The sequence below is a fragment of the Atractosteus spatula genome, chromosome 19, assembly GCF_055471065.1.
Source record: "Atractosteus spatula isolate fAtrSpa1 chromosome 19, fAtrSpa1.hap1, whole genome shotgun sequence".
Classification (NCBI taxonomy): Eukaryota; Metazoa; Chordata; class Actinopteri; order Semionotiformes; family Lepisosteidae; genus Atractosteus; species Atractosteus spatula.
This window is the reverse complement of record NC_142724.1, coordinates 10,956,079-11,100,257: the sequence shown is the minus strand read 5'-3', so window position 1 is coordinate 11,100,257 and position 144,179 is coordinate 10,956,079. Positions and strand designations below refer to the sequence as shown.

Here is a 144,179-nt window from a genome sequence, read left to right as displayed (position 1 = left end):
TGTTGCTGCCTGGGTTTCCTTAGAGGTCTTCCATTCCAATGCTGACCAGGCCCAGGGCTACTTAACTTCTGAAATCTGATGGGATCAGGCTTGATGATGGTAAGCTGCTCCTGGATATGAGAAAGATATGGGAGAATAAATTTAGTCTTTTCAGACAACTACACAATGCTCTGAGAAGCAATAACATTCGGTAGAAAATTTGGCATGTTGAATTATGCTTAGATTGGAGCTACTGTACGTATTTGAACTTTGTTAAAGAGAGCTTGTTATTCTGTGGTTTTTGATTTTCTGTGTAAAGAATCCCTTGGTTAAAATGGCTTATCCTGGTAAATGGGTGCATTTTAGAGTAGAGAGATAGGTTCCCATTAATGTTGTGGCATCCGGGTTTGCAGAGAGAGAGATTGAACCACAGTTCACAAATCACAATTCTGTTTGGTTTAGAAGGCAGCTTTCTCTTCTTTTGACCTTTCCAGACATTATATGTGAGTCAAATACTTTGTAACATTCTGGATCTTTCTGGGTGGTTAGGATTTTAGGTCTCTGGAATGCTTTAATAGGAAGGTTGTATGTAGTGTGTTGTATCTGTGTGTTGTATGTTTATATTATGTTGTAGTGTGTAGTTGTCATCATTAATAAATTGTTTTTAACACAGTGTAACTTAATTATTACTCTTTTCTCCTAAGCTGTAACAGAGAACAAATTATTATTTATTCGCTTGTTTTTTCCTGATATTTCTCTAGTTTTCGTAATCACGTATTTGTAACAGGTGGATAAGGTTTTTAAGTTACAATGAAAACATATATTTACATTGCCCATACAGACCCTTAAATAAGATCCTGAAAAATGTAAAGAATGTGAAGACACTACAACATCATTGTACTGATATGGTGTTTTTAAAAAAACAACAACAGGAGGTGAAAATTCTGTTTGCCAACTCCAATATTCACTGCCACTACTATTATTATTGTCATCAATAATGATGATGATAATCCCAAGAAAGACACCAAATATAGTCGTCCTAGGTGAAGGCAGCATTACAGTGGAATTATTTTAAGTAATACTCCTAATAAATTTGATGGACACCAGAGCCAGATAGCTCTACTTTCACCTCATTGCAATGAGACCCTGTAAATGTGAATGAAACATGAAGTTCTCCTGGATACTTTTGAGAATGGATTGGATTCACAGTCATTGACTCTGAGGTCAGGCAGTGCATGTTTTTGCTGTCAGTTCCTCTACACAGGGTTGCAGGAGTTCATTCAAGAGTGCACCAGTACCTTTCTGCACCTTCTTCAGCTGGCTTACAACCAAGACCATCCTGATCACTGGCTAACAGAAAAAAACCTTGATAGGGACTGATTTCCACACTGCAGATCAGCTGAACGTAGTTGGAGGCAAGTGATTTCCAAAGCAAATACATTGATTACTCCAAGAGCACACTTAACCTCATTTACCTGGTCTGTTTGATTACGCTTTTCAGGAGTTTATAATTGACGGGACTTCACTAGTCAACACCGGAGGTGGAAATCAGCTGCTATTTGCATTGCAAGTTACAAGACAACCTTGATGCGGAGTATGTCTTGGCAAAGAACCGAGACAGTCCAGAACGATTTTTAAAGTTGTGCCACTCGTGGATTGAACAAGCAACCCATCTCAGTTAAAATCAGAAATCATTAATCTTAAAAAGAGTGGGAGTGATAAAACTGATAGAAAACAGATAGGAGAGGTGATCTTTTAGCACGTTTCTCTGATTTCAATGCTCCTAGAGCCATAGATCTTTTCAAAAGTTTTGACCCTTTTTTTGTTTTTATGTAGTGTCTCATGCTGGCTTACAGAAGAACCTCCAGCGTGTGAAATCTGAAACATTTCAACTATACAGAGAGTCTGATCTGTCTCACTGCAAACATACCCCTCATGCACAGAGGCTAGAAGAAAGTACCCTATCTCCCATCAATCTCTTTCATCTGCTTACTGGGGTATTAATACAGGACACTTCTGACTTTCCTTTCCCAGCATTCTTTTCCTATGTGCCCCATCAGCATGCTTGGTTTTCCAACTGTCTGGTCCAAACAGCTAGACTGTCACCCCTCAAACCATGTGAGTGACCCTAAGCATGCCTTAAGTCTTGAGTTCATATTACCCATCAATCCATTTTATAACCACTTTTTCCAATTCAGGGTTGTGGGGGAACTTTAGCCTATCCTGGCAGGCAACAAGCGCAGGGCAGGATACAATTTAGACAGAACGCTAGTCCATTGCAGGGCACACACAGATACAGACACATCTCCTCATACCAGGATCAATCTGCCCAGGAGCCATTTAACCTACCAGTATATCTTTGGACTGGGGGAGGAAACAGGAGCACCCAAAAATGCATGTGAATAATACAGACTCCACACAGGTAGTACCCCAGGTCCAGATCTGAACCCAGGGCCCCAGTGCCTCCCTTGAAACTTATTTTTTATTCCTTTTTTTCTGTGTATTTGTGTTTTACAGTATTCATTACTTTCTAAACTTATGAATAAGCCACTTTTACTTTCGGTTTGTTCTTAAATATTCTTTTGCATATATCAGGCAGCCCAGGGACTTGTTTGAACTACCTATGGAAAAAGCACAACAGAGGCTTGCTTAGATTTCTCCTAAAAAAACATAATGTCTGTCATGGTTGCATAGTTCCTTGAAGTAAGTCAAAGAAGATTTCGTCAGAAAACATGAACTTGTTGACATGTGTGCAAAGAGTGTAAAATGAAAGCCAGAGGCTCACCTAGCCTCTAAAGCAGGACCCTCCCTTGTTACAACCATCAGGAGAAGAAAAATCATGCTCAGGTCGAAGAGTCTGGAGTCAATAGGTTCAGTGTGGCTTTTCTGAACCTCAGCCACTTTACTGACACTCATAAAAACAAAACAAAGAGCGAATACAGAATAAACAAAACCACTGTGATTCCTGCTACTGAGGCTGCCGTGGTAAGCACACGCACAAGGCTTCCACAAGCCACTGATTTACTACATGACATCTTCATTTACTGTGCAGGCGGCATAGAGTAGTGGGTAAATCTCAGGACTCAAAACTGGTGGGTTGTGAGCTCAAGTCTCTGCCACAGGCACTACAGTTATACCAAAGGAACCAGGACAAGCTGTGGCCTGTTGAGCCAGTGTATTGAAACATATGGAAATAACCGTCATTGTTTTGTTTGCACCATTTCTGTTCCTTTAAGATAATATCACTTTATTAGCCCTATACAATTTCTTGCATTAGGAATTTGTCTTTTCACATACCCCAGCTTGCTTTCCATGAGACACACAGACAAGGAGAGGAGCTTGGGGTCAGAGCAAAGGGTCAGCCATTGTACAGCGCCCCTGGAGCAGCTGGGGTTAAGGGCCTTGCTCAGGAGCCCAATGGAGTAGGATTCCTCTGCCAGCCATGGGATTTGAACCAGCAACCTTCCAGCCACAGGCACAGATCCTTAGCCACAGAGCCACCGCTCCCCCTAAAGCCTTGTGCTTTAGACCAGAGCAATTTGCTTGTGTATACTGGATTTACAGCAAGGTTTATACTATATACAGGTATTAAACACAATGCTAGAGTGGAAAAGTGAAATAAGGCATGGAAACCTTTTCTTTGTCAGATTTCCTAACATGAAATACAGCGATAGTAAGTCAAAACCTGAACCTAGTGATATACCTTTTGAATAATCTGTTCTATTCTTCTGTTTGTCACAGAAGAGACCCCTATTTTGTGTGTTCAGTTGTTTAGACTTTATTGTTTTAAGAATAGGGCTGTTGATGAACAGTAACGGATCACAGAAAAACAGAAAAGACAAACAAGAACAGAGCACAACTATGTACAGCAGTAGTTTTATGTATATTTCAATAGTTAGGTTCGATCCTAATGAATGTGGTAGAGGGGTGAAATACTAGGAGCATATGCTGCCTGAATTCCCCTCCCTATTGCCAGGATTGAGCTAGGGAGCTGCTGCAAGGGTGTAGATGGGGAGGCAGAAGGGGAATGTGAGAGAGATATAAGAAGGGAAGGCCTGGGTGTGGTACTTGCAGTATATACATAGGTGAGTGGAAGTGTGCAAGATTAGGAATCCAACCTTCCTCTCAGACATGTATTATAAACTGCATATACTGATACAGGGAGAGGGTATGATGCAGACTACTGGCTGTATTGTGGTAACATAGGCATGATAAGGTTTAGCTGTGGACTGTTCCAGTTGGATACTGTCCTTAATCATATATCATACAACCAAGCCTGTTGTGCTGCAGCATTAGGAGTTACTTGGCATTGTATTATAAACTTTTTCTTTACAGCGAGTCATGCAAATAGGATATTGTTAAAAAGTAAAACAGGAAAGACAACTTTAGCTTGTCTTGAATTTTTTGGGGGTGATTTTGGTAAATAATCACCCATGTTTTCACCTTATGAAAGGCCATTGCCAACATAATTGCATAATTCTGTTTGAGATCCTTTTTTTGTTCAAGGGCTTTCAACAATCTGGACAGCAGACCGCACTTTACAAAACAGGCACATTTTTTGCTTACAATGCACAACCAGAAGCACCTTCAGCCAAAATTGTGAACCGGGGCAGAATGTCTGCCAGTAGTCTGAGATTTTAAATTGAGCAATTTACCAGGTTAGGCTAAATGATCGTGTTGTATACTGAATCAGTGGTTTGTGGAAGCCTTTAGAAACCTGTGTGTGTGTGCCTACAGTGGCAGTCTCAGTAATATGGATCACTGTGGGTTTGTTTTTCTGTAATTGCTATTTGTTCTGTTGTTTCCTGTTAAGTTTTGCTATAAAGGAAACTGATATGTGAAGAAAGGAGGAAAAATTTGCCTTCACTTCATCTAATGAGTTAGGTATCTTTTTTAAGTTGATGAGCTTGATGATGACACCCTGCACATTTTTATCCCCTCATGCTAATGAATTCATGGTTAAGGGAGGCTGTGTGTGCTGTGAAATGTCTCTTTACTCAACGTTTAGTGGCTTTTTCTAGTCTGATGAATGGAAACCACAACATACCATTGAATGACTAAGCTGATGTAGTGTGCTTGGGGTGCATTGTATACCAAATTACTACTCATACTTATATTCTCATAGTTTTCAAAATAAAAAAAATAAAAAAAACACTTGCAACTTAATTTATCACCACTAGAAGGGCTGTCAGCCAGCTGTCTAGGACCTGCAAGTTAGGCCATACTGAACCGACTGACCTCTCTTCAGTACATTTTTTTTTACCAAACCTCAGTCATCTTCTGCATCCTGGGGGGGTGAAGAAAGTCTCCAATCCTTTTAAAGGACTTTGAACTGCTGTTCCCATATGATTAGACTTAACATAAAGGGATTTCCCTTTTATTATTTCACTGGTTGTATTTTGTTATCTTGTTTAAAAGCTGCTCTTTGAAAAGTTTTTTCCTGTAGGTTTTCTTAGCCCATTCTCTGATTACAGCCCCACTAATTGCATTATTAATCATCATAGATAGCTATGTGTAAAAATGATGTTTATTGTGAGAGGAATGTGATTAATTTAAATAAAGATCAGTGTGTTTGCTCCTGTTTTGGTGAATTACTATTTTTTTACTCAGTGAATCTGAATCTGAAGCTGAGTTGAGGATGCTTTTTAATTTATCCTGACCTGTTTTTTTCTTTGAGAAAAAGGGCATTTCCAAACATTAGCCAAACTAATGTGTGCATTAGTTAATGTGTGAGTTTGAAAATGGGTTATGTCACTAACCAACAGAACCCAGAATTCCCTAAGCAGTTACACTAATTTCCAGTGACAGAGCTGGAGCTAGTGGACTAGGGTTTTCTTGATTTCTGCCACAACAGGAAGTCCTGTTGAAACCTCCAAAGATTAGGCAGGTAAGTAGGGTTTGCTTCTCCCCATGTGTGGAGCGACCAGAATCAATTGGTGGTCCCGAATTAGACAGTACATAAGATAACCATGCTCAGTGTGGATTCAGGGACATGGACACATAAACACTCCAAACTCCAATATTGTCTTTTTGGCATTTTGACAACCGATTGGGAAACTCCATGATCACTGCAGTCCCTTAATGGGATAAGTATAAACTAAGAAATTAGCGATTCTTCTAAATTAAAAAAAAATAATCATAGCAGATAGTCAGACACAGTCGCATTAAATTAAATCATTTAACAATTGCACTCCAGGATACAGCCCTTGAGAAAGTGACATTAAAATTTGAAACTAGATGAAAACAAAGAAACAAGGAATTCAAATGTAAAATATTGCTATTTAGTAGCCAAGATAAATAGGAGATTTTCCGAGCAGCACCTGGGTGTTCTGGGATTCGGTCCGCCTAAGTGCTCATATGCTGCTCCCCTAACTGCTGCCAGACAAGGAAGGTGGACTGATTGGCCTTCTCTCTGCCCAGCAACAGGGTGTCGGCGTGCCTGATAGAAACAAGGGTGGGCCAGATTGAATGGCTAGCATGATCTGATGACATGACCCCTCTTTGCAACCTTTTCACTTATCAATGGGGACTTTTTCAAGTTCAAGGCCTGCTTGGGTGGCCAGTTTACACCAAACTTTTTTTTAACCCTTTAACGAGTCATGGCGCATTTTGGGGGTGGCTATTGGCTCGCATCAAATCCTTACCTGAACCCACTATTTTCTGTGTTCAGAATTTGTCCGGCTATCTGAGAAACTGGACCACATCAGCTCTTCCCTACAGCTAAGAATTCTTTCTAGTTTACATGAAGTATCACCAGCAGAAGACCTTGGGAAACACCACTAAAATTAAGTTTTGAGCAAATCATTAATAGGTTACAACAAGAATTATTTTTATTTACACACTGAATATGCACTGGCATTCTTTTCTTAATGTCTGAACACACCCTAGACAGTCATGCGATCCAATCCCAGAGCATGTTGTCTCTCTTACCCACAATAGTTATCTTTGCGGTAATATGCACAATCTCATGGTCTTCACTTCTAACATGGACGGCGAATTATGCAAGAGATCAGAACCTGCCAACTAAAGGGAAGACACACTGTGTTGTTTCTTTTAAGTGTATGGCTTGTGGATCTGACAGATGTGCAGTATGCTCAGAAATGCATACAGTACATACTACAGTATATACAGTACATATATCATAATCTCATAGGATGAAGCCCTTTGAAATATATGCTTTAGACAGTTCAATTAATATTTTATTACAGAGAAAAGCTTAATTAAAGGTAAGTGTCAGCTGTCTTGTCTTTCTGTTGTAGAGGAGTCACAGCAGTGCACAGTGGAAAATTCCACGCAAAGACAGAGCCAAATACTTGCTGAGGGTTGAAGTCCTGGGGTTAATAAGGCTTTGTCAATAGCTGAAAAATTTTGTTTTTTGCCTTGTGTACACCAGACTGCTGTTTATTCTAATATCACGTGTATTGAGGACATTTTGCTATAGGTTTTTGTTTTTTATATACTGCTAATTTGCACAGAGCTCATCCTCCATTTCCTTCGGTCAGTTCATTCAAACCCACTTTGCAAGTAGTTTGACAGAAACATTGTATGATTTTTCCATTTAAAACAAGTAATTTGTATAAAGCTTAATATAGGAAGACGTTTTTACCTTAGATAAAACTATGTTTTATCTATGTTAAACTATGTGTTAGGAATGCTAACACTAACTACATTTAAGTTGAAATTGTAATATTGATATTGCACTGTTATAATGAAAAATTATTATAAAATGGGTTTTATCAGTGTATGATAAGATAGTGATTTCCTCTGTACAAATATATATATATTTTAAATATCATTGGGATGATTTTTTAAACTATTCTTTTGTTTTTATTTAACTAAATCCCAAGCCCAAGAGAGAAGAAACACAGAAGCAATTATAGAATAAAACAGATCACAGATCAGTTTTAGTCAAATAACAAAGGAAAAGAAGGAAGACATAAGGGGAACAAACATAATTAATCAAGGAAACCGGAAATAGGAAAACTACTTTATCAACAGCAGTGTTCTGAGCTACTGACAGAAGCTGAGAGTGGTTGAGTTATAGAGATTTTCAGAAGCAAAATGTCATGTAAAGAAATAAAAAGAAAAAGCAGGCTCCATCCAACTCCTCAAAATAGTCTTCTTCACTGCATTCACCCCTAGAAGAAAACATTATCAGTGTAGGCTGGGAAAACATCAGCCAATAGAACTTATGGAGTTTGGAGGAAAGCAGCACCCATTATATAGTTCAGTAAATTATTATTTTTATTACAGTCTCTTCAATATTTTTTCCTTCATAATCTAAAACCTTAATCACAGCTCAATTTTACATATTGTCCCTGTCCATTAGTGAAAGAGGCATTTGCTTCTAAGAAAATTAATATAAATGAGTTTCAACTGAATATAGGCTTAATGTACATGAACAATATTGTTAGGAAAAAGCTGGATAATTAATAATACACTATTATTAATTAATAGTGTATAGTAATAATCAATATTCAACTCCATGAGTTCTTTCACAGCACATAATAAAGTTATGTAAACTGTACTAAAGAGCAACCTTTAATCATATAATAAAACTTGGTCTTACAAGGTATAACTCCTCATGTCTGATACTAGACACGTGAAAGATTAATTTCACCTTAATTGCTTTATTACTTACAATGTTAACAAGTGTGCTGTGCTTTTGGGGACCTCATAACAAAGTTTACAAATGTATAATACTCTCAAAATAGAAATGTCAGCTTATAAATCTGCTTTTCTCACCATATATGCACTTTTATCCTTAAATACTATTTAAAATAGATTACATGCACTTCCTAAGTTCTACAAAACACTCCCCCATTCTGGATTTTAGCTGCTGAGCAGAATCATCTATAATGTATTCTGCCTTTCTATTTTTTTGCAACATGATGTAACATATATATACATATGTAGATCACAGACACATGGATTAGATTTCTGCAAATTGAACATGACTGTCACAAAACAGAGGTGCAGATCCCCACTAGAAATGCTATTCTTTACAAATCACAAAAGAACCTCTTTAACAATACAGCTATGCTGATTCTCTCGCTCCTACTACAACTACAGCATTCTTTAGGTAGTGAAATTAGCTGAGAAGAAAAAAAAGAAGAAGGCTTTGCCTGCAAACTGTTATCTTGACATCCTTGTGACCAAGGAAAACCCCACCTTGTGCACACCACGAAGAGCACTGAGTTTATCTTGCTACCTTAGAGTGCGCATTCTGTTCAAGTTTAACTCAGATCAAAAGCTCAAATAAAATGCACAGGTAGTCATTCTGCCTTGGAGACTTGCACACACCTTATGAATACATTAAAAACAGAGCCAGTATGCAGTAAGCCTATTAGACCAAGAACTGGTGGCACTGAGCCTCAATTACTCTAGTAATTAGTAAAGTTCAATATTCACAAGCTATTACCGCCTCCTGTGCAGTATTTGTTCCATGGACAAACGAGATCGCTCCTTTTTTCCGAAAGTCCCTCTACACTAGAAGTATTCAGCATTGCTACCCAGGGTTTGAAACATTCCACAAAAAGATACACTCTGGAAAGAAAAAAAAATATAATTACTCTAAATGTCAAAGCTAGCTTGTCAAACTGGCAAAGACTCAATGCTTCTTACAATTCTGTGGCAAGCAGATTGTTCATTCCTGATGACGTTCATGACTGTTAGCTCTCGTGGATCCTGTGTACCCTTGTAGGGCAAATATTAACTCATGTGGGTTCATTCTCCTGCTGTCTCCCCTCGGTATTCAACTGCCATCAACACCCTATTTTTATTTTGTCAGTCTCTAATGAATCCCTTTATAGTCTTGACTTGAAAACAACCCATTTAAGACTGGACTATTCTGCCCCATTTTATTCTGATGTCACAGAGGGACCAAGATGTAAAGAATAAACTAAAATCCAAGAGAAGTACCAAAATGTGTTCACTGAATGGTTTGTAAGAATATTTAACAAGTAATCAATACACCACAAAGAAAACCTCCTTTCTTTTCACTAACTCAGTTATACAGTGTTAATCAATTCTTTTTAAAGTATACCGTTTCTGTTAAATTGAGCAATGAGATAGTTTATTTCAATAAGAAGACGGTTTGTCTAAGCCCTCTATAGACATATTTAATTAGGATGCAGTGGATCTGTTGAAAAATTAGTAACTGGTTGCCTTATGAGGGGCATGCAGGGTCCTATCACTTGTTCTTACCTCCTCCCCACCCTCTGCATTCTACAAACATTGCGTTGGGGTCAAGGTTACAGTAATGGTATCTGACACCATGTGAGTAAGCACTTTTAAATGCAATAACAAGTGTGATGTGTTTTGTAACTGTGCTGCAGAAGTATGTTGTCTTTGAAACAGTGCTTTGCACTGCAGAGTAACTTACAGAACCTTACCTTCAGAAGGATGCATGGTATTGCATACAATATGATAAAGAGCATTCTTGTTATTATAAAAAGTGCTTTCCCCCCCATCAAAACAGATGTTCCACTTACCTATGAGTATTTCTATTGGTCTCTATTCCTATATTAATCTACATCAGTCATTCAATAGATATTCTGACATATTAAATTGAATAATGCCTTGTTTTCTTATACTTTATATTACAGGACAAAAAGGACAATGTTGTAGAAGCTTTAAATGTTTTGACCGCCTTTACAGCTTGTACCTCATCCTAACGCATATATGAAGCAGGACTGAAAGACAGAAAACTGGACATGACATTCACGCTGCTGTTGAAGTTTAAAAGAATAGGTTTCTGAATTACGTTTGTATCAAACATTTATTATTCGTTCTGCAACAGAAAATTACCAGCGATACATAATGTTCTACATAAAATGCAGAGCGTTTACTGCACTTAATAGTTACACAGGTGTTGGCTTATTTCGGAAATCAACAACTTATTTAACCCGATCATTCATCTAAGTGACGAGTCCGAAATCACCTGAATGCCGTTTAGCTCTATTGTAATTAAGGAAAAAACACTTGACGATAAACACAATAAAAAATCGAAGGGTTGCAAAATTGAACAAATGTTTGTTCAGCGAGCTTCCTAGCGGTGTTTGTAGTAGTAGCATTTACACACACATATCAGCTCCCTGTCAATCGTCAAAGTCGGAAAGGAATTTGTTTCCAAGTGAACTGTGTCACCCTGGGTATTTGTTTATTTATAGAGTAATGAGCAAAGGCACTTCCTTGGTCTACCCGGGGTCATGCGATAGTCACAGCATGCTTCCAAAAATGAATGGTGGGCTCGTCAACCACACCAATCTGCAAAGGTTCATGATTGGTTTAGCGATCAGTTGTAACTATCATCCCTTAGGGTATATATTGTCAGCAACCGTGACCCCTTCTGCTAATGAGAGAAAACAAATATATTAAATTATACGCTGCCTAGCGAGAAGTGCCGTGCGTGTATAATCAATTGGCAAAATGAGAACGCAAGTTAAGAAAGCTCACCGGATTCTGGGTTTCCTGACAGAGAAACCACTGGGGACCCAGCGCTCCATGCCAACATCTTCTGCGTGCGCGCTTGACACCAAGGTTGCGGTAGAGCTACCTGTATCCCCATGCGGGCACAGCCTTTCTGCCATACCGGGACCCAAGAGCTGGCCCCTTGTAGGAAGCCTTATCGAGCTCCTCCGCAAGGGAGGTCTGAAAAGGCAGCATGAGGCACTGGTAATAATCCCTAAGAACTTTCTTATAATAAAGCAGTAATGGTGTGACATAGAGCAAATGCATCGTAATGGCATTGTAAAAGACCGAAGCATTTCAAAAGAAGCGATTCAAATCGGCGTAGTATTGTTCTTTTTAAGAATTTTGCAAAGGCGTTTTAATTTTCGTCATGCAATATTTCGCCCTCTCTCTCTCGTGTAAATTAATATACATTTTTTTTGTCTCGGTGTATTTTACCTTTCCAGATTGATTACCACAAGAAGTTCGGGAAGATCTTTCGAATGAAGCTCGGCTCCTTTGAGTCCGTGCACATTGGCGCTCCTTGCCTGCTGGAAGCTCTGTACAGGAAGGAGGGAAGTTACCCGCAGCGGCTGGAAATCAAACCTTGGAAAGCGTACAGAGACCTGAGGGACGAGGCGTACGGGCTTCTTATCCTGTGAGTATGGAGGCGCAGTTCTCCCCAGCGAGGAGACGCGACTGGCACTATCACCTGTGTCCACCAAGTCTGGACTCCCGTTTATGTATTATTAATTACGAAGGAATTTAGACATATCCTTCACTTAATAGCAATACCATTAAAAATAAAGAATAACGAATGAAATAGAACACGGAGGGGGAGATCCAAGATATTTTATTTCCCCTCCAGTTTATGTGGTCCGTGTAATTGAAATGCTGTGTAATGCGGGGTAATCCGTATAGGCTAACCTGCTTTGTGAAGGCGGAAAAGTGCATTTCCGAGCCCGATCTAGTAAGGACCTGAAAAAATTAGTTTTTTTGCAAAGCATTATTTCAAAAGTAATTAACGCTCCCCTGTTGAGTCAAGCTGTAAGATTCCAAAGTCCTGTTTTTAAAGGTAAATTCCTTAAAGCTATTATCACGTCCTCCAACATGTACAGAATGTGGCGAAAATATTTTGTAGAGACACGACTAGCATTTCTGAATGGCGTAAATTGCATTAGGTTTCCGAGTTTGATTTTGCGGAATTTAATGGGTGGTTTTTTTTTATAGTGATGTCTTTTAAAGTAACAATCCCAGTCCCTTTTAAATACATTTCTATCGCAAGAGACACCACATTAGGTGAAAGTATAGCTTTATATATTTAATTATATTCTTTACATGGGCTAGAGTCCTTTTCGGATTTTACTCCTGTATTGCGCCCTACGCGATTCTGAACGGAGTCTGAAATGTAGCAGAATTGCTTCATTGTTGCTTCCCGAACGTTACCTGGGGCTTCATGATAGTGGGCAGATAGATGTATAAATACTTGGACGTCGTTCTTGAATTATTTGGATATTATGTAGATATAGAACACCATTCTGTATATATTCAAATCCCACTAATTCCACTATTGCGATCAGAAGCTGACTCTCCGTCTCCTGTTCTCTCACACAGCGAGGGAAAAGACTGGCAAAGGGTGAGGAGCGCCTTTCAACAGAAGCTCATGAAGCCTACAGAAGTAGGAAAACTGGATGGAAAAATCAATCAGGTAGTTTATCCTTTAAAACTGAACCCGGTTGTAGAACAGTTTTACAGCAATCCTGGAAGGTTATTATTTTTTTGGTTGGTTACTTTTGGGGGGGTTTTAACATCCAATAACATTTGAGTCAAACATCAAGGGGGAAAAAAGCAATCCCTGAGCATCTCCCTCTCCCTGCTTCTCCCCCTCTTTCATCTCTCCTTCCCCTAATTCTCACCCCCTTTCATTACCCATCATTTTAACCTGTGATCACAACTAGTATGGTGACATGGACCCCATCTCATTCTCTGTACAGAAGCAGAGGTGTGGTTAACTTTGGTGGCTGACAGATGTAGCCATACATCCATGGGGGAAAAAAACAGCAACCCCACCCTAACAGCAGTTGAAGGGGAAAATATTTCAGGATCTGTAGCTTTTCGGCAACAGTAAGGCCAGCTAGCAAAATCGAACCCCCTACTTCTCAAAGGAAGAACTGTATAGCCGTCATGGAGAAAAAGCCACAAGGGCCCCACAGAACATGTACTGCTGAGTATCCTCTGCTGTGTCATAGAAATTCCTGATAATAAAACTGGCTTCCAGGAAGAAATAATATCAGGACATGCCTGAAACCTGAGTGTACAGTGGTTACCACGGTGACAGAATTCACTCCCTGTGATTACGGGCGAGATAAGTTTCTTATGCGTGGGACCAGACATTTTCTGTGAAACCTCTTATATAGGATTGATAACTGACTGGTTTCTGGAAAGCTTATGAGAATGAAAGATAACTACCTAAAATCCATTTTGTGATTTGCTTTACACTTACACTATAAATAAATATAAATTATTTATAATGTCACTAAAATAATAGCTCACTTCTAATAACTGTGCCATAAATAACATGGAAAATTTGTTTAAAAATACAGGTAATGGCTGACTTCATTGACAGGATTGGAGTTGCAAGTGACAAAAATGGCAGAATTCCGGATTTGTACTGTGAGCTGAATAAATGGTCTTTTGAAAGTAAGTTTGATTAATTTTATTTCACATGTATCTATACTGAAGAGTGTTATAAGTTTATGACCTATGGATATTAATATATGTACATTTCATTTATTTTTCTCTGCACAATTCACCTTTCACCAATTCACCTTTCAAGAGTGACAAAGACAAAGAACGTGAAGCACCATGATAGGACTTGATCAACAAATGGACCTTAAACATACTGTAACACACACAATTGCAGAACAGTCCATCAGATCTATTAAGTATTCTAATATTGCAATGTGGCTCTTTCTGTTGTTAATTCATGTTTTATCTATGTCCAGCTATCTGCTTAGTGCTGTACGACAAGAGGTTTGGCCTACTGCAGAAAAATGTGAATGAAGAAGCACTGAAGTTTATTACAGCAATAAAAACAGTAAGTGGGGGAAAAAAAAACTAGGCCCTTTTACACATAAAGGGCTTTATCTGAGAGGCTAACTTTATTACTTTTGTAATAAAGCTAATACTACAATTAACAATAACTTTGAGGCAAAGAAGTAGAAGTGGCAGGCAAAATGTTCCAGTCTTAATACAGCACATTGAACTGAATGCACCTTCACAAGGCTCTAGAAAACTAGGTTCATTAAGTTTGCTGCATCTGAGCATTCACAGAATAGCCCTCCAGTTTTCTGTACAAGATAATGCGTGTCTTATTTATTGCACTGGCTTGCCATTAACATTCTCAGAAGCAGGCGGTGAAAAATTCAGGGTTGGGGGTTTGTTGAGAAGATTCTACATTTTATTGTCATTGGGGGGGAAAAGGGTAACCTTTCCAGATAATGAGTCTTAGCACGTATGTCTGTGGACCTTTCTCAGTAGAAAGTCAGACAGACCAAAATGTCAAAACTAGCCTTTTAATATAATCATCAGCTTTTAGTCTAAAGAAGGTCACAGACACCAAAGAGTCAATACTAGGTTTTAATGATATCCAGGGTTGTTAAATGGAACAGGCACACACTACCATTTTTACCCAGGTGTGTGAACTTTTAATATTGTTGGATTTGAATTGAAATATTTGAATCCCTCTAAGGGAATTTGCCTTGCATCGGGAGCTCCCAACATATAACATTTATATTTTTCTGGAAATAAAAACAAGCTGATGATGAACTACATGGCAACTAACAAAATACTAGTAAATGATTTTAAAAAAACAACAGGCAGGTACTCAGGTGCGTACAGCACCAGCCCACATTGTTTATTTTTGCTGTTTCTTTTTGTCCGCCTTAGATGATGAGTACTTTTGGAAAGATGATGGTAACTCCTGTGGAGCTGCACAAAAGCTTAAACACCAAGACATGGCAAGACCACACAGATGCCTGGGACCGTATATTTAGTACAGGTATGCGGAACTTAAAATGAGCAGAATTACTAAGTAGGTGATGTGACCTAGGAACAACTTAAAGCATGTTTCCAGATAGGTGATAAGATTTCGATCTATTGCCTTCCGTGTGGAACACAGAGCATCTTTTTTCACCAGATATGGTGTAATAAACTGAGTGACCTCTCCTTAGCAGAAATCCTGCTAATTGTTTGTAGTAGCATGATTAGGTTAAGAATGTTGACCAAAGGCTATGCTATAGATATTTTGTGTTCACTGTTCACGCCATATATAGAAATGTTTGTGTTCCCTGACATAAATACACATATAGTACACCCTTTCTTCACAAGGTTACCACAGTTTAATTTTTTTATTATCTGCCTGAACTGTAACAACTGTAAGTTGTTAATAATTACAACCTACAATTAAGTCAAAAGAATATTTTCCAGGAAACCTGATAATCAGAAGACTGTCAAGGATTTAATCATATGCTTCTTACTCTGCGCTAAAGCATGGCTTAAATATAAAGCTATTTTGAAAACTTCACTTTATTTTGTATTCATCATGGGGAAAAACTAATAACAGTAAAAGTGTCTCCCCAAACTTGAAATATACCAAGAATAAGCATTTATAAAGATTTGATTTTGATTCCTTTCTAGTATTTTCTCTTCAAGAAGTTGTACGTATATATCATACTTAAGATCATATTTTAAAAGGACAGAGATATTCCTTTTGTTCTATTTTTTTCCCCCAGCAAAAATGTATATTGACAAGAGACTGAACAGACACTCAGGGCAACCTGCAGATGACTTCCTCTGTGATATCTACCAACGCAGCCACCTGACCAAGAAGGAACTGTATGCTGCCACCACTGAGCTTCAGATTGGAGGAGTAGAAACGGTAAGGCAGTCCTTTCTCAGAAGTGTAACAGTACATGAGCAGCACAATACTTGCATAGGAAGTACAGTCACATTAAAGAGGCATAGAGGCCCAGGTGCTTTCATGTTCTACTTAAAGTTAAAAATGTAGTTATTCAAGTTTAAGTGACGTATTACATGAGAGATGTTTTTAAGAATCATTTATTACAGCACACTATGGTATCCATGGTAATGGATAATAAAGATATTTTAAACTAAAAGAAACTTTCAGAAGAAGTGAAATAGCAAAAATATGTATGATTATTCCCATAAATTTAAGTACAAAAACTCAAAGAAGCTGTAATGTCCATTACATTCTATATATGAATATTTCAAACTGGTATCCATTGAATTCTTAGAGAGTACGGTGCTCAGTGAGAATCAGCAAGCAGGTTTCATTTTGAGACATTATCAAACACTAGAGGGAGTGAGTGGAACAGCACTGCTCCAGTCGCAAATAAATCGAGAATAACCTTCTCGCAGTAAGAAAAAAATCTGTACTTCTAGAAGTGTGCTACCAACATATGAAATTGACAAAAATCACCTATCCAAATGTTTTGTGTTTACAACAGCTGCTGTTAAAATTAATTTCCTGATTTTCAATATAAACAATAAAGGCAAATATAACCATGATGAATGAGAACAGGCGATCTGTATTACAAATGATGAAAGGGGACCGTTTCCTTGTGTTGCAGACTGCCAACGGCTTGCTGTGGGCTGTGTTCAATCTCTCTCGCAATCCGTGCGCTCAGGGGAAACTTCTCCGGGAAATAAAAGACGTGGTGCCCGTCAATCAGGTCCCTACTACAGAACTTCTCAAGAGAATGCCTTACCTCAAGGCCTGCCTGAAAGAGTCAATGCGGTATGTACACTTAATTCAATACAGGCCTCTGACCCCACTTTGTTTCACATTATATCTTGCCAGATATGTATTTTTGATTATTATTATTATGAAAAGATCACTTCATCTAATAAACTGTGAACACAGATCCTGAGGAGCAGCAAATCGGGTTGACTTTTAGCACGCAGTCATAGTGGTGATAGAGATAGTCAGATATGATGGGGATGGTCAGGTCTGTAAATTAAGACTTATTTGAGCAATCAACTGTTTTTCTTCCCAAGTCGGGTGCCTCACAGAGCTAGACAATAAGCTAGGCTGTGAATCTCGTCCCCAATCAAAGGCATGTTTTCCTTTAAACACACAAAAAGGTCAGAAAAGATGAGTCTTGTTCCCTAGTTCATTTAGGTACATGGACCAAAGCTGAGACACATCTCTTCTTGTGCATATTTAATCAGTCCATTCAAGGTTGTATCCATTGGAGGACACTATGTTGAAAACTGATCTCTTGCTGTTGCAGAGATACTGATACTGATAATACAATATTGACAATATAATGACAATACTGATAATACTGTACATTCAGCCTTAATATTATATAGGAAAATAGGCCATTCTTTAAAAAATAAAAAAGAGCTTTTCTAAACTTATTTGTAATCTTTTAAAGGTGAAATTGATAAAATAACTTTTTATTACTTGTTTTTTTTATTGTATGCGATGGAGCAGATTTCATAAAAAAAACTTTTCTTGTGACCATAAATTTTGATATAAGATCTTAAATTCTTAGGCATTCTCTAAAACCTTTACATTTTTTTTCATTTTAGATGTTTTTTAAATTTGGTGTGAGATGGAACAGTTTCAGAAACTATACTATACTAATACTATGCCTATACTAACCTACTTCATGCCAGATCAGTAAGTCATCATTCTAATTTAATCATTTTTTTTGCAGGTTGTCTCCCTCTGTTCCATTTACAAGTCGGACGTTAGACAAAGAAACAGTACTTGGAGATTATGTCCTTCCTAAGGGAGTAAGTAATACCCTCTGTTTCACTGCAATATGTTTAGATCTTGCAGACTCAGTTCTTAACGAAACAGGCTGTGACAACAGACAAGCATCACGTCAAGCATAAATCAGTGAGGCTGTTCACTTCAGATGCACTTCAGATAAAAAAATCAATGCTCTATTTGTTTCAGCCTTTCACAAAACATAAATATTTTTTCTTGGATTTGTATGTCAATTGATTAAAATAAAAAACAAGTATCCAGCATTGTGTTTTTTTTCCCCAGTGGGCAATAAGAAATATAAGAATTGTGCAACAGGTGATTAGATAACTTCCCAAAACTGCCTCCTCATTTTTCACATCACCTTAACCCTATAAGTAACATTTGTATTTATTCTGTGTATGTTCCATGATTTAAGCATTTTAGTCTCAAGTGCCATGAATTATTTTATTTCTGCAGACCATTTTGATGATCAACAGCCACGCCATGGGATCCAATGAGGAGTACTTTGATGATGGCAAGCAGTTTAAGCCAGAACGCTGGCTGCAGCAAAATCATACAATCAACCCATTCACACATGTGCCCTTTGGCATAGGCAAGAGAATGTGCATCGGCCGGCGCTTAGCAGAACTGCAGCTCCAGTTAGCGCTGTGCTGGGTAAGTACATTATTAACCTGGCATCAACAGGAAGACTGGACGGTACCGTAGTCTGCATTGACAGCCCGACAAAACGATACATCAAGTCATATTCTGCTTTCAATGATTTAACAGATGTTTAACTTAATAGACTTGTATAAAAGTACGTTTAATGTTTTTCACTTCTGCAATTAATGTCCCATTTCCCACATTCAGTTTTAACCTGTCAGTTTTGGATGGTGGCGCAGATAGTTCATCTCTTACTACTACGTAATGCCTCTATGCGTCTGTCTATAAGCTGATTCCAGCATAAGCCATTGTGTTTTCTTTTGATTGCAGATTATAAGGGAATTTGAAATTGTGCCAACTGATAGTGATCCAGTGGAAGCAATCCATTCTGGAACGTTGGTTCCCAACCGTGAACTACCAGTGGCATTTATCCGACGATGAGGTAATAGATTCAGTCGGGAGTAACACCATAATAGAAAGCAAAAAAAAACCTACCTAAAACAGCAGACACACAGGGACTCAATATTGAAAAGAAGAAAATTAATGCTGGTCATTTGATGGTCACTATATTTTGTGTGTGCATTATGAATCCGTGTTGCTTCTTCAAAGATGATGTCAACTCTTCTTGTAAAAACAGCTTATGAGTGCTGCCTTCAGGGTGTAACTGAGGATGTGCTACAGTGTCTCAGTCTCCCTCTGAGATGTAGTAGTTGTATTTGTCTCTGCCTTTCCCCTGTAGTTGCAAATTTTGTATTTGCTTCTCCTGCAATGCATCATGTGACTGCACACAGGGGAGAGAGGGAATGTGCAGGCAGACTCGTTCATCCCATCTCTGTGCCTTTGAGCCACTTGTGTTTTTAACACAGCACACACAGCACATCCCTGTAGCACAGGCTCACCCCTGGAGGAAGGAAGCCTCTCTCACCTATAGCACCCCTGAGCCTACTCAAGCTGTGGAACCCTTATTCACTAATCCTTCCCTAAGCTTGGAGATTTGCAGTCAGAATGTGATTCCTGAATAATGCAGGGTTTGACAATCTGAGTCCTGAAGGGGCCATGTGCCTACAATATTTCAGTCCAGCTGTGCTCCTAATCTAAAACAGCTCCCTTTTGGTTTAATTGGACCAGTTTAGCAGGTCCTTCAAAGAGACCTGAAAAATGAATGAGCAGGCCAGGCCTCCAGGACCAGGATAGGAGACCCCTTTGTTAGCAATATGATCCAGGTACAAACACAGGGTCACAGGGCTCAAACTGCTCATCTAAGTGGTTAGGGCAATCAAGAACACATCAATTTTGAAACGTGAAAGTATCTCAATGTAGTTGCTTTTCTGTTTATTTTTTTCTGAACAGGTGGCATCCTCTGTTGGAGCTTCAGGGTAACATTATCTCCAAGAAAGATGCTGCTGTTGTCCACTGATTCTCTGAAGACACCTCTTAAGTAGTTGCACTCTGGAAAGCTGGAAAAAAAAACGGAAAGAAAGAACATTTTCACAGCCAAAAACGCCTTCAAAGGCAAAACAATATTGAATTCAAGATATCTCAGAGCTCTCCATATGGTCAATGAATATGAACATAACAGGAAAGCTGTTCTTTCCCATCTCTACATATCTCACCCAATATGTGAGATGAATATATAATATAGAAGTGTATCTGTATATAAGGTTGTCATGTATAGAATACTGCATTATTTTTTACTGTCTAAATTATAACCCCATTGTGTAATAATAAAATTGATTTTATAAACACATTGTACATAAGAAGCATTGTGCATTTGCATGTATTTTTATGTCATGAAATGTAAAAAAAAACAATAAAGTGTTTTAAATGCATACCAAGTGCTTTAAAAGTGTTTTTACAGAACCCTTCAAGTTGAAGGGAATGTCTTAACATGAAAAGAAAGATACAAACACAGATTGCTATACATTATAAAAGCCTAGGATTAATAGTGATTTAATCAAATATATTAAAATAAATACTTTATGCAGAATAATTACTAATTAAATGTATAGTAAAGTTAACACATTTTCCTTAATGTGTCCTTTACTTTTTATTAACAATAATAATATTTCTATATCTCCGAGAAGTACTCTGACTATGTTCTATGTTGTCTCTAACTTGCTGAAAGCTGGTCAATACTACTTTTGTTTTCTATTGAATTGATTGATGTAACACCCTACTCACTGAGGTATCTAAATTCACATTGGCTAAACTTCAGTATATCCAGAATCCTCACCAGATCTTGTCCAAGTGATCCCAAGGCCTTTCCTTCTATCTTCTCTTCTGGAGTCTCTGCACTGGCTTCCTATGAGGTTTTGTGGCAACTTCAAATTCCTCATGCTCGCCTATAAGGCTCTGCATGGCCTGACACCTCAGTACCTGTCTGAATCTGTCTGACTTAATATCATCCTGCTCCATACCTTGCAACCTTGGCTCTTCTAATTTTATTCCCCAAAGCCTGTCTACACACTATGGATGTCCGGGCCTTTTCCTGCCACACCCCAAAGCTCTGGAATTCTATCCCTAAGGATATCAGAGAGTCTAAACCTTTTCCCTTAGAAGGGCTTTTATTAAAGTGGTTCTGTATCTGCCCCATTGCTTTCCTACTGTATCCCAAACACTTGCTGTAATCATAGAATTCTGTCTCCTCTCAGTGTGTATTTTTTTTCTTACTGTAAAGTGCATTGAGAAGCCATTTTTAAAGGTGCTATATAAAATAGTTTATCAATATTAGTAATTTAATAATTAATATAATAAAATAACAGTACCTGGTAGCAGTAATTTCACAGTAATGTGTAGGACATCAACAGTTAACCACCTATTTAGTCCTATATTACAATAAGAGATACTGTTGTTGAAGTACGGTGATTTGACAACGACAGCTCTATGTTTCTTGAACACTCATTCATCTTAACAAGTGCCAGTTAGCATTTCTAGGGAATTAACTTGAATAAAAACACAGTCCCTACTCATGCAGTGTAGAAAAAAAAGCCCTCATGTGGAAAAAAATTGTGGCAGACGTTGAAAGACAACTGTACCACAGTGTGAGTGAACTGCGAGATATGGAGAAAGTAGAATGATTTGGATTTCACTGGACAAATAGATTTAGAAGGAATAAACAGACATTGATACCAAGCAGGTGATGTCCTGTTGCGTGTGCAAACAACATCTCTGCAACATGTTAAATTTTAGTGTGATGAAATCTGCCAGGTTTCAGTTCAATTAGAGCAGTGCTTCACAAGACAATAGTAACTTGGATTTTCCAAATAAAATGGCATTTAAAGCAGTTAATGCAGGAACACCATTTTGTAATATGTATATACAGTAGTATTGTTCTGAAAATGATAGCTACCAAAATTGGAGTTTATTGGCCAAACGTGAAATAGAGTAGTTAAGAGGCAAGATTGCACCAATCATTTAGTAGTCCCTATTTAACTGGAATAAATAATCACATCAGATCAGCTTGGGAGGTGCAAATCAGAAGCAGTTTGCTTGTTCATGATATCAGCCAAGATTCAACTAAATTATGGAAATGAGGATGATCCGGTGGTGTCTCGGCCTAACAAGATTTGACCACGTCCTCAATGATGATGTACGTCGACGCATGGGAGTGGCACCGATAACGGAGAAGATGCGAGAAGGAAGACTGCGATGGTATGGACATGTGATGAGACGTGGCGAGCACACGGTGGCATGGACAGCGACTGAGCCTGCAGGGTCGACGGGCGTGAGGGTGGCCCAAGAAGTGGTGGATGGATCGGATCACTGAAAGTGAATGTCGCCTCGGAGCACACCTATGACCGCGCCAAATGGAGACGGGCGTGCCGACAAGCGGACCCTGCCAATGCGGGATTAACGCCAGGATGAAGAAGGTGCAGCAGTTCCCAAGACAGAGGCAAACTGAATTATTAGAAGAAAATGGCAGGTGGCCATCCTGTTTCTTGCAGAATTATGAGTGTGTCAGAATGATGCAAAATTTATTTGAACTTACTAAGATTTTGATGCATTTAAATCATTTTGTTGTGCTGGAGTGAAGATGGCTGGCTATCTTTTAACCCTACTGTAGGTCCCTACCTTGTTACCACAAAGAAGGTGCTGTCCAGATTGTCTATAGTTCTGAATCTAAAGTATAAATGCCAGAATTCTTCCATGATTATCTTTGTCTAGGCATGGAGTGCAAACTCAGTGGCTGCTTTGTACTTGTTGCAGAATCCTTTTTAATATTTGTGGTGATACTGTTTATTTTTTACAGGACTGAGTCTTGATTTAGAGACAGCTACTGTAACTGAAACATATTCTAGGTTGTATTGATATGTAATCATGTGTAATCAAGAACTTACCTATTAAAAATAAGGTATTCAAGAGTAGAGTGTGGTAGTAAAAGCACTATACTGCAGGAAGAGGGATACTTGCATAAAGCCACTCAGCAGCAGTGATCTTCCCCCTCACAGCACCCCGCGGAGTTTCCCAATAGTCTTTACTTTGGACAATTGCCTGGACAGAGGAAATATTTCATCCTGTGTCATTCACCTGAGCTGAGGCTTCAGTTCAACTTAAGAGACACGTAATGAAGGGAGCTCCAATTAAAAATCTAATCTTGCTATCTAATAAAAATTGAAAACTTGCAAAGCAGAAAAAAAACACTTGGAACCTTTCATTTTCATTTCAAAGTTTCATTCGGTTAAGGGCGTGCAACAAAAGTGCAACTACATGTAATTGATATTAAATGACAACTTTCTGTCTGAGGGCTTTCTACTTTCAAAGTCTGAGGGCTGAGGGAGGAGGAGTCAGGGTTAAGGTAGACTTTGGAGCACATTTGTAATTTCTGCAGTCAGAGATTCATTAAAAGAGCTGTATAAAATGTTTTTGTTATCATTATTACTTTGGTTGATTTTGTTGAGTTAAAGAAGAACTTTCTTATTTTTAAGTGGTTTTAAAAGTTTTAATGTTCATATAGAGAACGATACTGTTACTTATGCAAAACACCTCTTTTAAACAATACTTTAAGAAAAAGAAAGACACTGCAGAAGACATTTTATTACTATATATTTAAAAAAAAAATTCAATTAAACCTGAGTGACGCATGTGTGTTGCATCCCTTTTCTAAGAATTCTAGAAAATGATTTGCCCTCATTCATGAATTCAACAAATTTGTATCCTCTTTTATTTGCACGGCAGCAATCTAAACAGTATATTCAAGGTTAATCTATTATGTCAACATGAAGTCTGATTGCCTTGTGCCAGATCAGTTCAAAATGTAGTTTTTTCTCTTTTTTGGTTATTATTTAATAGATGTTCATTCAGGACATTCAAATGGCAATGAGTTCTGCAGTTCTTTTGCGCCACTGGCAGCTTATGTCAATGATTATAAGATAAGACCATTATCACTCTAAGATCCAAAAGTCATGTAAAATTGATTTTCTTCTGATATGGGTTACACATTAACTCTCATGTGATTTAACTAAAATAATGATGTGCCTGGTAAAATAGATCCAGCCTGGATTTAAGGACCCACAATCTGAATTTGTTAGTATATACCTGTATATATTTCATTGCTGCCCAAAAATGAAACTATGTATGACAAATATAGTGAATTTATAAACATATCATCAAGGTTATGTTTGTGATTCACAAACTGTTGTATGACTTGCAACTAAACACGGTTTAATTGTGAAAACTGACATCAGGTGAAAGATGACACTGACAATTTCTTGAACTGCATGTGCAAAATGTAGGCTTACTCATCAGAAAACAGGAAATAGCTGTGCAGTGTTATAGAAGATGTGGATAAGCAGTGGCAGACCAGTTTAACTGTGTTTATATATGAGCACTGTAGCCATATCTTAGTATTTATTATCATTATTCCTTTACTTAACAAGATCCATCCATCAATTTTCTAACTGCTTCATGCAATTCGGGGGGGCAAGAGAACTGAAGCCTATCCCAGCAAGCAATGGGCACAAAGCAGGGTACTCCATGGAAGGGGTGCCAGTCTATCCCAAGGCACACACAGACACAGCCAAACATCCTACCAAACTGGAGCACCTGGAGGAAACCATCACTAATGCAGAGAGAACATAGAAACTCCATGCTGATAGCACCCCAGGAATTGAATCCAGGACCCCAGCACTCTGAGGCAGCAACGCCAATCACTGCATCACCTACTGATTCTACAAATTCTAATTTACATAGACAACTAACTGGCTAAGCAGGGTACACTACTGTGATGGTAAACAGAACAATAAAAGACAGCAAAAGAAGAAAAAGATGACATTCCTTTTGCTGTTGCATTGTTTATCGGGATAGTGCCTTCATCCACCTTTAAGAACATAGAGAATATATTTAAGACTTTACTTTGCCTAAACACACCCTAAAATAGTTTCAGGTGTTAAAACAGGTATGAACTGCTTCCTTATGGGACTACCGCTAAAACGTAATTACTATGAAAACGATAGCGTCTTAATTTAAGAGATCCATTTGCATTGTTTTGCACTACCTATTCATGCATAAATAATAGATGCATCTGAATTTGTTTTGGGCACAGAGAGCTTAAAGGGAAAATAACATTCTTAGGCACTGCCTAGAGAACTATATTATTCATAGGTGTGGTCCATCCAGTCCACACTTGTGGAAATGGTTTAGCTCTGGTATGACTCATGATTCCTGAGGACAAAAGCTGAAACATGTCAGGCTGTGGGACAGAAAGTTTCTCACAAGGTATGTATGACTCTGGTACATCACTAAAGCAGCAGGAAATCTGGTAAATGTGTCAATTCAGAGAGCCTCAGGGGTTGACATTACTGACATGTCAACCCAAATTATCCTATTGGGTCACATTAGGGGGGGTCCACCCCTACCCACATCTCATGCAAAGCTACTGTACATAAGCCTCTGCTATGAGTTTTTTGCAGATGATGTACAGTATAAGGTAACCTTGCATCACGGCAAATACGTGGACAGACAAATATTTGAATAAAAGGTCAAATTTGTAGAAAGACCAGAAAATATGTGGAACTCCTGTTCACCGTGTACAGACAAGAACCCTACATGAAGTCATCATTTGCAAAAGTAACATTTTCTAACATGGTCAATTTAGTCATTTGTTTTCATGTTCAAGCACATGCAGTATATAGACATGATGCATTTTTACACATTTTAGTGAAGTTGGTTAACATTAGCAGTAATGTAATAATAATCAGAGATCATATTAGTAAAGACTATCTGATTATTATTAACTGATCAATTATTAATGATCAGTGAAAAGCCCTTCAAGATAACATCAGAAGTTACACTCATATCCTCACTTATCAATTGCACCACTGAATGAGGACAAGCAATTGCTTTGCCCATCATGTCCAGGAAGTACTTGAGCTCAGTGTGAACTGAGTTCAAATTCATTCAATTCCTCTTGAGCAGAATCATCCATTACGTTACAACAGTTTGTGAAACCTGAGGTTTCTATGACAGCAATAGTTAGGCCTTCAGGTCAATAACACATTTAGGATCAGTAGCTGTGCCATTTAAAAAATGCCTTCAGGCACAGGTGTTTCGTTAATCATTCATTCTACATTCTCTGGAAGTTAATCATTTTTTTACATTCCTCTACATTAACTTTAAACTAAAAATGAAAAAAAACTCGATATTGCTCTTAAATATATTATAATTATAAAACCAGAAAAATATTATATTAATCTTGCCTGTTTCAGCATTTCTTTTTGTTTCCTCCAATGTTTAAAACCCATCAAACACAGAAAGGACATTTTTTAAATTAATCAGCTGTGATAAACAGAGTTAATAAAGGCTGAAGATACATAAACATAAAGTGTTAAGATACATAACATGCAGAGCAAGAGTTTGACTAATATATTTCATGTGAATGTATATTTCTTTTAGTTTGTCAATGAAGGACATTCCTTTTCTCTTCTTTGTCTTTGAACACATTTTGGTCACAAGGTGACAAACTGACAGTAATGTAAATGACATCTTAATTCTGCAACTTCAAATTGTAACATCCATTGATTTAAAAGTGATGCTTTTAAATACTTATGCTTACATTTTATTTGCTTTTTCATTGTTTTCCTACATTCCTATATTGTCTGGCTCGAAGATGAAAATGCTGTGTCGGGATGAACTGGTAAGGTTTTCTAAGGTCGCCTGTTCAAGCTCAGCATTTCCCATTTTAATTTATAGTTAGTTTATAGTAATAGTTTTTATGTTTTTGCTACCTGCATGAAACACTCTGCACATATCTAAATGAGATGTAATCTGTTAGCTGTTTTCGCTAGTCTTTCCTCTAAATCTTTATGAATTTAGTTCGCAGATTGAGTGCTCGTCACTTCTGTATCATATGCGTATGCGACTAGTTTGCTAACTGTAACAGAATATAGATCATAGAAATAAATCACAAAGAACAGCGGCTGTATCCTATAAAACACGGTACCATTATTGACATTTCTTACTCGCGTTAATTAGTATTGCTAGTAAAGACAGCAAGAGTTAAGCATGCAACATGACGTACCAAGTATTCGTTGGAAAAGAAATTAAGATAAAATACAAAATCCTTTACTAATAAAGCATTCAATATTAGGGATGGAGGGAGAAACAATTATATGTTAAAAATCCCTTTTATGACTGTTTTAAAAAGTACTTATTCCAGTATTAGGATAATTCATTGATTTTGTGATATGTCTGCCACCTGCAGGGCATTAGCAGTATTACCGTAAATCTCCTTTTTATCGGCCAAACTTTTAAAGCTTCCATGCGTTCTTTGAGTGCGTCCCTTTAAACGGAACCTACCACTTGTTTAAATAAATTATATACATCCAGAAACCGATATGTGAGCTACACATAAAATCATTTTGCGCTGTACTCAATGTTATTAAGATTTTAAAGTAAAAAAATGAAAACCCTCGCGTCAATGAAAACACTGTAAATCAAAACAAATACTCCAGAAGGTATAATTCTCCATGTGACTGAATAGATTCGTCCATAAAAATGGCAGCGACCATGAAGAAGTCTGTTGTAAGTAGTTCTTAACAGGTTTTAGATTTAATTCATCTTTTTGTCGGTTTTGCTGGGTAGGCATGCATTATGTGTAATCTGGAAATTAAAGCTGGTAAAGCAGTTCTATAAGCGTGTGCACTAATAAAGTCCATCTTCGTTATAGACTGTTATGGGCGTGGTGGTTAATATCGGTGAGCTTTTGATCTGTTGTTGGTTTCAGACAGTAATATATAGTTATATATTGCATTCCATAAAGCTCTTTAGTAATTTATTATTAAGAATACAATCCTAAACGCCCTTAGTAAACGACAGCTGCATTTCACACAAGCAAGAGAGGAAAATTGGTGGTATTAAGTAAAAACAATAAGCAAACGCTTTAAATGAAATGAATGAGGTTTAAATTTCTGAAGTTGCAAGTACAATCTTAATATCGTTGGATGATTATCTTTGAAACTATTCTTATTATTAACAAAAATAATTTGAGCACGCAGTATGTGACCATTGGATTTTTATAAATGACTACAGCTAAGGACCACATCTAAAAGTCAGTACCCGGGGATTTTTCAAGAAATTGCTGAATGAGATCCTCTGATCAGTACAGGGTAGCTACTACAAGCACCAACGATCTACGTGGGCCGACTTGCTTTCTTTTCTTTACATTTTTTCATATCTTTATAGGCGGTAGAAGACGTGAATGTCACCTTTGAAGACCAACAGAAGATAAACAAGTTTGCTAGAAACACAAACCGGATGACTGAACTCAAAGAAGAAATAGAAGCAAAGAAGGTATATTTCTAATTGGCAAATGCACATTAGCGCGTTTAATTGAAGGCTATTAAAACTATCTGGGCTTGGAAGAAAACTATTCTAAAATACCAGTAGCAATCACAAACAACAACAAAAAAAAGGTTTGCCTTGTTGTTTGGTAGATCTCCTCAGTTGTGTATTCCATTATGTCTTTTGTCTTTTGCATCTCTTCTTCAGAAAGCTCTTCAGAACTTGGAGGACGCCAGTGATGACATCATGATGTTTGATGATGACACTTTACTAATTCCCTATCAGATTGGTGATGTCTTCATTAGCCACACCCAGGAGGAAACACAGGATATGTTAGATACTGGGAAGGTAGGCCTAACTTTGTGAAGTTCATTCTAATCCATAGTTAGTAAACAGCTATAAGAGCCTTACTGCTCTAGGGTCCTGGGTTGGTTTCTGGACTGAGATGAATTCTCTGTTCTTGCTCTGTTTGATGATGAATGGATGAATGGAGTAAGTAAAAAGCAAACTGTTGTCTCGTATAATTTTACAAATTACATAACGTACATTACTGAAAGCACATTTTGTTGCCTATCTTCTGCAGAGTGTGTGTTTTGTAGAGCAGCGTGGCGGTTTTTATCTTTCCTGTAACAGTCTTGTTTCTGAAGAGCTCAATAACACTGATCGCTTTGTTGCTTTTTAACAAGTTCTCACTTCTGAGTAAGTCTTACCCTGTGGTCAGTTAACAGTCAGCTGGAAAAAGCTGTCGTAATGTTTATCAATATAGTATGCTTGATCTGCTCTCTTAAAACATGACCCTTCAGAATCAGTTCTCAACTTTATTTGTACTGAAATGCTATGAAAAGAAACCTAAAACAGCTGTAGACTCACCTAATTATCTTAATAGATGCAAAAGAATGGAATGTGAAAATTTTAATTGTTTCACAGCAGTAAATGAAGTTATTAAGAAACAATAACACAGAATTTTTAATTTAACATATAGTAAATAAACACAAAGGTGGAGTTTCCTGCAGGGAATGTGTGAGATTTTCTGTTGAAATCTTGCAGTTGCATACTATTTGCATTGATGGTTTCTTTTAATTTTCGTACAAAAACACATTGGTTAATTAATGAAGTTGTGAGTCTCTACAGCAGTTTCTAAATTTTATATGTGTTACTTTGTTTTTTTAATCAACTTTGACTTGATGTAAATACTTGAGATTCGAGAATTGTGAGATTCTGTACCATTGCAGCTACTGGCAGATAAATGATATTGCGGTGTATCATTATGAAACAGTATCTCAGTATGGATCCTTGTGTATATTATGTCTGCATTTTTTGGCCAGACAGTCCGTCTGGTCTGTATACAATAATTGAGAATAGTATTACCCCAGAAATTATGTCAAGCCAAGATCCCAGATTCCTCTTTGCTTATTTAACCATGTTTCAGTGTACAGTTTCAAGCTTACTTGTAACTTTTTTGTGACTATGAAATATACCTTATCAGAAATTTTTAGCTGTCCATTGATATTTTGTACCATCAATTGACACCCTATTCATATCAATTTCTACCTCCTATACTTAAGCTGTTGAAGCTTTCCAAGTTTGGGGATAGCTGAACTGACATCAAGATTGTTAAAATTAATGCATATTCATACTGGTATGAATGATCATTTACTTTAATAGAAGAAAACTATTTAGTAGTGTGGTTCCCTACACTTACTTTAACAGAATAAGGAATCATAAAATATAAATTGTTTTCCTTTGCCACACTCAAAATATAAGTTTGAAAATTAAACTCTGATATACTCTAACCTGGGGAAAAGCTGGTAATGTGAAAGTAATGTTTTCCCACAAACAACTCCGACAGGACAACTCTGACTTAGAAATAAATGTAGATTACTTTTGTATATTGTATAAATGATCTACTGTTGTAATATACTGTTGTACATGTGGGGAGCTCTGTCTGTGTGTGTTGGCTGTGAAGGAACAGGTTAATTTCATGATGGAAAAACTAGAAAAGAGAAACCAAACATTTTGGCTGTAGAGTCAGGTATTTGTGGATACTTTATATACTATGTACTGTGTGCTATATACTATAAAGTATATACAGTATTTTTGTATGTTGGTTCAGTATGAAGTGCAAAATTAAGGATTATTTATTTCCACAAAGAAAATCAAGTATTTTCTGTAAAGGGTGTGTTTTCTTGCTCCAAAAAGTCTTTACCTGGAATGGTAGATGGGCTCTGCTTGTTTACTTAGTAACAATGGTGTTCATATTTTCATCCTTAGGAACTGCTAAAAGAAGAAATCAAAGCATTGGAGGGCCGGGTAGCATCAATTCAGCAAATACTGTCTGATCTCAAAGTTCAACTCTACGCCAAGTTTGGAAATAACATAAACCTGGAAGCTGACGACAGCTGAAGCCCCTGTTCTGTGCTTGAGAGTGATGAACTTTTCATGCAGATAACACATCAAAATCCCCAGAATTCCTATGACACAGAGAGTTTATAGAACTTTTTTTTAATGGTCCTCTTCAAAATGCATACTTAGATGTTTTCTTTTTTCTAGAAAATAACATTTGCTTATTTATTGTGTTTGCATGAAATAGGAGAAATCACAGAGTGGTAGAGCTTATAGCATTCGTTGACAGTGTATTTGTTTGCAAAACACACAATCTCAATAAAAGCCCATGTATAGTGATGTGTTTTTTGGATTTTAGCATATTTTCACTATCTCTGCTTTCATCGTGGCCATCAAATAGAATAATAAAAACCCAGGTTCAAAGAAAGTTTATCATAAAAGACCAGTTAAATTCCATGAAGTCCATAATCTTAGTAGAAAAACCCTTTGTAGCGTTTTCAGTAGCTGAGAATCTGAATTGAAACTACAAAGGAACTGTATTTCATTCGAAGTATGATGATTATTATGTTTCCAAAAACTCGGTAAAATACAAAATAAAGTAACACTAACATTAAAGTCAAAGAAAAAAGAATTGCAGGATGAGCTAATGGAGAGAAAAACCTTACATGTATTTTGTTGGAAAATTTTACACAGAGGTGTAAAAAGGCAGGAAAGGTGTAAACATTGACAGTCTAAGGCTACATTTACAATCTTATTCTGGGAATACATTTTTGTGAGACAACATTTCTGAGAGAGCAGTAACAAAAGTGTGAATTTTTCAGCATTAGGCGAATGGTAGTGTTAATGTAATTGAGGTTTTGTTAGTCATTAATCTTAATGGATTTAGCTCTTTCATAAATTTAACATGCCTGCACATAAAACCCACAAGTAAAAAAATAACAAATGGATTGAAAACCCATGTAAAACCAGCATGGTTTGACAAGGATATTTCCAGCTGCTGTGCAATATACTTGGTGAACCATGATAATACAAATATTTTTATACACTTTCCTTTGTTTAACAGTCATAGATGCATCAATGGTTCATGTAGGAGATTTAAGGCAGAAGTCTCAGTGTTGCCTTCAAAGTGGATTTCTCTTTTTTTTTCAGAAGAAGTAGGCCTGTTGGGTCAGACTCATGGGGAAAATGACCTTGTGTTCTAACTAGCTGCAAAGTGGTGATCACTTTTCTCCTACGTTTTGACAGTCCTTCTAGCTGAGTGTGCATAATTTGTGGACGTGGCAGCAACTGACAAAAGTCCCATATTGCAAAATGTACCAAATGGACTCAACTGGTTTGTAACCTTTCTGTCAACAGTACTGTCACTGGTATTGCAAACTCTTGATGCAATAACAGCAGTAATTTCCATAAACATTTAAAATTTAAGTATAATCCCATGCTTCAGTTTAAACAGGAAATCATTTAGTAACATATATTAACGGGTACACTGCATAAAATATACAGATGAGGGGAAGGTATTTAGCCATTTCTTGAAATTTCTTTGACAACAAGGCTGTGAAACGTCTGCAATACTTTGTGCACAAAAGGGCCCCTGTTCTCGGTTTTAAACGCACTTCCCATATTTTCTTTTTATCCTCTGGTTTGTGTTTCAGTACTGATTCTGTGGTTCTTCTGGGTTGACGCTGTCAGGGCCTGTGAATGAGGGCCACTCATAATCTTCTCTGGTCAAGACTAAAAACGATTCAGTTTAGAATATTCCATTGAGCCCAGGAATGTACCTGGACTAATTGAAGACCCAGTTTAGCCAAGACCATTGCCACTGATAGCTGTATGATATTGCTGAATGATATTCATCATTTAATAGTGATAAATTGCTATTTGTTTCTAAGGTTGGAGAAAGGGCTCTCTATGCTCTTAGACCTTTTCTTAGCTGGACACTGTATTGTTTATTTTGCTAATCTTTCAGTAAAACAGAGTTTCATTTATAAAGTTGTCAGACATCACTATAGTACAATCTTGTGCTTACTCATAAAGGAACTTTCTGAAGCTTAGTACTTTTTCCTGGGCAAGATAAAAATAAATTCCAATATTTTAAAAATTCATAAAAAAAGGCATTCCCTGTACAGAAAAAAAGTAGCTGAAGTCATGCTGGTGGAAGAAAGGCTAGAAAATTCAGATATTAGAAAAGGCTCAGCAGGCAGAAATATGATTATTAGTGTTTTATTGGCTCTGCCTGGGCTTGCAGACTGTAGATTCACAGTGGGATATGTGCAGCATTTGTTTGGTAAAAAATAATCTCATAGCAACACTTTGAAACAGTAATATATGGTGAATAATAACAAAGTAGATGTGGGGGAGTGCTGCATTCAGTATATATTCTACATATGAGTGCAATACTGAGTTATAATATTAGACTTTTCTGTTAGCTATCCCACATCAGTGGCATTTCATACAAAGCAATATTAGACTAGTGTGTAACACACAGCAAGTAAAACCTGTACGTTTGGAGGCAGTTTGCTGAGCTGTGATTTCTCCAAGATTTTCATATTCCAGTTCTGTCTCTTCTACAGGAAACTGTTGCCAAGACAGGCAATTTTAAGGCTTGATGAGCTTTTCAAAGTCTCGATGTTTTTATTTAATGTACTGTTGAAGTGCTTGTCCTGTTTCCTAAAATTATTATGTGTAGTATATATACACCTCTGTGCAGGGTTTTTAGGGAGATTAGACCAGATCAGGCATTACAATATACTGTATATGTGTTAATAGCATCAATAATAGAGAACCTTCTCTAATGGTTTCTACTATTGTAACAGCTAACTATTGTTACCACATATTTTTTTTATATGGGAAAGAACAAATCCTTTAGAAAAGTTTTATTCGCATTGATCAGAATTTTTAAACTCTTTATCACTCAGGGGAAACTACGCATGAGCAGCCAATACAAGGCACTGTAGCAACAATATCAATCAAATCGAGATGACTTATTGTCAGGTGTTCCTAAACATCAACATCAATTCTTCTGCTCTGCAAATCCATTAATCTAAAAGACTGTGCTTTGTACAATGCGAAACACATCCATCAGGATTAACTCTTAGAACAAAACGGTGCAAAGCAGAAGCAAAAGATCTCCATTGAATTATTTCTGTAAATAGAAGACAAAACCCTGACAAGAGCAGAATAGTGTAAAATGTCTGTAATGCTATATAATGCAATCTCAGAAAGAACAGAAAGTTTTAATCCCCTGAGATATATTGGAAAGATGCAGAAAATCAAGCAGAGCACTGGTATAGGCACAAAACTCTATTCTCTGTGAACACTACAGTATTCAGGGGTTCTCGGCTCTCTTCCTGCAGGTCCCATAGGTTGTATGCAGCAGTGATCCCAATCCTGATCTTGGACAACCTACTGTATGTGCACAAGGCTCGTTCTCAATTAAGCTTTTTGAACCTTAAATCAAAAGTTTCAGCTCCTAAAAACAAGAGTCAGAAATGACCATAAACCCTTTACCAGATTTGAGAGCCTCTTTCTTTAAGAATTATTCTGTAGACAACTAGGTTCTGTAGATGGAATTAACTAATGATTCTATTCACATTCTCAAATCCTTGGTATTACAACATTCTAGTTAGGATAAATGGCTCTTAAAATGTTGCATGTTTCTGTGTTTGAACTGACAACCTGTTTCTACATTCTGATATTTGCCAGCAAGCAAGTTCAAACATGCATACATTTGCATTAACATTCTGTGCCATTTATCTCCCTGATTCCAACTCAGTTGCTGTTCCAGTACCTTTTATTCTGGTGAGTCTTTGTGTTTGTGTCCAAACATTGTATTACTATTTAGTGTTTCTATGTGCATAATAATGGTAGAAATGTGCACACTGGGTGTTTTTATGTCAATGATAGTTGATAATATTGATATTATCAACTATAATGATATTTATAATATTAGTACATCAATTTAACTAGATTAATGATCTATAGAGTGACCATATACAGTACCTCCAGGGACACCTGGGCATTTTCTGACAGGTAGGCTTCTTAAAACAGGTCTTAATTTTAAAGATGTTGATTTATAAATTCAGCATCATGCCTTATGTTGAGAATAAAATCAGTATTTAACAGCCTATGCACAACACAAATATTGTACTGATCAATTATTCACTATAAAATCATTCCTGAAAATTACTTTTATAATAAATCAGTAAAATTGTTGAGCTGTTCATATCAATTCTGGTTGGTTGTTTGGTCACGTTCTTTGCCAAAATATTGAACAGATGATTGGTGTTACTACATATAGGCACTCATTTTTATTGAAATATCTTTTAAAATAAATCTGTAGTTTTGAAATCCCATCCTGTCTCAAAAGTGTCCCAGTGAACATGGAGTCAATTGGTAACTATATCTACAACTGAGTACAAAAGTTCTGTTTTATTTTGGTGAAAACAGCACAGGATTTTGGTTAAAAACAGTTTCTTAAGTGTAACACTGTTCCTTTGGTTCATTGAACAAAATGTTCAGTACTTTAACAGATCAGCCTAGAAGAGAAAAAAAGTTCAGAACTGAGTGTTTGCTTTTGGATTTTTTTAATGATAAAAATATATTTAAAAAATTGTTTTGAAAGAAATAAAAAAAAATCCAAAAACAAACACTCAGTTCTGAACTTCTCCTGCAAGAGGAGGCAGAGGAGGTTAATTATATTTCAATGTGACTAAGCTGAGTGTTTAGTTTTACTGGAAAGGTTATATTACTAAAAATCTGTTGTCTGTTGAGACCATACAGGCTTTCCCAAGGTGAGCATCCCAAAAGGAAATATACAATTTTCTGTAGAAACTGACTAAAAATCCAGTGTACTTTATTACCATCTTATTTTGGTCTGAACCCACTGCAAAGCACATCAATGATATGTCACTTGCCGTAACCCTCAAATGGTGTTTCTGCACAGCTTGTTTGTAGTATAACAAAATAAACCACCTGAGATTTTAACATTCAAATCATCGTTACACAGTACAAACCCACTGAAGAGGTTATTTAACTCTGGGGGCTGTAGTAAAACAAAATAAAGCTGTTGCTGTTATATTTTCCTGGAAAACAAATAAAGCCTTCAGTGTGCATTTTAAACCAGATGATCAGGGGAGGTCTACCTCTCCCCTGATATAAAGAGACAGTGTCTACGGTATGTTTATATTTTTCATTTGGAAAAATGCCCAAAATGTGAGCTCCTTCAATATCTTACACGTTGGTTTTGGCCCCAGAGGCCTTTACCTTATTAAAGGAAATAGGAAATTCTTCTGCTCTTGATTCCCGGCTGTTTGCTTGAGTATTAAGATAAAGTTTACATTGAAAACATAAGTGCCTGGCTTTGAATTGCACTGAGCTAGCAGTGCTTTTCCCTGTACACTAACAGTACATTAATAGATTTCAAGCAGCAGAGGTGCTGACTATTTACAAAAAAAATAAAGGAAATGGGCCTTTGCTAAGCAGTCAGGAGAGATGGATTTTCAAGGTACAAGACTGTATGCATTAGTCATTGAAGATAAAATAGCACACTCTGTAATGTCTGAGGTTAAGTGATTAAACTGAATCAAAATGATTAGTTACAGTAGCTCCACTGAAAGCTTCAAATGCATGTAACCGTTAAGAGTGGATTGTATCAAAACAGCAGTTTGTGAACCTAATCTGCTTTAGGGTAATTTATTTATTATGTGTTTTGTAGCTTTAAAATGCCAAAAGCATTCATTTCGCTCAGCTGTGAAAATGTTGGTGATAAAGTCATGGTGTGCATCAGAGCATGTTGTTTTCCTCATTAGCTGTTATCTTAGAAAATAAAAACAGGCAACACATGCTCCCTTGCTCCAGGGTTGCAAGAAACAGTATTAATGTTATAAATTCTTGAATGATCCTTACTCTAAAAGGAAGTAGCAGGATTTAAAAAAATCTAGTATTATAGTTCCCCTTATGTCGTTAGAGCCATTCAACATATCTGATTTATGTTGCTGGGGTGTCCTTTTTCTTTTTCAGGACAAATAATTTCTGCTTTTTTATTATTTATAAGGAAGCAATATACAGTAGGTTAATTCCACACTGAAAAGCAGAGTGAAATACAGTGACCTCTCCTCTGGTCCCTGTGTGGGGGTTCTCTTAATTGGTTCAGGATTTAGATGCCCAGGTCACAGTCTCACACACACACACACGCAAAGCCAAAGAAACTGAACATATCAAAGAAAGCCAAAGAAATAATATTTGAAGGTGTGTTATCAAAATGTCCTCCTGTATATACAGTACTAGGCAAGCACCTGTCTTGATCATTATTGTCCTTATTCCTGAACACAACAAAAAAGAAACACACAAAGGAACACACATACTGCATCACAGATCTTTTTAAAAGCATATTTAAAATTTTTGGAAGGGTTAATAAGGTGAGCCATCTACGACCTTCTTGAAATCATTGCTACAGTATATGCTCTTTTAAATATGGACAAGGCACAGAAGCTAAATGAAATATGTAAACCAATGAAGAAAACTCGATTAAAAGAAGTTACGGATGAGTTGGAATCCCCAGTTCAGTTTAATGGAAACTCACCACCCTTACCCCTTCTCCATCAGATGAACAATAAGAATTGATTGTCTCTGCCAACACCCCTCAACGCCAGTGTTGAGATGCGTGATGTTGCAAGTCTACATTGCTTCCCAGGAGGGTTAGCAAAGATTTGTTTTGTTGCTGACACTGCAAAATTACTGACACCCAGAACATTTCTGGAGTAAGCAAGTCGAGGATGTGCTGTCTGAGTCAAAGCCACTCAGCTCCAACACTGATCAGTCATTCAGACCCTTAGAGTACCCAGACTCAAACCAGCAACACCCAGGCTGTGGATTTTAACCTGAGCAGATTCCAGGCTGTTTGTCTAGTTTAACCACTTGAGACTAAGACTTAGAATTTCTAGAGAAAATAAAGTTTGTAGCTGCCTGACATATAATGCTGAGACTTTATGCAGTTTATGTCATTATGCAAAGGCAAGAGCCAAGAGCTGCACTAAAGATGAAAACGGAAAGTAAATCCTTAAAGCTTCTGCATGAGCAAAAATAAAACTTAAATTAGAATAATAATAAAATCAACACATACACAGGTACAAGTTTGCTCCTTAAATTAAATAGGTTGGCTTTAGTTTCCGTTTTTTAATATAAAACTAAAATTTACAAATAATGTCCTTTCACAAACTCTTTCACTAGAAAAAAAACAAGATAGGAAATTGGAGTCTGTTTCTATAAATAATTCTGAACGCTCCAGAATAGAGATTGTGGCCACTGTTCTATTTTTTTGCTTTAATCACCCAAACGTTCCTTCCCACTATGTTTGCAAACAGAGAGGACAGACATTACATGTTGTGGCAATGGTAATGTTACCACCTTCCATTGTCTTGTGTTTATACTTTCCTACCAAGCTGTATATGAGAACATACAAAAAATGAATTGTTCTGAATGCTCCAGAAAAGCTGACTACAAGCCACTTTTTGCTATTACAATAATAATAGCATTAAATGTTTTATTACTGTAGATCTTACAATAATGGAAATGCACAGCAAAATGATCTCAAGGAATATGAAGCTGCAGGGGCATTAACTTAATAATTCAACGTCTAAGCGTTCATCATCCAATTGTGCATAAATATCATCTAATTAACAGCCTGACAGCTATTCACTGGAGTTACCAATAATTCATAAGATGAAAGATGAATGGGCACAGGCACATTTCAGGGTGCTGATGCGTTCTTCTAGTATTCTCCATTTGATGTGCCTACTCTTCTCATCAGAGACACAATAGCAATCTACAGTCACCCAGTGGTATTGGCAATAACTAGCAAAAACAAAAACTGGTTTTCTAACTGAAGACCCTGCAGATCTACGATTGATCTACTGATAGATAGAAGTCCTACTTTATCCAGTCTGTGGGTTGGAGATAGGGGTCTGCTGGCAAAGATAGAGTGGGACTGACATGCATTCTTTGCCCACTGTTGAATGCCACATTTGCATTTCCATCTTTGCCTCATTTAGATCAAACCTATGTAAGTTCATCAATCCTTATTCTTCAAGGGCTATTGAGCTAACTTCACTAGGGACAATAACATCCAAGAATTACATGCTTTGTGATTGTTTGGATTTAGTTTTTGGGATAGGTTTGGCTTAAGCCGCTTGGGTAGCCTCCTGGCCATAGGACGAGGAGGTTCAAACTCCATTCTTGGATAACTCATATCCAAGGGGCAGCGGCAAGGTGGAGATGAGGTGGAAGAGAGATGCTTGAAACAAATGCGAAGGGAGGTGTTTGTGCTCGATATGTGTAGCTAATTTCCACAGTGCTGGTGATTAGGAACACCTGTGTGAGATTGACTTCTTGTTATCATTCCCGAACGTCAGGTAATAACTCCCATTTCTTGGTATGTCCAATAATTCATTCCATCTCTGTGTATTTAAAGTTGTATTCTATAAAGCTAAAAGCTACAGGGATTTCTAGCAAGAACAGGGTGAATCCAGTGCAACGCTCTGACAATGAACGAGACAAGTCTCTGTGGAACTGGTAAAAGCATACACATTGTCCAAAAAAATAATAAAGCTTTTGGAAGTATCAAGAGCATCTCCAACAGAATGCTATACGTAATCCACAAAGGATTAAAACCTTTGTAACCTGAATGGTTCTGAGCAAACTGTAAATGTGTAGAACAAGGACATCGTAAAATCCCATTCTTGTAGCAGGATCAGTTTCACAGGAGACCAAGGGTTTCAGGTTGTGCTTTTACTTTCGATTGCACTGTCTTCTATTAATGCCAGTTTTGAACAGGTTTTTTATGGTTAGGGAAGCTGTAGAAGGTATCTCTCACGCTCTTTCAAATCAATCATTCAAAGGTTACCACTCACATGCCATCTAGGTAATCCTTAATGCCACCCATTATAAGATCTTCCCTTGAAATCATAACAGCCGTTTTACTGTTTCTCATGTCCTTTCTACATTTACACTTTTATACATTTAGATAAAATCTTATCTTCCCTGGTTTTCATGATGCTTTCCATACATAATATATTAGTATTTTAACATGTTGAATTGATTTTTGTTGTGTTTTCAACTTGGTAAAGAACAGCAATGTGCAATACAGCTTATTATAAGGCTTAACTCAAAAACCTGTATAAATAAACAAGTTTTATATTGAGACAGTTCTTTTAATACACTTACAGGCCTTAAAAATGCACGAATCCTATTGGGAGTAATAGTATTTGCCCCATTTTTAAGGCTGCATAATATGTTTGCTTTTTGTTCAAATCTATCCATAAGCTTTCATGATCTATAATTATGTAATACCTTACACTAAATGGGCATAAATCTGTTCCTTGAAGCCTCCTGTTTAACTGCTATCCTTATTAGATTAAATATATCATTTTATATTAACACATGACTTCAAAATCTAAGTGAAGAAAAATGCTAACGTTTTTTAACAAATAACTATGTTCCATAAATTAGTCAGCAGTTTTAAAATATATAAAAAACTTCGATATATTAAAATACTTATAAAAGAAAGATTTTAAATACAGTGTTGTCTGTAGTTGTTGATTTGTCTCATCACTCATCTATAAAGACTATTAAGCATCTCTGAATACATTAGAGTTAGTGTTATTTTTGTTTATAACAAATGGATAAAATAATTGGCAGTCCTAAATTTATATAAATAAATCTAATGCAACAATTAAACCCCAAGGGACCATCCTTATACCAGACAAAATGCAGACAGGTGTCAAACTCATTTATCTCTGTTATGAAGTTAATCTGGGGAACATGCCGAAAGCTATCCAGCATTAACTTTGTTAATTCTGAATGAATAATATCAAGCTCTGAAAATACATTCAACATCTAAGTATAAATTTCACCTGCTGCTCTGCTATAATATTTCAATTGGAAGAGTGTTGCTCTGCTTACTGCCATTCACATTCATATTTATTTGTAAAAAGATAAATAAATCAGGTCAATTGGCATACCAAAGCAATTCTAATACGCAGGTAGTTTGTAAAATTGTTTGTGTGTATGTTCTGTTTAATGCAGTTACACAATAGTTTTGTCCTTTTCCAGTTAGGTGACAGTATGGCATAAGATCAACCAGCCTTGCTGTTGTTGCTGTGTATTGGTTGTATGCATGTATGCCCTATTCTTGTTTGTGTTCCATGCATATTTTGCAGACTTTCTTAGCATAATAAGCATAAAATGCTTAGAGTCACATCCTTTTTAGACTGATTTAGTTTAGTCAACAATGACATGCTTTTCTTATTTCTTTGAAACAACATTTCTATTAATTCCTCCATTTTCTAATCAATACAGGCTGGCCTGAGTCTATCCTGGCAAACAACAGGCGCGAGGCAGGATACTCCCTGGATAAGATGCCAGTTTATTTCAGGGCACACAGAGACGGACATGGACACTCTCACACCAGGGACAGTTATCCCTGAAGCAAATTAACCTACCAGTCTGTTTTTGGATTGTGGCAGGAAACTGGAGCACCCGGGGGAAACCAACATAAACATGGGGAGAACATACAAACTCCATGCAGATAGCACCTCAGATCTGGAACTGAACCCTGGGCTCCAGCACTGCGAGACAATAAGATAGATAGATCACTTTATTGGCCAAATAGAATTTATTGTATTAGGAATTTGTCTTTTCACATACCCCAACTTGCTCTCCATGAGACATACAGACAGGGAGAGAAGCTTGGGGTCAGAGCGCAGGGTTAGCCATTTATACAGCACCCCTGGAGCAGTTGGGGTTAAGGGCCTTGCTCAGGGGCCCAACGGAGTAGGATTCCTCTGCTGGCCACAGGATATGAACTGGCAACCTTCCAGCCACAGGCGGAGATCCTTAGCCACAGAGCCACCGCGCTGCCCACTGCACAATAATGCTAACCACTGTGCCACAGTGCCACCCAGAAAAGAAAAAAAAAACACCTACTGTATAACACCTTTCTTAAACACCACTGAGGATTTTATGAAAACACTCGTGTTTTGCTACAGTTCATTTTCAGGAACTTGAAATATTTTGTTTTTCAAAGGAGAGGCAGATGCCATAAACATGACTGCAGAAAACAAACCTTTGCTCTTTAAAACTCTTCAGCCTTCTCTCTGTAGTTCTCAAAAGAAATAAAGGCAGGGTTTTAAAAGTTGTTGCAAAGACAATATATAAATCTATTGGATCTGTAATTGTTATTTCTTAATTCAGGATCTTTACAATGTTCGCTGGCCCCATTAAGTAACGATTTCCTGGAAACTGTACAATAAACATTTCACACACACAACTGATACACAGTAGAGCACACTGGCAGCACTAGTGCCCACCTGAGGGTACACAGTGTCTACTTGAGGTATAAGACCTACCGAAGTCACATCCTGTGTTGCACACTGTCATTGGCTGGGGTTCCATTTGCATATTTCCATATTTAAACACTCTGCAGTGCATAATATTCTTAATGCTCTTTTTTGAACAGGCCAGATATACTTCTAACACCCACCTCAGTTCCACCTTTGATTTTCAACTGTTTATGTCTCTCAACTGAAAGACCGTCCTTCATAAAAAGAAGTCCTTAGAGAACGTCATTTTTATTCAGTTTTATGCAACCATAGCTCGGCATTGGAAATAATTATAAAAAAGTACATTTGCACCACTTGCTGTTGCTGGGATAGTCTTGAGCTATAATCCTCATACAAAAGGAGGCTCTCGTTGTACTTTAAAAATAATTTTTAATACATGCCATTAACGAGATTAGGACAAGGGAATAAAAGAGTGAATCAAAAAGGACCAGGTCTAACAGCACAGCAATTCTCAGGTCTCATTTTAGTTACATAATGGCTTAACATTAACAAGGCCAAAGCAGTCCTTGAGTGATCTTTCAAAGACTCCTGTCATTTTTCTCTGCTTTTTAATGCCCTCCATATAAATTGATGTCTGTGCTTATTTTTTTTTTCCTAACAGAAAACCACTAATGAATTAATGTCTGCAGTAGCCTGAAATTTAGACACTTCAGAAAAGGCCCGGCAACGTTGCACATCCATTTCCTGAAAAGCAAGCTGAAGGTGACAATTTAAAGATCACTTCAGTAAAACACTTCAGGAGTGTTGATGGATACCTTTTAGAAACTGTGCCTGTGAGGAGTATGTGCGTTTAAAAATGCCTTTTTCTGTGACACGATAAAAGGGATTTTCCTTTGCCTCCGGAAACTGATGTCAGCTTTCAGAAGTCCAGATGGACATGGGATCCAAGCCACTTCAGGCGTCTCTGCGCCACACGCCAGCACGTGGCTTCTGGAAATGTGTAAATTGTTGCCCAGAGTGCTGATGTTGGCAGTAGCCTGTGCCAAATTTCTTTAATTAGTGTTTACTAATAGGGAGAGCACTTGCTAAATGTAATTTTGTACACCCTACACTCTACAAAGAATGTCACAGTTGGAGCCCTGGGGCTATTTTGAGAGATAATGTTGGATTGCTGCCCTTGAGCAACTGAATAATGACTGACAGCTTGTAGACTGGAGAAAAAAACATGGATAACTACAAAAAATGCACTTACACTGCATTTTTAGTCCTTTCTCCAGCATATGGAGCTTGTGTAGCTGGATATTTATGCTTATTTATTGCAGATTATATATGGAACACCATAGTCACTCTAACATTGATGGACATTTTCCAAACACACTGGCAATATTTGGCACATATGTTGCTTACTATTATAAGACATATCTGCAAAATTCTCAAGCATCTTAGATGCAGCTGTTATGTTCACTCACAGTGTTTTGAAAGTGGGTAGGGAGGTGGCAAAGAGGAGAGACCCCTTTAAGTTATTCTATGCACCTCCTCAGCTTTAAATTCCCTGGAAATTGGCTGTTGGAAGTAAAAGTGATGTTTGCATTCAGGCGGAACTTCTGTTTCATATCGGAGGCACAGTGCTGGAAATCACAATGTTCAATTTACTCCATTCTCTGAATGTGCTGGAGGAGAAAAAAATACAGAGGAGGTGCTTTGTTTAAAATTCAGAAAGATTTGAGTATCTGGGACGTATATGGGATCAAAGGGAAATGAACGTTAAAATATATGTGAGGCAACTTTGAAGGACATAAAATCAAAGATGATGGACATGCCTCTCATCTTGATGGTATATTTCATATTGGCCCAAGGGTTTCAGCTCTAAAAATAAAACTACTTGACCTTAAAAAGATTTTTTTTATCATTTCTGAAAAATACCTTATTAATGTTGACTGAGCAGCTGCAACAGACTTGCAGAAACATATACAGTATGTTATTTTCACTGAAGTGCTGAACTTTAGTAAAGAATTTGGATTTTCTCTTGTGGCATAGGAGCAATATAAATCCATTGCTCTGGTTTTCTTTTTTTCTTTTTTTTTTAATGTTTCTTCTTCCTTTTCTAATCCACCTCCACCTACCCAACTTTGGAAGACTTCTTTATTTTTTTTGCGTTTTCTTGATAAAATTAGCCCTGTTCGCTCAGGTTTTAATGCGATGTGGTCGCAAGGCACATTTAACTATTTGAGGGAATGAACATGGAAAAAACTTTGTTCATTGAAAATGTTTTATCGTGCCTCCAATTACACATAATAATGAGCTTGTGATGCATAATAGCTGTCAGACTTGGTCCTCTGGGTACTCATAGTCTGATAATAATTAGAGAGAATGACCAGGACTCATCTCTGCAGTATAGCAGCTACATAACTTCTATTAAACACAGCTGTTTAATAGAAGTCTATTCTACTTCTATTAAACACAGCTGTGTAAAATGACTGGTCTTTTATATGAACAAAATCGTAATATGCTCCATCTTTATCAGGAAGAAGTTGTATAGATTGTGGCTTTCTTGTTTCTGATTCTGTGCGTTTCCAATTGTTCTCAAAGATCACAAAATGGGAATTTTCCGGCAATACCATGCTGGAATCTTCAGTCTCCATGTTCCAGAACTGGCAGTTCCTGTGGAACCTCCTTACTATTAACATGAGGAACGAGGGAACTGGACTCTTTACTTGAACACTAAATGTAATTTATAACACAAGTTTAGGAGGGATGACAACAGCCAAGTTCAATTAGACACAGCTGTCAGTAATTCGCAATAACTGCTGACGCCATTTCCTCACCTAAAACCGTTAACAATACTACACCTGATCTATTTCTCTTCCTTACACACTCTTTTTGCATCCAACCTCCACCCCATCCCCACCTCTGCAGCTGCCCCTGGGTCACTCCTCACTCTGCAGGGGGGTCCCAGCCTCCATGTCCTGTGGCCAGGAGGTTGGCTCTCAGTCAAGTGGGTTAAGCCATATTTTGACTAAAACACGTTATAATTCTTTCAGTTCACTTAATTCTTGGGTGTTGTTATTGCCATTGAATCAAAATTAATCTAAATGAGCTTTGCATAAAAATTGGTGATTAAGTGTAGTTTGTTTAAGAACTTCATTTTGTTTTGGTTTGTAAAGGGCTATGGAATACCTTGGCAGGCACTGGGTAGCAATAAATCAAATTTAATTTCAGTGTATATTCTGATGCATAGCCAAAAAGAAGAAATAAACCAGTCAAGAACATTATCTTAATCCACTCTAGACCATTAAAACAGCTAGACTATAATTAATCTTCGGTACGTTTCCTGGGACAGAGGATTTTTTTATTACTACAATATACATTTACAATCAATAATTTCCCCCTTTATTCCTACAATTTTAAATAACCAAATATTATTCAAAGCCAGCTCATTCTCGCCTACAGATTAGTTTTAGTTGATTTGTTTTTAATGACTTTAAAACAAGTCAGAATCAGCTGTCTCCTGCTGCAGTAAACACAACATAATGAGGATTTAGAACATAAAAGAAACAATGGATCTGAAGTCAGGAATGCTTATTTCAAGCTCAGGAAACAAATTCTTCATAATACATATGCAACAGCTTATTTAGTTCAACTGATAACTGAGTTTGTGGATACCCAAATCCCATTTCTGGAATATTCACCCATCCATTCATTTCTAACCACTTCATCCCATTCAGAATTGCAGCCAGAGCCTATCCCAACAAGCAATGGGCACAAGGCAGGGTACACACTAGATGGGACACCGGTTCATCACAGGGCACAGAGACACACATAAAGACACACATACACCAGGGGGAAATTTTCCAGAAGCCCGAAACCAATTAACCTACCAGTATGTCTTTGGACTGTGGGAGTAAATTGGAACACCTAGAGTACACCCACATGAACTCGGGGTGAACATCTCCACACAGATAGCACCCCAAGTCCGGAATTGAACCCAAGCAACATTACTAACCACTATGCCACTTGGCCACCCAGCTCTGGAATATAAATGTTATACGTGCTGTGTGTATATAAAGAAAAGCATTTTTCATTATTCATTACATCTGTTCTTTGTAGAGTTTTATAACTCATCTTACTATGGCAAAATCATAATATCATATTGTTTGGCTGTCTTAACTAGGGGGAAACTAGTTAAAAAAAGGTTAGAAATTTCTATGATATTTTTCTCTCAAGAAATTTACAGAGAATTAATTTTTTTCCTAACCTGGCAGATAACGAGTGCAAGGCAGAATGGACTGCAGGGCACCCATAATGCCCTTCGTGGGGTGTGATGGGACACCTGCCACAGGGACAGTGTAGAGAAGCTACAGTAGTGAACCAAGACAACATGTCTTCCCACTCAGACACAGGAAGAATGGAACATGGAAGGTTCCTGTCAGAAGTTAAACTAGGGCAGAACTGAACCTTGGACATAACCACTGGGATGCAGCAGCTCTACCACGACACCATGCAACCCCAAAATGACCACGTAAGGGGAGTTGTCAATAAGATGCATGACTGAAGATGCAGCATCACAGATGGGACTACACCAGAAGAACATGAGCTCAAAGCATTGTAGCATTGTTACCCTTGGTAACTCCCGTTCTTTCACTAACTAAAGGCAGAGGTTTCACTTGTCACTCCCCTCACAAGCCTAAGAAGTAGGGTGTGAAGCTTATAACATTTTCTTTAGGGTTCAGCTGGGTAAGAATACAATATTCCACCTAATGGGACCCTACTGTGTTGCGGTTATGCTCCCCAGTGAATGCAGCTGCTTCCAGTTATACAGCTGGAGCAGTCAAGGTTATGACAGCATCATCTCCTGGAGGCCCTTGAAACCACACTGCTGCAGATGTCAGCACAGCTCTCAAGGAGAAGAAAAGACAGATTTACACACTGAACATTAATGGTCCAATGTAGCCCCCCTTGAACTGTTAAAAAACACGAAATTAACTTCACAGACCCAGCTGATACATTTTTGCAATTATGTTGGTGCTGTCATTATATCCATTCCCAGTTAATTTAGCAAAAAAAAAAAGGTCATACAAATTAAAATAAATATTAGAACAATGTTTCAATATTCAGGTGAAAATGACTACATTGAATATCTCTCCAAACACTTTAATTATACAATGCCCATGGCATTTCTTGCACTTGTTGTTTAAACATCTTTCTGGATTGCTAGATGTATTTTTGTGCTCTCTGTTCAGTGCTTGTTGCTTTATTTGTACATCGAGTGTGTCATCATTCAGTTTCCACTTTAGAAGGCTTTTGTGCTGTTATTGTTGCTGCTGTCTGTTGAATCTACTTGAGTTTTCAAGGAGAGAACACATTCCTCTATGGCCTTGGATTCGGTCTGGTTAAGGAAGAATTTCAAACAATTAGAAAAAAGGATATTACCAATTTGTGCCTAAAGAAGATGGGGGCTTGTGTGTCTCAAAAGAAAACAAAAACAAAAATGCTGAACAAATTGGATTGCAGCTCCATTCAAATTAAACAAAATGTGTGGTGAGAACACAGGTTCACACTCTGCTGACACAATGAGGCCACTCGAATGAGTTAGACAACAGATGGTATATGGGTGTACTGACCTCAATTTTACAGCGATGGCATCATTAAGACAGGTTCTGGAGTGTATAGGGTAACTGTTGCCGAAAACATATCTTAATCCTCCTAGTTCTACCGTAAACAATTCTAGAACCCCAACAGCAGAAATCTCCAAAAGAGGATTTAATTCCAAACAGTTGATGTTGTATTTTTGTTAACAGACTTTGGACAAACTCTGTAAAATATTGTCAGGATAATCTGACATACCGGACTTTTCCCCACAATAATGATGGAATGCAGAAATATTAACATAAACTAAATACTACATACTGTAGGTTTATAATTCAGGAACTTCAATGGTGCCCTACAGGGGTAGCTCAATTGTGTCATTGTGATCTAATGGACATTTGTCAATTACAGACACCCCTTCCCCCTTATTAGTCCAATAGCCTATGGATTTACCATACTAGTATAGATCCAGTGTATTCACACAAATTCACAGTCTAAAAGTTTGCTTTTCACCCCGGAATTAACCTCTACACATTCCTATTCAGCTCTTATGCTGATGCTGTTCAGTAAAATGCTCACTTTGCATTAGGTGTCTGCGAGTACTGATATGATGTGCCCATCTTTCTAACTATACTGCAAGGGGCACCACACTCTGTGCATACTACGTAGTTAGGGTTATTGAATGGATAATGGGATATTAATTAATCTGTCAAAAATCTGTTCATATCTCTTGATTTTCTAAAATACTACATTTTATTACCAACGGGTTAAACAAAAAACAAATATCCACTTTGTGTGTTAATTGGACAGTATTTGTTTGCATTCATTTGACAGATTTAATTAAAGCCCAGACAGCTTGTTACAGTATAAAGCATTTTGCTTACTGAGTGCATTTTTAGATTAATTTGGCAAAAACATGAAGATGATGTCTCAAGTTGAAAGTGTTATTTCACAGTTTTCTTACAAAGCCTTGTTCACAGAAGATAGCAAGCTAAATAAAGCTCATGTGTTTTTTTGCTATAAATAGCTGTGGAACAAGCTCCTTAAGCTGCAGTAGATAATTTGAAGATATGCACACCTATACTGGACTGTTTCTGTTCAGCCCCTGCTTCAGAGTGTGAGTGCCAAAATTGTCAAAGATGCCAATTGATGGCTAGAAACCTTAACAAAGCACCATGTATTAGACTTTATTCTTTTAATGTATAGGCTAAAAATGTAAAACAAGTCATAGTGGTTTGGGACCAGAATCGGAAATCCTTTCTCAGGGAGGAAAACTATTGGGAAAGGTTAAATGCAAATGTGGTGGGAGAGGGAGATAGATACCAGTTGACACGGGGCTGCATCACTGACTCCTGTCCTTTCAGAAACTTGGCAAGATGGTACATTCCTTAGAGCAAGCAGCCAGCCTTTCTTAGTAGCTGTTTCAGTCGCACTGCCTGTGCTTACTCCAACCCCTCTGCCTACACTGTATGTGTCTCTTTCTGTCTGGCTTTGCTGAGCTATCCATGTCTCCGTGCAACTCACACACTTCTCCCATGTGGATTCAAACTGGCCATTTACTTTGCACTCCAGAATGAATTCCTGAACACTAACTAAGTGTCTGCAGTCTCAGCCAGGAGTGAGATCTCAGCATCTGTGCATCGTCTGACATCCAGACTCTCCACCAGCGCTGGGCTTCTAAGATAAGAAAGCTCTCAGGCAATGGCTTCGAATTTTAATGATATTGTGAAACAGGGATATGTGAAAATTCGCAGCAGACATTTAGGGGTAAGTGGATCACATTTTGTATTTTTGAAAACCCATACAAGACCACTTTACAGTAAGTGATCTCCATTAAAATATTCTGAAGCTCTCTCTATTCCCTGAAGTGTATGACTCTGGGGGATCGATGTGTGGTGATGTACTGTTTTTTTTAAAAAATAAAGTGATATTCATTGAGTTTTATCACTGTGAACAAAATGTAAATTGCGACTGCTAGAGGGAAGAGACGCCACACACCTTCATTAAATTATTACTTTGCTTTCTTTAGTTTTGCCAGCTTAATTTAGTTTGAATTGCTACTTCATGCAAATAGAAGGGGCATTGTCATTAAATTCTCAGCCAGTTTAAAAAGTCCAATATGTTGTTAGGTTTTGCTGACTGCATGAAATATAGTTTCATAGCGCAATGTAATTTAAGTTAAGGAAATAATTTGCATTAATTCTTTGGTGGGGGATTATGACATCTGCAATATTTGTCTCTAATGTGTGCAGTTGAACCTGTTGACCATCCAGTTTTCTGTGGAAATATATAAAACAATTTTGGGGACATAGATCCAAATAAGCATTATTTATTTTGCTGTAGTTTTGGGCTAAATGCCCTCATGTGTCTTAAGTGGTTTAAATAATACACATCAAGTATTTAAAAAGATTTGATTTTCCATAATATGAGTGACAGTGGGAGGTGTTTAAACATAGACATAGCAAAATGTTAATGTTTTGGGTGTCACATTAAATATTTAGTAAAAATAAGTGCATTAAAAAGCAATGAGAGAAGAACACTTTCAGGCAACATTGTCTCCACATTGTCTTGACAGCAGGCTTTTTGATGACAGAAGCTAATGAATAAAGTTGTTTTGAAACAAGGGAAAGGCACATCAGGAAACCAGTGATTGCATCACTCACTTTAACCAGCAGCATTCTTGTGTTTGAAAGCCTTCCAGACGTTCCTGTCAGTCACTAGCAAACTGATTCCAAATTAATTTCTGAAGTAATCACCTCTTCAAAAAATGATTGCTGTCTGGCAGAAAAAACCTTAGGAATCAACTGTATATACAGTATATTTACACATTACATATAATAACTCACTATTCTATGATGCCTGATAGATGTCCTTCTTGTAAAGTTGGCATCAAATGAGATCAACTGTTTTATAAGATAAATGTTTTTGTTTTGGCATGAGCCTTACAAACTTAAAGCTTCTACAATGTTCTGTATTAATTCATTGCATATCACTTAGCAGCACAACAAATCTTGCAACTTTTTTTTTTCTTGACACATGTGTCTCTCAGACAGGGAGCTTATGATATTGTCAGTGGGTTTGGACTAAAACATGTTAATCAGCATGTGTTCATTCCAATTTTAAATCCTAAAATATCACAGTCTTCACACAGCATATTGAATTAGCTGCAGATTCTTGATAGGATACTTACGTATTTACATATTTCTAAATTCCTTATAATAAAGAGTTACTGTGCCACTAACTGGTTAACTGTGTCAGAAAGAACCACTTGTAATAAGCCTAGGAATTCCTGCTGTAAATATACTGAAAATATAGTGAAGGGAACAATTGCTTTTGTTTCTACAAAGTTTTCTTTGTCTTGTTTTATTATGGGCTCTACAATTCAGTGCAGAATTAATTTTAAAGAATATCTTCTATATTTATTCTATCTTCTGCAAAGTGCTATTGACACAATATGTAAAGAGCTACAAAAGAGGTTTCAAGAATATTTGGAATGAAATAAATGTGCTAATTTGAAACTATACAAATAAAAATAACATTTAATGTTTAATTGCTGTTGAACAATTCCATCTGAATATCAGTATTTTGATGCCAGTTTGTATTAATAAGGTACTTTAGATACCACAAATAACCAGAAAAAACTGCAAAAAAGAAAATATACAGCATGTATAACTTAGTACTGTTTTCAACCAGTCATAGCATTTGAGTGAAAGAGTGAAATGTCTCTCAATACCATTACAATCCTTACAGTTTCCAATCTTCCTCAGAAAGCTGTTCATAAAGGATACACATGTACTTCAGGCCTCTTCAGAACATGGCAAAAAGGCAAGGGTTATATGTACTCAAATCCCATCTCATAAACATAGTTAAATATTAAAGTACACAGACTCCTTAGAATGGTATATAAAAACTCCTGAAAGGCTGGCAGTGTGAAGAAGCAGAAACATTTCAAAGTGCAGGACCAACAGAAAATGTCAGGTTTAATAAGAACCAAAACTGTTTGACAGTAGAAAAGAGGAATTAAAGCTCAATAGTCGAACAAATTGTTAACGATATCCACAGCCAGCAGAGCAGGGATTCAATTTAAAATCAGCCAGAGGACAACCGTTTACAGCTTATAGAGGGTGTCCAAAGATTCCTAAAGTGGAATCTCCATGCCATCAGGGGGAAAGGCGTGAAAAACAATAGCCTGATCGCATGAGAGGAAAGCCTGGCCTGGTGAGCACTGGGATGAGAGACCTCCAGGCAAAACCAGCTTTCTGCTATAAGTGGCAATCTTCCCCCTGGACCAGAATTTCCAAAACCATGTCCCAGTATGTTGACACTACATTGTAGAAGGTGCTGTCCTTCAGATGTGATATTAAACCAAGGACCCAGCACTATGAGTGTTGACCCCAGTACTACTTTGAGAATTGTACAATCTGGTCCTCTTAATGTTGCCTCCTGATTTATCGGGGTGTGGCAGAGCGGTGTAGCCAAAGATCTGCGCCTGTGGCTGGAAGGTTGCCAGTTCAAATCCCGGGGCCGGCAGAGGAATGCTACTCCATTGGGCCCCTGAGCAAGGCCCTTAACCCCAGCTGCTCCAGGGGCGCCGTATAAATGGCTGACCCTGCGTTCTGATCCCAAGCTTCTTTCTACCCGTCTGTGTGCCTGTGTGTCTCATGGAGAGCAAGCTGGGGAATGCGATAAGACAGATTCCTAATGCAAGAAATTATATATGGCCAATAAAGTGATCTTGTGGCAGCACAGGCTCCAGTGCCTATCAAAACAATGAAGAAAGCTCTCATTTGTTGTCTCACACCAAATCGTTTTTGCTTTTGTCAGGATCTTTTGTTGCAGTCACCCATCTGCCAATATCTTGTCAGCTGCAGGGCTCACATGTACGGAAAAATTCAGTTTGTCTGGCCCATGTATTTTGAAAAACACTACCTTTCAAAACGTGTCATGAGGGACATTGCATTGGTGCATGTGGAGTGCAGTGAACTAGTGCTCAATGAAGTATAAGATGGATGTTGAGTTTTGAATGAAGAAAAAGACTGCTGACACTTGCTGATATAGAGACCTCAAGACAGGCTTTCAAACAGCCCCTGAACCACACAGCATTTATGGCAGATCAGATTCTTAAGATCCTTCTCAAACAAAACCACAAAATGAATAGAAATGGCTGGTTGCTGTTGTGCTGCACTTTTCTTCAGCAGCACATGCTGAAGCAGCAAGACCAGACCTTTTAACATGAAACAGCTTGAGTGAAAAATAATGTGTCAACAATATAGATCTTAGTAAAAAGCAGTATGAACATACAAACGAGAACCTTTACTTAGTAGGAAGTGTTTTACTCGTCACAGCCGGAATAAATGGAGATAAAACTGCACAGGCACTCTAAGAACAGAGGTGCTCAATCCTGGTCCTTATTCCAGCTGAGCTCTGATCTAGTTTTAACCAGTGTTAATTGATAACCTAATTAATCTGCTTGTTTATTTAGGCTTTCATTCAGCTTACTTTGTGTGTCATTCCTGAGTTTAAAAAAATACCATACTTTAAGGGTGCTGTTTCAAACAATATCAGTACACAGTCTCTCCTTAACTTGCTTGCTGTCACTGCTGACTGAACAGATTTGACTAGTTAATCAATTGATGATAAACAGACACAGATGGGAATAACACTCCCACATGAGAATTGTTTTCCTTCTGCCCATGTCCAGTTGGTTACACTTTAGGCAACACACCTGAATTACGGCACTTCTGAAACTTAGAAATCGGCACATGATTGATAGCCATTACAAATCCCAACTTACACTTTTTTGAGTGCTCAGAGTTACAAATACATCCCAAGTAGAAAACCAGAATCAATTAACCTTGGAAGGAGCAAAAACTAGCAGACACAATGTTCCTTCAGGATCAGTTTTGGAAACCATTGCTTTAGAGAGTTGTTCTGGTAGAGAAAGCTTTTTAAGAAAACTGATTACTATTATATATTTTGTGTAATTCGTTTAAAATGTGTCTGGAAATGAACATAACCCATATATTTACTCCTGTCTCGTTTCACTCTTATACCTCCACTTTTTTCATTCCTTCAGGTGATCTTCCTAAAATTGAAGTTCAATTCCAAACATCTGCTGCATGATCATTATACAGCGTTTTTAAAACACTTTACCTCACAGGTTTGATATTTTTCCCTTAAATGGGTCACACAGAAAAAAAAAACTTCTAGAATTACAGATAAGGTGATAGCAAGAGACAGTTCCTGTGGGACAACACTTAGTGTATAAGGAGACCTTTTTCTTTCGTTCACTTTCATATTACTTGTTTATTTAAATCCACTCTCTGCCAACTGGTATGTCTCTATGGATTACTTCCACTGAAACTTCTTTTTACACATTGCACTAACAATTTTAGCAATTATATTCAGATTCATACAGTAAAACTCCTCATTACGTATTATGAGAGACCATTAAAAACGTGGTTTAAGCAGCATAAAAAAATGAACCCAGTGTTTTTTTGCAGACTTTATCCCTCAGCATCCCTAGCTAGCAAAGATAATGCACAAATGTGTGATTCAGACAGATTGGAGAGACCTAGAAACAATGAAGATAAACTCACTGACCTCGAGGCATTCTGTCTCTGAAGGACTGATTTAAATGACTTTAGAGCACTGTCCTGTAGGATTTATATGCCCCTTTACAACTTTATCATGCAGTTGAAGAAAAGGCCAAGCGTAAATTTACAAAGCTGTATTTCAAAGTGATTTTTTTTTAGAAATGTGGTCCCTGTTATCGGGTAGACTTTGTCAAGCTTATGAGGATTTTGAATACTTGACACAGGCCCGCGAGTAGTCCTCTCTGTTTAAGACTGGATTTAGTTTTTATTCTATTGGTGTAGGACCTTTAAGTCTGGTAACGTACCTGATTGATGTTCTTTGGACAGATTCCAGATCAGCAATATCTTATCTGCAACATGGTGCCATAAATGTTTCTGAATGAGGATGTAACAACACAGTATATGCTCCTCCATCACACTCCTCAGACATCCCGATATTGCCAGCATGCCACCTTATCCCTTTGCATTTTAATTTCCCTGTCTCTGCTTTTATATTGTATTCCAAAACCCCTTGGACCCTTGGGGAAGACTGTGTGGACATCTTCCATTGGCTGGCCATTCTTTGTCTCTTCTCTCTCACTACTCATCACTCGCTCTCAAACTTTCTGCTCTCCCTAGTCTTATCCTGGGAAATGGAGTCTTCATTCACAATCTGACTTACTCCATGGCTCTCAGATCTTTTTATCTTCACTGATCACCAATCATTGGAGGATTCAGATATATTCTGACTCGCTCTGTGGAACCCATCTTCCTTTCTAGCTCTTCATGTCTCCTACCTTACTTCTCTTCTCTCTCAATCTTCAACACTTCCCCAATCTTACTACTCATCAACAGCCTGGCGGAGAGTCTGACGTACTCTCTAGTACCCAGTACTTCTCTATCTTCACCAATCACTAGACTAGAGATTATTTGCCTTAACACATCCCTTCATTCGTCATCCACTGTTCTCCCAGCTCATCCTTTTTGGCCACAGACATCTCTCTATGGAAAAACTCTTGCATCCCAAAGCACAGCACCAGCCATTTCCTAACTCTAATTTCCTAACGCTCTCTCTAATTCCCACTGTCTGAGATAGGACATTTGTTGGCAGTTTTTAAGGTAAAGGGACTCATCCTGTGCTATCTAGACTCCTCTTGCATTTAGCTGTCGGGAAAAGATACAGTATGCTGCTACCTTGCCAAACGACGTTCATCGCCTCCCGGTGCTAACACCTGCAGTCCGCCGAGGTTCAGCTGATCAAACCTGCTTTCGGCAGCGCACTATATCTTCATTGAGTCTTGCGAAAAAGCTACCATGCATCCCATCTGCGCAGAACTTATAATGTGCTTCTGTACGGCTTAAACTATATCTTCTTCAAATGACCTCCTAGCCCGCTGAAACCCACAGGCCTGTAAGTCGGCCAAATCTGTCAGTATTAGGACCTCCCCACTGGAACTCTCACTGTCTCTCCTTCCCTACTAGAGCCTAGACACACACAGAAACAACTTTTTTTTCCCAACTGGTCTTATAAGCCTGTTAATTAGCCCCAGAAGAGTGGCTAATTTCATGTGGAGCCTATCCTTACAGCTTCTTTCCTCACATAGAATCCCACTCCACTTCTAAAGACTCACGTGGACCAGCTGTGCCTCATTCTTTCCAGCTCTTCTAACAGGCAGCCATATTGGCTCAAGGCCACGCCACTGGGCCAGGGTATTGAGCTAAGATGGCGGCTTCCTTACAGAGTCACCTCTCACTACATCACAGAGGTATCAATAAGGCAAGGTGGATCATAGCATAAATATGGTAGTAGTTTATTTTTGCTTCAAAGCTCTTTTGATGTAATTCTAATCTAATATGAGATTTAGTGTCTTAAGTTGTTGAGGCTAGTGGTAGTACTGCTAGAGACTGAGGTTTGTTACCCTGTTTGGATTCTTCTGTTGCCAGGTAGGAAGGGAATAGGGCATCCCTCCTTGTTTCACAACCCAGGGGTGTCTCTACAAGACCAGGGTCTTACAACAACAGACTTCATCTCTAATGACGGATTATGGTTATTTCTGTATTTCATTCCTGATATTCCAGCTAATGATTCCATTAGAAGCTCATGATTTCTGCTTCAAAATTCAAATACTGTAAGTTCTTGTCTTGTCAAAAAACAGTTGTTGTCTTTGTTTTGTGCAATACAGGTGCACAATCTCTCATTGCTGATTTTAGCTTCAATACAGAAGTGTTTTAAATGCAGTGTAAATCTTTGAGTAGTTGATGAGTAATACAAGGTTATTTGTGGGTGTCCAGAACTGGAATTAGAGAACACCAAAGTAGGCAATCTAAAATAAAGGAAAATCTGACCAAGAACTACCTGTTGTATTGTACCTTTCTTATTTTTACTTATATCTATTTTTATTTAAACTTTCAAATGACCCAATTATCACTGTATATAAATATTACTTGTGACCTTCCAAGAAGTCAGGCTGATGAGAGAATACTTTTCCGGTGTTAGAAAAGTGCAAGCTCTTTAATAAAAACAAAAGAACTCCTGAGATCTTTTCGGCAATCTGTATGCACATCAAAGAAAGAAATATGATGTTTTAGAAAAAAAAATCCCTTTGTGTACCTGCCCACATGGTGATCTGAAATTAATTTTAATGCAGTTTTCATCATTCTGATTTTACACTGGGATCACCTTTAGCCTTTTTCCTCTTGAAATGAGCTTCTATTTTGTATGTAGGCTCTGTGATGTAGAATTTGAGTATTGAGCACAGTATTGCTGGTCAAACTTCACTCATTTTGTTTCTGGAATAAAAAATGTGTACAGATGTTCTAAACTACAAACACACCAACCCAAGGGTGATTTCAATAATCAATAAAGAAAAGCACATTTTTAGTACAGTAGCATAATGTAGGTGGCTATTTAGAGTTTAAAAGGAAAAACAGCTTAAAGTAGTAGAAACTTGTTTTAATCTAGGCCATAAAATCGTTGTCATGTGATATTCATAATGCACTGGTGACAAAAAACAAATCTCCATATGCTTGCCTCACCATCTGCTCTTGAAAAAGATGATTCTGAAACCAAATGAAAAGTCTTTTCTGCATTTTTTTGTTTTCTTTCTGACAATTTGCCCATTATGACTCTGACCTTACAAGTTTGATGTGAAATTATAAAGGACTTGCCTATATACAGTATAAAGTAACAGTGCTACTGGACTAAATAAATAAAAAGGAATGACAGAAAACATACAAGGACCTTGTTTTTGTTAATACTTTTCTATTAGCTAATCTCTATTTTTTGAAGTCCTAAGCCTTCGATACTTTTGTTCTGAAGAATGCATCAGACCACTTGAAGAACAGTGGGTGTATTTTAATTAGTTTTATGAAGGATAAAGATCCTTGGATTTCAAGGAGCACTAACTAAAGTTGCAACCCAGCAGTGTCTTTTGTGTAAAACCCCTACAGGACATCCTTAAAAAAAAAGAAAATGGTATAATTCAAAGGGGTTTTCAATTATATGCATCTGAAATTGGACCACATATTGTCTGTATATTCTTGTACTGATTTTAAAGAGTTTCTACAGTGAAACCTGGCAGTCAATTCCAAATAGCTTTTTTGTCTGTCTGACATAATTGAAAGCAATGTCTGTCCAAAACCATTTTTTCCCCTGAGACTCCTGAACACAATTTTTAAAGAAAGTGTCTTTAATCATCTCATGCTGTAAGTTAATCATTTGCAAGCTGGTTCTTGTATTCTTTCATTTCAAAATTAACACTTAACATTTATGAAAGCACCCATTCAGTTAAAAAAATGTACTAATCCACAGCTATATTAACATTGCCATTCATCATGCCTGTGAGCAGTTTTTTAAATAAAAAAATCTAATCTTTGTAATGGATTTATTTCAGGCACAAATTCATGATTTTTTAAAACGTTTTGCAAAATGAGTTGCAAAACACAGATTTTCATTTCTTGGAATTGACAAAATGGGTTTATCACATTAATAAGATATCAGTTGGTCTGTGTCATTAACATATTAATTAAATGAAAAGGAAAAGGGATTGCAGCATGACCTTATTTATATTCACGTTAAAATGCTTAGAGAAATTGAAATAACAACATTCTTAAAGAAACAAATCACACCTCTTAGTCATTAAAGCTACTGTATGACAAAAATGTTTTAACAAAATGTAATTAAAACACAACCTGCAGACTTATAACATATTTGCACTGTAGCTACAACATTCAACAGTGTTTATTCTTACCCTGACTTGCTCGCCTTCCTCATTGATACTGTAATTTCAGGAATATGGAGTACATCTATCTTGACCTTTTACTAGTACAATGATCTTAAGCAATAGTTCATTCTATTATGTTGTATTCTGTGGTTGTGAGTGTAAATAAATAGTAAGAACATTTTCAAATGCACCTCTAGAACGTAAGGTATACCATACAATTTCTATGACAGCATTTTGATTGCCAAAGATCTAAAATTTTGGTAAATCCTTTAACACACTGATCATTTTTCGTTATTCATATTTAATGAAGTAATTAATCACACAGCCATAGAGAATACCTTGCCAAGACAGGACAAATGAAAGGCACAAAATATTTTGGCAAACACCAAGGGAATAACAAAAGCTGGTGGGAAAAAGTCACAGATTCCATATTTTTCTGCAAGCTGTCATAAATTATGTTTTGTAAATATAATTTCACACTTTAGTTCCAGTATTGGAGAGCAGGTGGTGCTGAAATACTTAAATATCCCTGTACCTAGCAACTCCAAGATGAGAGAGAAATTCCATCTTTCCCTGGCAAACAGGAAAAAATACAACTATGCTATTCCTCAAAAATAATGATCACAATGACCAAAATGAATGTTGCTCCTTTCTCTAGTGTTCGATTCATGTGTAAGGTCTCCCCAAGGCCTGATTCCTGCATGCAAAAAGTGACGTCAGGATACTCCGGTTTACTTTAATCTTCAAGCACCTTATCCTTTGCAATTTAATGACAGAATTAAAAGAACAAACAAAAATATGTGCTTGTGCTATCACCAGATTTTTAAACTACATTAACATGAACATTAAGCCAAAGGAGATCTACATACATGTGTTGAAAGTAATCTATAGTGTGATGTATTTTCTTAACTTCCTATGCTACCTTTGCATGACATATCAACATCTGCATCTGATACTTCCTTTCCTTATCTGCTCTGTTCATCTATCCATTCTTCGTAACAGGTTTTAGAGTAGGTTGATCTACAGTAAAAGAAAATTACATTTTTATTGTGTATATGTATCTGTATCTCTATTTTTTGTTGAAAGGACAGTCAAAGTCAGTATGCCATATTCTGAAAAACATTATATAACTTTAACACATCATGCTTTGTACAAAAAACAAAACAAATTTGTCAAGTGGGTGGTTTGGGATACAAAGAGGTTAGGAATAGCACTTTCACATATCGCAGGTTTTGCACAGTTCATAGCCTTTTCCTTCTGAAACAGTCAGGAATAAAACCAGGGACAGAGAGTAGAATCCCCACAGGACTTGGCTGGGCACACTCACCCCAATCCGTCTTCCACAAACCGCTCAACTCAGCCTCAGCGGGAGAGCCAAGCTAACATAATCAACACCACTACTGCAGGGAGAGCAGCACCAGGGGGAAAGGAATAAAACGGATAAAAATGGAAAATAGGACAGCTTTTTTGAAGGAACACTGTAAAAAAGAAAACAAAGAGAAGGGAAAGAGACAATTTAATTAGAGGTGAGCAGATGGACTTTCCCAAAGGCACAACAAACCATTTCCGTCTCTTAAAAAAATGAAATGTGGCCGGTTTAGTCTTTTATAATCTTAAACTGTTTATGCAGAACAAAACGGATCGATCATTTATAATTCCAAGAAATTCCATGGATAAATGTAGGGTCTTCAAAAGCAGTAATCTTTTGTTTTATGTCAGTTTTTGCATCACATTTTCCCTAGGACGTAAACTGGTGAGCTAGCTATAAGGGTGTTTAACATTTACATTTGTATTCAATTAATAAAATGTGTCTGTGTCCTGTTTTCAAAATTTCACAAATGTATTTCAGATTTTTTTAGTTAAAAACTTTAGAAGACCATTTGTCTAAAAATAAAAATATAAACTTGGTGAATACTTTCATTTAACTTTCTTTTTACATCTAAATACCTTAGAAACACTTAGAACTGACCTCAGATATACTTTACTAACTTTGAGATGTTAGTAAAAAAATGGAATATATAAAAAATATCATCATTACCATCATATCATAATCATCATCAATATCCTTAGGGTTAATAAGACTTCCACTTTGACCTTATTACATTATAGCTCATGCTTTGGTGATTTTGCTATGTTGTTTTAATAGTCACTTGAGTCTATGTTGTCAATTTGGATGCCAATTAATGTAAATGGGTTTTATCTGGTTATGAAACAACACCTTTTATACAGCTGATAAAGTAGAATAGTGAGACACAGCTTTACCAGATTAATTAATGATGAAGATTAAGACGGTCCGATTGTACGATTCCCAAGTGAAACTTAGCTAAGACACTGTGGTTATTCCCCTACTCTTGTGAAAAGGGCCATAGAATATTTAACGACAAAGTAGTCAGGAACTTGTTTTAATGTCTCATCCAATAGACAACAACTCTAGCAGCACAGTTTTTGAGAATTCTGACCCAGAGAAGAAAAAGTACCACCTACATGTCTACCAGAATCACTTACAACAGCAATCTGGTTTTGCTTGGAGGTTTCTCAGGTATCTTACGAGGCTCAGTCTTATTAAGCTTCTGAGATCTGTCTAAATCAGGCTACAAGGTAAAATATAGAACAGGGAATATCTGTAGAATATGTCTGTTATTGCATGCACTATATCCCAAGTTAAAATACAATCATTTGTTAAATACAGACAAAAAATGTGAACTACAACTGAACAGAGGTGAATGTTGCTAATATTCTGTATTCATCTTAGATTCATCATGTTTTTGTTGGTTTAAATTACCCCTTCAGTCTAAAGGGAAATTTCCCAAACAAACAATAAACTCACTTGACTTTGATTAATTGTAAATAAGTAATCATTGTATTTTAGTCTGCATCTCTGAAATGCAAGCAAAGATAAGCTTCATTTAGTTTTCTGATGGTGTATACAGAAGCCAATTTTAGCGACTGCAATAATTTTTCATTGTGTTCAAAATCTGCACTCTGCCAGAAGGCAAAAACGTTTTTCTTTGCTTACAGTACTGATGTCTAATTTTTATGTTTGCATATAGATGTTCCTTAAAAATTGTTGCATCAAATACAAATATATGGCCATGAATTATTAAAGTAATGACATGAGGGCTATGCAATTACTTCTGACGCTGTTTTATGTGACACACCAAGGAAGGGACATACAGTACATAAACAGCTGCTAGTAGGGCTGAACCACATAGTACAACATTTGAGATAGGAAAATAAAAGAAAGTTTTTGTGTTGTACACAAGGTTTAAGAGATGTCAGAATGTTAATTCCAGGAGGTCCAGTTTGTAGATCAGCCTTTTATTTGCAAGAAACTTTTGATCCACTGCACTGACTTACACCACAGATGGCAGCATCTTTCGCAGTGTGATTATTGCTAATGAATTGCTGCATAAATGAAAAACCTGTGCACTTATTTATATACTTTGAAAATTTTCCACAAAGTGTTCCGTTAACCTTTAAGTTTCTGCAACGTTTGTCCATTTTTTTTAAAGAGTGGGTGAATGGTGACTGAAGACTTAGGGCTGGAAATTTAAAAGCTTCCCAAAAGGAAACTATGCTTTTTATTTATGCTGTTAATGATTAATTTATAATTGAGATATAGTGTAATAAAAAAACTACAGTTTTATTATTATACATTACTTCACACTCAAAGTTGGGACAATAAGTATGTTGCCCTGAGGAACACTTATTTCTCTACAGCTTAATTATTATGATAGCTGTTATATGATATGGTTTTGCTAAGCAGCTTTTAGTATTCCATAATCAATATCGGAGATATTACAGACATTACATAACACAAACTGAGACTTGTCTGCAAGGTTTAGGAAAACATTTAAACTTATAGAAGCATACCGAGGCAGACAGAACATAAATGTACAGTATAAACAGAAGATTATGAGCTGCATATATAGACCTACAGAAATAATAAAATAGCTGAGTAATTTCTTGTTGGACTGATCTTTATAATGTCCAGCATCCAGACATTAAACCTATAGAAAAATATACAATTTGAAACAGAAGAAGACATATTTTTGTAGTAAGGGTACTTAATTGATCCTTGTAAAAATATTGTTGAAAGCTATAAAAGTTTTAAAAAAATTATATATAGTTACATACAGAAACTGTCGCATTGAAAGGAATTGAGAAATTAAGTGTAAACTCTGCAATATGCCATCTTGAGAAACATCTGCTAGCTTCTTCGTGGTAGGGAAACTTGAGAAGCACAATTTTCCCAGCCCCAGATTCCAAATAAATGAGAAATGGCATGGTTCAACATCTTTTAAAATAGGTGACCTTGGCCGGGATGGTTTCCTCTTGAGAAACATTACTGCCTGAGGAGGAAGCCAAGAAATCGGATGACTTTCACTCAAAGAGGGAGGTCATCCTTGATTGCTACAGACCCTTCTTCTCCGATATTCCCTAATATAATAATCGGAGGTGACCTAAAACTGCACTGGAGTGTAGTATGGACTAGACAGGGCCTTCAGCGTTTTCACAAACAGATGTTCCTCAAATTGAACTCCTGCCTCATATGTGATGAAATCTTTTAAAAAATGCACTGAAAATACTTCCAAGATAACTTTCATGAAGCTAAGCCTTTCCCACCATGTGCAGTTGGCTAAATGTTTTCTATCTCAAAATACACTATCATATTTTTTCAGTTCAATTCCACATTTACATTGTCTTTCGCTAATCTTTTTGTGCCAACTTTTTTTTTTCTCAGAAAACGGGAAGTATAATCATTCTTCAAAACATAAAAAGAATAGGCTGTGTTGAAATTAATTCTAACATTTCATTCAGTTGTTGTTTAAAGGATCCCAAATAAACTTCAACAATTATTCCAGAAACTTACAACTATTCTTTCAAATTTGAGCTCTAAATGCGCTTTCTCTGCATCTTCATTATATATACAAAATATATCTGCAGTATGTGCTTCAATTTTGGACACTGAAGTGGTGAAAGATATGTTTGGGGGTTAGATCCCTTAGCCTTCCACAATTACAGTAAATGTTCTTGCTCTAACAATACACATTGTCAGAGTGGTTTGAATATTGAAGGATTTAAATAAAGAATCTGTAACTACAAGTAGAACAAGTCAGGATAAAAGTCTTACATCAATTACATCAAGAACACATTAGTGAAATGTTAGTTTCATTGTCATGTATGTGAGACAAACATTACATAAATAAATGTCTATGCAGTGTGTATGTATTTATGGTCATTTAGATATAAATGGATCACTTATTTGTCTTCAAAACCAGTTGAGAAGGCCTTAAACAACGCTGGTACTTAACTTGTTCCAAAGCACAATTATCAGTTACACTTCAGGTTCCTAATATGGGAAGTGAATTTCACTGATGCATCAAAATAAACTTCAAGGAATAGCGCTCATATAAACAGAGTGCAGTTGTTTAGAGATTAGATGTCAAGGGACACTTTTCAGAAGTTGACATTCTACGAAAATATATACAAACATTAATGGAGTATTTATTATTAAATGCAGTATTTAACATATGAGAACCCGTTCAGAAGGGAAAACCCCTTCTAAACATCTGACTGGACCATTTTCATAAATAATATTCTGGCAGTGTCATGATATTTGTCCCTGTAGGTCTCCAGTTAGATGTTTTCTCTGATGGTGAATGAATACCTTAAAAAAAAACTTATCAGTACAGGAGTTTCAGACATCACACTTTCTAGCAGGGATAAGAATTTGAAGATGGCACATTTTGTGTGCTTTACAAAATCAGACTATATAAGTGTTACTTTAGATACTTCAGAGGTCGAGATTATTTATTTCAAGTCATCCTGAATTACATAATCCATTTGGCATGCACTGAATCCACAATAGTTTGTTTTTCATGGGAACTTCTCATCCTGTAGTGAAACACTGGCTAAAAAGCATTTAAAATCCAAAAAGAATAATGCATCAGAAAATTATAATTTGTAGTAGAGCTGTGAGATAATGCACGGACAATTATTAGTTCTGGGCATGAATACAACTGGAGGAATCATGGAATTCCATACAACAGCTGATTTATTTGTTTGAGATCGTTTGTTGGCTATACTGTATATTTCATTAGTAGATCAAAAATTTATTTGTGAAAAGAAGGATTTCTCATTAAAATGTTGACTTATTTTTTGTGATTATGTTCTATAGGCACGTACCCTCCTGTAATTTATATATTTCAAAAATTAATCCTAGAAAGAAATGTCTGAATTTAAGCCCATCTTAACATTAATGAGCATAAAAATAATATATAACTACCTCACCTCCTGCACATAATAGTACAATAATTGGTTTTACTGGTAGATTCACCAAGAACACCTGAGTGTTCAAAGCATAGCTGAAACCAGTGTTTTGAGTTGTAGCACTGGCTTAGAGCTGGATATCATTTTACTTTGTTGGAATTGGCTGTTCCCCTGTTGGACACTGGTTTCAGGTCATACAGGGTGTAAAAAGAAATAGGTAAATAAATAAATTTTGTATAAATGATATAAACAATTAATATGCTTCAGACGTTTCTAGAGTGGGGATTACATCAAAAGAATGAGAGAAACAGAGTGAGACTCATGTCACAGTCTTGTCTCAACCTGAGGTTCAGCACACATTTTCTTTTGTTTTACAAACACTTCTAAGACTCTTCTCTTTTATTTTACCCATTAATTCATCCTGAGACAGAAACATGTCTGTAAATAGAAAGCATTGCTGATTCTAGTGCTGAGGTCTGATAGATGCCCTTATGTTTATGCATAAATAAAGAAATAAGGTTTTCTATTTCCTTTCCAAAAAAACTTTCATGCTAAAAATCTCAAATATTTTATTAGTTTTTTTTAATATAGTCTAATAATATAATGCACTGGAAGAAGAAAAATTAAAAACAAATTTAAAAAATAAGTTTAGATTGTATTCAGGGTTAACACATAACCATCTTGCAACCACAAAGGCAAGACAGGCCAAATAATCTTCTCTCATTTGCAATCTTTTTTCAAGTCTATGAGGTAATTATAGGAACAAACATTGATCACACTTGAAGAAAAGGTAGGCCAGACAAAAATAAAAACCAAATGTAACCCCCCAGGGAACTAATAAATATACTGTGTCTTATTCATGACCTATAAAAAGATAGATTGTTAAATCCTTTGGATCTCTGTATGAATAAGTAAAGTACAGAAAAGGCATTAATCAAATCAGGTGTAATTTACTAGAATGAACTGCTTGCTGGGCATCCATTGTTTTCTGCAGATCTATCAGAGGTGCTGGCTGGTATTCAAGAAGGCATCGAGCAAAGGCCCAAAGAGACTGGAAAAGTTTTCAGATGAGCGAGCAGCCTATTTCCGGTGCTATCACAAGGCAAGTCACCTTCAATAATTAAAACAAAGAATTAATTTCAAAGCAACATATTGACTTAGAGCTGTACCCACGGAGAAAAGATCACCCTTCCTTTACACATGATAGGAGAGCAGAAACATTTCTGGCATATGAATGAATGAATTATACATATTTTTCTGATATATTATGAATGATTATAAATATTAAAATAATACATCTCCGCTATACTATTGTAATGGATAACTACTAAAATATACAAATAATGTTTTTTGAATCTTTTTCAGTAATTGTTTTGAAGCTGAAACCTCGGTTTCTTTCAGGTTTTAGCTGATTGAGATGCTCAACTAAGTTAGCGACTAATTGCCAAATAGACTGGATGGGCAAGATGGCCTGTTTTCCTTTGTAAATGGGTTCAGTTTTCTCAGACTGTTTATAGATGGGCTCTACAATAGCAGTGCCTGCATTGCCTGGACACTACCTTTGTCTTAAGCAAGTGTTCAAAGAGTTGCATCAATAGCTTCTGAACAAATTGGTCAAGATTCTTTAAGTACAATTGATAAGATGCCATAGGACCCTGGAGATTTATTAATCTTGAGAGCTCCTAGGACCCAAATGGAAAGGTTTCTAGAAAATAAGTGTTTTATATCTAACTTTTGGTTCTTAATTATGTCAGAACAGAGATAGGATTCCTTTCCAAATGATCAACTTGTAGGGAATAAAGAAGAATTTGGAACTGACGCATCTCTATCATTTTTCACGTTGATACAAGCCAGTTGAAAGCTATGACTCTGGGGATGTGGCATTAATGGGGCTGAATTCATACATTCCCACTGTGCAGCAACTCTTATCACATTTTGTCCTGATAGAGAGGATTTATTGTTGAAGACAAAGCATAAACATACAGTTGACTCATCTGTTACATTTAGCATTTACATTTACAGGAGGAAGATGAACAGAATTTGCACCACTCAATGCAGGCTCTGTACCCATTGGTTTAGAAATTCCACATGTAAAAAACCTCATTTAGAGACACTTTTTAAAGAGGTTTTTACGGAGAACAAAGCAAAACTGCCAAATGCAGTTATTATCACGCTATTGACCATAACTGGAAAGGTAGATAGATTTTTTATCTGGAATGATGCTTTTGAGTAAAATCATATGTTTTTAAACAAAAATAGATTACAAGTGAGTTCCCTAGTGACATCTTTAACACATCACTACTACTACACTGAATTTTACTGAGTGACAATCTCAGAAGAGATAAGGATCTAACTTTCCTCCCAAACTTCTGTTAAAAAATCCATTTCCAATTATACAAACTTTTTTTTAGGTGACTGAATTGAATAATGTGAAAAGTATAACTAGGATACCCAAGGGCACAAAGAAGCATGCTGTGGCAGTCATTTTTAATGATGACACCTCAAAGACTTTTGCATGTGATTCAGGTGAGTATGACTTAACAATACAGATGACAGAAAAAAACATCAATGGCTGTCATTATTCAGGTGCACAGCACAAGGAGGATTTAATTGATGATGGCTTGAATTTTATTCTTCAAAGTCACTGGCCATATTATTACATTTTAGCATAAGCTAGTATGTACGATTGGCTTTTCCTCTATTTTTCGAGTCATTCACTGAAGATTATTTTTATTCTGTTCCTTAGGACATGTTGGGCGGTTATGTTTGAGTGAATACGTGAGTGATCACCAGAATGTACACAGCAGTCAAATACTACTTTAGTCTAATATGAGGAAAAGGAATAACAACATCCAACACCAGTTATGCTGAGAAGATTCAAATAAGAGATAACAAATTGATCAGGCAAGACATGAATGTAATATCCAGAGAGTGGGGAAACAATTTTTTATGAGACTCTTTCAAGCACAAACTTGTCCTAGTCACTCAGAATGTCATCAGCACATTCCTCAAATCTAATTCAATATAACCATTCCCTTTCGAATAATTTGAACTTTGAAATAATTAAAAAACAGAGATTTTTTTTTCATTTGGATTCTTCTTACAATTACAATTAGTAAAAATGAAGCACTCTGTGCTCATATTTTAAACTAATGAGGTTCAAAGTGAAGAAATCCCTCAAGACGTAATTACTTCTTACAGTAATATGACCAGACTGAATAATTAATTATGTAATATGAATGAAGTACAATGTAAAATGTTGTCCAAATCTCAGAGTTTTTAAAATTCAAAGTAAAATTTGGATTGGTGTTTACATTTTACGACGTTTACATTTAATGGCACTGAAAATGTCTTCAAAACCTGTTTAGTTTATTAACTTAGTTAATAACTTGTTTTACTAATTTTGGCAGTGATATTTACCAAATTATGTTCAGTCATGATTTTTATTTATTTTAGTCTGACCAGAACCAAAAGCTGACATGTTGAAGCCACCAGAAATCAGTTTTACACAACATACACATTAGTACTGTTGCCTTAACAGTAGCTGTATCAATAAAATCAGAAAAATACTTTAAATGGTCTGAAGATACGTCCAAAAGAGGAATATATCTACAGTGCCTCCAGCTAGGAAATTACATTCTGTTGTATGGTAAAACATAGAAATACTGGAATTGTCTTAGGTGTCTGAGACACATGCTTGTATTCTAGAATCCATGGAACCTCAAAAGAGCCCGTTGAACTATTAAAGACAACATAATACTCTAATTGGCAACTTTCAGAACACAAGCTTCTTTCTGAGAACTGTGTGAGCCATCTGTGAGTCATGTGATTCTCTGATGGCAACACACAAATGAATCATTCTTCGTCTTTTTTACTGTGTAGAACTGGAGGCAAACGAATGGTGCAAAGTGCTGCACATTGAATGTGTGGGACCCAAAATCAATGACTTCAACTTGGGAGAACCAGACCTGCTAGCCACAGGGGTATTCAGAGAATGGAGTGGTTTGTATTGAAACTGAGACCCGATAGGGTGCTTTGTCTTCCCTTATAGTTTTTATTGCTTTTTCTAATGTATCATTTCATCTATTTTTTTCATATTACTTTTGGAAAATATCATTCTATAGCATGATTTTTATTTGTTTAAGTACATAGATGTGTCTGTCTTAAGAATATCAAATTGTTCCTGTGACTCTGATTCTCTGAAAGAGAATGGAAGAGAATGGAAGAGCTACAACAAAACACTAGCTTACCATTGCTCACAGGGGTGGGGAGATGAGCACTTATACCAGCACCGCTGATAGACATGGCACTCCATCTTCCCCGAGATATGTCTGTTATGGTGCAGCTGTGCCCAGGAGGCAGCAGCAGTGGTTCTAGGCTTAATGGGCATTTTGGAGATTTCCGAGGGCACCTGAAGGCAGAGGGTAAGGGGGCTCACAGGAGGCAACTAAGGGTGTGGCAAGGCAGATAACAGGGTAGATGACCTTTGGGAGGAATGCTGGGCAACAGTACACTCTAGATTCCTCACCAGGGGGTATTAAGCAAAGTTCCTACAATGAAAGAGCATGATTTGCAAAGGTTTTGCCTTTTCCTGTGCCTTTTGCTAAAAGCATACTATGGGGCAAGATCTGAAATGAGGGCAGTGCATTCCAAAAGAAGTTGATAAATGTTGAGAAGCTGCAACTGGTAGGTTATGTTGGGCCAGAGCTCGTCCAATGGCTTTTATCCATGTCTTATAATCCAACTACAAATGAATGTTCATCACATAGCAGTCACAGCCTTAATGATGTCTTTCTGTTGCTCCACATCTCTGATTAACCGGCCTTACTTCTTTCCTTAGAAAGGTTCCATGTGTTTCTGATGCCTTCCCCAAACCTGGATGTCCACGGAGAATGTATCCTGCAGATCACCTTTGAGACGATTGGCTTGTGGGATGTCCTGAATCCCCGTCTCAAAATTGTCTCTTGGCCCCTAACCGCTCTGAGGCGTTATGGTCGCGATCACAACTGGTTTACATTTGAAGCTGGCAGGTAAGCATAATCTGCACAGCCTTTCTAATTGATATACAGTATACTATACTCCTCTGTAGTCTTAAGATAAGACTACATAAGATAAACTGGGGAATAGAAAAATACTCTTTTTTCCTTTTATTCAGTATAATCCTTAGATTCACTAATATCTTTGCATCCTTAAACACACAATTGTATTTTCACATAGAATATACTGTATTGCATAAAATGACATCTAACTGTGATGGAAGTCCAATATGTCCTTGTCACCAGTTGGGTTTGGCTTACCAAATGCCAAATCATGTATAATAGACAACGTCAGTTACAGTATAATATCATGCAGTATATGTCTTTTATCATAAGCTTTGTCTTTTCTCATTAATGTTGTTTTCACTGATGTGGCAGCATTAATCATCTTAAAACTCATGATGTTAACCCGAAGAACAAATCAAAGGCTGAAGAGTCTCCAAAATAAACCACAACTCCCGGAATGAGGAGCACCCTACAGTGATGTGGGAAAGGCACACCTTGACATAGAAATTACATTGTGGAGAACTCAGTATACAAAAACTGGCTCTGATGAATGTTTATCCATGCAAGTTCTTGTTTGGTATTGCCCCTGTACAGTCTGACTTTGCAATGGCCTTAAAAGCTTTGGGCAGCTCTTTGGTACTTTATAATTTAACAGGCATTCGTTTAAATAAAAAGGGCCTTAACTGGCAGATATATCTATACTCACCTCACAGAGATATTATTTTTTTTCATAAATGACCAGACACCCAGATAATAACTATACTTTTGAAATTAAAAAACTCCAGAAAATAGCGATTTATTGGAGTTTAGAACAAAAAGTTAGATTGTTCCCTTCTTCAGAAACAGATTTTTGGGTGAATTCTCTCTGGTTTTACCTCTAGCCATAATCATCAGGAAAATTAGGCAACAATGCAAAAATAAAAAGCAAAATGTAAATGCAAAATATAAAACAGAGTCAGGTAATATTTAGAAAACATAACATTTGCAGCGTAGAATGAAGAAAACAGGCTTTTGTATTCTACTTTTTATTTACAGACCTACTTAGAGGATACTGTACTTTGCATAGATAGATTATATTTAAACTATTCTCATCACACCAGGATGTGCGACACTGGAGAAGGCCTCTTCACTTTCCAGACAAGAGAAGGAGAAGCCATTTATCAGAAAGTACACAAGGCTGCCTTGGCTATAGCTGAACAGCACGACTGGCTGTCAAAGAAATCTAGGGTATGTACACGCCTGAATTAATATACATTACACTGCTTAAAATAAAATATATACCTGGCAATGCCTATTGTGCATCCTTGCCACTCTCCTTAATTATGTAAAAACTACACACTGGCCTCATTTTAGCTGCTACTATTTCACAAACCACAAAAAAACAGCTATGGCCTGTTTTCAATAAAAATAAATTCTAGAATTGTACGCCTTGAGGAATCTGGGAAGTATGAACGACAACAAATCTTATGGAAAATCTATAATAATAATAAATGTTGTTACAAATAGCAAGAGATCTCTTTTGAAAGTCACCATGCAATTATTGTCGCTCAGATCAATTTAGAGATTGATGGGGTCATTCAGTTAAGGGGCTATAAAAAGTCCCCAAGTGTTGTTGGGTCAGAATAACACAGATAACAGATAGTGTTTTGAAACACGAGACATCTTTATCTTGTTCAGAACGTGGCAAGAGGTCTTTTAGAAATGGGTCACTTTACTCTTGAACATTTATCTCAAGGCAGGTGTGAAGAGACAGAAAATGGGTGGAAAGGAAAAAGAAAGAGAGGGAGAAAGAAGTCCCTCAGGACTGGATATTTTAATCACTTAGAAATGTGTGAGTCTCATTGTACAATGGTCATCTTGGGTTTTAGTTTTTTAAGTGATATTATAAAAAAGGAGTGGTTGGAGATTTACATAAAAAAACACAATTTTAAATATGATAACACAGTCTTGTAAATGAGCCAAAAAGTAAATGAATGAAGCATGGATAAACGTACGTTAATATATGCTTTGTTTCACATTTACTTTTTCTTTACCCTCTGCACTGCTTGCTGTAAGTATGATTCATAACTAACCCATTATCTGTAATAAAAAAACTAACTGCATGAAAATTATTTTTCAGTAAATGAGTCCAGAAGTCTTTTTTTTTACTTTGACTCAACAGGGACCCAGCCCGGTACGCTAATGAGAGATCTCTCTTTAGCTCAACAAGCTGGGTCCCTGTTGAGTGACGCGGGAGTCCCGGGTTCGAGCCCCCGATGGTGCGGGGCCGACCTAATGCAGCAAGGGCGCCCACCTGAACCCCGTTGCGTTATAATATGATAGTACAACACTCTGCCAGAGACAAGTACTTTAGTTAGTGTTAATTGGGAAAATGAATGGAATTAAGAAGTACAGAGACAGGAAAACAGTTAGGAGGCCCTTATTTCTAAACAATGCAGAACAATTAAGAATTAAACTAGAAATGTCATTTACAGAAAAAAAAGTACAGTTGCTCATGTTGCTCTTGTTTTGTAGTCTGTGTGCACTCTAATCAATTCTAGAGTGAGACAGACAGTTTTATTTAAGGCCTTTATAAAAGCATTGGTTTAATCTATTTTGAGTCCAAAGCTAGACATATCAGATCAAAGATAGAGTCATTCAGCAAGTGAACATGATAGCAAAATGATGAAATATTAATAACAACGATGGTGATGGTGATCATGATTATTATGATACCAAAATGATAAGAATCTCATGTATAGATCTTACCTGAGATCCATTTTCTATTTCATTTTTTAATCGACTGTTAGTGTGAGACCATATATGGTGCTTTCATTATAGGTTAAATGTCAGAAGTGTTGACATTCAATATTCAGGACTCTCAAAAACACTGTGATATTTATTAAAAATATATCAATCTGTTTATCTAATGAAAAAAATATAGATTTCTAAATGCTGTTTTATCATTTTAGTGTTGGCTAGACAAAGTGAACAGTTCTCTATTGTGCTTTTACTGTAAAATTTAAGTGGATTCAATATCCTAAAGGTTTCAGCAACTGGATTTTGGTCATAATTTCGAAATTTTTGGAAAATATCCAAATTACTCACTAGAAATTAACATCATCATCATCAAGTCTTCATTTATTCATTTTCATTTCATGTACTGCTACTGAAAATCACAGGCCATTTCAAATTACTTGCGAATTTGAGAATTCCTTGAAAAATAAGTCAGGAAGCATTTCTAATGTGAACAAAAACACTAAAAAACAGCACAAACGCAGCTGTGTGATATATAGACATTTATAAGTTATTTTCACTCATTAAACTTAGACAAGTCCTTTCATGGTATATTCATGCATAAAAAAACAATCATAGTAAAAAAGCACATACAATAAAAGCAAAAGAACAGAACATGGAAATTGTAAGAATGTAAAAAGTGCAATAGGGCAATGCTAGGAGAAAAAGTTAATGAGGAATAATAACATCCAAGTATCAGATGTTTTGTGAATGTTTATTGAGTATTTATGTATAATAAGTTTCGGCTTAACCAGTCATGTTAAAGGGTAGTCTTCTGACCATCAGACAAGGAAGCTCAGACCCCCAAAATGAAACAAGGGAACCCCCCAAAAACACACCAGTGCAGAAAGAGACAGAAGGAATGTACAGGCACAGAATGAAAATGCAAACATTACCTTGAAAAGGTAAAGCAGACATTAAAAGCTGTAAGATGCCTGCTGATTGAGCTGGGGGTAGGACACCAGACAGACCCGGGGCCGAGGAGATGGTATCAGATGCAAAATGGGCCGAGAGGGAGGAACCCGGTAATGAAGGTAACAAAGGTTCTGGACCTTTTTTCGACACCAGGGCTAGTGGAAGGAGGAAGTGCAGACATTAAATAAAGAAAGTAGACATTAAAAGCTGTAGGATGCCTGCTGACTGCGCTGGAGGTAGGACACCAGGCAGAACCAGGGCTGAAGAGATGGATCAAAAGCAGTAGAGGCTGAGAGGGAGGAACCCGGGTTTTAAGACACCAAAGACATTGCGATCGAGCAACGCTGAATGTTGGAGATAGAAGCAGAAGAGAGTGCAGGAGAAAGTAAAGCTTAAATTAAAGCACAAGAGGATGAGGGAAAAAAATGAATGTAAGGCCAGAGAGTGGCAGTTGGGGCAACCCAGGGGTCCTTTTAATAAAAGTCATCTAGCTGCGTGCTGGGTCATGTCATTAGTCTAAGTACACTGGATGACATGAAGAAAAAAAGAATTGGTGCTTTCCTTTTTTGAAAAGAATGCCATTGTCAAGCCCTGTACACCTAGAGGGCACTGCTCTTCTGTCCTGGTCCTAGTTCCCTGTGATTATTCATGTCTTTCCGGTGTGTTTTGTTGTGTAGCCTATTTACTTCCTGTGTCTGCTCTGCTCCTTGCTCAGCATTGAGGGTATGGATGTCCTGAGACCCTCCTAGCACCGGGTCGCCCCATGTCCGTGGCCTGAGGGCATAGGTTTTCTATAACCCTGAGCCTTGGGCTGACCCCCATGTTCCCCCTTTTACTGCTACGCATGGGGTCTCTACTGCTGTCCTTGTCATTCCACAGCTTGCCCTTCCGACATCTGTGACAGCCATGACTGTAGACATTCCTTTGAAACCCAACTAGACTTCAGTGTTTGATGCCAGGGATTGCAGTAATGGGAGTACAGCAGGAACGATGTGGAAGCAGAGGAAGACGACATGGCATTGTGATTATGAGAAGTGGAGATTCTTGTTCAAAACCAAAAGATCTGCAGATCCATATTGAAGAGGCATATTTTTGAAAAGGACACTGCTGTGTCTCTTTGTTTTTATCTTAGGTTGTTTTCTTGTTCAGTTTGAAAAGTTATGGGGAGACACACATGGACGTTTTCTTTTCCTTAAGTCTTTGTGGATGTCAATGGTGCAGGGTATGGTCCGTGTATTGAATTATGCATGAAACAAATTAGAGACAAGGAGATTTCTTTCTTATTTTTTAGTTTGGACCATGGACCATGTATACAATAAATGCAACAAAAATGCAAAAAGAAATGTGTGCTGGAGACATTTAGTGTACAGTACATAACACATTTTTCTAGGTATTTGTAATTACTTTTCAGAATCTCTGATCACTTTTTTTCACTTGTAGGTTGTGTGTTCCACTGCATAAATAAATGTAAATTGTGTCTTGGTTTCAGGCTGCTAGACCACAAAATGTGTTATATCAGAAAGGGTTCTTTCTATAGGCTCTGTATACAGTAAAACTCTGTAACGACTGTGATTTAAAGCAGTTGAGTGTCTGTCATTATCCTGCCCACAGTTCAGTTAAGATGTTTTTCTCAACAGCATTACAATCTTTGATTGTACGACATATATCAGCGCTCACTATTTTTAACATTTCATCTTGCGTACCATATACTTCTTTAGCCAACAATTTTCTACACTTTTCTTGTCATTTTTTTCTTTGTCATTCAGGCACTATTACTGTCAGTCTCACAGCCAATCAAGTTGTTTTTTACAATTGTCAGCGTAGGATGGTTTGATGATTTTTTGACAGGGTCATCAGTAATTCATCTGAAAACAAAGAAAAGAACTGAAACTGCTGGAAACAGTATGTATGCACCTCATTTCATTTTTAATATTAGCAGGCTCTCTGACAGCCCCAAAAATGTTGTAAGCTAACATGCTCACCATGCTATTCTGGGCAATTTGCCTACTAGAAATGATTTTCTAGCAATTATTGCCAAGTGATGGCAGTGATATTAAAATTATTATTATGTGCTATTTTTATACAAGGGTACTGTATGTGTGTGAGGTGGGTGAATCTCCTTTTGCTTCTTGCAAACTTGTTGCACGTTGAAATGTTTTTGCTTATGAAAAAGTATTAGGCCAAAGGCTAAGCAATTAATGAGTTTAAAGTAGATATGTTCCACATCACGACGCTTGCGCATTTAGTTGGCTGTAAAGATCTTAGTCAGGCTTCAAACTTATTTTTTGTCTGTTCAAGTCACATAGGTGACATGCTTTTGTGACATTGGTATTTAGCAAGCAGAAAGAAATTTATTTTTAGAGTTGTTTTGCCATGTAAAATATGACTGTATTATATTTAAGGATGAGGTATTTAAAAATAGTATGCATATCAAAACACTCATCTTGTACAAAGACTGTCTATGTAAACATGAAGGGAAAATGTGCTTATGGGAAAACAAGAGACAATTTAGATCATCTAATTAATTTTGTTGCTAGTAGATAGTTAATCTGGCAACGTCAACCAAATGTTTTTAAAGAAGCCAGAGTATCAGGTTTGTCTAAATGTTTGGGTAGGTTGTTTCAGTATCTCCTGGCCTTAGTTCTAAATACACTATCCAATGGTTACCACTTGTTGATCCTGGTTCTAAACAATTCAGTTAATTTTAGTCTTCAACAAGATAAATTCCATCTCGTTTAAATCCATTTTGACTATCCTTTACAATCCAATTCGCTTACATATGATATCTAATTTTGTTCAAAATTTCTGAGTAGCAATATAAAGCAATATGTAATAGATGTAAGACATGTTTTGGGTTTGTTGCCCATTTATAGATGGGTGTTACGTTAGTGATTTTTTATTCAATGGTAATTATCCTTGTCTGGAAGAGCTCTGTTGGTGGTCTAATCTGTCATTTTTATACTAATACTTATTGATAGAGAACAGAAACAATAAAATGTAACTAAATGATGTATTAAATGGATATTTCAGTGACGCATTTACCAAGATCGAAACTAATAACATACAGTACCTCTGTGGTTGAGGAAACATAATTCTCACAGGTGCAAAATGTCTACAATGGTTTATGTAAAAATGGAATGTGTTTCGCTCATATTAACCAGCAAAAATGAATTGCAAATCTTTTGTAAATTATGTAAATGAAAGTTTTCAAGTTTTCTTTATCTATGTAAAATACAAGGATTTAATATAGGGAAATTTAAATATTGAACTTTTAAATTAAACAAATAACTTCTACTAGTTCAGTACATGCAGTAGGTACTGTACAAAGCCTAAGGTACTGTATAAGTTGGCCTGCCTATTCATTGTGGAAAAAAAGTTTAATTTAAAAAAAATGTTTTTCTGAAAGAAAATAAGTGAGGTGTAAAACAAACAAACAAACAAACAAACAAACAAACAAACAAACAAACAAACCTCATTTTTTGTAAAATAAATATTTTTCTCTGAAAATATTTAAATTATTTCGGAGGTTGTCTTTTAGGTTCTTGTATAATTTCAAAGCATTCTTTTATTTTTCAAATACCCAAAATTAAAAGAGCAAAAGATGAAAATGCCTTTGTTATGTTACTATTATCATGACAAAGTGTTTTCCTTGTTTGGAAAGTTCTGCATAAATTCAAGAGGTACAATATGAGTTCATGAGCTCACAATAAAGAGTATTGGTTTATGTACTGTACATGTGCAAATAGTGTTCATGTGTAGATGAAGGGGTATGTTCAATATGAGGGTTTGGGTGAAATGTTGGGAAAATAAACTTAGAGGTGCTGATAGCCTGTGTGGATTCTAGTAGGAGTGGTATGTAATGACTTTGTATGGGTTGATGTCTTTAATGATATAATTATTTTCAATGTAATGTGTATACAGTATGTTCTCTCTGAATGATTTTCAAATGTATGTATCATACAGTATATACAGTATCTTAGCAAAATAGCTCAGTCTTCCTCTGAAAGAAATGCTCTTGTAGTATGGTGTTTCTGAAACTGGGATGCCTGCAACCCTATGGGTCAATTGAAACAGTCTGAGTGTGTCACCTGAGGAAAAGAATATATATTTCTTAAAAGTGAGACATAGAATGTTTAACTTTGACACCCTGTAAAGTATTTTAGTTTCATGAATAGAACTGGATTACTAGAGCAGATTATAGATTTTTTCATCTGCTTTTCCTGCTTTTGTTCTGCCGGAATTGACAAGCTCATTGCTGAGTTACATTTCATCCAATTGTTACTTTTTACTTGGTGGCTGCATTAACTGCATTTAGTTGAAATGTTGGGTTTGAAAGTAAGGGTTTGAAAAAGATTTTTGCAACTAAAGGAATAATAACAGGATACTGCTGTCCAAGTTATTTGAAATAAATTTAATACCAAAATAAAGAAAAAATAACTATGTTAAGACTTCAGACAGAGAGAAAATATAATAGTTTTAAATCAAACCTGAACCTCACGGTGAATAGAGTTGTTTCTGGGAGTGCTGTTTCATAGCAGTTTCAATTTTGTATAATCTAGTGCCAGTATTGTGGACCTACTTTGAAAACGTCCATAACTTTTCACTCGCTAGAGATGTAATACAGATTTTGAAGGCACTACATTTAACAACTGCACTTAACAATTACATCATACTGTATAATATGTATGCACTTTTATATTTTAAGCTTATTGTAATTTAAATAAAGTTTATTTTTATGTATTGGACAGAATTAGCAACACCAGTTGCTCAAAGGTGTGTCATGGTAGTGATTAAGCAGATGGGAAACCCTCTGAGACAGTCTTGGCGATGCCAAGATCATGTCAGTCTACAGGAAAGGAGATAAGCCCATGGAAATTACATAGCAGATGCTCATAAAAATTACATAGGGATCACCTTACTGTCCATTGCAGAAAAGATTATCACAAATCTTTTGTTCCCTCTTGAACCATCTTCCAGTTGCTGAAGAGATGCTCCTGGAACATCACTCAGGGTTAAAACTTTGAGAGGCACAGTTAACAGGATCTTCACTTTTTACGAGCTGCAAGAACTTTAGAAACAGCTTGAGCTTCTCCCAATGATCTCCCTTCCCCTTTTTACACTCTGTGAACTCCAAAATCCATCGGGACTCTTTGTTTGCTCCTTGACAATATGACTTTCATCAATGAGTTTTCCTAAATCTGTTACAGACCCTAATGAGGTTACAAAGGGTTTTATCTTTTTTTTTTTAGAGCATTGTATTTGTTTGAATTCAGAGCTGGGGTAGTGCCTTGTCCTTGTAGAACAAAAACATTATTATTATTATTATTAAAAATAACAGCAATAATAATTATTATAATAATCATCATAACCTTTTTATCAGATCATGGTCTGCTCTTAACCTTTTTTGTTACTAGAAGAGTTCTGATTCAGTGATGTTGTTGAATTATGTTTTGTATTGGTATTATGGTATTGTATTGTTTTTGTATTTTTTTGCTTTTGATGTCCAAATTCCAAATTACCTTAGGGACAAAAAAGGTTCAATTCAATTCAATGAGAGTCACACAAGCTCTGTTTGTCATCACTCCAGCTCTGTTCTTGATATACCATACTGCAGTGCTACATCTGACTACTGACGTTCTTAGAGTGGCATGAATCTACCAAACGGTAGAAAAACAAACATTTGAAGGTAAATCTTCAGGTGATTCAGGTAATGATTCTTGATTCATCAAGAGACTGTGAACAGCACTGAGCATTTCCTGTACCTCTGAAGTTATCATTCACAGAAGGCAGACGTTAATGAAGAATGTACATCAAATGCACAAGTCTAGCCTATAGTCAGTGGTCAATTCAAAAAACACTAAGCTATTTAAAACTAAACATATAGTTTGTCAGGCAGTCAAGAACTCTACCTTACTGTATAGTCTTGAGACCAGAAAATGTATCACAAAAAACCTCAATTATTGGGTGTTCTGGCTGAATATATTCAGAAGATAGACCATCAACATTAGCCTCCTCTTACAAACAGCAAAAGTTTTGAGGCAATGTCTAACTTAGCTTGGCATGCTGAAGTGCCCGGAAATCTGACTGCAGACTCCTGAAAGCAGATGTCCAGCACAGTTACAGTATAGCGTACACTCAAGAGAACGGTTGTAGACATATTTGTTAATAAGACATATTTCCTCAAATATGTCTTCAAGACACAACCTGAAGAAGTGCAAAGTGCAACATTGACATGAGTCCCAAAGCAACTATTTCTCAGAAACTCCTCAAAATCTGCTGCAAGGAGCTCAACACTTTGAACCCATACAACAGCCACGAGAGACAGAAAAGCACAAGCAGGGAATGCATCAAAGAATGAATCATTTACCCAGGCCCACATATTGCACTCAGAAATATGACCATAAAATATTCTGGATGGACCTTGTCCATCATCTCCAGCCATCATTGAGGGGCTGTAAATGAACACAGCAGTGATTCACTGTAATTTTCTGTATGGCTGAGTAAGGCCTCTTGATATCCAGGCTTCCTGTGTGTGGTGAAGAAGTGGATATCTTTGGGCATGAAAACAGCTTCTGTAAAATTGCTTGGTGACGTGAACCTAACTGACGAAGTGTAACCTAGACATTTACTGTACCATTTGCAGAGATGTCTAAAGAAAACCTTTCTCATTAAAATCTAAAACTATAAAGGTTAGATGCCAACATCTAGACATGATAAATACCTCCATTGTCAATTAAATAATACTTAAGTTGTAGTCTGTAGGTTAAGTGGCTAATCATAAAAGAGCAAAATATAAAAGATCACATTTCTGTTTCCTAATTATTTCCCAAACACATCAAAAGGTAGAAACCAAAGATTTACTGTCTCCTGATGCAAATTGGCTGGGAGACAACATCAGAAAAGTAATAGGAGGTGCAGTTGAGATGAGAATTAGAAAAACTGATTCATTTTTGATGAGCCTGAGTCTCTGAAAGGATCATTGTGACTCAAACACATGCATAGCAAAAGTGATCCCTGAAATCTGAGAAACTATAGTTCTACATTATTTTGTAATGCCACCTTTGACATTGTACAATGTAATACTAACTCATAAATGGAAAAAAACTATCAGGTTTCTTCCGTTTGGGAAGTTCGAAATGTCACAAGTGAATTCTCCACTGTACATAGAGAATTAAAATGTTGATACTCAGTCTTTGTAGCAATGGCGATAAAGTTAAAATGCTTGGAGAATATATACTTTTCCAATTACAGTTATAGTAAAGGTAATTGCAAATAGTAAAAAAGAAAAACTACTTTCTATGTGCTTATGGAGTTAATGTAACTGTTATGTAAAATTGTTTAAGAAATTAATTTAACGTGTCAGAGTGTGAATCCAATTATTTGTGGCAACTGTAAATCTAATTTATATACAGATTTATAATACAGACGAGACCTGGTTCAGCAGCCAGTTTCTAATGTGTGGGACACCCAAGGGTTTCAATGGGGTATCATGGGGAGCCAACACAGGTGATGGGCCAAGTAGGAACACAATGTCCTATCTACCTCATCCTCTTTCATTGACAAAGCTGCTCAGGAAAAAAACTTTTTTAATGAATCAGGGTTACAGGAGTAACCTAATGTACTCTTTATATCACGGTCAATCCATAGCTTTCTGTTTTGTCTTGGTTGAGTGCCTGGAAACTGTAGGTCTTGCCTCTTCTCCAGATTAATCCACTGTCTGCTCTTTGAGAAGACATTGCAAAACAAGATAACAAATAAATAGCTCTTTTTGGTATGCATTTGGTTTTGTACAACTCTTTGGTTGTCTGTTATCCAGAAAGAGTTTTATCTAGACCTTTCTGCTATTTACAGACTTCAGAATTAATGAAAATTTCATTATAGGAAACATATTCTCTGCAGACATCCTGGTATTTGAAAACAGATGTTGCTTAATGGGACATTGATTAAGTCAAGCTATGCAGCCTGCAGTTACAGGACAGATTTAACTTTTCCTTTGGGTGTCATGGTGTACCAATCTGCTGAACACTTGCAGTTTGTCTTTATAGTAGTAATTAAAATCATTCTCTCAAAAGATATCCATCCGTACAAAAAACACATTATAAAGCTGAACTTAACACGTTTTATAAAAACACTTTACTTAGTTTTGTCATTTCAGTTGATGTGCACATCACAGGCATTCAGAAAGTTCGGTTTCCCTGCCTTAATTTTGCATATACTGCACTTGTGCTACTTTTTTTTAATGGGGAAAACAGTTCAGATTCAGGTATTGTGAGTTGCAGGCTCTTACATAAGCCAACACCAAAAACTGAACATTTTGAGCTCTGCAACATAATTTTATATTTTCAGCAACTGCAATGTAATAAGGTGTCATATGATGACTACAACACTGCCGCAAGAGGTCGCCAAAAAGTCAGCCTCAAGAACTTTGTAAATAGGTCGCCTTTGTAAAAAAATTGCCTGTAGCTAATTGTGCAGTTGCTTTTTTATTAGTTTTTTAGGAATGTGGAAAGTTCACGTTTATCTGTGTTTGTTTTCAGTGTTTGGTTGGTAACTGTTTGATACATTTCTATACGTCTGTTAAACTCTAATCATTGTTGTCGCACTGGTGCCAGGAAAAAACATTAGGTAGCTTGAAAAATAAACAGGGAGCAAAATGTAATTACAGCTTCAGTGAAGTGCAATGTTTTTTTTATGTCAGCAATGACAAAGAAAAGAACTGTTCATGGATTTTCTATTTGATCTGAGTGAAGGTCCCCAACTGGACCTATTTCAGGCAGGATCATCCACAATAGATAAGGTAATAAGAACGACATTTAGACATTTGCAAAGTTTCGGTGTTTTAATGTAGAAATGGATCAATCTAATCAAATACTGCACAGAGCCCATTTAGTGCCATTACAGAAACATGTATTACTGTGCACTTCTTCAGCTGCATGACCAACATTTTAAACTCAATGTTCCTGCATAATTTTACCAAATCAGCATGCAACATTGTATACAGTAGGAGATGCACTGTAATATGTCATGTTGAGTAGACATTACATGGTCTCTGCACCCTATTTAACATTTATCTTATGATTACACAGGGATGCCTGAGAATAGGAAAACAACAACAATAATATCCAAATACTCTTCACAATGCTAAAAAAATCTGTTTTAAAGTTGAATATGTAAATAATCCTAGAGCTCATAAAATCTACAACATGCTGTGTAGTGGGAGTCTTAACTATTTCTAGGTGTGGAGATGAAAAGGGCATTTTTGATGTACTCTTATATTCCTACCCTAATGGCTGCAATGGAGTAGCTTCTACAATTTCCTTAAAAGCCAAAACAACAGATAAATGTACTGCCCCTTCATTATTAAATTAAAAAAAAACAAGAGAAAACTAGAATACATGCATATTTTACAATGCGGTAAGTGTTGGAAAAGTAAATAAGCTCAGTGGATCCTCTTCCAGCTCACATGATGTAAAGAAGGCATCCAAGCATGTTGTCAAAAGTAATGAACCTGTTGCTGTAACATTTCTGTTGCAGAGCCTACCTTAGAATTAGAAATGAGTGAAGTCTGAGATGCAAGAACAGCTTTATAGCAGTTCTTTTCAGAATAGAAACCACAGAGTACAAAGCTTTTGTTCAGAGTGAAGAGTTTCATGCTTTTATTTCCTACAGAATGAGAGGATGCTGAGTGAAAAGACAGCTCCTGATAGCTCCATGACACCTCTGCCTCGAAGCAAGTACTGGCCACACATTAACAGACAGCAAAGCACAAAGCCAGCCAGCCACTTAAAAGGTAACTCACATCTACTGCAACTTACGGTTTCTAGTTTTGACGCACCATCACGCCTACAAGACAGTTTTGTTTTTATCCGATCTCAAATCTGTGCAAATGTGGCCCAGCCTTTCAGTTAGAGGCAGGGAATGTCTTTAGAGAATGAAAAACATGATGTTATTGTCATAGTGTTATTTTGAAAAGGACTCCGCAATAAAAGAATCAGTGGTAGAGTTCTTGGAACTTAACATCATCAAGCAAGCTACAGCTTCATTGAAATTTTCTGAATTCTCCATTGAATTTAGCTTTAACTCAGTTGTGAGTAAGCCATCAATAGAAAGGAAAGTGAATGTGTTTGGACACAGGAGGAGTCAAGGACTTGGGCTGTTTCATAGAGCAGTAAGCTAAGAATAGCTGGAAATTGAGTTAAACCTGTTTTTGCTCTGTATCTTGAATTTACATGTATGTTTGTTTGCACGCACGTGACATGTATAATTGTTTACTGTGTATTCTTTAAGTGCGTAAAAGAGTTTTTAGTGTGTTATTTGATAGTTGCACTTAATGGAAACTATTTTACTTTCATTTAGTTATTCTCACAGAAAAGCTACCAAATATTGAAATTATTTGGAGAGAATTTATGTGAAATTAACGCCACTGTAACATTTCATGATTTCTCACAGGACTATTAGGCAATATTAACAAGAAGAAATGTTTTTGTTCTTTAATTCTGTATCATAATCATGTGTCAGGGCGGATTTCCCCAGCAGCTCATTAACCTACCAGTATGTCTATAGACTGTATGAGGACAACAGAGCATCCAGAGAAAACCCACATCAACATGGCAACAACATATACACAGGAAGAACCTTTGTGAAAGTCTCCAAAGGTTAAAAATCTGCCTACCAGAAGATTTCTTTTTGATAATTTTCACATGCAGACAGACAGCTTTTTGCAAGTACAACAAAAATTGTGCAAAGTCAAAAACACAGCTGTTTCTCCTGATAATCTATTTAATTTCACCTGATGCATTTCAGAGTGTATTGTGGAATTTGACAGAACATTTGCAAAATGTGACTGAATGCAAAAGACATAACTGCATTTTTGTGTATGGTATTTCTGTCTTTTAAGACTAATCTTCATATTATTTTGGCACATTTTAAATCGTTGAACTATCATTACTATGTGCAATGTTCAGGTGAATAAACACATACCTTAAAGAATGTTCATTTTTCCTTCTTGTTACTTCTGAATTTCCCAAGAAACATCTGTGATGTCTGACAATGTAAATTGCTGCACAGCTATGGCAGTATCAGAAGCACTCACCTCATTCAATAAATTACTGTCAAGTGTATGGCTGTTGATCCTTTTGTTTAATATCTATATTGTATTTAAATAATAGATTGCTGTATATATAATTATGCATGCTAAAATTAGGTCTTGAAATATTTTTATATAGGGTGGATCTATTAAATCATATACTGCATTACAGAGCGATACAATGGATTCACATTGATTTTTGCCCTCTATCTTTTTAAATTAGATAACTCCAGTCCATTGACGTCTGCGGATGAGAAGACCACCGTTTGTACATGAAGTCTTCATCATGAACAAGACCAGTTGTGAAAGAGACTTTTGATGGGGAGACAATCTAAAAAAATACCAAAAGGAGGAAATACTCAAACCAAACTTTTGATTTAAGTGAATAGGACATTTTGTGAAGAAAATAATATATTTTTGTCTTTTTTTCTTACTACTATGTCAGATAAGCACTTACAACTGGTTGAACATCTTTGTCGTTTGTTTAACCAGTAGGAAACTGTTATGCATTATCGTGCCACTGTTTGTAGTTTTTGTGGTTAGCCTGATAATAATATACTGTATGATTTTTTTGATTTAGTAAGAAAAATGTTTTTAAGGAATGTATATCTCTCACTTGTATACAGGCTGTTCTCAGTGCTGTACATGCATTTGTAATGTAAATAGAAGTAAAATGTTTCTGCCATGAATATTAAATAATTTATATAAATCTTAGTTTGAGACTGTCTGAATTTTAGTTTTTACTTAGATGTGAACACATCATCATTTTATTTAGATGTGAACACTTTAGAGGACATCCCAGATTGCAGTGAGTGAAGCTAGATGAAAGACCAAATAATTTGTTATTTTTTGTACTGTTTCTTGCAAGACCTTAGTAAATTAATTGAGTCCATTAAATCATTTCTGAAATGGAAGTATGGGAGAGAAGACAAATCCTCAATTTCCCAGCATTCACCTTTCACACCCTTCTTCTTCTATCAAAAAGTCTCCCTACAGTATTTTGTCAGCACATCACACGTCCATGCTAATAGCCAGGCTGTCATTCCTTAATGTTAAAAGCCATAAACCTCTCCACCCCAGTCAAGGATGTAACCTGTCTGAGATTAACCAGACTAGATTAATGACCAGAGTTGGTAGTGTCAATTAACTCAAATATCCTCGAATCGATGTTAACCGCGGATCTGTTGGATTAGAGATGGGATGTAAAATGGCCATGTGCAGGCGGGGGCGCCAACACTCCACAAAATGTTGGCCATTATGTGTAATGTTCTTAAGGGTTTCTTAAGTAAAAGGAAATTATGGCAAATCAAGTGCCAACCTGTCACAAATGCAAATTTGTAGAGGTGTCAATCAATTGTGTTTTTTTTTCTGTGACAAATAAAAGTCAGCCATTCAGTTAACCTATTTTGGTTGCTAGAAGCTAACTGATACAAGGATCTAATGAAGCTGTTTCTGTTAGGATAGCAGAATATCTGCTTCAAGAGTATGTGTTTCCTGCACCCACAACCTTAATGTTCTTCTCCTTAGTTTCCACTTTTCTGTTTATTTCCTGATCCTGATGAAGTTCATCGGGTGAACTGTTCTAATGCCAAGTATTTTGAATTTTTGAAGTCAGTTTTGAAGACACATTATAGTTTTCTTTGTTTAAAAAAATAAAGGAGATTCAGTTGTTTTACTGGATGTTCAGAAAGGGATAAAAAATGTATCTTTCTTAAATGCATTCAGCAATTAATAATTGCAGTAATTAATAAAACCTGCAGGGCATTGACATCCCTGGCCCAGGGGCGTCCACCAGGTGCTTATACTGTACCTTAAAAACAAGGATGGTAAAATACTTTTAAAAAAATTACATTTAGATGAATAAAATAAATTAAGTGGGGGTATTTATTTCCTTGTCAGAGGCAGTCTTTTATTATTTATTTTTTAAAGTGATAATTGCAAAAGAAGTATTTTAATAGGTGATAATTAGGGCTGTGACTTTCGGGGAGTTATTTTAACAGAATAAACTTGCACTTAAATTTTCTGAGACAATTCCTCTTGTATAACTCAACTCCAGAAAAAGACATTTAACTGCAAGATGTGTTCAATTGTTTTTACTCATTGGCGTGAAAGAACCTCCATCCAAGATTGTAGTGAATGAAGCTTTGAAAGAAACGCAAAGTTAATTTCTCTTTCATCCAGTGTCTAGTTTAAACAGCACACTAACAAACAATCCTCAAATAATCCTCCAAGCTAATGCTTCAGTTAATTGGTTAGAATTTGATATTTTTATTCACTTTAACAAATGTATCTTCAAACCAGCAAACTACCTTGTTGAAAGAAGCTAGCAGACGTATCTTCTACACCCATGAACGTTTGCAACTAAAAAAAAATGTTTTTTTTGTTATAATATTGATTTATTAAGAGATATAATTGTCACTAAACCAGATAATAAAAGTATGGTGTTGGATACTGACAAGCAGTGTTAGAAGTTAAATAGGTGCTCCACTGAAAAGACTAAATACAGTAATAGCAGGGTATGCATGTCCAATGTCAACTTTTAAAATGTCATGTTTTAAGTCCGTTAATTGTACAAAGCGTATTGAAGGATTTTTAATTATGCAAATACATCCCTCTAAAGACCTACAAACTCAAGCAGAGGAGATTACAAGAGGCAATGGCAAAGTGAATCCAATGGATTAGTTTTTGCTCTGCAGCTAAACATGAACATGAAGGCATAACTGCAATTACAAAGAAGTACCTTCATGTGGAAGAACACAGGCACTTTAAGGTGGATGGGTCTTTGACACATACTGCCTTGTCATGCAGTCTATTCCTTTGGGACCTTCAAGAAATGGTTGGATGAGATCAGATAAATATTTATCAATATATCAGCTCAATAAACTACTGTCAACCAAACGGTAACTAAAGCTGTTAAAATGACCTTATCTCAGTTGTAATCTTTTTAAGCTCTTATACACAAGTGCCTCTTCCTGAGAGTTGTCAGATGAAACTATTTAACTATAAGGAGCATAAAACCTTTTAGGAAAAATTATGAAAAATTTAAAGATTATAGCCTTTATTCTGTGTGTTATTAATATTGAAGACTGGATTTTCTTTGGTTTTGCAAGTCTCGAAGATGGAGCTGACACTGGTGACATTTACACTGGTTACACTTTTCAACTTGCATTATGAGAATAATATACCTCTGCAGTACTGTACTTTTATTGGGTTTGTGAGTACAGTCAATATTTCTATACGACCTTAGCAGGTGGATCAATTTAAAGGGCAAGACTTCATATTAAATTGTAAGTATACCTTTTCTCATTATTTAAACTGTCCTGATGACCAGAGCAGTCATAGTCATCTTTTTCTTGCACTAAGTGACTGTACCATCATATCTTTTGTGTGACTTGATGATTGCCTTTTTGTCGTTCTAGCAACTTGTGGTTAAATTTACAGTATGATCAGTTATATCACAGATAAGTAGACTATTGATCATATGTTCTTCTCTAATGCTTTTTTCATGGTTGTAAAGAGTGTATGCTCCTTATAATTTAGTCCACTGCATTGGATGGTTATATGATAACTTCTTTTGCATTACAGAAGGGTGTTATAAGTTCAAATTCTTAAAAGGTGTCACTTTCATATTGGCACTGCTTCTCTGAGCATCATTCTGCCTACTCTGTCCATGCACTTGCTCCCTGATACCTCAGACTAGTGCTGCTTTGATGCAAAGGGCTCTTGCAATGTCTGAGAGTTCTTTGCTTATTTACAGTTCTCAGGACAGACACATTTACACTCACTTTAATTTTAAAAGTTGTGCCTACACACAATATAGTATTTAAATATCTAAATAAAATACATTATGCATTTTCTTTAGGGCAGTGTTTCCAAGAGGTTTTCATTCAAGATGATCTCTAAACATCCAATGAAAATAAATTACTTCAATTAATTTGCTTGTTTGTTTAGATTTATGGATAACCTGTTTCTGTACTCTATCCTTTGTTTAAAAAATACTCCACTTAATGCATATTGTTTTCAGCCCCTTCAGCATATAGAAACCTAAGCAGTCTTTCATCAACTTCCTTGCCTTTATTTATAATAACCATATACAGTACAGTGTAAATTGTCTGTTGTGTCTAAATCTGTTTATGATGACCAGACATATAGTAGGTGGGAACGATAATGCATCAGATACTAAGACAATGAGATTTTTTTTCTCTCCAGAGGAGGGCCAATTGGCTACAGATAATACACCTACTGTAAATGCAGTTCTGAAACTCAGAAATTGGTACAGAGCTGAAATGAATTACAAATCCCATTTGATCTTTGAACGGAGATTGTGCTTAAAAATTCATCTGGAGCAAAAACCAGACAACAGTGTTCCTTTAAGCCACTGCTTTAAGGTACTTTAATAAGAACAACAGCCCATCATGTCTGATAATGATACTTGAGAATAGTAACCACTTCAAGCTTAAAGCTCAGTTTAATCAAACACCACTTCCACACTGTGCAAAACCAGCGATATGTTTTGACATTACATTACGTTACAGTAATGCAAACTGTCACTTTACCAGTTCTGTGATCCTCAGATTTTCATCTTTAAAAACACTGGTCAGAACCACAGTGATTCTTCATGTGTTCTTTTGATTTGTCAACAACAATAACACCTTAACTAGCATTCTCTTCTTCAAAAGCGAGCTTGCTGAGATGACAATTCGTTTACATTTCATTTCTTTCTTTATTCTGCTTTTACAAAAAAAAACTATGACACTCAGTCAAGGTCTCAGCTCTGTGATAGTGAAAACGGAGATTATTATTGCTGGGTTGCCAAGAAAATAGTTTTTTTTACATGCAGGGTTCACACAATTAAAAAACCCGAAAGAACCCAGCTTTGACATTGCATTATTTGAAGGAAAGCTAGGCAAACATGTCAAAACTTCATGTGGGGACAACATACAAATTTAACACAGAAAAATCAGGTTTGGAATTGAACCCAGAGGCCTAGAACTCTGAGGCAGCAATGCTAACCACTGAGCCACTGTACCACCTAGAGAAGTTTCACTTTTAATATTGTAAGAAATTGATTTTAATTTTCAATCTGACCATACTGATTATTGTTGAAACATGAAACATGATGTGTGGTTTATCGGTATGATCATATTGTTCTGCTTTTTAACAAACATTGCACTAACTGCTTAACCTTCATTTTCCCATCGTGCCCAGGTAGGGATAAGCTTCAACAACCTGTAAGCTTTGTATTAAATTCTTGAAGGAGAACAAAACTCAGGAGAAGAGTTAAGGTTGAGCTGTTTGGCTTCAGCAACACAATTTAGAAGATAGTTCATTGGGTTTAAGCTATACACTGCGTGTCACGGGTAAAGATATTGCAGTCTCCAGAGAACCATAATCTACTTCTGCTTGGGTGCCATGAATATCTTTAATTTGTTTAATACAGTTTCATTTTTTATGGATTATATAACTGGGTTTGTTTGCAATATTTTTTATGAAGAAAAAAGTGAAATTTTATATAAAATTCATATCCAACAACATAAATATATCTGCTTTTAAACATGTGCTTTTTATTTTGAGAAAAAAAACTTTCCACATGACTGCTATATAAGACTAGGGCAAAAGTGTCTAACTGTGACTTGCAGGCCCCAGTACCATCTGGCATTTTTTCATGATTGCTGACTACCTTGATCCGAAAACCTAATTCAATTTTGTCTGTTTGGCAAATGCTGCATTTTAAATAAGGTCTTTGAACACATTACAAGCAAAATAACTGCCTGTGGTAATGGAAGGTAAAATGTTAAATATTTACTACTGAAGTAAAAAAAAAAAACTAAATGAAAAAACAAGCAAAACAAATGGAATAGAAACTAAAAGACAGTGAAGGATGTAATTTAAACCACCATACTGGAAACATGTTCTGGATGTTCCTTTATCTTGTCAGTGTGGGAAATTCCTTTATGACAAGAATGATTCCAGAGCCGCAATAACTTTTTTGGAAGTAAACCAAAAATTGTAAACAGTATTATAAATGAGGTATTACTTGTACTTCGTACAATTTTGGCATTACATTCATCCATTCATTTTCTAACCTGTTCTTTTGATTCAGGGTCGCGGGACAGCCAGAGACTATCCCAGCAAGCAACAGGAGCATGGCAGGGTACACCCTGGATGGAACACCAGTCCGTCACAGGACACACAGACACTCACACACACCAGGGTCAACATTCTTAAAAGCCAATTAACCTACCAGTATGTCTTTGGACTGTGGGAGGAAACCAGATCCCACATGAACAGGTGAAGAACCTACAAACACTGTGCAGATAGCACCCCAGGAACTGAATCCAGGGCCCCAGTGCTAACAGGCAGTAACATTTACTACTGTACCACAGTGCTGCCCAACATTACATCCCTACATTTAAATATTAAGATTTTAGCAATGTATCCCAACAGTCTGTTTACCTTTTTTATTGCTTCCCCACATTGTCTGTAGAAGATATAACTTCAAAGTTTCTCATTTTGTGTCTTTAGTTTATGCTTTTCCTACTTGCATGTAATCTGCTGCAATTGTTCACATTAAGTCTTATTTATCAGATGTGTTCCACACTGATACATCTACAGTATAAAGCAGATCCCAATGAGTGTAGAGTAACTGATCTGACTTTCTGGTGCTTGAAAACAATGCTTTGCAGCTGTATCAGTTTTAATTCTGAAACCCAAGCACTGACCCAAAAATGCTATAAAAGCCTTATTTTCCAATGGAGAAAGTAATTCTAACACACTTTAAATGTCACAATATTGTAACATTTAATATGAAACAGAGTTTCCCTGGGCTAAAAAAATCAATACACATTTTTAATAGAGCCATCTTTACTTTTTTACCTGATATAAAGAAAGTTTTGTATGCATGTGCAGCTGTGCAGTTGTGTATTGAACTTCAGGAGTTTTCTTGGCCTTAACATTCTGTGGTTGCTTGGAAACCACAGAGTCTAGTGTGTTTCAGTATATTACTCTCTATTATGTTTAGGTCTATGGAAGCTTCTGAATTTATTCTGCACTGACTTATGAATCAAACAATAGAAAAAAAATGACTTCTGGTCTGTAATGGCCCTCACATATAAACATGTTTTTAGTCATTGTCATGACTTGTCCACTTAGTTGATAATACAAATGGCATTTTGTTTTGTTAACTTATACTTACTGTATGTATACCGTATATATAATTAGTTCAGGTGGGTAACTGCGTCAGCATGTGTAGGCTGCAAAGGAACAAGTAATAGGTTTATTCCATGCTGAAAAGAGAAGGAAGAAAACAACTTTTTCAGCCGTGGAGCCTTCTTCAGATATATATATATAAGTATACTTACTCAATTTGAATGAATAAATCCTATCTCTAAAAGACAATAGCATGTCTATTATCTGTTGTGGGCCTTCTCCTTTGAATTGTGCTCCTAAATAATTGTAATAGTGTCCCGTGATCAAACTATAAAAATGCCTGTATATTACCCTGTTATCATAGAATGTAACCAAATCTGCTTCAAAGTGCAACCTGTTCTAGTCTTTTATAAAACAGTCAACACATCTCTGGAGAATTAGCAAGTTCCAGTGTCCTTAGATTTCCTACTTGCACAAAAAAAGCAGGAGAAATAATAAAAAAACCCCAAAACAACAGCAAACACTTCTTTGTTCACAGCTTGTTAAAATCTTTCTTCAGAGTTAAATCAGAATTGCTGCTACTTTTATTTCCCCTGTGAGTCTGCCACCTCGGTTTTTTCTGGTTTTAATTATTAGCTGTGAAGCAGACATTTCTGTGAGATTTCTTTGTTTCCTAATAAACACTGCTGAATGGCTTTTAACTGTTCTGTGTCAGTTTATAGGTTCATCAATAAACTGGGCTCCATTTGTGCGAGGTGTATAATTTACAAGGATCATTAGGCGCTGGTCAATAACAGTTTAACCTAATTGTCTTTCAATGCTCTCTAATTTACTTTGAATGTATATTTTATGTCTGCCCAATGGGGAAAATTAAAAAAAAGCCCATAAATACATTTGCAAGAGTATACTCATATTGCATTTTAACTATTTTTCATTCTTTTCTCCATGAAATAATTAAAGGAACATTCATCATTATATTAGGAGTGACAGTTTCTGTATTTATCCAGCAGAGAGTTATAAACAAAGACTGTATGAAACGGTGGAAGAATGATACTAAGCTATAAAACCACAACAAACAGATTTACGCACATCTTAAAGAGATTTTATGTTCTCAAGTTCACAAGCCTCCCGAATCTTCTAAGCCTCTGTAAATTCTAACGTAGCAGTAATAGCACCAAGCCTCCAGCAGGTGGCCCCATTCCTTCAATAATGTGCAAAAAAAATCTGAAACTGCGGAATCTATCGCAAAAACAAAATGGCCAAGAAAACTGCAGAGTTCAATGACACAGTAGGATGCATTTATGAAGTTTGAGAAAATTGGTACATTATTTATGCAAGTATGTTAATTATTTTTTCACTTTTTTAAGCAAAGAGACCCAAAGCAGCATGGGTCAATATAAATGTGTTAAGTGATGCAACAGGTTACTGTGACTCACTAATATTCAGTTTGAAATTGTAACTAAGAATTCAATTAACAAAAATGTTTAATTCTTCTCAGTCTCATGCTGTAAAAAGTACTTGACTATGACCATCAAACACCAGCACAGAATAGCTACATATACATTAGTACATATAGAAAATAGTATAGAAAATGTGAGTCCTGAGCGATTTCCCTACAACAGATTCACATTTGCCTTTACTGCCAACTATGAAAATTGAATTTATGCGTAAAATCTCATAGGTGCTTCAACTTACTTATTTGGTACTTTTCTTAAAGCACTTTCTTTATTGTCTTAGAGCTCTATGCATCATTAGGACATAATCATGATGTTGAAGCAGATTAATCTGAAATATCCTGTAAAGTATGTCAATTGAACATGCAAACTCATCTAAATTCACTTTCCCTCGCTTGTTTATACTGTACCTTCCTTCAGAATTACCTCTTTAGGCCTCCTGCAAACTCTTTAAATGACAACTGAATGTCTGTGAACACTTTTGCATATACTGTATACAGTATATCAACAATACTTGAAGAACACTTTCATTTTTATATATCATAAGAAAAAGAAAAAGGCCCCATGGTCAGGCATTTGCTCACCAATAATAATCATTGGTTATATCTTTTTGCATTCTGTAGTTCATTAGGATAAAGACACTCAGGTTGAACAAAAGAGCCACTATCTTGATGCCAAATATACATTCAGGTATAATACAACTCACACAGAGTTAAAGTTTTAAATTCTTTACCTGTGAGCAATTATTGTATTGCTATTTCTAAAACATATTAGATAGATAGATAATACTTTATTAATCCCGTAGGGAAATTGATGATTACTATGATATTAAGATATTACTCATATCTTCTCATTAAAAATGAAAACTGTCCGTTTCATTACCATTTCATGTGGGAGTATTTTGGCTTCTATAATGGGCATGAAGATTTTTTCTGTGATTTAGTGAGTTGTGCAATTCTATTTTAATTCTCAAAAACATCTGCTTTTTAACTTTAAATTATATGTTGTTCTACTTAAGCTTACCTGTGAACAATTGTGTTATTTCCATAAGATGCATAGGTGTTCCGGAAAACTTGACTGACAGATGCAATTTCATATTGAGGCTGAAGTGACGCAGTTACTAGCTTGTTAAAGTTAAAGTTGGTATCTTTCAATCAACAGTAATTGTCAAAAAGCTTTAGATTGGTCAAATTAGGCAAATGAATAGTTCTAGTACATAATTAGGAGCTTGAGTGGAGTGAATTCAGCAGCCCTTATGACTCATTGTATGTTGGACTGGCAACTGCATACTGAACAGAGCACACAGAAACCTAGTAATTCTTTTTTGCTGTTCAGTATCATCTCATCTATCTTGCATTTGTTTAGGCCTATTTCATCTGGTAGATTGATCTACAGAAGGAATATTCACCCTTTTCAGATTGATGAATTTTGTCATGATAAACATTTATTGAATTATTTTGTAATAGCTTTTACATTCAGTATATACAATACGCTTGTAATTACTGTATGATATCATATAATGTTTCATAAGATCACAAAATTGAACTGAATGGTTGTAATACAAATTTCATAGAAAAAATATGTGCTCTGTTTTTTTTATAATGCACATCAAGTAAAAGCTAACAAATGCCTACTTTATTATCCCAACAGCAAACTATACCAAATATGAACCAGACTTTGAAGGAATCTAGAAGTACTTCACTATGTATTTGACTATGTGTTAATGTGTATAGATCTCAAAGATGAGTGGCTCAGCCACTGGGTTCATAGCACCCTTGAGCAGAATGAATTGAGTCTCGGGTAAATGTGAATGATTACCATAATGTGTTTGTTTGTGAACCCCCTATACAGTTACTTCTGCTTATTCTCCCTCCTGAGATCACTACAGAACTGGCACCAGATATTGCTTAACCTCTCCTTTTTTAATTATCATTCAGCTGAAAACAATAGAAAAAATACATCAATCACGTTATTACTTCTTTTAAGGTGACAGGTGGTTAATTGAGAGCTGAGATAATAATATCCTTACACTTACGGTATATATAGCACTTTTCTGGACATTCCACTCAAAGCACTTTTTGCACCAGTATGTGCATCACATATCAGCTATCAATGAGATAGAGTGATGAAGCCAGTTTATAGATGGGGATTATTAGGAGGCACACACACACAGGGGGGGAATTTGGCCAGGATAACATACCTCCCTTTTTTGAAAAACACCCTAGAATTTTTAATGACTACAGAGAGTCAGGTCCTCGGTTTTATGTCTCATCCAAAGGATAGTCCCTTTTTTACTGTACAGTGTCCCCGTCACTATGCTGGGGCATTAGGACCCAGGCACACCGCATGGTGAATGCCCCCTATTGGCCTCACCAACACCTCTTCCAGTATCAACCTTAGCTTTCCCAGGAGGTCTCCCATCCAGGTACCTGCTGAGCTTCAGTGGGCTGCCGTTTGTGAGTTTCAGGGTGATATTCTATTGGCTAGAAGACAGATGTAGAAGACAGGCTTCCAACAGGTTGAAAACCCATGTGAATGTCCATAGAATTTATGAAACTTGACAATAATAATTAGTTTTTTCAACGCTATTTCTTTAGCAATGTATCTTATTTCTTTCATGAGGGACACTGCCAAACTATTGCTGCAAATGGATGCATGTCCCTTATGATTACTGTATGTCACTTGACTGATTGTGATGTTTCAGTGGGACTCGCAATAAAAAGGGGAATAAGGCCATAGCAGACCAGAAAGAAAGACATGTGAAGTATAATTTAATTTGCTTTATCATACAGACACCTAGTTCTGCTCCGAGACTTGTCCAAATGAATTGCATTTTCACACTTCCTCTAACAAGGGATTTAAGAGTGCTCAGTTATCACCTGTAATATGTCTGGGTATGGGGTATATATTCATTAGTTTTTTCCTATTTATAATCATACAGTATATAGAAAGAAAAAGAAAAACTGCCTCCAGGCAGAGGCAAAAAAACTTTTACTAAATGTCATTTAAAATATTTTTACACATCTACAAAGAACTGAAATTTGGTATAATGTATTTTGTGCTAGTATTGCAGTAAAGGTACCACTTTTAAAGCACAGTATGTTTATGAGTGAAGAACAACTCGTAGTAGAGTTAGTTACAAATGCATGAAAATGCCTTATACTGTAGGAGACATTTCTGTAGTAGGCTTTAGTTTTCTATGGAACAAGTAAAAGTTTATTCCATGATAGAAAGAGAAGAAAAGAAACACTACGTTTTGGCTGTGGAGCCTTCTTAGGGAGTTACACCCAAAGAAGGCTCCACAGCCGAAACGTAGTGTTTCTTTTCTTCTCTTTTCAGAATGGAATAAACCTTTACCTGTTACTTTGCAGCCTACACATGCTGACGCAGCTACCTACTTGAATTACTTTAGATTTATATAACTGACAAAGTCATATGTACCCACTTAACTTTTGTACAAGTTCTGCCTATAATTTAAGAACTTTTATCTTATAAATAACAAACTAATGCCTTTTAAGCCACTTTTAGAATAAACCGATTCTTATTTCGCTTTAAATTTGTTGCAGTGAATACTGATTATGTAAAGCATTTTATGCAGTGGGGTGAATTAATTTGACATTTCAAAGTAAATTTAAAGTAGAGAAAAAATACAATGTGTCTTTTCTCACATTATAGTTTTAAAAGCAAAGGAATAACAGATTTTTTGTACTTTGGCAGCTCTACATGAAATCAGCGAACTTAGCTCGATGCTCATTATTCATTAAGTAACAATGCACCAAATGGCCTGTCCCATTACCCTCTTTACAACTTAAAAGTCCTTTTAGACTTGAAATTTAATTACAAAACACAAAATTCCTTTGGAGATATGTTTTGACAGAGTGACTGCCTTTAATATGATATTGACTTAAAATGGAATGGAAAACTTTAAAATGGTTCAGTTAATGAAGACTGAATTAATGTGGTCAGTTTCAAAGAAAGAGCATCTGATCTGTTTCATACTTTTTTTTATCTAGATGGGTTACTGTTATGCACTGATTGCTGGTTCTTCTAAATGAATGAGAACAGATTTTGTTTTTCAAAATTGAACCAGACCGAGGTCCTACTGCATAGCAGTCCTTGTTTGGCCTGCTTGTATTGGTTCATTGTGATGTTGAAGACTGATGAGTATGCTTGAAATGAACCTGTATAAATGGCACAATCTGATTTTATAGGCCTGGATTGTGGTATAATAATAATAATTGCTTACACTTATATAGCGCTTTTCTGGATACTCCACTCAAAGCGCTGTACAGCTTCACCCTCCACCACCACCAATGTGCAGCATCCACCTGGATGATGCGATGGCAGCCATAGTGCGCCAGAACGCTCACCACACATCAGCTATCAGTGGGGAGGAGGTATGTTCAGCATGAAGCTGTACAATACTCCCAGTTTTACTTATTTTTAACAGTTTAGAACAGTAATTCAGCCTTGCACTTCCTGATTTTTATTGTAACTCAATATTTATGTCTTTGTTTTATGTATTACTGTTATTTCTTTGTTGATCTTTTAAAATGTAAAGTGTTTGAGGTGACATGGAGATTTGACATTGAAAGGCATGTAGAATTAAGTCATATTATTGTATGATGAACATATTTCGTTCTGGTCAATTATGTTGTTGATGAACATATTTAGTGAGCGTACTGGTCTCAGAGTTGTGCTTTAAAGCTTCAGTGCAAATTTCACCTTGACCAAGAAGCAGAACAAATGAAAAGAAAACTCTTTCAGTTTGTAAAAGCCGACTGTAAACGCATCAAAGAGATTCACAGAATGATACTGTAGGTGAAGAACAAATACAAGCTCAATATGAGAGTTCACTAAGGGTCGGATTAAAACCCAACCTGACACAGATTCTAAGACAGCACACTTCTATCTAGTTTGCAATGTCAGATTGGTGGCTAAATAGAAGTTTATATTTTATCTGGAGTGACATCATATTTCTAGACCATTGAACTCTGCGCTGCGCAAGACTGTAATGTAAAGTGCACAAGACATGTTAAGGTAAAATTACAAGGTTACATTTTTTAACACAAAAAAGTTTACTTTTTGAATGATTATTAACCAATATTACCTTTTGTACAGCTCTAATGTGTAAGCAAAATCTGTTTAATTATTGTTGCTTTATAATTATTTCACCTCCTGTTACGACCCCAAGTGTCTAGGGGAAAAGGTAACATTTAGGATAATTCTTTTGGAAGCAGGGGGGTTTTGGTGAGGGACTAGGAAGCGTGATAACAAGGGTAAGGAACTAGAGTGGTGCCAAAGGAAAGAAAATAACAAACAAAATGGAGCTGGCTAGGACAGTGAGGGAAAGCTAATCTGACTACAAAAGAAAACCCAAAACACACGGTCTTCGGCGTCTTCAACACTCTAGCTAACCTGCACTGACTACCCAAAACCATACAAGACAAATGGCACTCACCCGTACTAAACTAGTGTACTAATACAAAATCAACTAAGTGTGTAAGTGTACCCAACAACCTAAACTATCCTTATATACAAACGTTCACACAAAAACACAAGTGAACCAGGAATACAAATAAGGGAAAACAAGAGTAATCAACAGGAGCAGGGTACAAAAGAACACAAAAGTTGAACATGTAACACTGGGGCAAGGTAATGGCAAAACAAGGATGAATACACAAACAAATGAAAGTACAAAGAAACTAACAAAAAAAACAACAAAACAAGAAAGCCGAAGCTATACGAAAATACACACACAAAGCAAAACAAACCAACAAACGAAGCCGAAGCCGAAGCAATAACCAGAAGCGAAGCGAAGCGATAACCAAAACCAAACAGGACCGAAGTCAAACAAAAGGCCTTTTCTTCCTGAAAGCCTCCATGTTATATAGTGAATAAAATGAGTTCTGATTGGCTGAGGGCTGATTGATGATGACATCATATTGAAACAGTGGTGTGATGGTTGGCCAATGGGGAAGGGAGAACAATCAAGGGTCAGCAGTGTGGACATAACAGAAAAAACACACACAGAACACACACTGGGACGTAACACCTCCTCAGAACTTAATAACTGCAAAACTTTGCCAGCTGGATCATCCAAGAAATTACTTCAGAAACGTCAGTACTGTGTGTCCAGGACTTTGGTGTTTAAGTTGATTTCAATATAATCTAAAAAAAATCTGAAGATATTCATTCTGTGCTGAAAAACCTGCACTGGCTGCCAGTCTCTTACAGGATGGATTTTAAAATTCTCTTGATGACCTACCAGGCGCTGTAATGGTCTGTCTCCTGTGTAACTTCAAGAGTTACTATCTCTACACATGCCAGGATGGCTCTAAGCTTCTCAGAGTTCCAAGACCTTCACAACCTACGTTAGGGGACTGAACCTTTTCAACAGCAGCCCCTTGTCTTTGGAACACTCTTCCTAGCCATATTAAAAACACACCCTCTGAAGTTCAAAACGAACTTGTTTTTGATGGCCTTCAATTATTAACTTAATTGTTTCTTTTAATATCATATTAAACTACACATTTTCTTGTATTTTAATATTCTTTTTTCAGCTTTCTGTGCTTTTCTTTTATGTATAATTAGAACTGTATGTAACATGCTTTGAGAATGAACCTTTCTGAATTGAAAGAAGCTTCATGAGAATAAAATGATTGAAATGTTACAAGACTATTGTTAACATTTTCTGTTATTACACTACAGAAGCAGGCTCATGAATACCAAGCTGTTAACATTAAACATTAGGACCCTATACAAATGGGTATTTAATATTTTACGGTACAGTACTGTATATGTATACATCAAAATACAAAATAATTTCAAAATCCTTTAACATCTGCTATTTTACATTTAATTATACCTAAAGTACAGTGCACTTCAGATTTAATTGGTTTGTTTCTAATGAAGTATAACCTCCAGAATAGCAGATTCTTTATTTTAAGCATGCTTCTTATTTTTTTCACATAACCAGCTGTCACTATAATGTCTATAAAAAAAGTTATAACACTTATCAGCCCTACCTGGTGAGGTTTGTTTCCTTATATTCATGGTTTTCTTCATTATTTGTAGGTGTTGTGCATTTGAAATGATGCAGGAGGAGTGAATGCAGCCACATAGAAATAAAAGATTGATGGGATGTGAGCAGTGCTGGCATCTGGTAAAAACTACCCTGGGAATCCTAAAGACACCTCACTGCCTCAGAATTTGCATGTAAATTCACAGTAAACTTGAAACAGAAAACTTGCGACAAGCTACAAATGAAATAGATAAGTGTGATTAATGTAAACCTTTTGGCTTGTAATTTCAGACACCGTGATGTGATGCGGTGATCTCAGGCTTAGTTAGACACTTCGTTAGAGTTGGTGAAAGAATGAAATCTCCAGAACTGATCGCCCCAAAGAAAATCCAATTTGGTCCCACACTTAAACATTCGGGTGAAAAACATCTTAGAAGATTCGATCATCTGTTAGCTTGAGCTGATGTTCAACAGAAGGCTAAGTTAAGGGGATGGAAAATGGATAAGTATTAAATATACATGTATATAATTATATTTGCTGTTGCTCTTTGTGGTTCAACTTGTGTGTCAGTAATAATAGACCTAGTATTGCATAAGGCAACATTTAATTATGAATATGACCAATATTTTGAGGCTTAAACTTTTTTTGAGGCTTAAACTAGTTAGTGCTCTGAAGTGAGGGCTTTTGTTTTATGTGGCATGTGATTTTGAGTATTATCCTTGCATTTTTAATGAAACTTTATTTTGTACTTTATGGCTTTACTTGTGTGCAAGCTTTACCTAAACTCTTATCACTTATTGTTCATAGTTTATCATTGCTATGAGACATCGTCCCTAGGTGTGTCTCATAGCTTAGAACATATTTCAGTAGGTATGACATTACTGTAGTTTAATCTTCCTACTAAATTGTCCTACCCTCACTTATACCCCTCTGTTTTTGCATTAAATTTAAAATGCTGCCACTACTTGAATTTTGCACACTGCTGCTATCTACAATCTGCCTTAAAGGCAGCAGCCATATCACCCTGCAACTCACAACTGGCAGCCCACTGAAGCTGAGCAGGTTTGAGCTTGGTCAGTACCTGGACGAGAGACCTCCTGGGAAAGCTGCTGGAAGACGTGTTAGTGGGGCCAGTAGGGCACACTCACCCCGTGGTCTGTGGGGGTCCTAATGCCCCAGTATAGTGACTGGAATACTATACTGTAAAAAGGCGCCATCCTTTGGATGAGATGTAAAACTGAGGTCCTGACTCACATTGGCCTTTACCAAAAAGTGATATATACACTGTAAGTGTAAGAAAATTATTATTAAAATTATACTGTAACTGCTACCATGTTTCTTTCATTTGGTATGTCATTTTCTATGTCAATATTATGTCATCTGTTATGTCATTTTTCATGTGAGGAAAACACACAAGTAAGCTTTTCATTTCACAGGTAAGCATACTCAGCTACATAAGACAAACTTGAACTTGACAAACCTCCAAGGAACTAGTATCCCATTAGGCAGTTTAAGTGTGAGTGCTGGACAACCAATATTTTCAATATTAGGTACAGAAACAGTATATCTTCTGAACTGAAATATTCACAATAGACCACCTAAAAATTCTGTGTTTGTAAAAGAAACTCTGGATTAGAGTTACAACAGAGTGCAGCATTTGTACATGGTTGTTGCAAGTTCATTTTTATTCAAAAAGGAACAATTGGAACACATTTTAGAATTATTCACAGCTAATTTCCCTGCACCTGACAAGCACAGCTAACAAAGCATGAAAACCTGCTGTGGCTCAAGCAGTTTGAAGAGGCTTCCATACGTGCAATTAATGAGTTCAGATTTGACTTTGTGACAAACAAGAATCTGGGAAAACAATAGTCATTCTTGTTTCTGAAACACATGAATATGGTTAAAGACGTCTGAGTCTTATATTGAAATCAACATGAGATATTCACTCAAGCTGGGGTTATTTACAGTTGACAGTCACTATAAAAATTGTAATTAATTACGATTGCATTCCAGCTGTATCTGAAACTTGTTACATCTTATTATGTGTAATGCAATCATCATTATTTTTGTCACACCAGTTATTCTAGAAGTGTGTAATTTTATCCATTCATCCATTTTCTATCTGCTGTATCCAATACAGGCTCATGGGAGAGCCAGAGCCTATCCCAGCAAGCAATGGGTGCAAGGAATGCACGTTTATTTTATTGTTATATTGTTGTTATGAAATTCAAGTAAAATAACACTCAAGATGTCTGAGATCTGAAAGTCACATCTAGGGTTCTGAATCTTTCCCTGAGGGTCTTGGATCCAGTTCCTCTAACACATATGGTTATTTTTCATTCATGAAGGGACTTGTCCATAATTGCTGCACTGTACAGTAGCTAGCTGTCTAAGGGGATGTCAAAACACTTGGCACTAACATACAATTGACAAGTGTCCTATTCATTGGGAGACACAGAAAGTGGTAAAAACTCAGATTCCTTGTGTGTCTTTGGATAATGATGAATATAAACATAAGCATTCATAGCTGCTCCTAACTTATTAACAGATATGTAATGCACTCATCATTTAGAATCATTAACATCAAGTCAAGGTTACACTTCTGAGTGAAGTTTCATTATTTTGAAGGACATCTGCCTATCTGGTACAATGTTTTTGAGATATGAAAAACAAATGATAATTAACGGATTCAGCTAATTATAAATTAAGGAAGGGTTTTTGTGTTTCCATTCAGATCTTTTGTATGACATTGAACAATAGCAATATTTGTTTAAGGATGAGATTTTATTTATTAAGGCAAGGGGCTTTATATTGGGTGAAAATCCGTAAATAATTGTGAAGGTTAAGGAATGTAAAGGAACCAATAAATCATGTGGAACAAACGGTAGAAAAAACAGGTAAACCAAGACGTAATGGATTACATTTAATATTCTTTGACTGGGCTCACCAAGATGGTCTGTTTCATGGAAAACTTCTAAAGAAACTGATTAGCTATTCCAAAATAGCAATTTAAAAATGTTAGCAAATTTATGGTGGTAGACGTTTTTTTTTAAGTCCATGTTGCAATTCCATATTTTAACCACAAATACAGTAACTGTGTGAGCATGAATGCAGCACAAATTCAATATTGGGGTACATGTGATCCACCTCATTCTTTTCTTCATTTGAGAAGTCTTTTCAGACTGTACACTTTTCCTGGAAAACAATTTCCTTAAATTATGTGAAATCCCCCCCCCCCAAAAAAAAAACAACACTTTTAGAGATTACTAACAATAAGACATGCAGTATGTAAGGAATTAAAAATTGTTTTGCAACATTTTGGAAAAATGCATTTATAAATATTATTTAATACGATACATGAGAGCCCACCTTTCTTTTTTGATCCCTCATGCTTCCAGAGGATCAGGCTTTATTTAGTTGGATCTATAAATATTTAAATCCATGTACTGTATCTTGGAAACTTCAGTCAAGCACATCTCTACTCCAGATGCCACTATAGCACTATGCATAACTTGTTTCGTGTTGTGCATTTTCAGTGAGTGACTACTGTCATAGTATTCCTGTAAAAGACAATCACTGAGACAAGGAAACTAGAGCAGAGATGTCTCCTTTAGGAATTCACTGTGATCTTCAAATAGTGAAACACTTCACTGTACTGTAGGTCCTCAGACAGGTTGTTTTGCATCTCTGTAAAAACATCATGTTTGTAACCTACAGTGCAACATTTTGGAAAACAGGGTTGCGATACAACAGAAAACATGAACAATACAGTATGTTTTTATTTTTTAAATGAATATAATTTTTGATGAAGTATATTATTTGAAGACTCTGCAAGAGTAATGCAGCAGCAGTTATATAAAAATATTTTTGCTGAAGATGGTATTTGTTTTAAGAGACTTCAAACCAGTTTTCTTTTTAAAAATCAAGTAGTCACTTCCTATTAGCCAGTTTCTACAGAGCCCTAATTGAAGCTTCAATAGGGATTAAGACATCAGTGTAAAGGATCATTTTATGCTAAATTTGTTTATTTTCACAACAAGGACACAACAGAGACACTCAGGAAACAGGTGGGGAAAAAATCAGAGTAGCTCATTAAGCCAGTTACAGACGGTAGAAGAAAAAATAGCAGCTCTATTTAAAAAGTCACTTTCACTCTCCATCAGAGCCTCTTTTCACACTGTGTGCCAACAAAATTAAGAAATGCATAACTCATGCCTAAGGTTTTTGTATGTGGGCTGGCAGCCTAAAATAAAGTTTTATATTTGTCCCTGCAAGCAGGTACAGTATTAGTCTCAGTGATCACGTGTTTTTGCACAAAAATGATCACACAAAAGTAAAACAAAAAATCTAATTAAAATATATGAAAACTGTATTCTAATTAAAAGTTTGAAAACTGTACTGAAGCTGCACCAGATTCTCATAGTGCTGAGTGTTAAGGTCTGAAGACAACACATATTGCACAATTTTTTTTGCTCAACAAATTAAAAAAGAACAGCACTAGCATTGAGAGTTTGTAGGCTGTTCTAAACTTACAGACTTGCTCTTACCATTACTATCTGTCAAATTGCAATATCAATTAATTGTGAAATAAAGTATAACTTTCTAAGGAATACTTACTGTACTATGTAAGTCTTACTATACCTATTTATATTTGCATTCAGTGTTCTTAAAAACTGTTCTTTAAAACCTTTTTAAAATCTTTTTGTGACATTCCAGCTCTATACAGTACACAACTGGACACAACCTAATTACTGCAATGTGTTTATCTAGTTTGAACCATAAATTAACTATCGTTTTCCTTTTGCCATTATGAATCATTCTTGCCAATTCCACTCTTAGTTTTCTCTTTTGTCAACCAGCATTTCTTTGAGAAGTCTTTAATTCAACACATTTTCACTTCTTACCTCCCAGGCTAACAAAACTTCAATTAAAAAAGGTGTTTGGAAAGTAGGCGTATAAATATATGAGCTCCACTGGAAATTATTCACAATTCTTTACAGATGGATTTGTAATAATTCATTTTATCACATTTCCAAAATCCACTGCAGTCACATGTTGTCCCCCAAACTGCTGGGCTCCTTTGTACTGTAAATTTCAGAATTATAACTAGGACTGGGAGGGGGGACTCTATTTATCATCTTAAAACTATTTCTCTTGACAGCTTCTCAGCAGTAGCAGCAAATTATGTAAAAAACATTTCCCAAGATATACAACTCCTGCTCCCAAAAACATCCAGACCCTCTAACAACACACTATCAGTATGATTCTCCTATCTGTTTTGGGTGTGTTCATGCTCTTGTTGTTCTGAGCGTCTCTTTAAATTCATGGTGATTGCTCTTTTTGAGTGCTGAACACCTGCGCCCAGCCACAATAGAGAGCATACAAAACTTATCTCAGACAATCCCAAACAGATGTTAAATAACTAAGTGTGCAGCTATCAACTGATCGCAATCATAAGCACTCTAATGCATTTTTAATTGCAAGAACTGTGGAATAATTACAACAGATTAGGACTCAGTTCATTATCTTTGTGCTGGCAAAGTATATGATGTGCACATTTACTGGACAATGACCAGTAATAGATTGAGAAATTCTAAATCCAAATTTGTTTTTTGCTCTCAAGGCATTACAATAACTATGGAAAGAAACAGAAATCGAGGATCAGGCAAGAGTGCATCCTTAATCAGCTGCTTAATTTAGTTCTTATTCAGTTATTCACTAATTTAATTGTAATTGATTTTGTTGACGATGCCGTAGTTATTTTACTGATATGCATGTGAATTTGTTGAATATTCTGTAATTCCAGTAAGCACCACCTGCACCTAATGTATTTAAGTGAATTAAATAATTCAAGATGTAGCTAACTTACTACTGCATATATCCTTGTACAGAAGAAACAAAAATATTCTGGGATGAATCATCTGTCTTTGACAAGAGGAGCACATTTCAGCTTATTCACATTTAGCATAATGCAACATCTTTTCTTTTTAATTCTACCTATATTGCTAAATTTCCCACATCCTTCATTGTGATATCTATCTAGTCTTGCATAACTCTTTCTGATTATTGCTTATACTTCCGTTTGGAAGCCTGTTTATTTGCATTTAGTCTTGCTTAGAATTTCTTATCTTCTTTTAAACCTGAAGCTGTATGTAAATAGTGGAAAGTGTTATTGCTTAAAAATGATTATCTTCATGATACGGAAGCTTAATTTTAGTTTTTGACACTAATTTCAACATCTTTTTATTCATGTGCTTCTACAAGATTAGGTTAAAAGGGCTTTGGTTTGTGAGTCATTTTTTGGAAATGCAAGTCGACAAAGGTGCCAATGTACTATTAATTGATTCTCTTGAGAAAGGTACTGTAGAAATGGGACCTAGTACAATGTCTTTTATATTAATTAATTCCTTTTTAAGCAGACGAGTCAACTGAAAACAAATTATAAACTTTGCGTTGCAGTGTATTTCTGTATTACTTGAAATTCTCACCCGGAGAGTACCAGTGTCCATTTTTACAACAGAGCATTAACCAGAGCAATCAGAGAGAAATACCATGCTCAAAGGTGAAACAGCAGTGACCTGTTCAGGATTTAAACCTACAACTTTCTGGTCTTTTTTTCTCATTAATATTGAATACATTTTGAGAAATAAATAGTCTGAAGATGATCATTCAGGGACTCGAAAAGCTTTCATCCTTTTATCAAAATACATTTATATTTCTATATATTGTAATTAGAATTTTCCGCATGCATATAATTGTGTATTCCTCAATAGGCAGAAAGCAAACAGTAAAAGACAAAAAAAAGAATTATGGAAGAAAAATCATCTATTAGCAATTACAACAAAGATTTGCCTCTGAAAAATCCTCAAGAAAAAGGAATTCACTTTAAAAAACACGTGCACTTTTGAAAATGTATTGGAACTGTCTTTGCCATTGTAGTTCTCTTACACAGCAATCATTTGCTTCAATCCATTATGTGTACACCTGTAATTTCAGAACATATAAGCAACCTACAGTAAATTACTGCAAAGTGTTTGCAAAGCTTTTGCCCTTGTTTCTCTCTGCCTTTTTTTTAAACCAGACTTGCTTCTTTGAACTTTGAATTTAAATTCTAAACAGGATATTTATGTTCTTTAATTGAAGATTGAAAAGCATCAATAGAAACCTATACAGGCATCTGAGCACCTTAGGCTTTTGTTTCATTTCTCCCATCTACATGCTTTCAGTAGTTAGAGGGTTGTGGGCAGCTTTCAAGTGTGATAGAAAGAGTTTAACCATACATTGCTTCTGCCACACTCCCCTTTCCATATTCTCCCCAAGGACTGAAGGTACTGCTTTGAATTGCAATGTTTTTTCATTCAAGGTATACAGTAGCTACTACGTATTAGAGAACAAAAATGATTGCTACAGAAAACTGGACCACTACACAATAGCTTGAATCTCCTGGTCTAGTTTCCAAATCACATTATGTTTCCACCAGAATGACCAACACAAACACAAGGATAGTCAAAAACATTAACATGCAGATGTGAATGTAATACGTAATGTCAGAGAGCAAAGACCACTGATTTATGTGTGAAGAAGAAAAATATTTCTTTTTGGATATTAATTGCAGTTTCAGACCTAACTAAATCTGCTGAAAGACTGGAGCACGTCTTCAGAATGTTTATTATGTAGCGGACACAGTCCATAGCTCCAGTACACTAACTATACATCAGCTACCAGATGGGGATTTTTGGGAGGCAATGATTGTTAAAAGCCAGGTTAGAAATTTGGGCAGCAGCCCGGGGTTAACACCCCTACTCTTTTCAAGAAATGCCCTGGGATTTTTAATGACCACATTGAGTCAGGATCTAGGTTTCACATCTCATCCAAGACAGCATGTTTTTACAGTATAGTCTCACCATCACTACACTGGGGCATTAGGACCCACGCAGGCTGATCATCCCCTACTGGCCCCCCTAACACCTTTTCCTGCCTCAACCTTAGCTTTCCCAGCAGGTCTCCTAACCAGGTACTGGCCAGGCTCACACCTGCTTAGCTTCAGTGGGCTGCGAGTTTAAATACAAACACCTTCCACCAAGTTGTTACCTGTGAAACCAAGTGCAAGGAGAGCAAGCCTAAGAAACTAAAACATATTAATCTGTCTTCCTGCAAAACTTAGCTATTGACTAAAATCAGGTTTTTGCCTCTCATGTTGAGCAGCCAGCATAGTGCTTACTGTGTCATGCTTTCCAATGCTGCACTTTTAGTAACAACCTAATATTCATGTACAGTAGATGACATCTAAGAAGATCAATTATGGGAATCACAACCCATTTCTCCAATGCAGACGTTTGATTTCAGAATACCAGGTAGCCCACAGGTCAACAGTTCCATATTGATCCCTCAAAAAGAACAAAGCAATTTCAATTCTGAGCTGTCAAAGTGGTCATACTTGGGAGAAAATGTAATGTAAAGGTAATCTTTTATTTTATTTTTTGTCGGGTTTGTGTTATACAGTCTGTGTCACTGGGGGACTGCCTTATAATTCAAAAAGGGGAAAATGCAAATATTCACAGTGGGAGAAGTGCCAAAGAAATTCAAATTTAACTTTGAATTGTCTTGTCCCTGTAACAGATGTGTGAACATTCATTGTCAACAGTATTGTTGAACTAAAAAGACGAATGCTGAATTGTTGTCAGTGTTTTTTCATTATTCTTCAGCTGTTATTAAATTGTCAGAAACGTATGGATATGGACTTTATTAAAGGACAAAAATATGTCTTCAGTCTTGATGCAGAAGATACGAAAGTAACACAATTACAGTAAATATATTCCTTCCACAATATCAACAGCTGCATTTATTTTGTTTCTTAAATTCCAGTAAGCATGTTCGGCTCTCTCCTTCAGAAATGAAATCTGAAAAGCTCAATATATAGAACTGTGTTTGTGCCTTCACAGAAACAGACGTTGCTGTTCCCCAGCTTGTCAGTAATATAATTTTAATTTAGTATGGGATGTCCTTGTACCTCATTTCTAGTCTATTTTATATATGAATGCATGACCTTGATGCTTGTGTTTCTTTCCTTATATTTACACTTTAATCTTTTATAAATATTTTATTATAAATGAGAATAATTAAAAAGGAATGAGTAACGGGAACACAGGAAGCACAGTAAATACATTGTGGGTACCTTGGAGATCCACCTACACATTTTTGTGTGTTTAGATTTAAATTGATTTCCAGTAGGAAAATGTCTAAAATATTAATGAGATGCTTACATGTCAGTCTCCACATGGGTACCTAAGCCCCATTTTCTTTATTAATGGTATTTTATTACTTTTTGAACATACAAAAATAATCAGAAATAAAGTTGTGTTTTCATAACTTTTAACAAAGTATCTTTTGCTGATGATTGTGTATTTTTCTAACAAATGTGAAACATCTGTAGAACTACCAGAATCACTTCTCCTCTGACCTGACATTTCAATGAGTATGTGTCTGAACAGCATTTCCAAAATGGCACTTACTTATACAATGCAAATCAGAGCAGGAGTGCCACCATTAAGAGGCTCTCAATATCAACATGCCTGATTGTACTTCTGAAGAGAGGCTGATTTATAAAGGTATAAATCTTTCATGTGGCAGCAGTAAAAAAAACTTTTTGAGTGATCTATACTTTACTGCTTCATTTAACACAATGTATTCAATCTTTATGAGAAACAAAGGTGCAGATTAGAATGAACAATGAAAGATAAAGAGTTGGGCAACACCTTTCCTAAAACAAGTTCATAGCTAGGGTTTGAAAGGGGCAATTTCTTCATAATTTAACACATAAAAAAATCCATGAATTGGCAACTTGAATATTTAAATGTGTTCCCAATCAATGCTCTTCATGGCACTTTGAAAGCAGTGGAAGATTTAAGGTCTCTTATAATGAGTGTAGCTCCCCTGTGCTGAATTCTCTCTTGACACCTCTCAGACATTCATGCTACTACCCTGTAAAACTTTCACTTCTCAGGTCTTCTCTAGTCTTCTTCCACAGCCCTGCCAGTTTACTCATAGATTCATGTGGCTTTTAGAAAACAAATTAAATTGGGAGTTTTTCTTGTTTATTTTGAAAAAGACACAGGGGGCACAATAGTTTAGATGAAAATGACAAGTGAATATTAACATTTAACTTTCTGTTAATTGGGTAGTCCTTTGACCTCTTAGGGAGTTTTAAAGAGGCCATAGTTACTGTATGTATGAAGTGCAGCTATTACGGGTTCTAGTACAATTCTCGAGTGTATCCAAGCACAATTTGTGTAACTCTTCTAGATATATCAAAATTAAATATTAAAAACATCTAGTAGCTCAGAAATTTAAAGAAAGACGTATTTATGGAGTTTTACAACATAAAGTTAGATCCTAATCTCACACATTTCTGCTTACCTACGTATAGAAAAGACTTCCCTTTGGTTATATATCTTGCATTCCTTCATTTATCCCAAGTGCATTCATCCCTAACTCCCTAACTCACTCCTTGCAATAGAGGGGGGGTTACAGTTTTTGTCTTTTATCTACAGATTGGGTGTTTGTATCACCCTTTTTGTATCTGTTTGCTCTGCTTTATTTTTTTCCCTTAAATGTTTGGAATAATAAAACATATTTGGGTAGCCTTATCCTCACAGCCAGGCTATTGTTCCCTCATCTAGATGAGTCATGCCAAATGCTCTCTACATATGTCGTTCCTCTATTACATTTATTAGGGCCTAACTGAACTACTGAATTGAATTGAATGCGTTGGCATGACAGAAATTGACTTAAGTAGCTAGCAAATACAAAACTAGAAGAGGCTACAGTTAATTGTGACACACTAGTCTTTGACAGATTTTTAATTAGACACTTTTAATTAATTAGACACAATGTAATTTAACAACAGTATCGCAAGAAGTACTTAAAGTTGTGGTAGATCTATGTTAGTAAAATTAGTTAGAATGTGAAAAGATTATCCTGTGGAGTTTCGCAATTCAATCTTACAACACTACACTAATACTGTAATTTAAGTACAGCCAATTATGGCCCTTGAAATGTGACCTTTTTTTCTTGATTTTTTTTAAACATTCATTTTTGTTTTATCATGTTTTAGGAAAGCATAGAAATTTCTTCAGAAATGTCTATAATATATTGATTTCTTACTACATCAACTTTCTATACCGCTAAAAACCCCACTTTAGCTAGCAATCAAATCCAGCCACTTTCTCAACCTTTAAGTAATTAGCTTGTCTGCACAATACAGCCTGATCCAAAATACATTTTAGCTGTTAAGCAACCAGATCAGCTTGAGCCAATCCTCACTAATTACACATTAATAGTCCTTTTATGTAAATTACATTTTTAAGCCATCTCAAGAGACTCACCTTGGTAAACATAATGCTTGACAAAATCTAATATAAACCACTATTAAAATACTGTTTTTCTGACAGTTGAGGGAAAGATATTTTTATTTTATTTTATTGAAACCACCAAGCAAACCAAACCATGTACTACACACTTTAAGCTAAGACAACACACACGCACACTCTTTAATAAACTCACAGGATTTCCTGTTGTTTTGTGTGGAAAAAGTGGACTTCAATCACCTCACTTTTGTGCCATGAAAGAATACCAAAGACATTTAAACAAAATATTATGTCAACAGATTAAATATGAAACAAAATTATTTCAATTCATGAAAAAAAACTGAGACGTACAAATCAATTCATGTTAGATGAAATAATAAATGTTAACAAAAAATAACAGAAGTTGTTGTGGTGTGCTCATTGACTGAGCTATTCATTATTTTGTCAACGTAAATGTCATCTAGCACAGACACAAGGACTATCATTGTTGAATACTTCACAAACCACAAACCAGGACAGTCTCCTGTGATATCCTTTGGGACATGAGAGGAAGGCATGACTGAATTACCGGAGGGAGGCTTAATGCAGTTATTAAGGGGGAATCTGGTCAATTATTTATGTTCGTTTGCCATTTTATTCACCAGCAAGGTCGAAACTGGAAGAGCAATATTAAACTTTAATATTTGTACATTTCCAGCATCAAGTGAAGCATCTAAGAATCACTTATCTTTTTAACTACAAAAGGAACATACAGGCCACTTCTCAGTCATTTTTAAGAAAAATAAAGCTTGGCATTAAAAGTCCACCTACTGTACAAGCCATCTTAACACTCTCATCATGCATGGCATTTTGTAGCTAGTAGGAAAAATACCTTCAACACCAAATAATGTGTGCACATGTTATTATATAGTATCTGAAATAAACATCTAGAAAATTGGAGACTGTGATAATGACGGGCTTCTCCTAGCATGATTTTATTTTTATTTTTTTATGGTCATTTGTCAGATAAACTGGACTCGTACTATAACCCACCTTTCTTCTAAGGGATAAAAAGAAAACCTCCAGATTTTTAAAAATGCAGATCTTTAAGGTGGTACTTATTGAACTTTCTTTCAGAAGGTCATTCTACTTATTTCTAATGTTTCCTTTTAAATAGAAAAGAATCTTGCTGAGATTTAAGAACAAAGCAAAAGCAATTTAAAACCTTAATTAAAGAGTTCTGACATCTCTGAGTTATTTACCTACTGTACCATAGCAACAGTAGTGAGCTTTAGTTCACTTCTATAATAATAAATGAAGAAGAAATTGCTGTTGGTGTAACATTTAGTAAACCTGCCCCTACAGACATATTCCTTTAAAAATGGAGTCCCAGAATCTCATTGTATTTAAAATTTCTGCAGTTTTAAAGTAAAACCCACAGGGTGGGATTAAAAGAAAAAGACAAAATATGAAAAAAGAAGGCTAGTTGACCTCTAAACACTTCAGCATGCTTTTAAACATTTTTTTTATTATTTCAAACAGAACATTTCATGAGAAAACAAGAAAGCAGAACAAAATTATGTGAAAAAGATGATACAAAAGCACAATCTGTAGACAGAAAATATGCATTGTCAAAGACTGGCACAGTTCCTGCACTAATACAGGGCAGTCTGGATATACTTCTTTTTACAAGAACAAGTTCTGAAGATAAATGCAATCAAATTTGATTTAGGGGTATCTCAGTCTTCACCCATCCCTGCAAAATAGATTTTTTGGCTGCAGTTAGACCTGCCACTAAAAGATGTTGTGCCTGAAGATTGACAGTTTTCTGGAAGTCATCGTTGAGCAGGACTAGGCTAGGGCTCATTGGCTTAGTCACAGCAATTAGATCAGAAAGCAAATCAGTCACATATGCATAAAAGTGCTTCATTACAAGACATGCAAGACATTTCCAAAACATGTGTAAAAAAGCCCGTCTAATGTAGTTAAGTACTGGGCACACCCTGAGTGCACTTCTGACAGAAATAAATGGGAGCACTCTTCATCTGGAACCCTCAGCATGCTGTTGTAGACATTTTGTATGCAAGTTCTAAATAGATTAGCTAATACTGTATGTTCGAAGAAAAAAAAATGATCTCAGACTGCACAAGTACTGTCGTCCAATTTGTCTAGTTCTCTATAATTGTTCCACATAAAAGTGACTGGAAAGGAACTGATTTTAGTAAGGGAAAAAGTCATACAGACACTAGACCTTTTTTAGAAGCTGTTGAAACAATTAAATTGACTGCCAGATGAAAGTGCAAAACGCAAACCAATGGCTTTGTGTAGTACAAAGTCTCAGTGCAGAACTTGAGATACTGTGCATAAAACAGGAACGTCCAGGCAGTTCTTAAAATCTTGAACTAAGCACAGGCCATTGTCCCTAGAGATATTGATTAGATTACAAGCAATTCTACTTGACCATGGTGGATAGATACATTATTTTTATTAATGTTGTAATTAATGAAGGCAACTGCTGAATAAATTATGAAACATTTTGTCAAACAGAAGAAAATCCACACTTTTTAGACAATGCTTCACCATGCAATATGATAATTATTCAAAATAAATATCCATTGCTGTTTTCCCTTACCCTTTAGTTTCTCTTAATGTACAGAACCATATCAGAAAAGCCTAAATAACAAACTGCAACAAATCTATTTTGTGTATTCACAGTACTTAATTCTCAATGGTAACAAATAATTTCTAGCAACAGCTCAACATGTCTAATAGATGAAACAACAGATAAAGTTCCAATGACTAATTTTAACTCTGCATGAAAACTGTTTTGATTCTAGGATATGATGGCACTTCTTGGTGTATTGAAAACTATAGTTACAGTATATATATGTCGTATTGCTCAAGATCTCCCTTGACGTATTTCTTTTATCCACACACCATTACCCTTTTCACAACCTCAACTGAAGGCTGAGTCGCATAATTGTCACATAAAGTTTTTGGGTTATACTCTCTAGAATTTGGACATTAGAGTAGTAATATCTCAGAAGCAAACATGTTATCGTTTGCCTGAAGTTCAAATTAATTTTATAACAGATGCAGTTCACCATTCCCAACCTAATACAATAAGCTCCAAAATGAGGTGGATTTCATTCTTGAGGATGAAATCCCAGGGAGTTACCTGGGGATTAAATCACTAAGCTGTTTTAATTGAAAAGGACATTATTGACCATAAAGTTCTCTGTGCAAGAATCCAGCACATGTTTGGTGGAATGGTTTTTAAAATGTGGACCCTGTCAAGCTTAAAGTCTATATTACCTCATGGAAGTACTGGAATGACCACCCTTAGCTCACTAAAATACTCAGTCAAATATTTTAATTGAATCAATAGCACAGTGTTTTAAAGAGCAGCTTTGTGACAGAAAAATTTTTACCCTCCTCTGTTTAGTAAATGAGTGGAAAGTTTGTACAATTTCATTAGCTCAGCTCCATATGCCTGCTGCCAATCCATCTCACAGCAGCTTTTCAGAAGCCTTCTTTACTGTAACACACAAAAGGATTGCAAAGCATCTTTTTCATTTGGAAACAGCAAACATAGAATGAAGCACAGCACATGCAGTAAGATATACTGTATGTAAAAATCCATAATGAAGCAATAGTAAAGTGGAGCTGACAGGTATTCTGCCTTTTAGCCTTTTGTAACAGGAAAACCATGTTATTCTGATTAAAGGGAAGGAGAGGTCACCAATCTAGAGTTCAGATTCATGAGCGCACTTTAAATGATTTTCAAAATCTGAAAATCCTTGACCTTTCATTGTTATGCGACTCGCTAGCTCAGATTATTGATTTAAAAAGGTGTAGAGGGTCCTGACCAGCAGAGGCAAAACTTAATCTCATCAGAAGGCTCTTGAGTTATTGCAGGAGACACACTGGGACAGGCTCAAAAAATAGCAACAGCAACAAAAGATTAAGCTTAATAAAAAAGCCATTGTTCAGCACATTGCTGAATCAATGTATACAGGAAAATAGCCCCAGCACATTAAGGGTCTTCTCATCTTATAGAAGTCGTTAAAAATACAGTGCCCTGCAGATTTATTCAAACCCCTTATGCAATAGGAACAAGGGGTTCACACATAACAAAACACATAACGTAACAGAAAGATTTACAAGTACACTGAGGAGACTCATTTGTTGTATGAAAAATATGGGTTATGGTAAAATTGGAAGATATTTTTCTCTCATTATTTCCCACTCATTACATTCAAATAGGCCAGAAATCCATAGATTAAATAGATGAAGGTTTGATGATGAATTTGTGCTAAAATGTATTAATTAATCTTTAGAAGAAAAGCTCTGCAAAAAACAATGGTAAAAGTACTAATCTTTCAACATACAGCATCAACAGACTAATGAACTCCATAGATTATTGAAAATCCAACTAAAGGGGAAGTCAATTTCCTTCTCACTTTAAATGATTCATCTTATTATACTGTATGTCATCCGGCTTTATGTTTTCTATACTATAAATGCAAAGAGCTGAGTAAAGAGAAACTGTGACTAGTTTGGAGTTTGAAGAGAAAATATTAGTCCTTAAGAAAATCTGTTTGCAGAAGTTGCAATGCAACTTTAATCAATAATGTTATTGCAATTACTGTGCTTTATTAAAGGAAAATAAAGCAGTTAATATATTGAACAAAATACCAAAATAACATCTCAGTTCACCAACAATACCACTTTACACTAAATGTTTATCAATGTTACTAATTTCATATAGCTGGCTGCCTATTTTTTTAACTGTGACACTTTTTGACCAACTTCACACTAAGACGAAATACATAAATAATCAGATCATTGAGGTAACACCTGACAAGAAATGTAAATCAAAGATGAAAAAGCCACAAATATATATTTTCACAAAACCAGGGGACAGTCTCATTAAGAAACAGACACAGTCTTGAATATTAAGGTTCGTAAAAGTCTATTAATGACTGAATTTTAAAACTAAAAGACACAAGTCAATGATGATTCTAAAACTCTGTCTTAAATTGTCAGTGAACAGAAGTGCATCTGAACTTTATTAAAAATCACATGTTCTATAACAAAAAATAGGTGCCCTAAGGCATTAACACCTGATTTTCACACAATTTGATTGCAATGCCATACTTTTATGTCTCTTTATGGAAATACTCAAAAGAAATTACAAGTAATTGAATAGAAAAATTAACCCCACTTGTCTTAATCAACTGATAAATAAGTAACATGTGGAAGAACCATCAGTGAGGTTTTTAACAAAGCTCTTTAAGTTCATAATTAGCTGTGCTTTTAACACATCTTAATTAGATAATTTCTTAATGCTTCTGTCTCTTTTAATAACATGTCTTTTGTTTGACACATAGTACATCTGACTAGTTAACTCTTGTGTTTTAAATATCTGTTAAATATAAGTCTTAATATTATATACTAGAGTGTGCAGCTTGAATCCACTCTTCAAAGGAGATCACTTTTTTACATGTAAACATGAGTTGGTGCTAAAAGATTTCAAAATAAACTGTGCAAGATCTTTGCTCACTCTTGTGCACAGAATAAATCACAGGGAATTCTTATAGGAATGGATGGGAGGATACCTTTTACCGTCAATAGTTCGGGCAGTGATGCTGAAAGTTACCTTTGTCAAATCAGGGTTATGCTTAACAGTATTAAGTTTTGCATCACCAGTTTTTTCACACTGTTTTTGATTCACTGCTTCTAGGCTATGCATGACTAAACTCTCAAATATTTCAGAGTGTGCAAGTGTTACGGGAGACTTTAATTTGATTTTAACTCCTGTGCTAGACACCTTCACCAAATTAATTCCCATCATTTCCATCATCATTTAAATGCTTCTTAACAATTTCACTTAACAGCTGGTGATGTTTGGCGATTCATTCATAAGATTTTACACTTTATAGGACTATTGCTCATCTCTATGAAATCTATACCTACACTGAATGTACCCTTGTACTAATTAGATTTTTTTGTCTATTCTTACTACAGGACATTACATCCATAGATATGTTTCCGACCCCTATATCTTACCACAAAACCTTAAGGAAACCTATTTATGGAACAATCAATGAGTTGATGTAGAATGCTTTGGTTTTGGTTTTCATTTCTTGATTTAATCGATAATCTATAGAATTGTTCAATTCCAACCACTTGTATGCTGGCTGGATCAGTGATTTTGCCACACTGGGCAGATACCTTTGACAAGATTGTTCATAATCCCAATGACTGTTTGTTAGACTCACTGGCATGGAGTGTTAGTAGGAAAATCAGTCAACTAATTAGTTGGAATATCTCCCTTTGACATAAAAGGATATAAACACTTTGTTTCACACTCTGTAGATGATGTTCAGCTGGTTCTGATGTGTCTATTTCAATATCTTATGTCTTAAACATATTACATAACTCTTAAAGATTCTCTGTATGTAAAATTAATTGGTGAAAATCAAATCTTTGTCTTTGAATTGTGTTTAATACATATGCAATTAATATTCAGTGCACTTGTAGTTAAGTCCATAATATACTTATTAAATGTTAATTGCCATGAAGTTAAGAAGAGATACTAGAAAAGGTTATTTGTCATTTTTTCAAACAAGCAAACTAGCATACATGAAGTATACAGTATTTGCTCTATGTGTGCTTACTATAGATCCCCACATTTAACTGATGTTTTACAGAATATTGGAAATATGGCATGTTTCCAGATATGTGTTTGTATCTCTTGCTTTTGCTGATTATTTGCCCTAGTTTAATCAATCATCTTTTGTTTTGAACAATTTAATTCTCATCTGTGCTTAAATTAACATGATTTTACAATTTGTAGCTTTGTAATTAGTATAGTGAGTCCTATATCATTGTCTGAAAAGCTTCTGAAAGACATGTACAGTATATTCTACAAGATTATAAGGCCTTTTTTGTAGCTTTAAACAATTTCTTCTACAGCCCTCAATGCAAAACAATAAGAAAGGAAATGTAGAACACATTACATGATTTTAGCTAGAATATACTGAAGGGAGACATTTCCACATCTATTTTTTCAGAAATCCTGTAGAAAACTGGAAGGTTTGACATCTATAAAAGTATAGCTATATATTCCTCAGAACAATAAAATCATTAACAATCGTGAATCTATGAACCCTCAAAATCAAGAAATTGGAATGCTTGAAATAAAAGTTCTAGACATATCCCATATAGAGAGACTTAACTACAGTAATTTAGCTGCTGATGTACAGTATGTTGGGGGAATATTTCTAAACTGAAATATGAAACCTCTGACTTAGTGTGTTAGGAGGACCTGACCTGCCCACTCAGGTTCAAGCTCCCAAAACTTTGTCATCTTGGCTAAGAGGCTCCAGAAGTTTTATTGAATTAACCAATTAAATTGGTGGCAACTATTACTAGCAATTATTACCAGGTGCAATGCATCTGGTGTTAAAAATGATGAGCAAAGACTTGTACATTGTACAATCACATCAAAGCTATAATAGACATTTAAAAAAAATTATCATGTCAAGATGAGTAGTGTATGTTTCCTTCTAACATTGCATGTACCAGCTCATTCTTGTGTAGCTGTACTCTATGTGAGAGGTTATACTGTATATACAATATTTACTTGAACATGTACAGAGCAGCACACTGTGTGTTGTAACAAACAGAATGTGCAGTGCATAGAAGATTTACAGATTCCCAATTATTTACTTTTGATTATACTGCTACAATATTTAAAAATAAAGCCATTTTTTATATGTTGCGTAAAACAAGTTCTTGAGTGATGTATTTTCCTGGACCTATACAATATCATGGAATTCTATAAGCTCTGGTCTCCAAATCAGATTTAGAGCTTGAAAAATAATACCTTGGTTTCTCATTCGGCTATAGTATATTGCACTTGTTCCTAGCGCATGTGTCATTTATTGTCCAATGGGGCATTGTATAGCACAGTGATAGCAGTCTACTGTGAATCGAATCTGTCACAATAAATGTTTAATACCAGCACATTGAAATATTTTTCCAGGCTTCTGCTGTAATACCCATTTTTGATCTGTGTTTGAAAACTGACACAAAGAAAAGAGAGAGAAGTGCAACATATTCTGCCCAAGTCGCACACAGTCACAGTAAGATATATTTAACAGATGTAATAGCATATGTAGGAACATGACAAAGATGTTTCTAAAGATACTTCACCTTTCTCTAAACTGCTTGTCTTATTAATCTGTATTGAAGGCTAATATAATGTTACCTCAGAGAGCACTATCCTGGATTGATTATTGAAGCAATTGTTACCCACTGCACTTCGTCACAGAAGATAAAAGACCAGAAAGTGATCCTCTGATTAAGTGATATTGAAAGTTTCCAAGATGAAGCTCGCGGTATTGATTTCTCCAATTTCTTTTTGCCGTTCAAAATGTCTCATTTTTCTGTTATTTTACTCCTATGTTTTCAGTGTTAGAGCTGGACCATAGCTGCACTGGGCTAATTAAATTCACTCACAGATACTCTTTCTTATTCTAAGACTGTAACAAAGGTTAAAATAAGAGGAGTTGATTTTGCCCATCTATTCCATTTGGTGTATTGGTTTCAATATGGAAAGGAAAGATTGGGTCTTTTTGAGGTAAAATAGTTTTGGTACAGTATGTGCACTATCCACTTTGAGAACCCAAGAAGTCTTAATCTATTGTTGAGGCTCTGCCTTTTTGTAACTAACTTTTATTTTCTAATGTCTTTTGCAGGTCTGGATTTCTCTTCAGATCTTAATTTGCCCATGGGCTATTCCCATACACTTTGTCATTAAGATAGGCCTCACAAATGAAAAAAAACCCACAAGGATTCAGATCTGTATTGTAGTTCAGGGTCAGCTCAGACTGAAATCTTCTGCCTACCCTATAACAATCACTGCATCCCCAGTATGCTTACCTGGAAGTTGTGGGGTGAAAAAAACAACTTCTGTCCTTTGCTTTTCCAATCCACACTTCTTAGCATACTTGTACAATAAACAGAGTGATCAGTCTTGCCTTCAACTCTTAGTACATGTGTAGTGATACAAGCAGTCACAGTGCAGTCCAGTGAAGGGTTGAGATTAGTTTAATTGTAATGAAAATGGCCACTTCTGGAGAACACTGAAGGAGACACACACAAGGTGTATTTCCCACAGTGCCCTGAATTGCAACAGTTTTACAGAGGTTTTTATAGTTCAGTCATGTTATTACCTTGAATGGAGGTTTAAGAGTCCACCTATAGCCCAGTGGCTTTTCTTGATGATGTTGTCCCACCTTTCAGCCAGCTACTGTATTTTTGTTGGTGTCACGTACTGTACAACAACAGGTGTCTGTTCTAAAATTATCTTAAGCCAGGTCAGGAGACCAGGTCAATGACTCCAGGCCAGAGCCAGATATCTACACATGTACTACACAGCAAATGTCTGGCTGACATACAGTATACAAAGCCTGTCTGTCAATGCAGGTGGGTCTTAGGTCCCCTGCAGATATGGGTACACATGGTGGAGAATAGTTTGCCTCTCTGCAGTATTAGGCTGCACACTACTTGGAGCAGAGCTACTGTATGGAACATGACGTCTGGCGATGTACAGTACTATGGTCATGGAAATGTCCTGGCTAGGGGTTTCTCACAGAATACTTATAGTATATCATCACACAGTTCTAGACATCCCTGAAATGACACCCGGCCTTTCTTCCAACTTGTCTACCATTTGTATGGAAAGTTGTGAAAATGTTGAAGCTGGGTGTTCTGTCAAACCAACAGGTAACAGAATGCTAAAGTTAGTTTCTCTGAACAGACAGCTTACAGGCCTGGAAGGTTTAGCATTAAATAATTTATTTTTATTTTTGGTGTTTACTTCTCAGCCTTCATCAAGAATATGAAAGCTTACTTACTTAAATATTTAATTATGGTTAATATATTATCAAGGGGCCATAGAGTAAGGTGATAACTTTACCCTGTAGTGAAAATATGGAGTCTGACTACTGTGTATTCTTCCAACCAGGGCTACTTCATTAGCTAATGTGACCAGCATTCTCAAAGTGGTGATGGACAAATGGCCAGATGCCGTGAGTTTTGAGTGGGGGTAGAATTGGATGGTTACTTCATGTCCAACAACCACTCATGGGACCTATTGGTCCATCTGAGCTTGCAGGATCATCAGTAAGAGCTGTAATACTTTTTAAACTGATTCTACAGTACTTCTTCTGTAAGGCATTGTGAAATTTAACATCATGAATGATATGGTGATGCACATGTTGGAAAGCTTAATGTACTGGATTCAATAGCCCTGTGATGGTGTCAGAGTCATTATTAAACAGGAGCCGAGATTATGTAACACCGAGGAATTCCACAGAGGGATGATATAAAATAATTGTTATTTAGCAAAAAAAATGGTTTGGGATTTTTTTCTTACTACCATAATGGACTGCTTAGATCACTGCTTAATTTCCTGGGAAATTAAGGTTTTGAAAAAAGTCCCCATCTCTCTGTGACCACTCCAGCACACTCAGTGCCCAAAGGTCAACAGTATCAACACATCAATTTAGTTTTTGTTTTAAGTGGTCTATCACCTTTCAGACTAACTTCAGGATCATAGTTCTTTATTAGTTTCAGTTGTGAAAAGGCAAACTAGTGTTTTTTGACAATTGCGTGTCTCAATTACATACTTGATTGGTGGTATGTGCTAATTAGCTAACTGCTTTGTGTAAATCAATTGGTTCTGTGCTGTGTACTAATGTGTAACAGGTGTGGGAGTATCAGTAGTGTTAGAACTGCATGCTTGGAGGCAGACTTGTGTGGGAATGTGTTAGCCCATACAAGGTAGACTACATAGTAGTGTTTGATTTTTTTCTTCCTCACTTTGTCTGACTTATGAAGCCTGTTTAAGGAATAGAGTTAAAGTCTGTTTTATGTATTTGTTTACTCCTGAATTGCACATTTTCCCTTCTAATAAAGACTCAGAACTTAATAATGTCTTGTAGAATGGCTTAATTTCCCCAAACCAATGCTGGACTTTTACACCCTCTAAGGGAAAGTCTTGCCCTTTTCTACACTCTACTGATTATAAATAGATCTTCATACATGTCCATACTCTTCACTCTTTTCTCAGTAATCACCAGATCCTTACTAACAGGTAATTTCTTCTCAATAACTATCCAGACTGATCCCGTTTCGCCTGGGATGCCCCTCTGTAATAAACACTTGCATCCCTGACACAGAAACCAACAGACCCACTGCTGGTCTTACCTTATATTCTTTAAGATCACCGGTGTCTGATGCTGGTAAGGCTCTATCTAAACTGCTTTTGTCTCTCAGCTGTTTGGCCTTTGTACTTCTGCCTGCTACCTTGCCAAGTGGCCCACTCCTCCAGGTTCCAACACCTCCAGTGAGCCCTGGTTCAGCTGGCCAACCTTGTTCCTTAGCAGCATGTCAACACCAATCTGCCTGGCAACTAGACTACAAACCCTTAGGAACACAGGATTCTGTTTATCTCTCAAATTCAGACACTGCCTCCCTCACCATTTTTGCTTTGAGATGATGATAATAGTAATAATAATACACTTATATAGCACTCCACTCAAAGCTCTTTACAGGTAATGGGGACTCCCCTCCATCACCACCAATGTGCAGCCTGCACCTGGATGATGCGACGGCAGCCATAGTGCACCAGTATTCTCACCACACACCAGTAATCAGTGGAGAGGAGAATAGAGTGAAGAAGCCAATCCATAGATGTGGTTATTAAGAGTCCATGATTGGTAAAGGCCAATAGGAAATTTGGCCAGGACACTGGGATAACATCCCTACTCTTTTTTGAGAAACATGCTATACTCACAGACCACACAGTGAGTGCCCCCTACTAGCCTCACTAGTAGGCACACCACTTCCTGCATCAACAGTAGTTTCCAGGAGGTCTCCCATCCAGGTACTGGCCAGGCAAACACCTTCTTAGCTTCAGTGGGTTGCAAATTGTGAGATGCAGGGTGATATGGCTGCTGGCTGCTTTATATAAAATAATGTCTATTTGTACAGCACCTGTTACTCCCCCCACTACAGTTTAAACTATATTTTTCAAACACCCTTGACTCTGAGTTTTACAAACCTGAAAAATCTATTACAAAAGAGAGCTACCCCCCATCTCATTCACCCTGCCTCCAGGCTAAGACTTAGCCAAATTCTCAAACTCTTTTCCTCCTAGCTGCTATTATAAGCCTCTTAATTAGCCCAGAGGAGTAGCTCATTCCATGAATAGCCTATCCTGACAGCTCCTTTCGCTCATGCAGAATTCCTCTGAATGCTAATTACTTATTCAAACTGGGTGTGCCTTATACTACAGTTTTTTTCCATCAACAAATGTTTTTTTCTTTTTCCATGGAACATTCCACTGTCCATGGAGAACTGTCAGGTGAAACTTACTGTAGTATAAAACACTGCACACACACAGCTGTTTATTTAAGCTGTAAGCTGTTAAGTTAATCTTTCAATTATTTCAATTACTCTTTGAATATCTTTTTTTAATTAAATATTATGCTTAATTGTTAAATATGGAATAGCAGACTTTCAATATACAACATGGAACAATAATTTAAGGAAGTAAATTCAAATATTTAAGTTTTTTAATTTGTGTGCCTCTTCCAATTAATTTAAATTATCTGACTGACTTGAAGCATTAATTGAATATTTATTTAGAATATTAATTAATGTGAAGAACGGCTATTCATCCATTTTCAATAACCACTTAATCCTGTTCAGTGTAAATATTAATATTAAGTTTAAGCTTTAAAACAGGAATACATTATCCACTGTCTGAATATCTCTGACATTTACGAAATAAAACATATAAAGTATCCCAGATAGGATAGCTGTGAAATGAAAGCTTAGTGTTTTGTATTTTTTTTTTATGAATCCAAGGTCTGGCTTTGGATTGAGTACAGTACTTTCCTGATATCTCTCTGGGTCACATCACCCCTTCTGCAAAGAAGCAACCCTGTTATAATACATCAACACAACCTCATTTAAAATGCTACAGTATGTACAGGTTAGTTGACTAGGTTGAGAAAAGTGATATTATTGCCCAGAAGAATATAAAGAAGAAAGTAGGAATGTCTTGATCAAACGTCCCTTTAGAGGTCTTTTTAGAGCTGCGTCTACATGAGAGCTTCAAAGAAACAAGTAGAGTTTTAATTCTGCAGGTGTCACACCTGAAGAACATTTCACAGTCAAAAGGTTACGTTTTCGATGTTTTTAACTTTTCAGTGTGGGATCAACTTCACAAATATATGTAGAGTCAAACAGGGGAACCCACAAGGTAATGTTACTGTAATATTCACAGTCCTAGAATGTATTCATACAGTCAGCTCAAACTACCTTACACTCCAAAATGAAATTTTGATTTGAGCATAGTTTACTATGTAGCCTCCTCACTTTTCCCCATTTAAGCTTGTCTGGTCATGTGGTTTGTACTTGAATCTGTCGGTCAGAGCTCCACAGTAAAACTGAGTGTGTACTGTACAGTATATGGAGCCATAATATGTAAATCCAATTCACACATATAAATATACAAATATTTCCTACATTTTAATATTCCTTCACAGTATTTCAACATGATGGTCCTGTTTTATATTGTTTTAGTGATTTTTTTCTGATTGTATTGATACTGATAAGTGCGAATTTAGCAATAAAAGAAGCACTGTCTTGACAATCTGCAGTATATAACCTTTTTTGTTTCCTGTTTCCAGATCTTTCTTTAATAAAATTTTGGGCGGAGCGGTGGCTCTGTGGCTAAGGATCTGCGCCTGTGGCTGGAAGGTTGCCGGTTCAAATCCTGCAGCCGGGAGAGGAAGCCTGCTCCGTTGGGCTCCTGAGCAAGGCCCTTAACCCCAACTGCTCCAGGGGCGCCGTACAATGGCAGACCCTGTGCTCTGACACCAGGCTCTCTCCTCTCCATGAGTCTGTGTGTCTCATGGAGAGCAAGCTGGGATATGCGAAAAGACAATTCCTAATGCAAGAAACTGTAAAGGGTTAATAAAGTGATGTTATTATTTAAACTTGCCTTTTCTAACTAGTTCAGGTGAGTTCTACTTTACTTACTCCTATAATGCACTCCTAAGGTGTATTTAAGAGATAAATCCATAAAATTATTTTTTTACCAATTGCTGGCAAATAATAGCTTCTGGATCTTTTATTTCTAACAAAATCCACAGGAATTTATGGTTTATGGTGCTCTTTTCTTAAGAACTGCTGACACTTCACTAGGTACAGCAGGACAAGACTGATAAGTAGCTCTGTATCAAATAACAGCTATCATGAGATGGAGCAAAGATGTACCTCCCTAATGAACTAACTGGGGCTTTCCACTGAGAGAAAAAGATAAAAGTCTGCAGAAGCAGAAAGGAAAGCAGGGATCTTGAATGACAATTAGAGTAAGCCAGACATCCTATTTTCTTGGTGCTCTAGGGACAAAAAAGAGAAATATGAACAAGACCATAGGCTACATTATCTTGCAGAGCATCTAACATTGTCTGCATTGTTGCAATAAGCTTCAAAGTTTCAAAGAAGAGAGCTTTTTTACACCAACACCAAGGTCAAAATGATCTCAGTGATAAAAAGAATCATAGGCACTTTTATTAAATCTCAAACAGATAACTGTCTGACTGGCAGAGAAAGCCTTCTGAACTGTAACTTGAAGCCTAGGAATTAAAATTGTATACACATTTGTAAAGGGACATAATGTACTTCTGCAATCATATGTATTTTCACTTCAGCAGCCTTACAACCAAAGGTGTATGCATGTACCGTAGAAAATAACTTTGATAAAGAAATTCTTATATAAATATATTTTTTTTATGTATGAGTCAACTGAATATGAGTATAATAAACGTCTGGCACAGCATTTTCTGTAGTTTTGCAGCAGAATATGTAATTAAGTTCCCACAAGACATAGTTTTTACAAACACATTTATTTCTTTAAAATATTCATTGCAGTAAATGCTCTTTTTTAGAAGTCAAGTGTGTTTGCAGCTGTTGAATTGTGTGTCTACAAACAGGTGCCAATGATATCTCAAAGGTGTCCTTCTGTTATCGAGTGTCAAACTGAAAACTACATCTATTTTGATATATGTGAATTGGGACTGTGTGATTTAGGAATTTGAGTGCTAAAATTTCTGATACAATTTAATTTAAGTACAAAATGTTCTCACAGGCAGAAAGATTAAATCAACCTCAAAATAATACCCTGAAAAGTTTTTAAATGAAACCAGTATATAAAGTAGCTACACACATATTCACTTGATCACAGATGCAAATTGTAGATCCTATTAGCTCCTACCTCCCACTTCTCAATAGGTATTTAATGTTGTATTGTGTTAACTTAATTTTTCATCCATCAGCCTGGGTTTCTGCCTTATGTGTGGCATTGTGTGCTTCACTATGCAAACATTTAGGACTTTATTTCAACTTATCACACTTCTATAATTCTGAATTATTTTCCTCGTACTGTGTGACAGTTTGCTCTCTATCAGCCAACAAATACTTGTCTCTAAATGTCAAAGTTGACATTTCATGGCTTTGTGAACAGATTTTGTTCATGACAGCAATTATAAGGTCAGCTAACTAAGATTAAGTCTGTCTATCCTGCAACTGAATAGGTTATTTGTTTGCTTTAATTTATCTACCGTAGGAAAAAATATGCATTTGTTTTCACAGGGCTATTTTATGTCAGCAATAATTGAAAATGAAGAATAGTCACTAGTCATTGGTCACTACTAAGCCTTAGCACTAAATGGCTGTACTTCCTGGTAGCTACATTTTGATGGTGGTGTACTAAGATAAGGTAAGATAAGATCACTTTATTAGCCATATACAATTTCTTGCATTAGGAATTTGTCTTTTTGCATACCTTAGCTTTCTCTCCATGAGACATACAGGCACACAGACAGGGAGAGAGAAGCTTGGGGTCAGAGCGCAGGACACTACTACATCCAAGACACTTTTGTTTTATTGGAATTCCCACATAATTCATCTGTTTTTCCAAATTCCTCCTGGAAATTCCTGGAGAACAGTTACCTTGTTGGGTTTTAACGTTTAGCTGTATCTCTGTGCATGCACTCACAAGACAACCTCTTTTCTGCTCAAAATTTCTGCATTTAACATATTATAAATATAGTCTTTTTGGGCTCTCCCAGTTAAAAAAGATTGTCCAAAGATGGGTATCCCAAAACAGCTGTTCTGATGTTCTTTCAAAAGTTTACAAAAAAGCCTCTACATCATCATGGGGAGTTATCATCTGTAATATGTTTGCTGGTAATACATCTTCTGTAGTACTTGTGCTGCCGCCAGCCTGCCCAGAATTGTTCAGGTGCTTGACCACACCTCAGCAATGTCTTTGCTTCACCTCAATCTAGCCTAATTTGTGCCTGCACGTTCTGCTGTGCTAGTTGCACTCTGTTAGGCTCCTGCTGGGCTCCGACTGACTGAGCAAGAACTTTAACAATGTATTCCATGGTTATTTATATTATTATTTTTAGAAGCAACTAATGATGCTATCCCAATGCTTGTGACAATTTAGCACTCTCTCTCTAGCAGGCAAGTAATACTTGTCTCTAAAGGTTTATTTTAAAGTTGCCCTTTATTTTGTGGTTTGTAGAACAGTTCTTGTTCACAATGGTAATTAGAAGGTCAACTAACAAAAAAATGAGGTCTGTTCTGTCATCATGACAGATGTCTGTTCCATTTACATTTTTTGAAAGAAAATTAATTTTCACTGTGTTATTTTAAGTCACCGCTGTTTTGACAAAGAGATTCCATATTTTTCCACAGTGCTATTTTAAGCCTGCTTGATTTAAGAAAGGAATATTCAGTAGCCACTCCGCACCACTGGTTTTGAACATAGACTAGCTGTCCCTCTTGAGTATTATCCTTTTGTGTACTATTTGTACACAGTGTTCTACTTCTACAACAACTGAAATTCATTGGAAATCCCACTTTGGTCATCTGTGAAGTGAGTCCCAGGTATGTCATTGTTGGAATTCTCATGTGAGTCTTTTTCCTATTGCTGCATATGGGAACTCCAGGAGAACAACTGCTTTACGTTTTAGACAGGGTGTCAGAATTACAGTGATTTTTGACATGTGTCTTGTTACAACTGTATGTTTTGGCAGTAAAGGCATGGTTGGATTGAGAGGTGTGAGACAGACTTCCATTTTCCTTTCATGGCCAGAACAATCACAATGAAAGCTGGTGGATCCACTGGAATGTGCAGTTCATTCCTACACATAGAAATCCGCAACCCAATCTCAACTGGAGTTGATCATACTAGAAGCAGGAAATACGTCAAAATGGTATGGAATACTTGACATATCCTGTTCTAGCTTTTCCTGGTAAAATTATAGCCAGGGAGTGTGCACGCAAAATCCCAAAACTCACAAAGAGGGTAAAGACTTGGCATTAATTGTTTAGTGGTAAAGAAAATTATTAAATTTCAACCTTTACTGCCAGAAAACCAAGAAAATCACTGGCAAAAGTCTCTGTAAGACATGGTTTGCTCTGGAGTAGAATTTGCTTATATTATCATAATGTTTTGTATGATTATGCTACTCAAACTAGAGATGAAATGGGTGTGAAAAACAATGTGAAAACAATCTAAGAGTTAGGAGCTTAAATGTGCTACATTTTTATAGCAATAAGTTTGCGCTAGAGATAAAAATGAAATTTGAAACCTAATTCAGTAAAAGTGCATTTCATTATTAGCTTGGGATTCTCAGTCCGTAGACCTACTGTAAATCCCATGGATCATTTATGGAAGCTCTAAGCTACTAGGAAACACATGAAGTGAGAGTGAAATATACTGTGCTGTAAGTGAAAGAAATTTTGATAAATGTGTGGATCAAGGTTCTTTACCATATAAAGTTTACTTGTCAATAAGCTTGAGCAAAACATGCTGAGAATATTGACAGTATATAAAGTGCATGATAATCCTTTTTTTCATGCACAGCACAGGCATAATACCTTTGACCACTTTATTTCAACGAATAAAGGTTTTCAATGCAGTGAAAGGTTTCTACAAAAAGTTTAAAAATTCTTGGCAAAAAATGAAAATAGTAGTAAAAAATATATAACATTCTGAAAAAAATATACATTTTCTTTTTCAAATCCTTTTTTTTCGTAATAACACCTTCCTTGACTGAACAACTTTGGATCTGATTTTCAAAGCTTTTTTTGCTACAAATTCACTCAGGTGATGAAAATGATAAAAAAAAACAGTTTCAATGATAGGCAGCCAGCAATGAACCATCTTATTTTAAATGTGGGGTATTGCTTGTTGCTGATTAATGCCACCTGATAAAATGATTTTTTAGATACAGTTTATTTAAATTACAGATCAAATTTTCCTTGGGAGCTGATGCTGAGAACTGATGTCCTTTATTTGCAGGAGCTAAATGACGTGCATATGGACTAGCTCAGTGAAAGATTGCACTGAATGATAACACTCCCTTCATGTTTACTCAATCAGTGTCTGTCAGGCATCCCAATCTAAGCTGAAATGCTGATGGGTCTTGAACAAAATGGACTGATATAATCTTCTGAAATCTGGATGATGAGAACCCCTGCTCCAACACCCATCGGTGGTTAAGATAACAGAGCAAAAGCCATGCTTGGTAAAGGTATTTGATTTTATCAAGAGAAACATGAGTCCCCAGTAAGAAAAGGCCATTAACAGCAATGCAATGAATCAGATCATCTTTGCATTCTACAGTAAGTGATAGGTTCCATTTATATGAGTGAAAAGTTATAAAAAACGGAACTGAGGAGAGATTGCAAACAGCAGAACCTGTGGGAAAGATATAGTTTAAAAAAGATACATAGAGGGCATCAGAAAATAAACTTGAGCTGTCTTCTCCAGAAATGAAGAAAAAAAAAATATTGGTCCTTAGATGGATAATAAAGCTGAAGGATAAAAAATGTAGTAAAATATTTAAAATAATAATTTTCTACTGTTCCAATGCAATTAAGCAGTACATAAAGAAATAATAATACAATTTTGAGTTGGTACAGTACTGTAGCTGTGTCAGCATGCATTAGCTGCAAAGGAACAGGTAAAAGTTTACATTATCACTGTTTCTCCAAAAAATGTACAAATACAGTACCTAACTCTGCTGTAGAACTTCTCTCTTATTTCTTAATCTATCCTGCATTTTCCAGGTCACTAAGTTACTAGCAACCAAATGAGCAAGACTAGCCGAAAAGACTTTTCTTGCGTGTTACCTTTCTTATGTTCAGATGTTGACACACTGTATCATCCTATATAAGGTACAGTATTTAGATATCTCATTATTCTGAAATCTGACATGTTCCCACATTTCTTATATCTATGAATAGTGATTTCTATAGTTAAAAAAATGAAAGAGAAGGCTCAGAACCTGAAGAAATACTGAAACAGATTTTACCAATTTATCTTTCATATTTTCTGTACCTCATTCCAGACTTCAGACTACCAGGATAATAGAGGAGCACTGAATTGATTCTGCAGAGACATGAGCCCTCCTGATAACTGAGCGAAACATCTACCAAAAGGCAGAATCACATTTACTCCAGGTATATTAGAATGCAGGTGAGTCAGAATCCTCTAGAAAGTCAACATATCTGTAATAATAATAATAATAATAATAATAATAATAATAATAATACAATCAAACATATTTTTGACAATTCAATGGAGACTTTTATGATCAATTCTCCTTTAGGTAAATGAATGCAGGATATTGCATATTAATATTTAATGCTTCATAATTGTCACACAGCATCAAAAATGCAAGATTTAATTTGTTCTATATTACATTGTAGGATTAGCCTATGTCTGTTGTATCAACACTGTCTGGTATAAAGGATTTTCCTACAAAAGACTTTCAATTAGAAGGTCAATTGCTGTCTTGAAATATGTTTGTCACCTTTCAGACTATTCTTATGCTGTACCCAAGCGGTAATATTAAAAAGATGGCATTCTTTTTATACAACATATACAGATGAGTGATAATGCACTAATTTATGTTACTTAAATTCTATTTCATGCTTTACCTAAGCCGAGTAACCAAGAACACAGTGGTGATGTACAGTAGATAACGGCTTGTTTATGATAAGTTAAAGATTTTTTAAAGAGGTTTGTTCTGGTGAAATGGAAGTAAATGGGGGAAATTAACATGTTGTGACTGAAAAAAATCATGAGAATTTATTTCTGATTCTTTCTGTACTAACTATATCATGAACAGTTTGGTGTGTGAAACAGAAATAAATAGTATATACAATATTTTTACAGTGGGTTACTGCATTATCATTACGGTTACTTGTAATACAAAGAGTAGTAGCAATTGCAGTAGTTATCACAAAATAATTATCTTTCCCCTGGAAAGAGCTTTACTGTGTCAAGTTAATCTGAGTTGCTTTACTTAGACAATCCTTCATCAAACTCCCAAATGGAAAGTTGCAAGGGAGATGGATGACGGTTTCCAATGTGGCAAAGTGGATTTATCCTTGACCATGGGGATGAATTAGTAGGTAAATCATTTGAGAAACTGAGAAAGCATGTCTAAGACTACACAAACCTCAATACCACTTTGAGCTGCTCCACCCACAATGCTTTATTCCCTTTCAGGATGAGAGTCTTGACAGAGTTTGGACATTTTCCATAGGTTCTGAGAGAGCTTCAGCTGCTGAATCCTGTAATTCTTTACTTCATGACTTTTGTGTCCAATTTAGGGATTAATGAATGAACAAATATGAGGACAATGTTGGAATCTCTCACACTTTGAAGTAATGTATTTTGAAAATTGCATGCTCATTATTAATATTAATATTGGTTCCAAATTCTAATGGAGCAAATATATAATTCAGCAGTATAGAAATAAAAAAATGAGGGGTACTTTTCATGGCACTGTTAGTAGTTTCTTGTGAGACTTCAAGGATTATTTAGGATATTTCTGAGATCATATTATTTATGAGACTTATGATCTAGAGCTGAGAGGCTACAAGAATACACACCACCATCTTAGTGGAATCATGATATAGTTCTGATTCTGATCTGATGTACTTTAAATCCAGATGACAACTTATTCTTTGCCGCACAATGAAGTTCCATTCCCTATTATTGCAATAGTAAATTCTGTCTGGGGCTGTTTCCGAATTTCATCACTTTTTTTGCTAAACCAGCTTTAAGGAAACAGACAAAACATCATTTCCACGTGACTCACTCTCAGAACAATTAAGACCACTAGGGATGAGTGGATTGAAGTTCTGAGATAATGATTTAAAATCTTTGTCAGCAATAAAAGTTTAGGTCATTAAAAGCCATTTAAAAAAAAGGACACAAAATCACATTGTTCATACAGTACATCACGGTTGATCACAAGATGGAAAGTCATACCTTACCTTAAATGTTCCACTCCTAAAGTAAGAGAATACACTTCAACAATACACCTCCAGAAAGTTTTTTTAATGTAAAGTGAGGATATGTAAACATTAAAATATTGAAACGGCGAAGTGTTTATAGATTATTCAAAAGATGACTGAGAATTAAAAGCGGGGATGAAATATAGCATCACAAGGCTAATTAGAATATAAACATGCTGATTCAATTCTAAATTAGATCTTCTGTGGGATTAATGAAAAGAAGTAAAGCCAGCAGTGGGGAAATAAATTTTGGAAATGAATTTAATTAAATTTAATGACTCCATTAAAAACTTTTATACATTATGTATGTGCATATAAACACTCATAGAAAATGCATGCAAGTAGACTGGTCCTGAAATTTTTTCCAATGAGAAAATTCCTGAAAAGAAAAAGTGTCTGTGCTCAGAGGTACAGTATAAGAAACTGGATTTGCTGTAAATCTAAGCAATGCTCTCTAGTCTTGTGTTCCATTGTGCCTTACTTGTTTGGTAAAGTCTTGAAGTATCTCTCAAAGTATCTCCCACATTGATAAACAACATGAAAAGTGTTCAAGGGTTGAACATATATACTAATAAAGATACAGGATATGACAACAATCATAAAAACCAATAATCATTGGCTCAAATCAAACAACGAATGTGTTCAATTGGGGACCTATTCAAAGCTTAGAAATCGTAGCTTTAAAAGCAGGGAGATGAAAAACTACAGAACTCTGAGAAATCTCTTGAGGTAACATTCAAAACCCAAAAACAAACAGACCTTTTTAGCAAATTTCAGAAGAGACAGTGATATTCAAACAATGCAATGGAGGTAGTAAAAGGTGCAAGCCAGTAATCCGTAAGAAGAATTTCCTCAGAGGAAAACAAGCATCATGTTCTGTAGGACCAAAAGAGTCTTACATGGATAACACTTATTTAAACAAACACAGAGAGTTTTTATGTACTGATCATCCCTAGCATATATTGACCATTGGGAAGATTTGAGAACACTATACCAGGAAAACTAAATTTTCCTTTTGACAAAAATATAGTTTTCATTTAAGGTTTTTATTGCAAAAGGAGTAAAACACTGAGAAAGCACAACAAATGTGGTACTGTATGTGTTTTAAAGTATATCCAGTAAAGAATAACATTTAGAAAAATGAAAGTATAGATGACTTTATAGATGAGTACATCTTCTGTATATTTCCTTTGTGACAAAACTTGAAACCCATTATGTCTTGTTCTTAATGCGTCAGACATACTTGCAAAATTAACAGGGGGATATCATGGTATCCTTTACTATCAAATTCTAAAATTACAGTATTAGTTGATTTGGGGGGGAAAATAAAAAAAATAAAACCAGTATGACACACTAGGTTGCTTCATGGGATGGTAGTAACTTTATTATCAACATCGCAAAAATCTCACTGCTGGAAGCATTGACTAAATGTATCTTTTTTGGGGGGAGTTTTACCTCAATTGTGTAAGAAAAATAAAATTTGTTTGAGTGCCTCTGGCATGGCACAGACAGTTTCATAACTTTCACATTATTTACACAATAAACCATCCAATTTTTAAGGCCTACACATACATCTATACAGTAGAAGCTCTATTTGTCAAAAACTATTTTCTTTGATAATTTGGTAAAGGAAAAGTCCTGATGTCACTTTCTGAAGATGTATATTGAAGTTACTGGGTAAAAAAAACATTTATTATATGAGCAAATATAAAGAATTGCTGCAGTCTTTGTTCCATTCCATGCAAGAATGGCTTCTTACCATACTCTACCTTTTTGTAATTAGTACAAAACGTTTAAATCTCTATAAACAATATGAACTTGACAGGTTTATTGCAAAACAGTTGCCAAGCGAGAACTGTAATATAGTAAGACTTATCTCGTCTCTAGTGATCAATAATCCATATAAAAACATTCAGACATCTGTCTCAAGTATGTACAGATGAAAACAAATCTATTGATTTTGAACAGTATTTTACCTTGCATCCACAAGCATCACATTCAGATAGGGTTCTACATGCTGAATCAACATGCTGCATGTGTCTTTACCTTTAGCAACGAAATGAAGTCAATAAAATCCATTTATGTTATAGATTCATTTAGTTTGCTATTGAATAACCATGGTAATTGCAAAAGAAATGTAATTAATGAATCCCTTGCATTTATGGTATACAGTATAACATTGCTTATCCTAAAAGGATCCTAAGGCCTTTGACATATCCTACTTCATGTATATAGTCAAATTTAGTAGCCATGGATACCTGTTTCAACCTTAAAAGGGCTCATCAGTAAGTTATAGTTAATTTGAATTAATAAATTCAAATCCTAGATGTTTAGTTTAGATGGTTTCATTTGGCGGATAATTATATTTAAAGCAGCTACAACCCAATACATGTGTGCATTTAACTGTAACAATTCAGATTAAATATCTTGACAAGGAAATAACAGCAGCCTATCATCTGGGATTTCAATGCATAACTCTGAGTAACTACTATGCATAACACTGCTCCACACTGATGCCCAACCCAACATCTCCAAACCACACCTTACATGTCTTCATAAACACAGGTGCAAAGAGCACTTGGAGGGGTTTCAAAAGGTCATATAAAGTAGTCTCCAAAAGCACATCATGTTAAAAAGACACCTTGCATGACTGCAGCCCACCTGTGCTTACAAAGTTTGTTGACAAAAGTTTTAGGAATGTGTCCATTTGAGATGGGAGTTCTGGGATTTTTGCATTTGATTTGGTCTTTCAGACTTCAGGTGAGGTCTGAGAAAAGAACCTAGGGAAACAAGAAGACGAAGAGAACTGCAGTACAGACTGTAAAATTCCGCCCTTGTATAGAGATTTATATTGGAGGTTAAATAGAAAAGATGGGGAAAGTAATACAATAAAACACACTCCTTACTATTACTTTTGGCAGGCAGTAACTGTATACAGCTGTTAGAAGTCTCTGCAACCTAATGTTTGTTTCTATGGGCACAAATTTACATTTTTCAGTTAGGGAGTCAATCGTAGGGTGTTTATTAACATTTCTTTATCCATATATATATATGTACTATAGATTCTTACCTGCCTTGAAATGATTTGGCTTACAGCATATTTTTAGAATTACTGCTGCTTTCAGACACCAATGTAAAACAAATCATATCAAATCAACCACTCAGTGAGCTGAATCACTTTAACTGTGATTTTCCTTAAGTATTGTCAATTTCCAATGTGTTCTCATTGCAGAAAGCAATAATACTAGACTTAACACTCCCTAATTTATTAATTCTTTAACACTGTTATATACATAAGAACATATAATGTCTTCAAATATTTGTTGCGTGCACAGAGACATATGTATATGCACCCATGGACATGATATATAAATATACTGTAGATACTGTATGCTGTACCGTAAATGGGATATTCTAGTATTTGTTTACCGACAATCCAGTATCCCTGATTAGCTGTTGTGCAATTGTGGCTTTGAAGTATAATTTAAAGATTGATAGAACTTGAAATGTAATTAGTGTCATGACTTTCATGAAAGAATGAAGAATCTTCTCCTAGTCAGTTGTTACACAAAGACAAAACAGGACTCACTCTGTCTGAAGCTGGGGGGGAAAAAACAACGTTTTCTGACAAAGCCACTCCTTCAGTTACCCCAGCATCTTTAAAAAAAAATGTATTCAAGCCGGAGACTGCTGAAACCAAAGTTGCTCTTTAAAGGAATTCCTTTTGCTGACAAATGCAACACAGAGCTTCATAATTTGTCTGTCAATTAACTCACCAGCAGCACTGCATAAATGTAGGTTACCATTTGTCATACCAACAATTACAATTAGTCTCACAGGTGGATTTTTGTCTGATTCACAGAGATGCTTCTTTTGTAATATTCTCAGCTGCTAGAGCTGTCCAAAATCCTAATTGTCATGCCTTAATATGTTTTTTCCACTTGTAGACTAAAAGTAAGGTGTCAGCGAATCCTACATTGTGAGACAACATAATATATACTCCACCAAATTCATATTGCTGGGACAGAAATAACCTTATTTCACCATATTAAAAAAGACCTTATCGTGGAACAGTTTTAGATCCTAAATTCCTGAATTTTAAAAGCTATGTTCTCTGTCACTAAATATTTGATATCATCTGTTAATGCACCATGAAGGGTACATATTCATTTCCAGGAAGTCTTTTTCTCCAAACCACTATGGCTGATTTTCTAAAAGATGAAAATCCTTACAGAATATAATTAAATAATAAGTTATTTAATAGAATTGTTAACGTCACAGATAACAGGCCCATTAGTAATGTCAGAAAAAGTGTTACACCATTAAGGACTTTATGCATTCTTCTATTGCTTATTTCTGTATGCTACTTATCTATTTTAAAGTAGCTTCTTTTCAGATATTCAAGTGAATTTTTTAAGTTAGTAGCATCCTTAGAAATAATATTTTAACATGTCCTGTTATTTCTTTGAGCTTTTCATTTAATGTTAATGAATTTAACATTCATTTAACATGCTCAGTAGAACCCTATCTGTAAAAACAAAATTCTGAAGAACATATAACAGAAAAATATTGCTGTGAGAAATCATTACTGAGGGAAAAATAAAACAAACAATGTGCCAAATTGCTGAAGTAACTGAATTTATTTGAATGAAAGAGAAGAAACACTTGAGTTCCTCCTTGAACAAATTTTTAAGTTACCAGTTTTGCAATCCCCTGGGTACTTGTTAAACACTGACTGAAGCCTAGGCAGCTTAATAGCAGTGCTATAATATACAGAGGATCTAGTTGCACATTAATCCTTGATTCAACTTCACACCAGGCTTCAACTCATGAACATAAGATAGGAGATATTACTTTAAATAAAACCTGGAGTATGTTGGCACCCCAGCAGGCGTTAACTCACTGGAGGTTTGTAAAGAGCTGAACAAGTCTTCCTTTTTTAAAAATCTCCATAATGAACCGCTCCCGAAGCACAGAATGTCCCAGAATGTGTGGTCTCATTTGTATGTGGCAGTGGAAAAAGATATCCAGAGTTGTACTGGTGCATTTCAGACTGGAGCTTCAAGTGAGAGCAGTCACTGGGATGTCAAAATACTCTTTAACACTAAACCCTTATGCAAGGTATCTAAATGTGAGAATGAGAAATACATGTATTGAAACACTTAAGAAATTCAGTATACAGTTTCACTCTAATAATTACTTTTGCAACACTATGTGGTTCACCTGTGTATGAAGTCAAAGAAGTGTAGTGGTTTGATGGGTTTACTGAGACAATTATCAATTGTAGCAGTAATCACGAGGTTGTTCGTTGGGGCTTTTAGAAAATCAATCGTCAGAACAACTAACAACGCACACACACGGGTTCAATACACGAGATACATTTATTAATATAAACTGTGCACCAAACATATACTAGTCTGCCTGGATACGAGTGGCAGACCTTACTGTGAGGGTTATCAATATACAAGGTATATAATCTCGAAGAGATTCAAACACAAAGAGATACACAACAGAAAATATATGTCAATATATATCGTTCGGTTACCAAATCGCTAATCAGTGTTATTACCCACTGTTACTCTAAACTCGGAAGTAAATACATTACTCATGAATTAAATTGATAACAACTTGTGTTGAGGTACAATTAAATTCTCGAGACGCAATGTAGAAAATGGGGTTTACTTATCCACTGTGTTTGGATTTGGAATTTCCCGGCACGAACACCAAACCAGCTGACAGGCTCTGTTGCAGCCTCTGTTGCAGCGGTTGTCCAATGGGCGTTGTGTCGGCGTCCTCTGGCTACTGGCCAACCAGTCGAGGTGCAGCTCGGAGTAGGACGGGCGGAGGAATCTGACTGCGGCGCGCAGGGCAGTCGTTGCTCTGAGGGGATCTACCAGCAGTCCGGCTGGCTAGTAGAAAGTCTCTATGCACAGAGTGTGACCGCGAGTCCTCACAAGTCACTCTTTTGCCTGGGAAGAAGCTGGTTCGTTCCCGGTCCAGCGCTGCTTCTGAATAAGCTATTCAGGTTGTCGACGAGGGTCCAACTGTAGGCTGCCGTTGATCAAGCGGAGCATTCACGTTGGTAGAATTCTGAATACGTACGGGATCCTCGGCCTCGCGCTTAGAACAAAGTCCAAGTCCTTTTGCAGACAACAGCAGTTGTCACGTGATTGTCTCTGAGGATGCGCGAAAATGGCCAAGGAGAGCCCAGAACTGAGCTTGCGCTCCCTTTTTGATCAAGACCCAGATGTGTGCTGATTGGTTGAGAGTTTGGTGGGCATTGGAGACCCACGTGGTATTACCACGCCCTGCCAGTCCCTGATTGGTTGGTCAAGGTGAGATATAAGTCACTTACTCTTGACACTTAGGAATGCAGTCCAGATGTCCATTCGGCACTCCCTAGACTGATAGGCGCCAGTGGATGACCATTGATCATGATAGCCAGGCTTAGCTAATTGCATCCCCGTCTGGGAGCTTGCTTCTTATCAAAAGAAAAACATCTTAAATCAGCTTGCATGAATTCTTTCTCTGTGGCTGCACCACAGAGATGGAGGGTGAGATGGGGCCTCCTTTAGGAGCATACCAACGCTTAATTCTGTCTTATTAACAAGCATTGCCGCTACAGAAGGTTGTGTCATGCCTGCAGAAAATGAAACAGCTCACACCCTCTGTTTGCACTCTTTAGTATTAAATGACTAGTTATGCAAGTGTGAATACACTTGCATGGTAACACATGCTTTTGGGGGTGAGTGTACACAGATGATAAATGCATATATAAAAGGCGCATGTTTGTCAGTTTTAATTACTCTGCTATAACGCCACAATTAAGTGAAACAGACACAATGTAGCCAGGGAATGATGTTGTCAGGAATCTAACAAAGTAAAGTCAACAGGGCATCAGACTCAATTAATCCACTAGCAGAGGAGAAGCACTGTACAGGAAATAGGATCATCACTTTCAGGGAAAATTCCTTTGAGAGCCCTTCTGCATTACAAAAACTTTGGCTGACATAACAACTGAGCATCACGGAAGACTTGTGCTTTTAGTTCCAGTCATCAGGTTCACCTGCTATGGAAATGAAATGTCTTAATAGAACATCAGTGTGTTACATGACTGTAGTTTGCTACCAATATGGACACCTGCTCCGGGGATAATGACAGAATGTTTTTTTTTTGGTGGTAGTAGAACACATGTACACAAGAAAAGGTAGAAGGTGGTCTTAGATCTGTGTGATGGAATGGCAGTGTTTGGATGGTGATGGCATAAAGGTATTGTCAGCTTGAAGGGATGTCATATTTTTGTTAACTGTGGTATTCTCACTGTACAGTATCACAATGAACACTAATTATTATTCTGCAAATTATTATAAAGTGTAAATCTAGACACATTTCAGAATTTAACTAAAAATCTTCTTCCTTGTTTTTTTAATAGAAAAACCTCCCTTAGCTAACTGTTGACCAAACAATGACAGCAAAACATTCACTTTCATTGCTGCTCAATCAATCATGCTGATCATTAAGCCTCTCAGCAAAATACCTCATCGCTAAACTATTCTCTCCACAGAAGACACCTTTACTGTAAGAAAAATTAAATAGTGTAATAAATCTGGGTTTGCTGTATCTTGGCATCTTATCTCAAATGAGCGTGTCTGAGATGACATAAGAGTAGTCAGGTGCAACATTATGCTACTGAAAAATGTAGCTGACCTATCAGCTGTTTTACATACTGTATTGACTGCATTCCTGTGCTGTTACATGCATCAGCTGCTCATCACCAGCATAGAGGAACATGAATGCAACATGAACACATGTAGCTATTTCATGTTTTTGTTAGAATTATTTCAAAACGACAAAAAGATTCCTTTATTCTGTATATCGTTCATCTTGAATCCAGGGTTGTGTTTCTTAAGTGTTAGAGTACGTTAATGAATATGCATTCATTCAAACAGGAAAGCAACTGTTAATGCAGGATTAAAAATAACTAAGGACAGATGATGTGGCATGAAAGCAGATGGAAATGATACTGTACAGCCTAATAACACTCCATAACTAACTCCATAATCTGTGCAACATCACAAACACGAGTCCACGAGTCCATACCCTTCATTTGCAGTGTACTCCTAGTCTTGTGTGGGACATAGCTAGGTGGTGTCAATACATAAAGAAATGTTGTTAATAATAATGGAGAAACAGTTATTGGTGACTGCTAACTCATGACATGAAAACTCTTTAGACAGTTTTGGTTTCTTATTTGTAAAACAGTCAGGTCCAATTAATAATAACGAAATTGGTTGCTACCGAAAGCTTCAAGTACTACATTACAGTATGTCATCCATTTAAAAACTCTTCTGGATGTTTCCCCTTACACTTTCACCCTGTGAAATTCTATGAGCTCTTCACACATGCTGTGTAAAAGTAGTGTGGTTATTTAACATGGCATACTGTACAGCAATTGATGCAGACATAGCAAAAGCAAATAAGCATAAGAGGTTATGAGGCAACAAGAAAATACAGCAATTTTGTGTCAGCATAGGTTTTGCCTGAGAGAAACCCATTAAAGTACAGAAAGTGACTTCAAGAGAATTTTTCTTTGCTTTTTCAAAAGTGCTGCTTTTTTACAATACATCTGTCAAGGCATCAATGTATATTCAATAATTTAATATTCCCAAGTTGCTGCAGTCTTGGCATGGGGAACATCCATACACAGTACCAGTACCATGGGGTGCACAAGATTAGAATCCAAACACTAGCATTTCCTTTGTTATAGCAGTTGTTCTTTAATTCAGCAGTATATACAAGGACACTACCCTAAAAGTTAAATAAAATAGAAATTTTGATAATTATTATAAGAATGATTTATACTACTGTAGTTACAGTATTATATTATACACCTTCTCTATGCCTTCCTTATAGTTATAGCATAGTTGTTTTAGACACACAGAGCAATGATGTTAACCAAAACAGTTTTCTGGGCATTTATAAAAGTGCTGGTATAAACTGGTTTCTGAATACCGCCATGAATGCAGGGTAGTTTCAAGACCTAATCACAATATTGGAAGAAATGTTAGAAATTACTGCTGCTAGCATTGCCTATAGTCCATATTGAGAATCCAAAATCAAAGTCCATAATCAAAGATGACTTTGCTGTTCTGCTGTTCATGGGGCAGAAAAGAATGGTGGTATACTTCAGGAATGTATGCTATCTTCCAATGATGTTGAATTCCAAACAAAGGATGCAGATTTTTATAGACAATATTTTTCATCCAAATATGATTATGCAAAAGGAACACTTTTATAGTTGAGTTATTTTAAATGTTATGAAAGACATAAAAAATGTAAAACCTAGGAAAGTATTTTCCTCCCTGAATCAGTACTCGGTGAAACTTGATGGGAGCACCTTGGGCAACAATTACACATACAAGTGTTTTTGGATAAGATTCTACCAACTGTGTACAACAGGATAGTATAACATTTGTCCAGTCTCTGAGAACTTAAGTCTTTTAAATTAGTGGAGGATCATTGATGGACTGTCCGTTTTAGATCATGCTACAGATTTTCTGATTCAAGTCAAAACTTTGACTGAGTCACTCAGGGACTCAATGGCGATCTTACAGTCTAGCCATGGTGAAAAGTCACTTTCCTGCTGGAAAGTGACTTTTCATACCAGTTTTAGGTTTTTATAAGACTGAAGCAGATTTTCCTCCAAGACGTACTGTACCTGTATTTTGCTCCATCCATTTTCCCCCTTAATCATGACAAGCTTCCCAGTTTATGCTGATGAAAAGCAGCACTATAACATAATGCATGCCACTGCGCTATGTGACAGTAATGATCATGTTGACTGAGTGGGACACTGGGCTGGGTTTATGCCAGATTTAACATTTTGCATTCAGACCAAAGAGTTTGACATTCTTATCCCTTCCAATTTTCAAGGGGTTTTTGAAATGACGAAGCATATGCAAGGTTAGTTGCTAGACTTCAGCTGTGTGTTAGCTACATTCAACAGTTTTACAACATTGACAGTGATACAAAGTTTTCTAAGTCATTAGTATCCATTCTTTCCCCAGGGAAAAACAAGTCCTCCAGGTTTCATCCATTTTCTTCTATAGTTTACATTACCTTGACTAATTAAGCCAGTCATAAGTAAGTTGCTTAAAATAATTAATGATTGGTTAGACCAAACAGCCCTATTGCTTTTTAAAAACATGGCTGAATGCCTCAGTTCCCATTTTGACAAAAAGGAAATCAGAAGAGCAAACATACTGTACGCTGTATGGCAGCAGCATTATAAATGTTTGTATATTGTACATGCAGCAGTAGATGCAATCCCAGGTGTAGTACAGCATTCAATAGTGGTGTACAAGTGTAGCATTTTCTCCTGAAAAGAAACAACAAAACACCTAGACCTACTAAGAAATTGGGCAATTTTCTCAGTGGTTTTAATGTGTTCTCCTGAAGAACAACATATTTATCATCCCCGAAGCTTGTGGGGAATTGGCAAATTGGCCAATTATTCAGAGGGAAAAAAGTGCAGATTCCACATAAACCCAGCTCTGAAAATCTGCAGAATGGGCTCTTGCTGGACAAGCTATCCATTTTTTTGTACATTGTACACTTTTGAGGCTCTGGGGTGATTTAATATTTAGAGTAATTGGCCTAGCACTGTTCTCAACAGCTGCATTCAACTACGAGAAGATAGTTTCTCTATCTGAAGAAAGATAAAGACATTGCATTTCAATGAAGAATACTTTTATCAGCTTGAATTCAGTCTTTGGAATCTATCAACCTTAATAAAGCCCTTAAAATGAGGGAGGACATTTGAGTAGTGTGCAGCGTGAAGATGCAAATAGACAAAAAAGTCAAGAATTCCAAATTGGACAAAATGATGAATTATCTACATTTTCAGCTCAGCATGTTCAGG

At 36.2% G+C, this 144,179-nt stretch overlaps 3 protein-coding genes across 4 annotated transcripts; all 3 read left to right on the top strand.

Moving 5' to 3' along the window:
- The first annotated feature begins 11,303 nt into the window (after positions 1 to 11,303).
- On the top strand, positions 11,304 to 20,631 carry cyp24a1 (cytochrome P450 family 24 subfamily A member 1). Its single transcript, XM_088937099.1, has 12 exons — positions 11,304 to 11,655; positions 11,898 to 12,088; positions 13,045 to 13,138; positions 14,034 to 14,130; positions 14,436 to 14,527; positions 15,379 to 15,490; positions 16,224 to 16,369; positions 17,082 to 17,248; positions 18,177 to 18,255; positions 18,689 to 18,886; positions 19,205 to 19,316; positions 20,225 to 20,631. The coding sequence occupies exons 1-11, from the start codon at positions 11,410 to 11,412 to the stop codon at positions 19,313 to 19,315; spliced, it is 1,533 nt and encodes a 510-aa protein (XP_088793225.1). The 5' UTR covers positions 11,304 to 11,409; the 3' UTR covers position 19,316; positions 20,225 to 20,631.
- A 7,202-nt stretch (positions 20,632 to 27,833) lies between these two features.
- Positions 27,834 to 31,330, top strand: pfdn4 (prefoldin subunit 4). Its single transcript, XM_088937373.1, has 4 exons — positions 27,834 to 27,892; positions 28,553 to 28,660; positions 28,859 to 28,999; positions 30,923 to 31,330. The coding sequence occupies exons 1-4, from the start codon at positions 27,866 to 27,868 to the stop codon at positions 31,052 to 31,054; spliced, it is 408 nt and encodes a 135-aa protein (XP_088793499.1). The 5' UTR covers positions 27,834 to 27,865; the 3' UTR covers positions 31,055 to 31,330.
- Positions 31,331 to 49,380: 18,050 nt separating this feature from the next.
- On the top strand, positions 49,381 to 85,483 carry LOC148818067 (docking protein 5-like). 2 transcript variants are annotated; one of them, XM_088937829.1, is made up of 8 exons: positions 49,381 to 49,683; positions 65,982 to 66,089; positions 67,399 to 67,513; positions 68,870 to 68,989; positions 69,828 to 70,017; positions 71,130 to 71,256; positions 83,389 to 83,509; positions 85,029 to 85,483. In XM_088937829.1, the coding sequence occupies exons 1-8, from the start codon at positions 49,618 to 49,620 to the stop codon at positions 85,079 to 85,081; spliced, it is 900 nt and encodes a 299-aa protein (XP_088793955.1). In that variant the 5' UTR covers positions 49,381 to 49,617; the 3' UTR covers positions 85,082 to 85,483. The 2 variants fall into 2 exon arrangements, with proteins under 2 accessions (XP_088793955.1, XP_088793956.1); XM_088937830.1 differs by lacking the exons at positions 83,389 to 83,509; positions 85,029 to 85,483 and adding an exon at positions 71,765 to 72,995.
- Positions 85,484 to 144,179: the final 58,696 nt, after the last annotated feature.

Excerpts from the sequence above, each read along its gene's own strand:
- LOC148818067 (XM_088937829.1), top strand. The coding sequence starts at position 49,618 with ATGGCTTCGAATTTTAATGATATTGTGAAACAGGGATATGTGAAAATT. Across the intron at positions 67,514-68,869 it reads GACTTTTGCATGTGATTCAG|AACTGGAGGCAAACGAATGG; the intron begins GTGAGTATGACT and ends TTTACTGTGTAG. Across the intron at positions 83,510-85,028 it reads GCCAGCCAGCCACTTAAAAG|ATAACTCCAGTCCATTGACG; the intron begins GTAACTCACATC and ends TTTTTAAATTAG.
- pfdn4 (XM_088937373.1), top strand. The coding sequence starts at position 27,866 with ATGGCAGCGACCATGAAGAAGTCTGTT. Across the intron at positions 27,893-28,552 it reads CGACCATGAAGAAGTCTGTT|GCGGTAGAAGACGTGAATGT; the intron begins GTAAGTAGTTCT and ends ATATCTTTATAG. Across the intron at positions 29,000-30,922 it reads ATATGTTAGATACTGGGAAG|GAACTGCTAAAAGAAGAAAT; the intron begins GTAGGCCTAACT and ends TTTCATCCTTAG.
- cyp24a1 (XM_088937099.1), top strand. The coding sequence starts at position 11,410 with ATGAGAACGCAAGTTAAGAAAGCTCACCGGATTCTGGGTTTCCTGACA. Across the intron at positions 16,370-17,081 it reads AGATTGGAGGAGTAGAAACG|ACTGCCAACGGCTTGCTGTG; the intron begins GTAAGGCAGTCC and ends CTTGTGTTGCAG. Across the intron at positions 18,256-18,688 it reads ATTATGTCCTTCCTAAGGGA|ACCATTTTGATGATCAACAG; the intron begins GTAAGTAATACC and ends TTATTTCTGCAG.